Source organism: Populus trichocarpa, chromosome 5 (genome assembly GCF_000002775.5).
Source record: "Populus trichocarpa isolate Nisqually-1 chromosome 5, P.trichocarpa_v4.1, whole genome shotgun sequence".
Taxonomy (NCBI): domain Eukaryota; kingdom Viridiplantae; phylum Streptophyta; class Magnoliopsida; order Malpighiales; family Salicaceae; genus Populus; species Populus trichocarpa.
Genome location: NC_037289.2, coordinates 7,649,350 through 7,789,144, shown reverse-complemented (window position 1 = coordinate 7,789,144; position 139,795 = coordinate 7,649,350). Strand labels below are relative to the sequence as shown.

At 33.5% G+C, this 139,795-nt stretch overlaps 13 protein-coding genes, 5 long non-coding RNA genes and 11 other non-coding genes across 33 annotated transcripts; 20 read left to right on the top strand and 9 right to left on the bottom strand.

The window, feature by feature from the left end:
- The first annotated feature begins 6,308 nt into the window (after positions 1-6,308).
- LOC18099133 (aconitate hydratase 1) lies at positions 6,309-13,148 on the top strand. Its single transcript, XM_006382980.3, has 20 exons — positions 6,309-6,477; positions 6,597-6,698; positions 6,965-7,125; positions 7,237-7,329; positions 7,500-7,685; positions 7,862-8,023; positions 8,253-8,397; positions 8,501-8,643; positions 8,720-8,776; positions 8,906-8,985; positions 9,080-9,155; positions 9,633-9,818; positions 10,439-10,506; positions 10,591-10,709; positions 10,799-10,920; positions 11,090-11,188; positions 11,283-11,762; positions 12,186-12,284; positions 12,373-12,615; positions 12,728-13,148. The coding sequence occupies exons 1-20, from the start codon at positions 6,474-6,476 to the stop codon at positions 12,800-12,802; spliced, it is 2,700 nt and encodes an 899-aa protein (XP_006383042.1). The 5' UTR covers positions 6,309-6,473; the 3' UTR covers positions 12,803-13,148.
- A 12,034-nt stretch (positions 13,149-25,182) lies between these two features.
- LOC18099132 (probable prolyl 4-hydroxylase 10) lies at positions 25,183-28,395 on the bottom strand. Its single transcript, XM_006382979.3, has 8 exons — positions 28,053-28,395; positions 27,874-27,958; positions 27,647-27,744; positions 27,410-27,507; positions 26,519-26,648; positions 26,233-26,420; positions 25,983-26,071; positions 25,183-25,464 (listed from the first exon to the last, which is right to left on the bottom strand). The coding sequence occupies exons 1-7, from the start codon at positions 28,253-28,255 to the stop codon at positions 25,998-26,000; spliced, it is 876 nt and encodes a 291-aa protein (XP_006383041.1). The 5' UTR covers positions 28,256-28,395; the 3' UTR covers positions 25,183-25,464; positions 25,983-25,997.
- Positions 28,396-33,636: 5,241 nt separating this feature from the next.
- LOC18099131 (uncharacterized) lies at positions 33,637-36,128 on the bottom strand. The gene is made up of 3 exons (XM_006382978.3): positions 35,812-36,128; positions 34,069-34,184; positions 33,637-33,942 (listed from the first exon to the last, which is right to left on the bottom strand). The coding sequence occupies exons 1-3, from the start codon at positions 35,989-35,991 to the stop codon at positions 33,864-33,866; spliced, it is 375 nt and encodes a 124-aa protein (XP_006383040.1). The 5' UTR covers positions 35,992-36,128; the 3' UTR covers positions 33,637-33,863.
- Positions 36,129-38,047: 1,919 nt separating this feature from the next.
- LOC18099130 (uncharacterized) lies at positions 38,048-39,952 on the bottom strand. Its single transcript, XM_006382977.3, has 3 exons — positions 39,513-39,952; positions 38,706-38,833; positions 38,048-38,417 (listed from the first exon to the last, which is right to left on the bottom strand). The coding sequence occupies exons 1-3, from the start codon at positions 39,744-39,746 to the stop codon at positions 38,270-38,272; spliced, it is 510 nt and encodes a 169-aa protein (XP_006383039.1). The 5' UTR covers positions 39,747-39,952; the 3' UTR covers positions 38,048-38,269.
- A 562-nt stretch (positions 39,953-40,514) lies between these two features.
- Positions 40,515-41,249, bottom strand: LOC18099129 (uncharacterized protein At4g08330, chloroplastic). The gene has a single exon (XM_006382976.3). The coding sequence runs from the start codon at positions 41,158-41,160 to the stop codon at positions 40,780-40,782; it is 381 nt and encodes a 126-aa protein (XP_006383038.1). The 5' UTR covers positions 41,161-41,249; the 3' UTR covers positions 40,515-40,779.
- Positions 41,250-43,378: 2,129 nt separating this feature from the next.
- Positions 43,379-52,645, top strand: LOC18099128 (DNA-directed RNA polymerase II subunit RPB1). Its single transcript, XM_006382975.3, has 15 exons — positions 43,379-43,675; positions 44,525-44,788; positions 45,220-45,519; positions 45,599-45,757; positions 45,956-46,117; positions 46,209-46,429; positions 46,515-46,656; positions 46,738-47,073; positions 47,170-47,456; positions 47,833-48,091; positions 48,175-51,227; positions 51,346-51,417; positions 51,528-51,581; positions 51,692-51,859; positions 52,362-52,645. The coding sequence occupies exons 1-14, from the start codon at positions 43,592-43,594 to the stop codon at positions 51,810-51,812; spliced, it is 5,514 nt and encodes a 1,837-aa protein (XP_006383037.1). The 5' UTR covers positions 43,379-43,591; the 3' UTR covers positions 51,813-51,859; positions 52,362-52,645.
- Positions 52,646-54,152: 1,507 nt separating this feature from the next.
- LOC18099127 (uncharacterized protein At1g76070) lies at positions 54,153-55,456 on the top strand. The gene has a single exon (XM_006382974.3). The coding sequence runs from the start codon at positions 54,481-54,483 to the stop codon at positions 55,123-55,125; it is 645 nt and encodes a 214-aa protein (XP_006383036.2). The 5' UTR covers positions 54,153-54,480; the 3' UTR covers positions 55,126-55,456.
- Positions 55,457-56,493: 1,037 nt separating this feature from the next.
- Positions 56,494-62,596, top strand: LOC18099126 (ATP-dependent DNA helicase Q-like 3). Its single transcript, XM_052452845.1, is given in 20 exon segments — positions 56,494-56,629; positions 56,718-56,873; positions 56,962-57,092; positions 57,286-57,369; positions 57,812-57,952; positions 58,078-58,112; positions 58,477-58,560; positions 58,705-58,793; positions 58,934-59,086; positions 59,200-59,296; positions 59,595-59,598; positions 59,725-59,874; positions 60,027-60,119; positions 60,195-60,260; positions 60,357-60,487; positions 60,922-61,031; positions 61,146-61,273; positions 61,682-61,788; positions 61,924-62,342; positions 62,345-62,596. Coding segments are annotated over 19 exon segments (2,340 nt in total). The 5' UTR covers positions 56,494-56,629; positions 56,718-56,719; the 3' UTR covers positions 62,509-62,596.
- A 306-nt stretch (positions 62,597-62,902) lies between these two features.
- On the bottom strand, positions 62,903-64,202 carry LOC18099125 (uncharacterized). The gene is made up of 3 exons (XM_006382970.3): positions 63,862-64,202; positions 63,479-63,743; positions 62,903-63,355 (listed from the first exon to the last, which is right to left on the bottom strand). The coding sequence occupies exons 1-3, from the start codon at positions 63,983-63,985 to the stop codon at positions 63,139-63,141; spliced, it is 606 nt and encodes a 201-aa protein (XP_006383032.1). The 5' UTR covers positions 63,986-64,202; the 3' UTR covers positions 62,903-63,138.
- Positions 64,203-65,435: 1,233 nt separating this feature from the next.
- LOC112327734 (U4 spliceosomal RNA) lies at positions 65,436-65,586 on the top strand. Its single transcript, XR_002982156.1, has one exon. It is a non-coding gene; the product is annotated as a U4 spliceosomal RNA (small nuclear RNA).
- Positions 65,587-67,943: 2,357 nt separating this feature from the next.
- Positions 67,944-68,516, top strand: LOC127905311 (uncharacterized). Its single transcript, XR_008059209.1, has 2 exons — positions 67,944-68,192; positions 68,280-68,516. It is a non-coding gene; the product is annotated as an uncharacterized LOC127905311 (long non-coding RNA).
- Positions 67,990-68,184, top strand: LOC112327733 (U2 spliceosomal RNA). Its single transcript, XR_002982155.1, has one exon. It is a non-coding gene; the product is annotated as a U2 spliceosomal RNA (small nuclear RNA).
- A 2,037-nt stretch (positions 68,517-70,553) lies between the features above and the next one.
- Positions 70,554-70,749, top strand: LOC18099123 (U2 spliceosomal RNA). The gene has a single exon (XR_002982150.1). It is a non-coding gene; the product is annotated as a U2 spliceosomal RNA (small nuclear RNA).
- A 3,522-nt stretch (positions 70,750-74,271) lies between these two features.
- LOC112327729 (U2 spliceosomal RNA) lies at positions 74,272-74,467 on the top strand. The gene has a single exon (XR_002982149.1). It is a non-coding gene; the product is annotated as a U2 spliceosomal RNA (small nuclear RNA).
- A 3,969-nt stretch (positions 74,468-78,436) lies between these two features.
- LOC127905310 (uncharacterized) lies at positions 78,437-80,444 on the top strand. Its single transcript, XR_008059208.1, has 3 exons — positions 78,437-78,697; positions 79,618-79,697; positions 80,279-80,444. It is a non-coding gene; the product is annotated as an uncharacterized LOC127905310 (long non-coding RNA).
- A 1,163-nt stretch (positions 80,445-81,607) lies between these two features.
- Positions 81,608-81,803, top strand: LOC112327728 (U2 spliceosomal RNA). Its single transcript, XR_002982148.1, has one exon. It is a non-coding gene; the product is annotated as a U2 spliceosomal RNA (small nuclear RNA).
- Positions 81,804-83,589: 1,786 nt separating this feature from the next.
- Positions 83,590-93,004, bottom strand: LOC127905312 (uncharacterized). Its single transcript, XR_008059210.1, has 2 exons — positions 92,780-93,004; positions 83,590-83,738 (listed from the first exon to the last, which is right to left on the bottom strand). It is a non-coding gene; the product is annotated as an uncharacterized LOC127905312 (long non-coding RNA).
- LOC127905313 (uncharacterized) lies at positions 83,612-87,301 on the top strand. The gene is made up of 2 exons (XR_008059211.1): positions 83,612-83,967; positions 86,981-87,301. It is a non-coding gene; the product is annotated as an uncharacterized LOC127905313 (long non-coding RNA).
- Positions 83,735-83,930, top strand: LOC112326205 (U2 spliceosomal RNA). Its single transcript, XR_002979866.1, has one exon. It is a non-coding gene; the product is annotated as a U2 spliceosomal RNA (small nuclear RNA).
- LOC112326208 (U4 spliceosomal RNA) lies at positions 85,480-85,630 on the top strand. The gene has a single exon (XR_002982157.2). It is a non-coding gene; the product is annotated as a U4 spliceosomal RNA (small nuclear RNA).
- On the top strand, positions 86,745-86,940 carry LOC112327732 (U2 spliceosomal RNA). The gene has a single exon (XR_002982154.2). It is a non-coding gene; the product is annotated as a U2 spliceosomal RNA (small nuclear RNA).
- LOC112327730 (U2 spliceosomal RNA) lies at positions 89,733-89,928 on the top strand. Its single transcript, XR_002982151.1, has one exon. It is a non-coding gene; the product is annotated as a U2 spliceosomal RNA (small nuclear RNA).
- LOC112327727 (U2 spliceosomal RNA) lies at positions 92,776-92,971 on the top strand. Its single transcript, XR_002982147.1, has one exon. It is a non-coding gene; the product is annotated as a U2 spliceosomal RNA (small nuclear RNA).
- A 1,660-nt stretch (positions 93,005-94,664) lies between the features above and the next one.
- Positions 94,665-94,860, top strand: LOC112327731 (U2 spliceosomal RNA). The gene has a single exon (XR_002982153.1). It is a non-coding gene; the product is annotated as a U2 spliceosomal RNA (small nuclear RNA).
- A 6,149-nt stretch (positions 94,861-101,009) lies between these two features.
- On the bottom strand, positions 101,010-104,902 carry LOC18099120 (thiol-disulfide oxidoreductase LTO1). 3 transcript variants are annotated; one of them, XM_024600805.2, is made up of 7 exons: positions 104,685-104,902; positions 104,317-104,593; positions 103,025-103,281; positions 102,796-102,908; positions 102,242-102,392; positions 101,599-101,736; positions 101,010-101,234 (listed from the first exon to the last, which is right to left on the bottom strand). In XM_024600805.2, the coding sequence occupies exons 1-7, from the start codon at positions 104,787-104,789 to the stop codon at positions 101,154-101,156; spliced, it is 1,122 nt and encodes a 373-aa protein (XP_024456573.1). In that variant the 5' UTR covers positions 104,790-104,902; the 3' UTR covers positions 101,010-101,153. The 3 variants fall into 3 exon arrangements, with proteins under 3 accessions (XP_024456573.1, XP_024456571.1, XP_006383027.1); XM_024600803.2 differs by having other exon boundaries at positions 104,317-104,596; positions 104,685-104,900; XM_006382965.3 differs by having other exon boundaries at positions 102,242-102,389; positions 104,317-104,596; positions 104,685-104,900.
- Positions 104,903-109,950: 5,048 nt separating this feature from the next.
- LOC18099119 (thiosulfate sulfurtransferase 16, chloroplastic) lies at positions 109,951-112,464 on the top strand. Its single transcript, XM_006382964.3, has 7 exons — positions 109,951-110,219; positions 110,303-110,371; positions 110,455-110,565; positions 110,677-110,750; positions 111,304-111,374; positions 111,452-111,505; positions 112,141-112,464. The coding sequence occupies exons 1-7, from the start codon at positions 110,131-110,133 to the stop codon at positions 112,213-112,215; spliced, it is 543 nt and encodes a 180-aa protein (XP_006383026.2). The 5' UTR covers positions 109,951-110,130; the 3' UTR covers positions 112,216-112,464.
- A 2,449-nt stretch (positions 112,465-114,913) lies between these two features.
- LOC18099118 (protein IQ-DOMAIN 20) lies at positions 114,914-115,950 on the top strand. Its single transcript, XM_006382963.3, has 2 exons — positions 114,914-115,542; positions 115,627-115,950. The coding sequence occupies exons 1-2, from the start codon at positions 115,306-115,308 to the stop codon at positions 115,795-115,797; spliced, it is 408 nt and encodes a 135-aa protein (XP_006383025.1). The 5' UTR covers positions 114,914-115,305; the 3' UTR covers positions 115,798-115,950.
- A 77-nt stretch (positions 115,951-116,027) lies between these two features.
- LOC18099117 (serine/threonine-protein kinase STY17) lies at positions 116,028-122,285 on the bottom strand. 3 transcript variants are annotated; one of them, XM_052452844.1, is made up of 17 exons: positions 121,938-122,282; positions 121,580-121,694; positions 121,281-121,378; positions 121,087-121,200; positions 120,876-120,930; positions 120,352-120,462; positions 120,019-120,069; positions 118,913-118,981; positions 118,770-118,876; positions 118,577-118,684; positions 118,042-118,115; positions 117,572-117,747; positions 117,231-117,326; positions 116,909-116,989; positions 116,723-116,776; positions 116,499-116,633; positions 116,028-116,432 (listed from the first exon to the last, which is right to left on the bottom strand). In XM_052452844.1, exons 1-17 carry the CDS (start codon positions 122,162-122,164, stop codon positions 116,370-116,372), a joined length of 1,734 nt encoding a protein of 577 aa, XP_052308804.1. In that variant the 5' UTR covers positions 122,165-122,282; the 3' UTR covers positions 116,028-116,369. The 3 variants fall into 3 exon arrangements, with proteins under 3 accessions (XP_052308804.1, XP_024458061.1, XP_024458063.1); XM_024602293.2 differs by having other exon boundaries at positions 118,770-118,981; positions 121,938-122,281; XM_024602295.2 differs by lacking the exons at positions 116,028-116,432; positions 116,499-116,633; positions 116,723-116,776 and having other exon boundaries at positions 116,964-117,089; positions 118,770-118,981; positions 121,938-122,285.
- Positions 122,286-136,370: 14,085 nt separating this feature from the next.
- Positions 136,371-138,055, bottom strand: LOC112327442 (uncharacterized). Its single transcript, XR_002981641.2, has 2 exons — positions 137,478-138,055; positions 136,371-137,235 (listed from the first exon to the last, which is right to left on the bottom strand). It is a non-coding gene; the product is annotated as an uncharacterized LOC112327442 (long non-coding RNA).
- Between the last annotated feature and the right edge of the window lie 1,740 nt (positions 138,056-139,795).

The following is a 139,795-nucleotide window of genomic DNA, read 5'->3' as shown; positions in this document are numbered from 1 at the left end:
TAATTAGAAGTAACCCATCAATATGCGATCATTCATTAATTATTTCTAGAATAAATCAGCCACTAGAAGACATTATTCTAGCAATATTGAGAAGTGACAACATGATCTTAACCTCATATAGGATAATGCTTAAATTAATCAACCTCTTTGCACTTTTAATTCAAACCTTCTATTTTATGTTAACATGTGAACCTTAAGTACCCATCCACCAATATAAAGTAGATCATTAGCCTATAGGCATATATATTAAATACATTAGAGATAGAAGGACAAAGTGGCAATGTAACTTATCTAATGTAAGAGACTGTAGGGTTAATAGTATCTTTCCGTTAGTATAATTAGTCCCTTACCTAGAATTTTGAAAGACCAGTTAGGTTTCTAGTGACTATAACACCATGTGCTGACTCCTTCACATCTCATTCTCTCTCCGTACCTTTCGTCCTCTCTTTTAAATAAAAAACTTGAAAAAAAAATGATGATCGCAATGTCTAGGGCAATAATTATTTTGAAATTGACTTAATTTTTCTTTAATTTATTTTATTTATTGTTGTAAATCTTGAATTATATTTGTATTTGTTAAAGATTGTAATGTCTAACATCTTGTTTTTTTTAAATGAAGTCTTTTAATTTAATTATTTATATTAGATTTTAGGATCTATAATTTCATCGATGACATCTAAAATTAAATCAGTTTTTCATAAGTTTTTGTAATATTTGGATCAATTAACAATACTATAAAATTTGGATAAAAATCAAAATATAAATAGCGATTTGCCAAGTTTGATTGAGAAATTTCCAATAATAAGCTTGAAAAGTTGATAAACCTAGCATCTCATAAATACATAAGTATTTGCGACCGAAACTTTATATATATATATATATATATATATTATTCTTCAGGTATATTCTAGTTGTAAAGATGTTGTTCAATTACGGCGATTTAATATATTTTTTTATTGAAATCTTGAATAATAATTTGGATGCATAGTCATGCTACTCCTTGAAGGTCAAGATCTAGAAGGTGATAAATAATCTAGATGCAATGAAAGAGAAACAAAAGAAAAACCAGAAAATGAACAATAATAAAATTTAGTATATAGTACACCTAACAGAGGATCACCAAATACGTAACCTTGGCTAACAACAACTGACCAAAAGACACATAATAGCTGACCAACGCTGTGACATATACTTTGACTTTTACTATTGTTGATTAATCTCTAGCCTCTAGAGAAGGAGAATTATTTGGGAGTATATGGAAGAGAAGGAGAGAATGTTTGACAACGTAACATTTTTATTGATTTAAAAGATTATATAAAGGAGAGAATCAATTAGTATAAAATTTATGAATTATTTTGTTTAATTAAATGAGTCTTTTGAATATTAGGACGATTATAAGAAGTTAAGTATTATAATTTGTAATATATTTTCTTATAATTTATAATTATTATATTTAGTAATATCTATAATTGAAAAACTCCAAAAAATATAAATTTATAAAACATTGGATCTTTTATACTAATACTCATATTTAATATTATTAAATTAAAATGGTTTTTCTATAATAATTAAATAAAATTTTATATATCACACAAATACATAGACACGTAGTTTTTATTTTATAGAGTTACTTTTTAATGGCTCATTATATTATCTTCTATAAATATTAAAGATATAGACATAGATAAAAAAAATTATACCATCTTAAATGTTCTTTCAATATGTAGAGCTTTCCAAGAAAATATAAAAGAATTAATGAATTCGATTAAAACCTATTTAGTATTTTATTATTTTTCTTCGTCTTATTATTATTATTTTAAAAAAAGTTTATAAATTTCATCGTTTAGTCTTTGAAAAATTTTGGAAATTTATTATATATTTCTTATGTAAATTATTTGAACTTTTATTAAAACTCTTGCTAAGTATTCATGTGTTAACACGTGTACATTTGGGCTTTTGTTGACTAATGCATGCTTTTTATTTGTTTTTAGTGGAGTTGGTGGATGGATACCTAAAAGCAGAGTCACATTGTTTTGTCTTAAAAGTGCGAGGAAGAAAAATAAAAACAAAAACAAAAACATTAAATATTAAAGATGTAACTGTATTTAACTAGTAATTCAAGATTTTTTTGACTAATTAATCTAAAAATATTGATGTACATTTATTTTTTTAGTGTTTGAATATAAAAAGAAAATTGTAAAAAATAATATTTTTTTTTTATCAATTTAGCAGTTTTTTTTTAACACACATACAAAGAAAAAGAATTTTTTAAAGCATGTTTGGTAATGTTTTATAAAGTATTTTTTAAATAATAATGGTTTTTTTAAAATAGAAAGGAAGTTCCAATGAATATCCTATAATTTACTTCATTTTACAATCTCTATTATTTTAAAAATTATAGTTTATATCCTGAACTTCATAATTTTATAACACTTTACATAACAAAAAAAAAATTAATAAAAAATATTAAATTATTTACAGCTTTTTTATTATATTTAATTTAATAATTAAAGAGCCCATGTTACTTTAAAATAATAAAATTACCATTAAAAAAAAACTATCACTCTCTTTGCCAAACATGAAGATAAAACCCTTAACAATCGCCTTTGTTCTCTTCACTGTAGTCTCTACTGCAAGTGCAAATAAAAAGACAATCTGCGGGTCTCGTCCATCACCTTGGAAACTTGTTCCATCCCCTTCCAATGCCTTGTCCTATCCCTTTTCGCCTCTCTATCTCCCTCTTCGAAACCATACTTTCCTCTGGACTGTGAATTAAACTGAAAAATGCAATGCCATTTGACAATATAAGAATACTGCATAACAAACCATCTAGGAGGTAATCCAATAGTAAAAGTTTGGAATTAAAGGGTTTGTTTTTCTTGTAATTCCAGGTTCGAGCCATGTGGTTGCTAATATAATAGCCACTGGAGATTTACATGGTCATTAACTTCAGGGCCCCTGAGATTAGTTGAGGTACGCACAAATTAGTCCAGACATCCACGTTAATAAAAAAAAATTTATGCTTAACACAACAAAAAATTAGGTGAGGTGACATAGAGATTGTTGAGGGTTTCTTGACTGAAAACAATAAAGAGCCAATAATAGCAAAAATTTATGGAATTCCAACCTCCTATTCTTTTTATCTACACTTGCAGCAGAGTCCAAAGTGTGGAGAACAAAAGAGATTGTTAAGGGTTTCTTCGACTGAATTCAAGCCGGTGGCTAGGGTTTCATGTTTGGTAAAGAGAATGATAGTTTTTTTTTAGTGGTAATTTGTTATTTTAAAAGCAAGAATGGCTATTTACTCATTATATTGAATATAATGGCAAACTAAAGTAATCTAACATTTTTTTGTTGATCTTTTTTGTGTTATGTGAAGCGTTATGAAATTATAAAATTGAGGATATAAACTATATTTTTCAAAATAATAGAGGTAAAGTGTGAAATAAAGTAAACTATAAGATGCTCAAGGTATTTTTTTTTCTTTGTATACTACATCAAAACTATAAAAATACACCTCAAACAAAGCATTAATTTGATGCATTTTCAGGAGAAAAGCAGTTTGAAAAGTTGGTTGAGCCGCCTTACCAAACACATAAAAAGACCGCTTGGTAATGTGATAGCTTTTGCTTTTTGCGCAATCACATTGAAAAACTTATTTGGTTAGTCATATAACTTCTGTGTTTTTATACTAAACTTCACACATATCTTTTTTAACACTGGTTTTTTTTTTAAACAGCAACTAAATTTTTTTCTAACTTACTTTAAGTAACATACAATGCTCAAACCTTTCTTCTTGATGCATTGATTCACATATAAATGGTTTTTTTAAAACCTAAAAGAGAAAATAATTTAGTCTTGATTATAAAAAAATAGTCCAATAGATATAAATATGCATGGAAAAGTACTGTAATTTTCCTTACAAAACACTGTGGATTGGTACAGTTTCTCCCCTCATTGTTTTTTTTTCTACTTGAACACATGGTTTTTTTCTTTTTTCTTTTCTTTTTGTTTTTTTGTTATTATTTTTTAAAAAAATTATTTTTGTCAATTTTTTTTCTTTTTATTTTGTCTTTCTATGAGGTTAGCGTGATTTGGGGGTTTGTCAAAGTAACTCAAGTTGCCTCAGTTGCCCCAATTTATGGGTTTGGTGAGGTTTTTTTTCTTTATTAATTGAATTTGACTTTTTTATAGTCTATTTTTTCTCATATAGTTAAAAATATTTATAAAAATAATTATGTTATTAAAATTTATAAAATAATAAAAAATAAAGGATGTGGAGAAATCACTATTCTCCCAACACTCATTACACTATGGATTACAATAGTAATCCACAATGTTTTGCTTTTTTTTGTTATGGATTTTTTTTTTCAAATTTTTTTTGTTGATTTCATCTTTTAAAATTGAGATTGTTGATAATTTAACTTTGTAATTTTCTTCATTTTATTTTACCTTCATATAAGGTTAGTGTGGTTTAACCGTTTGTCAAGGTAACCCAGGTTGCCTTCGTTTACGAGTTTGGTGAGTTGTCTTTATTTTTCTTTGTTTTTTTAATTGAACTTGACTTTTTTTATATAGTCTATTTTTTTCTCATATAATTAAAAAATATTTTTAGAGAAAAGTCATATTATTAAACTTTATAAAGTAACAAAAATTAAGGGGTGTGAGGAAATCACTGTTCACCCACTCACATTGCGCTGTGATGATAATAGTAATCCACAATGTTTTGCTTTCTTTCTTTTTTTCTTTTGATTTTTGTTTTTTGAATTTTTGTTATGATTTTTTTTCAAATTTGTTTTTGTCCATTTCATCTTTTAATATTGGAATGATTGAGAATTTGGCTTCATAATTTATTTCTTTTTATTCTACCTTTCTATAAAGTTAGCATAGTTTATGGGTTTACCAGGGTAACCTGATTTGCCCTGATTTACAAGTTTGATGAGTATTTTTTTTTTAATTGAACTTGATTTTTTTATCGTCTACTTTTTCTCATATAGTTAAAAAAAAATAGTTTCAGAGAAAAGTTATGTTATTAAATTTGTAAAGTCTATGGACTTATTCACAGGTTTGACTGATTGACTTGGTTCGCGGGTCTAATAAGTTTAACTTTTTTTTAATTAGTTTTTTTTTTAATTTCATCCTTAGATACTGAGTCAATTGAGAATTCAGTTTCATAAACTAGTTTCATTTCGTCTTTTATGAGGTTGTCACGATCAAAAAACATTTCGGTATTGGGTTGATGTTTGATTTCACAATCGTCTATTTTTTTATCATATAATTAAATAAAAAATAGTTTTGAAAAAAAAAATTATAATCTCAGTGAAGTCCATTACCCAGTTCACAGGTTTGACATACTAGCCCGACTTACCCAATTCATAAGTTTGACGAGTTTATCCACCGATATGATATGTCTTTTTTGTCTTTTAATTATTTTTAATTATTTTTTTATTTTATCATTTAATATTGAATTGGTTGAGAAATAGACTTTATTATGGATTTTTTTGGCTTTCTTTAGGAATACTTGTCTTAAATAAGTGTCTATTTTTAGGTTGATACTCAATTTTGTGAGGATCTATTTTTATCATATAATTAAATTAAAAAAGTTATTAAACCCAATATAGTCTATGACTCGGGTTGCGGGGGGACCGAGATCGATCCAATCTATCATTGTCTTAATATTTTAAAAAAATTATCATCTTGAAATTTTTTTAAAAGCTAAGTCATGTTTTTATCGATTATCAATGTTGCATTTAGACCAATAAAATCGATCGATTTAAGTCGAGTTAGCTCCTAAATAGTTTAATTGAAAACTTGAGTTAGGTAAAGAGTTGGGTTCATAGACTTCAAAATTAACCCACTTGACTAGGTTTAGTAACATAGTTAAAAAATCTTCATGCTCTTAATTGTTTTCTTACATTTTAAAAAATAATCGGTTGGACCTGCTGTGGAGTGCAAACCAATATACTAGTGGACACTAAAGGTTAATTTTGGTGTTATCGTGTTTCATTTGACAAGAAAAATTTGATGATGATTATTTTGAACCTTAATATTTTATAAAAAATAAATCAAAGATCAGAAATAAACTTTTTTTCTAGTTTGATTTTATATTCTCGAACTATTTTTATGGTTTTTTAGTTTTATAAATTAGTTTTTTTAAATATTATAAGAGTGTGATTTATTTTTTATTTTTTAATATTAGTAATTTAAAAATATTTTAAAAAAATTAATTTATTTTTAAATAAAATATACTCTTAAAATATATCAAACACAAAAACAAAATGAAAAAATAATCAAGATGGCCACCGAGTCCAGAATATACTGACAAAACTCAACAACGTGCCCATTAATCTTTTTTCCTCCTCCCAATAGACCTACCAACTCTCGCTTTGTCTCTCTTTAATTCTCTACAGATCTGATTTTTAGTGCGCTAAATCTTCATTTCCTTGTAGATTGAGAAATCTCAGATTATCAAAATGGGTAAAAATCCGAACTTGAAACTAAAATCTGATCCTAAATTTTGTAACCAAAATGATTGTTTTGAAGTAAGTGAATCTGATTTTGATTTCTTTGATGTGGGTTTTTGCTTTTCTTGACAGTGAATGAAAATCCTTTCAAGTCTATATTGAAGACACTTGAGAAACCTGGTGGCGAATTTGGCAAATACTATAGCTTGCCTGCTCTCAATGACCCCAGAATTGGTTAGTATTTTTGTACTTTTAGTTTGTTGAGTTTGAGTTTGGTTACTGAGAAAGGATAAACATAGATGAAGTTCGACATTATGTGATTTATGTTTGCCGTTGACTCTGTCAAAGAATGAGAATCTTTTTATTAGGATAAAAGGTTCAGACTTTTTTTTTTTTAATTCTTTGGCTAAAGTTTGAATCTTTTTACTGAAAAGTTGATTTTTTTTTTGACGTGGGATTTTGGATATTGAGTTTAGTTGGTTTTTTGTGTGTTATTGCAGATAGATTGCCGTATTCAATTAAGATTCTCCTGGAATCGGCAATTAGAAACTGCGATGAGTTTCAGGTCAAGAGTAATGATGTTGAGAAGATTATTGATTGGGAGAATACTGCTCCTAAATTAGTTGAAATTCCATTCAAGCCTGCTAGAGTCCTTCTTCAGGTAAATGACATTGGTCATTCGATCAGTGTACTTTTTGATAGAGAAAATACATGCCATTGTTATTGATCGTTGCTATAATTGTTATTGATGTTGTTATGATTCTGTTCTCAGGATTTTACTGGCGTTCCTGCTGTTGTTGACCTTGCCTGCATGCGAGATGCAATGAATAATCTGGGAGGTGATTCTAATAAGATCAACCCATTGGTGAGCTGTTTTCTCTTTGCATCATCAGGATAACTGCCATTTCAATTTATGTAATTTGTTGCTTCTAAGTCGTTTGATATTTTTATCTGCTATGACATGTGCTTGGGTGAAGACATTTTGATTGCCATGTTATTGTTTAAGGAATTAACCAGTGGAATTTGTGTGTGCAGGTTCCTGTTGATCTTGTTATTGATCACTCAGTTCAGGTTGATGTGGCAAGATCAGAAAATGCAGTGCAGGCTAATATGGAGCTTGAGTTCCAAAGAAACAAAGAAAGATTTGCGTTCCTTAAATGGGGCTCAAATGCTTTCCAAAACATGCTTGTTGTTCCTCCTGGGTCTGGTATAGTTCACCAGGTGAGGCAGCTTTTTCAACAGAGCGGTAACACAGTTGACATTTCATGTTTCTTGAAAAAAAAAAAAACAAATGCTTGGATGCAATCAAGGGGAATGAGCTCTGTCAGTTTAAAAAATGCAATGCATAGGCATGTATTCATATGCAGATGTTTGAAGTTTAACAATTTGATTACCAGGTCAACTTGGAATACCTTGGGAGGGTGGTGTTCAACACAAATGGTTTGCTTTATCCTGATAGTGTTGTTGGTACAGACTCACACACTACTATGATAGATGGATTAGGTGTTGCTGGTTGGGGAGTTGGTGGGATAGAAGCCGAAGCTGCAATGCTTGGCCAGGTAAAAGATTTGTTATTATATTTACATTCGATGTCTACAATCTGGAACGTCTCTAATTGACATAAATGTATTTTCAATCCCCTAACTGATTCCTTGATTCTTTTTCTACCTGCATTCAATTAACCTATGAGAAATTTTCTATTTGCTAGTGCTTTCTATAGCCTTTGTCTCACGCCTGTAATTTTTCTCATCAACAATACATCCAATGTATCTTTCACTTTGCATGCAGCCCATGAGCATGGTCCTGCCTGGTGTGGTTGGGTTTAAGTTATCAGGAAAACTTAGAGATGGTGTCACAGCCACTGATTTGGTTTTGACAGTGACTCAAATGCTGAGAAAGCATGGGGTTGTTGGCAAGTTTGTGGAGTTCTATGGTACACCCTTTGATACTCCTTGTGCATCAATTTGTGTTTTGATCACTATGTAATCTATTTCTTTATCTCACATTAGATTTTTGGCTTTTGCTAATGTCTGTAGGTGAGGGCATGAGTGAATTGTCACTAGCAGATCGTGCTACTATTGCCAACATGTCTCCTGAGTATGGAGCTACCATGGGTTTCTTTCCTGTGGATCATGTCACACTGCAATATCTGAAACTGACAGGCAGAAGTGATGAAACTGTAAGCCATAAAATGATACTGTACTGCATTTAATGTGGCCATTGTATATGCTGACTTGGAAACCTAAATAATGCAGATCTCTATGATAGAATCCTATTTAAGAGCTAACAGGATGTTTGTGGACTACAGTGAGGTAAACAATATATATCACTTCATTGCTTTCTTAGTGTATGGTCATTCAATGTATTTATTATGTTACTGTGAAAAAATTCTCTTTATCTAAATATAATTATGTCATTGTGAATTATTGGTCGGACCTCAGCCCCAGATTGAGAGAATGTACTCTTCTTATCTAGCATTGAATCTCGAGGATGTTGAACCTTGTATATCAGGACCTAAAAGGTAATTCTTATAAACATTTTTAAATTTTTTTCTTCTTTGTCTGATTGTTATATTCCAATATTTCTCGGTCAATGTCATAATCAGATTATTGCAGGCCACATGATCGAGTTCCTCTGAGAGAAATGAAAGCTGATTGGCATGCATGCTTAGACAACAGGGTTGGATTTAAGGTGAGAATTTTATCAACTTACAAGACTGCATAAAAGGCATCATTTTAGACTTTTTTTTTTTTTTTTTGGGGGGGGGGGGGGGGAGGGGGGTGTTGCAAATGGGTTAGGCGGAAATGGAAGTCATTAAAGTAATAAGGGCAGAAAAGTAATTGAGGAAGTTCCACAATTTGGTTCTCTTCAAAGAATAATAGTAGATTGTTTGTAGTTTGTTTTTATAACATAAGAAGGCAGAAAAGGAGGGGTTCCTTTGCATTTTTATTCAATTGCATCAGCTTACAAATGTCTCAAAAATACATCGAAGAAAAATATGGAAAGATTTTCCAAAATAAACAAGCTAACCCAGTACATTTGCTACTATCCAAAGCATATTTTGCTCTGGTAATAAAATTGTTTGATATCTGTTGTAGCTTAATTTTCCTGCCGTGAACGAAACACCCCCCCCTGTCTGTCTCTTTACCTTTTTTCATGGCATTACAGGGATTTGCTATACCAAAAGAATCTCAAAGCAAGGTTGCTGAGTTCAGTTTTCGTGGGACTTCAGCCCAGCTCAGACATGGTGATGTTGTTATAGCTGCTATTACTAGTTGCACAAATACCTCAAACCCTAGTGTCATGCTTGGAGCTGCTTTAGTTGCAAAGAAAGCTTGTGAACTAGGATTGGAGGTTGGATGTTTCTTCTTTTAAACTTTTTTCCTTCAGCTTATGCTATCCTGATTATAACAATATTTAACAGAATAAAGGATACAACTGCAAGATAAAAGGGAACAGTACAATGTTGACCAGACTAAAACAGATGAAGGGAATTATATATTGCCTACTTCGTAGCTAATTCTGGAGGAATTATGTATGTCGTGTTTGATCGGTACTACAGTGTGATTTGGCCAATAATATTGGTGTAACTTCCCTTGTTTCTTTTTTATGTTTTCAAGAGTCTGCGTTGTGAATCTAATAAATTCTGAGCATCTATTCACATCATTTTAAAAGCTTCAGAATGTGAGACTCCAATTTTTTAATGCTGGATTAAACCATTGTTAGTTTAAAAAAAGTTTTTGGATTATGTTAGTATCCTGCACACTTTTACTCCATCCATTAAAACTAGAGAGGCTTAATTTTATCCATTATCTTTTCTACATATTCTATATTGTTGACACGTGAAACTTGAATTACAAAATCACCTGGCTGATTTTCCAAGTATATGGTCTTGTTAGGAGATTATATCACATTAATTATTGAGTTGCTAAGAGATTGTGATTGAATTTGTAAGTTTTTCATTCTTTTATCAGGTGAAACCATGGATTAAGACAAGTCTTGCTCCAGGTTCTGGAGTTGTAACCAAATATTTGGAAAAGAGGTATTGTTTAGAGTCCTGATCTCATGCTTGTAAACTTTATGCGGCTATAGCAATGCATTTCTGATTTCTGCGCTACATCTGCAGTGGCTTGCAGAAGTATCTTAATCAGCTAGGGTTTAATATTGTTGGTTATGGATGCACAACCTGCATCGGAAATTCTGGAGATATAGATGAAGCAGTGGCATCAGCTATCACTGAAAATGGTAGTCTTTTTTACACGCATTTCTTGTCCTGATATTTCTCTAGGAATCATTTGAACTGATGATATTGTTGATTTTGTACTCATTTGCAGATCTAGTGGCTGCTGCTGTGTTGTCTGGGAATAGAAATTTCGAGGGTCGTGTCCATCCTTTGACAAGGGCTAATTATCTTGCTTCACCGCCACTTGTAGTAGCTTATGCACTTGCTGGAACGGTACTCAACTTATATTCTATGTATTTTTTTTTCTTTAAAAAAAAACTGGACTTGTTACTTCACTTTGAATGGTAGCTCTTCCTGTTGCTTTGTGGTCACCACTTTCCTTTCCAATTGTTGATTTACATGTGCTGGACATTATGTATCTCATGAGGGGGCAATGCTGCAGGTGGGTATTGATTTTGAAACAGAGCCAATTGGTGTGGGAAAAGATGGAAAGAAGATATTTTTCAGGGATATTTGGCCGTCCAATGACGAAGTTGCTCAAGTAAGCTACTCTCCCTCCTATAGTTTGATTTTGAATTGTCTGATTAGGCTACGGATCAGATCTCTCATTGTTTCTTATTCGTGATGGTCTGCAGGTTGTTCATTCAAGTGTTCTGCCTGATATGTTTAAGGCTACATATCAGGCAATCACCAAGGGAAATCCCATGTGGAATCAATTATCTGTTCCTTCAGGCACTCTGTATGCTTGGGATTCCAAATCAACTTACATACATGAGCCACCATATTTCAAAAGCATGACTATGTCTCCGCCAGGACCACATGGTGTGAAGGATGCTTACTGCTTGCTCAACTTCGGGGACAGTATTACAACTGATCACATTTCACCAGCTGGCAGCATCCACAAGGACAGTCCTGCTGCTAGATACCTCATGGAACGTGGAGTTGATAGAAGAGACTTCAATTCCTATGGCAGTCGCCGTGGTAATGATGAAGTGATGGCAAGAGGCACATTTGCTAACATACGCCTTGTCAACAAACTGTTAGGAGGAGAAGTTGGGCCTAAAACAATTCATATTTCCACTGGAGAGAAACTATCTGTGTTTGATGTTGCAATGGTAATTTCTTCTAAGTTACTTCATATACTATCAAGTCCAGTTATGCTTTATGTTTTGACTGAGAAAAGTTGGGAGCAAAAATATCCTGGGTTATGCTTTAACTCAGGGTTATTAATGGTCAGGGCCATAAGACTAAAATGTTGTGATTAGCAAAACAAATAAGTAACTACATTAGATAGCCATGGTCCAAATCAGTGCCGTTCTGGGTTAAGTCTACTCCCTACTGGGGAAACATACAGTATCCATAAATTTTAATCATATGGACGACTTCAATTGCTAGTTTCATATATCTTAGATGCATTGCTTAGGTTAGTGTTCATAAATACTGAACAAAATCATAAAGAATTCATAAACAAGCATCACATTTCTTGTGTTGGGGCCATAATATTGTTTCAATTCTGGTTTTGTTACTTTGGTTAACAGAGGTACAAGAGTGAGGGGCGTGATACAGTTATTTTGGCTGGTGCCGAGTATGGGAGTGGAAGTTCTCGTGATTGGGCTGCCAAGGGTCCAATGCTACTGGTACATTCTCTGCCAGCATCTGAAACCCATCTAATTTCATTAGACTTTTAAGCTTTTATCATAATCCTTTAAATTGTTCCTGGACCAGGGTGTGAAAGCAGTGATAGCCAAGAGCTTTGAGCGAATTCACCGAAGTAATTTGGTGGGAATGGGTATCATTCCACTTTGTTTCAAGCCTGGGGAGGATGCTGAGACCCTTGGCTTGACTGGGCATGAGTGCTACAGCATTGATCTGCCTAGTAATGTGAGTGAGATAAGACCAGGTCAAGATGTTACAGTGGTGACAGACAATGGCAAGTCATTTGCATGTACCTTGCGCTTTGATACAGAGGTAATGATGGAAACTCAACCTTGCTTTTCACCTCAAAATATAATATCATTTATTTCATAAATGCTTCAATTCCTTCATATGCTTGTGCCTAAGTTTAGTTACTTTGGTGTAGGTGGAACTGGCATATTTTGATCATGGAGGCATTCTACAATATGCCATCAGAAACCTGATTCACACCAATCACTGAAACAGCTGAGTATGATTAACAACACGGTGGGTTTGCAGCTCCATATCTGTTTCCAAACAAACCAGTAATTAAAGATTGCGGCAACACAGGATATAATCTCGGTTTTGGGGCGGAGCCGGGTTATATCATTAATAAGTCGAACTGATTCAATAATATCAGTGTATAAGTTGATTCAATAATACCAGTGTCTTGAGACGTGGGTTACATTAATTTGATATATCAGTCAGGTTTGTTTATGTTGATATTCGATGTTCAATTTTGATTTAGTTGCTGGTTTGAAATGTGTATTTCTGATAATCTGGGAGTGGAAAGTTTTATATCATGAAAGATGGGTTTCCCTTTCTTATGTCCAACCCTTCTTTCCGAGATATCGTCGTCCTGCTCCTGTCATTGTCAATCTCAAAAGATGGGTTTCTTCTGCTTTCAGTTCCAAGTATGCGTGTGTAGTGTTGGGTTTCATAGAATTCTTTATGGCCCTTTTGTTGCACTCAAGGATGCATTTATTTTACCTTTGGAAGCACGATGTTGCTTTCATATTTCAGTTGCCTTGACCCTAAAAGAGAAACCAACCTAAGCTCAAGCCCTGCTCTGCTCTACCCTCGGGGTAAATAAAGTTGAATGGCCTTAGCTCCATTCACCACAATTTCGGCAAGCCTATAATTGATTAACTCGTTTGCTCTGAAGAATCCAAAGGCACAGTAGTTGTTGGATGATCGAAACTTTAAACAGTTAGTCAACCCATGAGCAAATACAGCCATGTTTTCTCTATGTACGCCACAAAAGGATGCGATGCCTATTGATTTATTTGTTGCAAGTGACACATGAGTGTTCTCTAATGATTCGACTGATGTTCGGGTTATTTGAATTTGAATTTACATTAATGAAGTTCTCAATGATATTTATTATCAGTTCATGAGTTAATTTTGAACTTGAATTTGCATCTCTTCATTGCATAGGAAAATATGTTAGTCATATATGATTTTCATGTTCAAAAAGTAATTTTTTTTAGATTGTCTAATCATATATGCATTGGAGTTTTCTACATAAAATTATGATTGTATAAGTTTTTAAGCTTTCAAAGTGTTTTTCTAATAAGTTAAAAACATGTGCTGGTTAATATTTGTTTAGTTTTTTTTTATTTTTATCAAAGTCATTTATTCGACTCTCAATTAAATCATTTTTTTTTCTAGACTTGGAAGGCTGTTCTAAGTATATAATGATAATTGAAACCAAGTATTGAGATCTTTTGACAATATTTGAATTGAAGTCGTTGACTTGGTCTTTTGGAAACCTATAAAGTTTTGTATCTTTTTTTTTTGTGAGTAATGGACTTTATACTTTAATTTTGTTTTATTAAAGTGGTGAGTGATTTGTATCTTTAGAGTGATAAGTTACTTACGTCTGTATCTTTTCGATTTTGTACTTTAGAGTGGTGAGCAAAAACTATCATTTGTGTAAGTAACATGTTACTTTATGATATTTATACCATCTCGGTATCAAATTGGTATCAGAGCTTAGGATTTACAATCATGACTTTTCATGGACATTGTGGGTCAAATTCAAAAGGGACATTCATGCTCTTTAAATGGATGAAATGAGAAGACAAATCCAGCAACTAAAGTAGCGTCTTTAACGATATAAGAGTCGAGATAATGATGATGATGATGATGATGATGAGGATAATTCTAAGATTAGTTCCTCTAGCAATAATGAGGAGGATGTTAATCCTTTCCATCATAGACCACACCATAATGCTAGTGATCGTTCTTCTTCTCGGCATTAAAGAATAAAAATAATAGAAGGCTTTATCAAAATTCTTATACGAGAGTTGATATTTTTTGAATTCGAGGGGAAAATGCCTTATGATTTCATTTATTAGCTTCAAATTGTAGAGAGGGTTTTTGATTTCAAAGAGTTTCTTGATGATAGAAAAGTGAAGTTGGTAACTCTTAAACTAAAAAAAAAAGTGTCCTTATAACGGGAGAATCTTAAGAAGCAAATGGCTTGTGAGGCAGAAGCAAGATAAAGTCTTAAGAGAAGATGAAAATGGAGCTTAAAAGGAGATTATTGCCTGAACTATTGGTAATGGACTTTTCTCAAGTTTTATAATCTAAGGCAATTTGAACTGATTGTAGAAGAATATACTATGGAATTTGAATTGCCCATGCTAAAGTGTGATATTATCGAGCTTGAAGAGCAAAAAATAGCATGATACTTCGGTGGATTAAAAGAGAATTTCTAATGTGGTTCAGTTATAGCCTTATTAAACATTCAATGACATGAAAAGACTTTCTTTGAATATGAAAAAACAACAAAAAAAAGGTTAGAAAGACTAGCTGGAAATCAGCATATAAAAAGAGCTTTTCCAACCGAGGGAATACTCCATTCTTTGAGAATACTATAGCAACAAAGTTTTTTGTTATTAGGGATTCAAAGAAGGTAAGCATTGGGGATGGTCCTAAAGCAATTGGTTCCTCAAGTTCTAATAAAAAAGTGTTTTAAGTTTCAAGGGTATGGACATATTGCTTCTGATTGTCTAGATCATAAAATTGTTGTTGTTATAGAGGAAGAGATAACTAACAAAGATGACTTACCGAATGAATCAGATCAAAAGATGAAGTGGTTTATACTAATCAAGGTGGGTTACTTATCATTCAACAAAGTTTGAATGTTGTTCATGAAGATTGGATTTGTTGCAGCATGTTATAGCTATTGTAGTACAAATGGGAAAGTTTGTGACATAAACGTTGATAGTGGTGCTAGTGCTAATGTTGTATCTGCTGATATAGTAAAAAAGTTGTAGCTCAAGATGGAAGCACACTTTCAACCCTATAAATTGGGGTGGTTAAAAATTAAGCATGAACAAAAGGTAAAAAATTGGTGTCTTGTTTTATTTTATATTGGAAAAAAGTATTATGATCAGGTATGTTGTGATGTAATACCAATGGATGCATGTCACTTATTGCTTGGTTGTTCATGGAAAGTTCAATATGATGGCTTTGAAAATACTTATTCTTTTATAAAAGATGGTGTGAAGATTATATTAGGTCTTTCTAAACTTGAACTTATTTTTAAATCTACTAAAGGGGCATAAACTCTTTTGGTTACTTGTTCTGAAATTGAAAAACTTATTAATGATGAGGATTTGACTTATGCTCTTGTTATTTTTTTAGAAAAATGTTGAAATAAATGAGTTGCCTCCTGAAGTACAACCTTTGCTTGATGAGTTTCCTGATGTGGTTCTTGAAGATATACCACCTAGACTTCATTTAATAACGGATATTCAACATTGCATTGATTTCATTCTAGGTGTTATACTTCGTAACAAGGTAGCATATCGAATAAGTCCTATCGAACATGCAAAGTCACAAAGGTAAGTTGACGAGTTGATTTCAAAGGGCTTGGTAAGGGGTAAGTAAGAGTTCATGTGATGTGCCCTCTTTTCTTGTTCTAAAAAAGAATGGTTTGTGGAGAATGTGCATTGATAGTCATGCAGTGAGAAAAATCACTATCAATTATAGATTTTATATTCCCCGGCTAGATGACTTGCTAGATTAACTTTATGATGCTACCATATTTTCAAAGATTGATCTTAGAAATAGCTACCATCAGATCTGAATGAGAGTTGGTGATGAATGAAAAACAACATTTAAAATGATGGATGACCTTTTTGAATGGATGGTTATGGCATTTGACCTTTCTAATGCACTTGGTACTTTCATGAGAATGATAAATAATGTGTTTAAACATTTTATTAGCAAATTTATTATTGTTTACTTTAATGATATTCTTGTATAAAAAGGAGCATTTTAGTCACTTGCAAGAAGTATTTCAAAATGTTAGGAGTTAGAAATTCTATTCTAACTTGAACAAATGTGAAATCTTTACCAACAACTTTGTTTTCTTGAGTTTTGTTGTTTCCAGCGAATGAGTGAAGATGAATCCTATAAAGATTGAAGCAATTCTAAGATAGTCACGTTTTCAAACTCTTTATGATATTTAGAGTTTTCATGGCCTAACATCTTTTTATTGGCATTTCATAAAAAAAAAACCTCAACACTATCCCTGCTCCAATACCTGAATGCCTGAAAGAAGGTAGTTTCAAGTGGAATGATGAGGTCGAGAAGAGTTTTGAACTTATAAAACAAAAGGTGACCAATGCCCCTATTCTTTCTCAACCTGATTTCCAAAAAGTTTTTGAAGTTGAATGTGATGTATCTAATGTTGGCATTGTGTGTTATTCTTAGCCAAGAGGGTAAACCTATTGATTTCTATAAGAAAAGCTTAGCGATTCACAAAGAAGATATTCAGTTTATGACAAGTTCTATGTTGTTTTTCACACATTATACCATTGATGTCAATATTTGTGTCCCAAGCCATTTGTGTTGTTTTTTTTTCATGAAGCTTTGCAGTTTCTTGATCGCCAATAGAAACTTAGTCGAAGACATGCTCATTGGGTTGAATTCCTATTAACTTTTAGTTTCTCTATGAAACATAAATCTGGAGTTCATAATGTTATTATTGATGCTTTGAGTTGGATACATTTGTTCTTGATTAATATGAAAGTGGAAGTGACATGTTTTAAAATGTTATAAGACCTTTACAAATGTGATGGTGATCTCAACAAAATATGAGCTAAATACAAAAGTGATATTTCCAAGCATTTTATTGTGTTGGACGATTATCTTTAAAAAGAAAACCATTTGTGTATTCCTTAAATTTCTTTGAGGGAAGCCATTATCTTTAAAGCTCATAATGATGGACTTAGTGGACATTTTCAGAGAGATAAAACACTTATTTTTATCCATGATAATTTCTTTTAGCCATAGATTGAGAGAGATGTTACAAGGTTCATACAGTGTTGTAGGACATGTCAATTTTCTAAATCATATAGTTATAATTTAGGTTTATACACTCCATTTCAAGTAAGTAAAACTTCTTAGGAAGATGTCAACAAGGATTTTGTGCTAGGTTTGTCTAGAAGTTCAAGGAACAAAGATTTAGTTACAATAATGATTGTTCGTTTCTCTAAAATGTTACATTTTTTCCAAGTAGCAAAACACTCGATGTTACTAATATTTTTTTGATTTATACTTCAAGAAGATTGTTAGACTTTACGGCATTCTAAAAACAATAACATCATATCAAAATTCCAAGCTTAGGAGTTATTTTTGGGGTACACTTTGAAGGAAACTTAAAACTCATCTTCAGTTCAGTACTAATTGGCATCCATAAAATAATAGACAAACTAAAGTCATCAATCAGAGTTTAAGAAATCTTTTGAGAAGTTTCGTGAAGAAGAATATTTGAGATTGTAATATTATATTGCCACAAGCTGAATTTGCTTACAACAATTTTACTTGCCAAAGTATTGGTTGTAGTCCTTTTCAAGTTGTGTATAGTAAAAATCCATTAAGTCTATTGAACTTAATTCCTCTTCAAGTTAGAATTTTAGTGGTGATGCTAAAAAAGGGTCAAACAACTTAAAATGTTGTTTGCACAAGTTTGTGACAAGATTGAAAGGCAAAATCAAAAGTATCAAGCTTAAACTAATAAGCATCGTAAATATATAGAGTATAAAGAACGCGATTTGGTTTAGTATATCTTAGCAAGAAAAGGTTTTCACAGGGCAAATTTGTTAAGCTCAAACCTAGAGCCGATGATCCATTTAAGATTTTGAGGCGGATTAGTGAAAATTCTTAAAAGATTGAGTTGCTTGTATATCTAGACATTTCAGATACTTTTAACATGACTAACTTAGCTCCTTACTATGTTGGTGATAGTTCATATGACCCTTCAACCGGGGGAACATGACATATGAATGTCCTTTAATAATCCTATTGACATTGGGTTATTTGATTTTAGGTTAACAATGCAAATGAACAAAGTCCTTGGTTATGTTTACTATCAACTCATGGGCCAACTTTGAGCTTGCATTTGCTAATCTTTAATGAATGGGAAAATAAGCGTATCATATGTGGTTTTCAAGTTCAAAATGTGATATTTTTAGATTGTCCAACCATGCATACATTGGACTTTTCTACAGAAAGTTATGATTGTTTTGATTTTTAAGCTTTCTAAGTGTCTATTTTTGTTTCTAATGAGTCAAAAATGTGTGCTAGTAAATAATTATCTAGTTTTATATCAAATTCATTTATTTGAATCTAAATTAAGTTATTTTGTTGTTTACCTAGACTTAGAGGGTTATTTCAAATATATAATGATGATTCAGACCATGTATTGAGATCTTTTAGCAAAATTTGAATTAAAGTCTTTGACTTGGCCTTTAATAACTTATCAATTTTTGTTTCTCCTTTGTGAGTAGTGGACTTTATATCTTAACTTTGTATCTCTAAAGAGGTGAGTGATCTATATCTTTAGAGTGGTGAGTTATTCGCATCCCTATCTCTTTGGTTTTGTACCTAAAAGTAGTGAGCAAAAATATCTTTTGTGTGAGTGACTTGTTACTTTGTGATATTCATAACATCATGGTATCAACAAGTGTTTGGACAATTATGAATAAATGGATTAAAAATAATCCAGATAAATGGATGATGCATGTTAAAGACCAAGTCAAAAACACAAATGTTAGAGACCATGTCAATGAGGAAACGATAGAAAATGAGCATATTTGATCTTTGAGAGTTACTGTAGTATATTTAAATGTAAACTTGAATTTTGAATTCTTATTACTCTCATGTTATATATCTCATGTCATACTCATGTAAAATATAGTGATGATATGAAAGACTTTTTTTACAATTAGGATTCTAAAACTTTACATGGTATAGGAGCCATTCTAAACATCTTATCTTCTGCAATATTTGTCTCATCCAACTCTAACCCAAACTCATCCTAACTTCTAACCTTTATAATTATGCCTCACATGATCATAGTCAAGCTCCACCATGATAATTATCTTTTTTAGAAAGCCTAGATGGTTCTATATTTTAAAGGTTAAGGTGTCTTTAGCTATATTAATTTCTCTTTCAAAACCATCTCTAATCCTCAAAAGCTCACTCTCTACTAGAAATATCTCCCCCTTACCAAATCTTGTCTATATTTAATGGATACAATAGGATAATCTCATTATGAGCACTTTTATAGCCTTTTTTTAATTGAAAGTGTACTTTCTCAGGTTATCAGCTATAACATGTCTCAAGATGTGTGACTAAACATTGAATAAAGTCTTTCCTCCCAGTTAAAAGCTCGTATTATTCATATTCAGACTGAGCTAGCTACTGCCACCAAAGGTGCTTCCTCTACCTTTGATTTTTTTTTTTTATCATATTATGAAGCTCTCCAATGAGCTTATAATTGTTGGTCAACTCCTTTCTTAAGATGTTATCATCTCTTACATCTTAACCAATTTAGGAATTAATTGTGAGTTGCTAGTTTCCACCCTTACTGTATGGCCAAATCCTCTTAAACTTGAAGAGGTCTATTCTCTTCTACTTATAAGTGAGTCTTAACATCATCACAATCAAGCCATATCAATTATAAATGTTATTACCAATGTTGTGATAATAAATTCTCCATAAACTTGTAGACGAGGCCGTAATGGAGGATATCGAGGTCTAGGGTATGATAACTGTAGTGGTAATAATACCTATTATGTTGGACCCTGGAGGGATAGCCTAAGTAAATCTAAGAGGGGGTGAATTAGGTATGTAAGGTAAAACTAAAATTTAGAAACTTTTTACCTGATAACATGCAATTCTAAATGGTCAATCAAATATGGAAGAAATAAATAATATAAATACGATAATTAAAGAGTTAGAGTTTAGAGAGAGTGCACCAAGTTTTATAAAGGTTCGATAAACCACCTACTTCTCTCCTTGAACTTCTGTTTAAGAGTTCCACTATCAAACACTAGTTTTCTTAGAGGGTGAGACCAAATTGTTATATGGTCTTTTTATGGATGTAAGATCAAACTCAATCCTTTTGCGAGCTTATGATCAAATCATTATCTCTAATCTTTTTGCAAGCTAACACTATAAAACCTTTCAGCAATATTTGTTGAAGGACAAATATTAAATCACTCACAATTTAGTCTTTAAGGCCCCATTTGTTTGCTGGAAATTAGTTTCCTTTTGGAAAGTGAATTCCGAGAAAGTGAATTCCGTGAAAGTATTTTCCGATATTTGGTAGCGTAATGGAAAATAAGTTGGAAAACACTTTGCAGTGTATGGTTATGTCATGGAAAATGAGCTGGAAAATAACTTATTAATGTTTTATTTTTCTCAAGTTTATTAAAATAATGAGGAACAAATCTTACAAATTAAAAAGTTGAATGAGAATGAAATTGAAAAAAAAATATAATTTCATAAATTATCTCAAATAAAATAAATAATAATCAAAATAATAGAGATCAAATCTAAAAAATTAAAGAAAAAATGAAAGATGAAGAAATTAAAATAATAATAATTAACATTTCATAAATTATTTCAAATAAAATAAGTAACAATCAAAAGAATGAGGACCAAATTTGATAGATAAAAAATTTTAATAAAAAAATGATAAGGAAAAAGCAAATAGCAATTATAAAAATAAGAACCAAAGTTAATATAAAAATTAAATTTTAAGAGATGAAATTGAAAAATAAATATTCAAAACAAATTATATATAACAATCAAAATTTTGAGGTTCAAATTTGATATAATCAGCAAATAATGACATTTCTAAATTTTTCACAACTTCCGGAAAGTGTTTTCCGCCCAAATTTTTCAGGAAAACACTTTCCTGGAAACCAAGCCAAATTTTCCTTTGACTGGAAAGTGTTTTCCGTTGACCAACTTTTCTAATGACAAACAAACACATGAAGGCCATGTTTGTTTCCCGGAATTCATTTTCCAGGAAACCACTTTCCAAACTTTCCTGTGTTTGTTTGCCATTAGAAAACTTGGTCAACGGAAAACACTTTCCGGTCAACGGAAAACACTTTTCAGTCAAAGAAAAATTTGGTTTGGTTTCCAGGAAAATGTTTTTCCTTTTGGCTTTGTTTGTTTTCCGGAAAGTGGTTTCCGGGAAACCACTTTCCAAACTTTCCTGTGTTTGTTTGCCATTAGAAAAGTTGGTCAACGGAAAACACTTTCTAGTCAAAGAAAATGTTGGCTTGGTTTTCAGGAAAGTGTTTTCCTGGAAAATTTGGGCGGAAAACACTTTCCGGAAGTTGTGAAAAATTTAGAAATGTCATTATTTGCTGATTATATCAAATTTGATCCTCAAACTTTTGATTGCTATATATAATTTGTTTTGAATATTTATTTTTCAATTCCATCTCTTAAAATTTAATTTTTATATTAATTTTGGTCCTTATTTTTATAATTGCTATTTGCTTTTTTCTTATCATTTTTTTATTGAAATTTTTTATCTATCAAATTTGGTCCTTATCTTTTTGATTGTTACTTATTTTATTTGAAATAATTTATGAAATGTTAATTATTATTATTTTAATTTATTCACCTTTTATTTTTTTAATTTTTTAGATTTGATCTCTATTATTTTGATTATTATTTATTTTATTTGAGATAATTTATGAAATTATATTTTTTTTCAATTTCATTCTCATTCAACTTCTTAATTTGTAAGATTTGTTCCTCATTATTTTAATAAACTTGAGAAAAATAAAACATTAATAAGTTATTTTCCAGCTCATTTTCCATGACATAATCAAACACTGGAAAGTGTTTTCCAACTTATTTTCCATTACACTACCAAACATCGGAAAATACTTTCCCGGAATTCACTTTCCAAAAGGAAACTACTTTCCAGCAAACAAACGGGGCCAACTGTGTAGCACTTGCGTGCATGAAACATTGAATTGGAAGATAAATGGGTTGCATTTATGTTGTCACGCCATAAAATTGGTGTTGAGGATTTAGTAATGCGTATCTCAATCAATAGTGTGTTCAACTAGTGTTTGGTATTGTGATAACTTTTGTGGTTGTGGTTTGAAAAAAATTGTTTTATAAAAAGTACTTTTGGTTGAGGTTGGTCTCATATTTATATATGTTTGGTTAAAACCATAGTTTTTAAACTCGGCCCTGTGGCCGGCCCGGTCCAAGACCCGGGTTCCGGGTTTTGACCGGGTCACCGGGTTGGCCCGGTCAATCCCTATTTAAAAAAAATTCAAAACAACATCGTTTTAGTAAAAAAACAAAAGTCAACGGGTTGCAACCGGGTTTTGCAGGGTCACCGGGTCGGTCGGGTCACACTGGGTCATGACTTTTCCTATTTTTTCATCAACCCGGCCCGATTCCAGCCCCAGGTCGACCACCGGGCCGGGCCGGGTTTCAAAACTATGGTTAAAACTGTGGTTGAAATTGAGGTTGAACAAAAAAGTAGTTTAATGTGTTTGGTTAAGAATACTTTTCAAATTGAGGTTATAAAATAATTTTAAAAAATATATATTTATATTGATGGTTTTTTATTTAAATATTGTAGATTTAACTACTGCTATTACATAATGACATAAAAAATATTTTTTATAAAATATTTTTTATTGTTCTATTAAACTATCTACAACTTCATCACGTATGAAATACATCCGACAAGGATTACAGTTTCCTTGGTTTCTTAAGCGCGCAACAACATCAGGTAAAATATCATCAGGAATAAAATTGGGATTGCGATCAAATTCTGCAAATACTATGTCATTAAGTGATCTTTGTCTAATTTATGTAGTGTCATTAAATAATATTAAACATTGATTTTTTGAATAAAACATAATTAAAAATAAAAAATAATTTTTTTTATTTTACTGGGTCAGACCCGGTTCAATGCATTTAGCTTTGAACCGGACCTAGTCCAACTAGAACAATGGAGGGTGACTCCTCTGTTCACGTGAATAGTGGAGTCACCTTCCACTGTTCACTTAAGTGAACAGTGGAGAGTGATTCACTCCCCACAGAAGCAGCTCTTCGCTGCTTTGTCTCACCCTACGTTACAACGCAAATAACAATGGGGGCCATGAACAATAAATGATGTTTTTTTATTACCAAACATGTTGCTTCCGAGTTTTGCTTCAAACGCAGACACAACCTCATAAACAAACGGTCTCTAAATCTCTACCGCAACCTTTGCTAGTGATTTATACTTGGCCTCTATACTACTTCTGACATCTGTTTATTGATGTTTATAGCTTCTAGAGATTTAAGTTTTGGTCTAAAAATAAACAATATGAGCATATAGGACACCTTGTAATATCTATACAACCTAAACAAACTCAAAAAAACCAAATAAAACAAAAAAAGATCAAAACAAAAAAACAGGACAAAATCGAACAATAGCCAAAACTTTCCAACTATTTTTTAAAATGATCTAGTTGTTTATCAAAATAGTTAGTCTGTTTTTGGGAAATTTCCAAAACTTCATGGGATTATTCAAAATGGTCTTACCAATTCTAAAATGGTTTGATCGATTCTAAAAAACAGCCTAACCGATTTTCTAACGAGCAGAAAATTATGTTTAATGGCTAGTTTAAATTCTATACCTATAAATGGCCCTTCTATTCGCCAAAATAGGTGAGGAACTTCTAAAAAAAAAAATTAAGCATACTCACTCTCAAAAATAAATTATAACACCTTTGTTTCATTTGTAATTATCCAAAAACAAGGTTAAGTGTGAATTGTCAAAAATCCTCCAAAAGATCTTAATTGTTGTTCCAATAAACTTTACCAAGAGAATATATTGTGAAAAGTACAAGTGATGCTTTAAAAATTTAGAAAAGTCTCTTATGCCATGTTTGTTTCCTGGAAAGTAGTTTCCCGGAAACTACTTTCCAAACTTTCATGTGTTTGTTTGGTATTAGGAAAGTTGGTCAACAGAAAACACTTTCCAGTCAACGGAAACACTTTCCAGTTAAAGAAAAATTTAGTTTGGTTTCCAGGAAAGCGTTTTTCCTTTTAGCTGTATTTGTTTTCCGGAAAGTGGTTTCCGGAAAATCACTTTCCAAACTTCTTTTAAAGACCAATCTTAAGGCACGCCATCTTCCCTTATGATTGCTGGGGGATTTTAAAAATCAAGTCAATGAAGATACAATAAAAGAAGAGCAAATTTGATCTTAGAGAGTTATACTAGTTGTAGTGTATTTCAATGTAAACTTAAAATTTGAATTCTTGTTATGCTCATGCTATACTCACGAAAAGTATAGTGATAATATGAAAGACTTCTTTTACAAATAGAATTCTAGAACTTTACAATGCATGACCATATTTGTCGCTGTAAAAATTGTGGTAACTGACATGATTCAGATGGCCTGAATGCTGGATAGATATCCAGTTAATGCTGTCAGATATTCTCATTTGGATCAAAGATTGCGTCTTGTCAGATAACAGCCACCCACATGCAGCACAGAACAGAACTTTAAAGGAAAGGAATTATAAAATGCATCTCTCAGTTCTAGATTAGGGCACGAGTATCTCTAACAGCAACTGAAAATCCCGAACCTCATTCTGCTATAAAAGTAAAGATTTCAGGCTATTTTATCAGACTCCTGCGAGAAGGGATCCCATGCCCCAACAGTGGAAATCATCAAAATTTACGGCAAGAAAGTGTTTGGTTGTATACAAAGATTACAGATTAAGTGAAGTCCGTCAGCACTTGAGCTCTATATTGAGATGCACAAATTGCAAGAATAAGATGTGAAGTTGTATCATCACCTGCACAAAAGAAAAGGTCGTGATTCTACGAAGGAAAATACGTCTTCATACACTCCAGACAGTTTCAACCAGGATGCTTTCACAATAAAACCAACACGAGGTCAGGGGAAGACAGAATGGGTCAATAATTAAGCAGCGAACTCTATCATCCTAGAGCAGCGAACTCTATCATCCTAGAGCAGCGAACTCTATCATCCTAGATCAGCAAAGGTCCTTTGTTTTGTTAGTCACGGGTTATTCCACGAGACATCATACTGACCCAGCTTCACAAGAACAATTTGTGTGCTGATTAAATGCCCCCTGCTCCCGCCCAAAATGAAAAAGAAACGCACAGAAGCTTCACTATGCAGATCAACAAACTGTTTTCAGCATTTGACTAACAGCTTGTTAAGAAATGCCATTGCCACGGGAGAATATTGTTACCAACCAAAGCAAGACTATTGTAACCAATACAAGTAATTAAAGAATATCTGCACAAATGACATTTTTAATTGTCTCTTTTGGGCTCAGATAATTACCTGCAGGATGTTATTTCAGACCTTGTACTCATTCACACGCATCCATTTGGTTGATGACCACTTATTACCTCGAATCACAGGACAACCACCTGCATTGAAGAATAATCCAACTCATCAATTAATTAAAGATTGCATTACTAAAACGTGCAAAATGATAGTTGATAACCATGCAGAGTATCCTGTCAGCTTGGTTGTTGTAAAACCTGAACTACGCAGGTTAATGGTGATTAGCTGGTTGGGAGTAACTAACCATGCAAACTTGATGGGTCTGGAGAGCCATCAGGATTCATACTCCAGAAAAGCAATGCATCACCCATCTTTGGTTTAACAGAGAGGCCCCCCTTTCCACACTCAGACAACTCGTTCCACCAAGGCACTGCACTAATGTTACCCTCGGCAGAGGGGAACACAGTCTCACCCCCTTCTTCAACATCTGAGCTGTGTACAATAGTGAAGGAGTTAATATTACAAAAACAACAAAGGCAGGATGCATTTCAATTCATAAAAATTCCACTAGCAGACAGGATCTCACTTACAGGTACATGAGAACAGTAGCTATGCGTTGACCCCCATTCTTGGTGTTGTATTCATCCATAAAGTAGTCAAAGTGAGGCTCATACCTTTGCCCAACTTCATAGTGGAGAATTTGAAGCCCTTCGCCATGCTCTGCACATCATGTCAGCTTAGTAACAGGTGATGAATCAAACTGAAAGGCAAATTTCTAGAAGATGTTTCCCTTGAAAACCTAACAGATTTCTGCTTTCTGAACTTGAATAATCTCCTTTTTCCTTAAAGATGCATTAGGGTGAAGTTACACTATGATGGATCCAAGAATTCAGATCAAAACCAGTTAGCTTTGGTTGCTCAATTTGGTGGAGTACAATTTTTCGCTATACGGTGACTTTACTTGAATTTGTGATTATGAAGGTGGTGGTGTTACGAAACTAGTCCCAAATAATTAATAACTACTATCTGTGGCACCAAAAAAAAAAAAAAAACAGAAAGAAAAAAGTGGAGACGCTCAGTGGGAACTGGTGGTGCTTCGGTTGATTGCACCTTAGGTAGTCGAGTGGTTTTATAGTGGCAATATGCATAACAGAATTGAAATAGGTTAGACCATAAAAGCACCAGCAACAATCTATAAGCTGATCATGGTTCGCTTTTGCAAACACATGAATGAGTGAAGGTGATGAAGTGGAGCAAAAAGTGATTACAGGGGTGCATTAGGATATGAAGTCCCAATTTAGGGAAACATGTGCTTAAGGTAGCAACCTAGCCTTCAAAGTAGATTAAAATTCCGTTCATCTATTTGATATTAAAAAAAAATAACAGAAAGCAGAACAAAATCTCGCTGGTGCTGGAAACCGATATTCTTTTTTTCATCCTTTCAGTGTATCCTCCAAGTAAATGAAGCTCAAACAACATACCTACGGGAATGAAGCTAAAATCAGCAATCCTTTTCTCAATATCTCTAACAATTTTGTCACGACCTCTCGGTAGAAATGTTCCAGAACTCGTACGCACTCTACATATCAAAATGCATTATTAGCTCCAGTGATTATCCGCAAAGTATACAAGCAAGCTAATGAGAAGAAGAGCAGCATGAACATCCATCCACAAAATTCAAGAACAAAGAGTATAAGATTTAAGAAAGAAAAACTCACTTGCTATCCTTACTCTTCCCCGTTGAACTATCAACGACTGTAGACTTTTGCATACGCGGCTTTGCAAGATTGATTAAGTACTCACATTCTGCCTTAGTCTGTCCAAAACAAGCAACAAACTAATTGGTTAAAGATTTTAATCAAAGTAAAGTTTCTTGCTCGAAAAAATGCTACTAATTAATTCAGTTTTAAATCGAATCTAAAAAAAATATGAAAAAAAAACCGACCAAAAAATTATGATAAACAAAAGCACGAGGCTTCCATGAGATAACCTCTGCCCATTGCTCTGCTTTGCCTTCATCATCTCCACTCCTACAAAAACAACCAAACCAATCATGTCAATTACGATCAAGCCATCTAATCTCAAACCAAACACTAATAAAAAACGACACGAAATCAATCTCACCCGTCAATTCTGCTATGATGAGCGATGGAGCTGAGATCGTTAGCTTGACGCGACGAATCGGAAGAAGAAGTGCTCGGAATCGAGAGAATTCCGAGACCGAGAAGAATTAAAATCACGAATGTGAACATTAATAGCAGAGTTAGTATAAGTGTCGATGACGGTGATTTTCGTGAGGGAATTCGTGAGTATCTCGCTTTTGCCATTGTCGTGAAAGTCGGAATCGGAGATCGGTGAGGGAAACGGGCAGCTGTTTGATTTAATTTAACAGAGGGAGAGATTTTTCTCTGTTTTTAATTTTAAGAGAGTAGACGCGGTCATGAGAGAGGACTTTCCATTATAAATATGTTTAATACTAACTCCTTGTTGATTAATAAATAGAAAATCCATAATATACGTACCAAATTATAAATATTTTTTTATTTTATTTCCAAAAAAAATGTTGATTAATATGCTAAGGTTGTAAATATGTTTTATATAATGTGGTTAATTATTATTTCTTAATTGAGTTTATTTTTTCGATTCATTGAAAATCAAACTATTTATATTGAACGTTAAAAGATATATGAGAATTTTCATTTAAATCCCATTTCTAGTGTGATTTAATGGCAAAAGTCAACAGTTGCAATCGAGTTTTTGACTGGGTTGTCTGGTCAACCTATCGGGTCAGACGGGTCACACCAGGTTTTTTTTTTCTTTATTTTTTTTTCAACCCGGCTCAATTCCAGCCCGATGGACCCGGGTTTTAAAACTATGCATATAAGGCATATGGCTTGTGAAATGAAAGGTGCTCCATCACCATAGCTTTCGTTTTCCTCAACTACCTAAAAATGGGGCGTGTGTTTTTTTGGTTTAATTTCTGAAAGAAAAAAAAAAGCACCAATTGATTTTTTTTCATATATATAATTGTTGAGCTTTCTTATCCAAACCGGATTCCGTCGTAATGGATGATTAGTGGTATAACACAAAAATAATGAAATGCAAAGTTGTCGGTCATTCCGATCTAGAAAGAGACATTAAAAACTCAACTAGTGGCGGTATAGAATTGCATTTTAAACAATATTTTTTTAAAAAAAAAATCGTTTTATGTTTTTAAATAATTCTAATGAACTTGTATAAAAAATGAATTGGTGTAAAAAATAAATTGTTTTTAAATAAAATTAATTTTATATTTTTAAATCATTTTAATAAATCAATATAAAAAAATTAAAAATATATATTATCTTAAGATGTTTTCATACAAAAATATTTTAAAAAATAATTATTACATAAATACCCTTAAAACTAAAATAAAAAATAAAAAATCGATAGCTTGCAGTCATAAATGCACTTTGGAAAGATAAGTTCTTGCAAAATAAATAAAATAGAGCTTTAATGGCTTTGTAAGCAAAAGTTAGGTAAATAGAGGATAGCTTTATGTATTTATTCGAGAAAGGCTACTCAGAAACTTCCATCATATTAATCCATCTACGTGGGGGTGATGAGCATACTTGACTGAGCATACATCCTAAGCCTTATGGTGTGATTAAAATATTCTTATACGAGAATCTTATTGACAAATCTGGATTTACATGCCAGCCTGGAGAACATGTAAGCATGACATGGTTAAGGGTTGACCAGACTTAAACACCGAGTCCCGAATTACTTGGATCAACTTATAAAAATTAAAAAAAAATTAATATATTACATTAAAAAATTAAAAAATAATCTATTTAAATATAAATTATACATGTTGTAAAAAATAAAGTTTAAAAAATTATTTTAAAAGATTTTTTAGCTCATGTTAAAAAGATATTATTATCTTTTTTGTTTAACTTAAAGCATTTAAATTAAAATGTTTTTTTATTCCATATTAAAAAATAATTATTTTTTATATAAATATAGAGTATTTATATTAATGAAATTCTAATTTTACATTGAAAAAATTAATTTTTTTGTAATATTTATATAATAACTTTAATATAGATTAGTAACTAACAATAAATAGATGATAGAGTCGTGCGTATGAAATTGAATAGAGTAAAAAGAAAAACCATGTGGACGTGATTATGGTTTTTTTTTTTTTTTTGTCCCTCCTTTAACTTGAACCCAATGCCCTTTTTGTCCCCGGGAATATTTTTCTCCAATGCTCTTGATTTTAATTCTCACTTTGCTAGGAAAAACAGGGGGCATAATTCAGCGTTGCAATGTTCAAGGGCATGCTGTAGAAAAATGTTACCTTGCTATGCCTTCATTTAATTTTTCTGTTTATAAAGAAAATGTTCCCTCTTTGTTCCTTCCTCGGCCAAGCAGAGAAATGCTATGCCTTCATTATTATTATTTTCTTTGTAAAAAAATGTCCAGTTAAAAAAATAGCAGGTCTCTTACAGTTTTTATCAGCTCTTTCATGTTATGGATTAATCTAGCAGGTCATGCGGGTTTTACCCAGTCAATTACATGTCCAAGATTTACCTTTTATAAACCCAACTAGGGTTCCAAATAGCAAGTCAGCCCGCTGGATCGGGTTGAGTAATTTAATCAAGGGAGGTGGTGATAATGATAAAATAAAAATGATAAAGATAATAGAACTGTGATGGTGTAATAATAATAATAATTAAAAATAATAGTTAATTTAAAATGAATATAAATAATATTTATTATTTAAAAATAAAATCATTTTCATTTCTTGTTTAAAACTATATTTGATTTTAATAATCTTTCCCACCCTTTATTCTCATTTTTATTTATTTATTTATTTCAATCAAACACTTACAAAGTATGAATAAAACTTACCATTCCATTTTTCATCATCACGATCATCATCATCAAATAGCACCATTAACATCTAATCATAGATTCCAATTCAACCAGTTGTGTGTTGAAGTGAATACCCAGTAACATAGTTTTTACTATGTTGCGGACAAATCTAATTTTTTTTTCAACATAAAAAAAAAGTTGTTAAAGGCAATGTAAGTGTTTCTAAAAATGCAAAAAAAAATTAATTTAAAACTTTGGTCATTGACTCGATATAGTTTAATAAATTCGACTAATTTAATAACACAAATAAAAAAATAACGATAGTAAATAAACTGGAAAAAAATTAACAACAAAAAATGATCAAAAAACCCCAACCTGAACCCATCCGAATTAGCATGCAAATTTTGTGACATGGTTGTGATACCAAGACAACCCCATTAAAAGCAAGTTAAATAAAATTATGAGACTTAGTTATGAAAAACCTAATGTTAAAGAGCGAGAGAATTTGCAATTTCAAAATTAGTGAAAAATCCTATAAAAAAAATAAAAAATTAATGGAGCCTAATATCCAAAAAATAATGTTGAATGATAAAACTAAAAAAAAAATGAGATTAAAAAAAAAACAAACTCAAGTGAATCTCTTAAATCTAGATTAATCTTCTAAACTCGTAGCCTGTGAAGTTCTATACCTGAGCTCAATCAAGAATTTCAATTCCCAACCAATTTAATATTGAAGGATGAAATTGAAAAAAAAATCAATTTAAAAAATTTTACAAAGTAAAAAATATAGCAACAAAAAAAATAAGGATAAAATCTTATAGGAAAAAAAAAACTAAAGGAGGACGGAATCGTAAAAAAATCAATTTTAAAAATCATTTCAAATAAAACAAATAGCAATAAAAATAATGGGAACCAAATCTGACGAACAAAACAAATTGGAGGATGAAATTAAAAAAATAATTTATAAAGTATTTCAAATAAAACAAGTAATAATAAAAGAAGTAAGGATCAAATTTGAAGGAAAAACAAATCAGAGGGCTGCTTTGAAAATTTGAAGGGTCAGAGAAGGAAATAAAGGAAAAGAAGGGGGAAAAAAGAGGATGTCGACACCAAATCGGAGGTCCATTGACTACATGAGCCGCCTAGGAATACAAGGGCCACCGAAACAATATAAACATCATCCCATAAGCAATTATTTGGTCGTCAAACCACCCTTCACATGCCGCCTGAATGGCGCAATCTCAACCAACATGTTGACTTGTGCAATCCACACACCATGCATATTTTTTTTATATAAAAAATTATATTTATTTAATTACTAAAGTGCCCTTCGATCATCTTGGTTATCATCAAAAATCATGCGGAAAATACAAAAAAAAACCCTTGACATCAATTAAAAAAATTGTGTTTAAGGGTAAATGGGTTATTTTACTGTGCTTTAAAAAATAAAAATATGAAAAACCCCTTTAACAAAATACCCCGTTCATTTTGAAAATGACTTTTGGTCTATAATAAAAAAATTGTTTTACCCTCAATAGAAGGCTTAAAGATTTTTATAAGAAATTAGTCATTTTATTATTCTAATCCATAATAACTTGTGTGTTGATATACAATGAAAAACCTATCATTCATAGTTTTTTTCTAATTTTTTAATTAATATTAAATGCAATCTAGGCTTTATCTACCATAAAAGCTAGAAAAAATAACATTCAAAAGCACATCATATATATATATATATATATATATATATATATATATATAAAGCATGTACCAAGACTTATTACTTGAGGTTGAATTAGACTTTTTATATTTTTTACAGTAAAATTACTTAATTACTCTTAAAAGCAAAAATATTTAAATTAGCATCCATGAGATTTTTAGTCTTTTTAGTTTTACAAGCATGGTGAAATAATTGAATTATCTTTAAAATAAAAAAAATCTTATGCTTGCATCCAAGGGCATTTTTATCTCTCCATTATGATATTTTTTTAATAATCAGGTTCACATAAAGGCTATTTGGTAATTTAAAAATATAAATATTATTAAAAAAATACATTAGACGTGTGCATGCAACATGTCCGCACATGATCGTCTTTTGTACCCTTCGAGTGGTATGTGTAGGGGCACACGACAATTAAACAATGCATTTTGTTGTGTCGTTTGAATTGTCATGGCAGCCCTTCTATGATGAAGTAGCGTGTGTGGCCAATGACCTCCGATTTGACACCAATGACCTTTTATTTTATTTTCTTCTTTTCTCTCTCTTTTTTAATTTTTGCATCTATCCATTCAAAAATTCAAACGAGCCTTTCAATTTTTTTTTCTTTCAGATTTGATCTCTATTCTTTTTATTAGTATTTGTTTTATATGAAATAATTTATAAAATTGAAATATTTTTTAATTTTATTCTCATTTAATTTTTTTCGTATGTCAAATTCGGACCCCATTCAATTTTTTTTGATGAGGTTATCTTAGTATCACAACTAAATTGCATATTTGACATATTAACCCGGATGGACTCGGTCCAGATTTTTTTACCTTTTTTTGTTGTCATTTTTTTTTCACTTTAATTATTGTTATATTTTTTTATTTGTGTTTTTAAATTAACTGAGATTATTAAATTCAATCAAATTAATGACTCCATTTTCATATTTTTTTTTTACTTTTTTGGGAACAACCCATGTTCGGATATTTTTTGCTTTTTCAAAATACTTACAAGTTACATCGTCTTAGCATTCTTTTTCATATTTAAGAAAAATTAAATTTATCTGCTATGTATTGCGGGGCACCTACAAGTCAGAAGGTAAACACCCCCAACAAAGCGTACAAATCATGCAACCAACAAGAAAAATGCCAATAAAATTGTAATCCAACTATATTAGCCTCTTCAGAAGAGGTCAGAGGTTCAAACATCTCTCTTATAACAGAAAGAAAAAGAAAAGCAACTTCAAGAAAGTCAGGCAATTCGATGAACTGAAACTAATTCGACGGCGGCTAAAAATAGCCATGAGGACTTGAACACAGGGGAACTAACACAGGGGAACTGTGGGATTAAAAGAGAGATTCTTGGTGGTATAACTAAAAGACTGCCTTTTTGGGAGGATCCAGCGACTCAATGGCAGGTTGGTTCAAGTGTGCATACTTGCTCTTTGTCCACCTGCTTGTGTTAATTGAAATATATATAATTAAGATTAAAGAAAACATAAATAGTTTCATCTTTAAGAACATACTGAATTTGAAACTTATTCGAAACCACAAGTGGTTGGAGAAATTCAGCTTTTACCAGTCGTTTATTCCCAAACGCATTTCACTGTTCTTCCCATATTCTGTGCTTTTGACGTTCTCTTTAATGTCATCATCATCCTTCAGCGATTCTTCAAAGAGCTTGTAATCATCCTCCTACACCACAAAACTTCAACAAGTCAAACAATCACGCAAGAAGTTTCAGTTTTCTCACCTATGGCTTGCAAGTTGTCACCTAAGTCAGACTATTTCGCCTAAATACATCACCCCTGTGAGAGGGCATCAACTTCAGATCGAGTTGAGCTTCAATGGAAATTACAACCCACTCTATATGTGATTCATATGATCTAGACCTCTCATAACAAGGGCCTGGACCTCAAGATCAGCAGTAGCCCATTTAAAGCTGCTTAGTAAACTCTGAGATGCTTACAAATCAGTAAAAGAATATGGAATATTTAGAAGTGTGGTAGCGATTACAATTTAAAATATTTTTTATTTAAAAATATATTAAAATATAGTTTCAATCGCTTTCTCAAACACTGTGAACATCCCATTGTCACTACCCTTTAGATTGCTTCCTCACAGAAATTTCATTGTAAAGCCAAATAGACAAATGAATGTTGGTCGTATACAGGGGGTATATCACACCCCCCAAGCAAGCCACCAGCTTGTAGACTTGAAGTTCAACATATACAAAAATTATTTATTTATTCGTATTTAAAGAGACTTCAACATATAACAAGAGAATATTTCCGATAAACGTAGTTCAAAAAAGCTTTAATTGATTGATGCAAGGAACGCTGTTGTATGTAACAATAAATTGAGAGAATGTAATTGGCTCAGTCCAATGAACCAAGTATTAAAACTAACCACTGCATTTCGTTGCTAATATTTCCTATTCCTTTTCTTTTTTGTAGGATTAATTAGCAGCAAGTTAGTAGGAAAGAAAATTAAATACCCCAATATTAAAACATCCACTGCGTTTCGCTGATTTTTGCTACAAAATACAGGCTTGATCTATGGTTTGTTTGGACCCAAGAACACAGAAAAAACAGACATGTGGGTATACCAAAGAATGCTTTGAGACATGAAGATACTATCTTCTAAAATATTAATTGTCTCCCTGGGTAAGGTAATATACTTTTAGGTTAAAACTTATAAACGGTAATTTTTATAAGTTTCTTAAGAATTTTCATTTTGTTTTTAATGAATATAAATAAAGAGTTTATAAAAAAAAAGGGAGAGAAAAAGAATGTTTTACTAATTAATTTCTATCAAACTGATATTTATAAAGAAAATAATATATTTTCAGACCAATATATCTGTAGAAATTTAAAGACACACATTTATAAAGTGTGTAGAATTTAAAAAGCACACCTCTTATACAGGCTAGGTATTATACATAATTAATTAATTAATTAAATTAAGTTAATTCTGAAAATAAAAAATGATGTATATATAATATCTAAATTTTAGTTATGGCTTCAAATTTTCTATTAATATCCAAATCTACTAATTTTAGTATCCCGGTATAACAAAACTTTCAAAATTACCTAATATTCAAGCTTTTATAACACTTAATTGCTCACTTGTGTCTTTGGGATTTTTCTGTACATGAATTAAAATCATGAAATTCATCAGCAGCATTATTAAAAAAAAAAAAAACCATGTTCATCAGTAGAGTGACAATCACTGCGTATCTCATTAATTATTGCTGTCATATACTTTAGTCATTCAACAAGTGAAGATTAGTCGGAATTAATGAAAACTAAATGATCCTCACCGAGAGATTGTGAGCCCTGAGACGTGCTGCAGCCTTGATAGCATAAAGCAGGTGATCCTGTTCCTCGTCAAGTTTTTGCCTCCAGAACTCGGCAATCTCTTGCTTTGTCACGCTCTCACCAACAGCACTCTTCCTCGCCCAGAATCTTTGAAGGTGGGAGCATCTCTCTTTCGTCGACATTGCTATTCTCTTTTGTTCGATTAGATAATGCAGGGCAAGCTCAAAGCAAGAGACGCGGCCGGCTTTGTTTTGCTGCGCGTTGTTAAGTGAAGTCAATATGAAATCAACGTCTTGTTATTTTTTTATACCGTAATTTTCTTTTGTTAATTCTCTGTGTAGTAATGGGCAACGTGAAAAATCAATATTCCGTGTCTGCCAAGAAAATTTCACGGTTCTCAATGCCTTAATATTTGTTTATTGCTTGACCAAAAACTCTCTCCTCGTTTTGGTTTAGGATATTTTTTAAAAATAATTTTTAATTAAAAATATATTAAAATAATATTTTATTTATTTATTATATTAAAGTCATCAAAAAAAATATTTTAAAAACTATTAATTTGATTTATTTTAAATAAAAAATAATTTAAAAAATACTTTTAAAAACAGGTTGTAATACAAAAACAAACACTCTATAAAAAAATATTTGTATTACAACCTGTTTTGAGATTTGACTTTTTTTTTTACTTTTATATAATTAAAAAAATAAATTCTAGTCTAATTTGTAACACAGGGCCTGGGCCTATTAAAAATAAAAAATAGATTCAAGTACCTTGTCTGAACCCAAACATGTTAGGCTTAAGTGTAACGGCTCGACCCACAAAGATAATGGGGTGCATGCCCAACCCTAGTTAGGCGTGACAGCAAGTCCTCAAAGAGTGTATATCCAACTTGGGCTCGAGATTCTTGCATAAGCCTATGTATTTTGAATATTTTTTGAGCTTTTTTTTCTTTTAAAGGGTTTCCTGGAGTATTTATTTTGTATTTATCACCGTCACCACTACCACCATAAAATTAGAAAAACAAGGATAAATCTATGCAAATACATTAACGTGATTACAATTTTTAATACAAGAACTATAACAAATCTGCTTTTGCATTACTCAGAAACAGTTTGCTTGCTATTAATGCACTCGGAAACGACAATTGCTACCACCTCCAGGGCTTAAATTTGATATGAATACAGTCAACAAGTTCATGATATGTGCAGGACTTCAAACTTTCACTGTTATTAAATGAAGCATATGTTTCAACTTCTTGACCTCAGATCATCGATCATTAGAATTAAGTAAATCGAACAGAATCCCTGTAAATGAGCAGTAAAAAAAAATGGAGTACTCTTGATGGTTCAGCTGAGTGCATGGAGCCATGGACAGTTAAGAAGAGGACTGGTAGGGTCAGCTGCACCACCTATCGTGAATTGCCTGCAGGGGTTGTTCATGACCCATATGTGCCATAGTTATAAAATCTAGGCCAGTTTATGATGAGGCCCAAGACTTAGATCATCAATAATACTATCAATTTAAAATTATTTTTTTTAAGATTTTATTTTTTTAGAAAAATTTAGAATGGTTTTTTTTTTAAATTACAAAAAAAAGTTAAATCTAGTATCTAAAGTATTAACTAGATTGATCGGATCAAAAATTAACCCGTTAAATCAATCAAATTAAACTATATTAATTTTCACTTAATTTAATATGAAACTCCACCCGCTGTATCAAATTTAAAAAAAGCTTGTTTATTTTTTTATTTTAAATATGTTTTTTTTAAAATTAATTTTTTAATTTTAAATTAATATTTTTAGTTTTTTTTAATCATTTTAATATATTAATGTTAAAAATATCTTTTTTAATTTTTTTTTAATATTTTTTAAAATAAAAAACATTTTAAAAAATAATTAATATTCACTCTAGGTTACACCATCACATGCTGGACACAGATAGCCTAGGTGGGGACTGGGGAGGTAAGGCCGTGCTTACCCACCTGACAAAGAGAAAATTCCTCGAAGATAACATGTATACTGGCTGCTAAGGATTTGTAAGCAAAGTTGGGGGTAACCAGCTGAAATCTTCCCTTACAGAAATAAGCTAATAGCGAGGGCCTGGAAACAAATGCACTGATGTCGCTCTATCCAACTAGAAGAAAAGATTCAGATATCAAAGAGGATTTGTCTGAATTATCACATGTACTTTCTTCACTGTGAAAAAGGTTAAGAGTTGCATCTGAAGCTACAAGGGAATAACTTAAAAGGAGTGTCTGAAAGCACATTTATTCAGAAGTAACGCATCTCACGATGGTTTTGGTGTTGTACAATTCCCAACCATCAGCTGGAGTTCAAGCATTGTCACAGCAACTGCAGGACAAACAAATCTCAAAAAAAAAAAAAAAAAGTACAAATCATCCATCCCAACCAGCTTCAACAAAATCAGGCAATCTAATTGAGAGAGGAACACCAATGGGACTAAAAAACACCTAAGGAGGTAGGATACAGGGGAGTTGTGGGCTTAAAAGAAAAATAATTGGGAGTGTAACTGGAAGATCTTCTTTCCGGAGGATCCTTGGACTTGATGGCGGGTTGGTTCAAGTATGCATATTTGCTCTTTGTCCACCTGCACACGTTAATTAAAAGATCATCGTTCCGGAATGGAGAGAACATGTCAAATCTTATTTTCGACGAGAATCAATAAACTCTGTTTCTCACAATCAGAATAAAGAGAAAGGGAACAAAATCTAAAACAGTAATAACCTGTTAGTCAATAAAAAGTTGATCAAGAACACCTCAGTTGCTTCCACTACTATACTAGTTTGAGGAAATTCTAGTCTTAAGAAGGTTAATTTTAGTCTCATCATCAACAAACTTGTACAGAACCACAGGCACTTAAAGAAGTTTAACTCACCAGTCCTTTATTCCCACACGCACTTCCTTGTTCCTGGTATCTTTGCCGCTATTGAGGCTTGTAGTGTCGTTCTCTTTAGCACCATCATCATCCTTCAACGACTCTTCAAATTGCTTATAGCCATCCTCCTATATCAGATGGAACAAACTCTCAACGTGTTAATCAAGCATAAGAAAATTAAAATGCCAATAATTGAAGTCTACGAATTTATAGCATATCAATCGACAGGCTAATCCTGTTGTCCATAACTTGAAGTCATAAAATTGTAGCAGCAGCAGCAGCAAAGTGTTTGGTAATCATATTAGTTTTACATATCACAGTTTCCAAGTTTTAACCAAGTGAAATGTATTGGTGGCTTTTTGGTTTTTTCACCAGTGGGTAACAAAAATAGCAAGACACCCATGTCGATAAATTCATTGCTACACTTGATCTCTATGAAAGGGCATCAACTCAAAATTGAGGTTTTGCAACCTCTATGAGTTCATCCCTGAAGGCTATTTGAATTAGCCTTAAAAATCTGAAACGTTTGCTCCCTCACTGAGATTTCTTGTCCATCTAATAAGTTGACAATCAGCCGCTGGTCATAGGCAGGTAGCTTGAGAACAGGAATTTATTAGATTGAATCTCAAACAATATTAGCTTCTTAGCTAGGAGTTAAAACATGTCTTAAGATTGATTTATTTTGTTCAAGTTAACCAAAATACTCTCACAATTGGAATAATCATTGATATCTTTTCCTCCTCTTATATTTTAGACGCCCAGGAACTTACGAATGAAATGTTTCAAATGTCAATTATATGATCTTACAGAGAGATTTCTAGCTCTGATACGTGCAGCAGCCTTGATAGCAGCAAGGAAGTGATCCTCCTCCTCAGTAAGCTTTTTCCTCCAAAACTTTGCAATCTCTTGCTTTGTCACACTCTCAGTAACCTTCTTCCGAACCCAGAACCTTGGAAGGGGAGGGGGAGGGGGAGGGGGTGGGGGTATTGACTGTGTTATCTTTCCACAGACATCTCCAGTTTCCACTTTCGTTTGCTTCATCTTTAGGCAGATCAATGAGATCACAAAAGAGAAGAGTGTCAAGATATAAAAACCAAAGCCATGATGAGCTAATTCCACAACCAACCCTCAAGAGCTACTGATCCAACCTAATTTTCCAACTGACCGGTAGATTGGCAATCCAGTCACAATTCTTTCTTGTATTCACCACTTTATTTTTTTTAGAATGACCAGGTTAGCTGAGCACATAACAGCACAAATAGGGTCCTACACTTGAAGGGCTTAAGACAAGAAAAATTGACTGGTAGGTACAACCTAAGATTCCCAAATTGACAAGTGATGTATAAAATGATGTTTGCCAAAACTAATTCAAACCAGCATTTCGTTTCCCAAGTTTACTTTCATGAAAGTAACCATATCCCTTCCATGATGGACAGGCATCTGCCAAAACCCACATGTCAAAACCTCATAAACGTAATGGAAGAACATGCTGCTTCTAAAATCTAGCTTTAACCTGATGGAACAATAAATATCAACAACACTGGTGTCCCTCAACCTTGGTATCCCTGAAATTCAACCAGTATAAAGCCTTCCTTCATAAGAAAGCGACTGGTGTGTTCACTGTAATCTCATAACCGATAAACAGCAACAATTTGTCATAGATCTATTATATTACTCTTCCTATATATCCTGCTCTTTTAGAGCCCTGATTTCCTCAGAATAATTAAATTCAATTGTTGAGATAAGAAGCAATTGATTTACATCCATAGCACCAATAAGAATCACAATAGCCATAAATAGAACACTAGATTCCCAGAAACAAAAGCTTTATTCTTTATCGACAGATATACAAAAAAAAAAAAAATATCCAAGAATCAAAGATCATCAAAACATGATTTTAACACTACAAAAAAAAATTCACATCGAATTTGCCACTAGTACAGAAACAACAGCAATAATCAAGGGCCCATGAACTCAAACCACCAATCCATCTAAAACACCTCCAAACCGTACAAATCCTACACAAAAATCAACAACTCAAAAACCCAATAAGCCTCGATCAATCACGAACCCTTCAAGTTTCAGAAGCAATCCTAAGAGCCTTAGTCTTGAACCTATATCTAGGAGCCCTTGGAATAGCCTGACTAGGACCAAGACCAAACTGACCAGGACTAATAGTTGAAGGCTGCCCATCATCATAGATATAACCAACAAGACAGCCACAGCTATTACACTTAATCTTGGTTCTCTTTCTTTGAATGCCCCAGTAGTTCACCGTCTCAAAAAATGGCCTGATCTTGTCTTCTTCTTCAAACTTGAATTTTGTCGAGTCTATTGAAGAAAATGAGAGGGTGCCTTTGTTTCCTGCTTCAAAGTAGAAGTCTTGTGGGTAGAGATGGGTTGTGTTTAGATTCAGGTTTGTTCCACATTCTATGCAAGTGTAGATGGACGCCATTTTTGGAATCTTTTTTTTTTTGGCTTGGAAGAGAAGAGAGACTTAGAGCATCGGAAGCTAAATAGATAGCTAAAATTAAAAAACTAATATTTTAACTTTATTTTTATTTATTTTTTCATACTTCAAAGGGTTCAAAGGGTAAGCCAAATAAAATATTAAAATACTTTTTTTTTCTCACAAATACTATTACTATATATCTCTTAGAAAAACCAAAACTAACAAAATAAAACCAATAAAAAATTAAACCAATTAAATCTAGCCAGGTAAAACAAAAAATAACATTAAAATTATTAAAAAAAATAAAACACTTACTTATTTTATTTTAATAGAATTAGCTTTTCAAATAGTTTTTTTTATTAAAATATACAATTTAAAAAAATTATATTTATACTATTTAACTATTTAATCAATTTATCTCTTTAAAAACAGCATCTCCGATTGATGCTCTTATGTTTCCGGTTTTGGTTTGGCAGACAAGTTAAATGAATGATGAAAGGAAGTGGAAAGGAAATTTCAAAAGCGCGTCGTTTGGAAGCTTCCTTTTGACTATTGAATTGGATTGATGTGTTAATTGCATCAGTGGTCCTTGAGGTATTTGTTGATTTTAGATTGGTCCCTCTCAGCCTCCATTTCTTTTTTTTTCTTTTTATAACTTTGATGTGGAAAATTCTTAAAATGTAATTGTTTTTCAAGAATTTATTTTCTTATAATATTTTCACTTAATTCTATAAAATCATTTAAGGTGATCATTTTCGATTCGATTCGGTTTTCATAAAAAACAAATAATCAAATCTAATTTTTTTTTAAAACAACCGAAACCGGTTCAAACTAACTGGTTTCAGTTTGGTTCGGTTTTTTAAGATAAAAACTGGTTCAAATCGGTTTGGCTTGATTTTTTCCGGTTTGACTCGGTTTTTCCGGTCTGGCTCGATTTTTTTTATTTTTTTTCGGTTTTGGTTCGGTTTGGTTTTTTTTGTTTCAAAATTTTAATTGGTTTAATCTATTTTTTTTACAATTCAATTTTTTTAATTTTTAATTTTAGTTTTCTTGATTTAATCAATTTTTCAAATTTTTCACTTACTCCTAAAATCATCCCCCTTAATTTTAAAATTAGGCAGTACCGATGACACCCACCGTGTATATGGTGATGAATATAATAATTTTTATTTTTAAGTTTCAAATTGTACATTGTATAATTTATTATCTAAGAGCCCTTGGAATCGTCTGGTTGGGTCCAGGATTAAATGACAAGGAATAATAGTTAAAAGAAGCCCACGGGAAGAAGAGCCCAACTATAAGGCCCACAACGACCATCGATATGACAATGTCTAGAAGACCTCTGTACATCATATTAGAGGTGAGAAAAATAACTAAATTATTCAGAATATCTCTTGATATGAAATTAACTTAATTGAATGATTTTTGAATTTTTGAATAATTTCAGTTAGAAATTTTTTTAAATGGTTCATTTTGATTTTGATTTTAGATTTTAGAAATTGACCATAATCAAACCAAATTAAAAAATTAAAATAAAAGGTACATTAAATTAAAACCAAGCCCATTAATTCAAATTAAACTTATTTAATTTTAATATATATAAAACCAAATCGATTGATAAATGGTCTCACAAGATCCAATAGTTCATGTCAATTTTAAAATCATTTTTTATAACATATTTAGCATTACTTTGTTGAGTTTGGAAAAAAATTATAAAACATATCCTAATTCATGATCCTGGTCACGATTAGAATGTGTTAATTTAGGTCAAAATAATATTATTTTAAAAAAATTTAAAATATTTAAAAAACAATTATTTTAATTTTTTTACAAAATAAAATTGAATTTTGACGGAATCACGAATTAACAGGTGAATTTCTACCAAATTTAACATGATATCCACCAAAATATGCTTCTTTGTGTACCAAAAAAAGAAAAGATATTGATGGTGTCCCAATGTAATTTACAGTTTTGTTATTTTTTGTTCAACACAATTTATATTGCCCACTCAATCCATTTCCCACAGGACTTTGTTTGGACCTAAACTCGGAGTCCAATTTAGAAATGGATAACCATTCGGATCAGACAGTGGGCCTATACACCAAGTACACCACCTCAGCCTCAAGCAAAACAATGCGCACCCCGGCGAACGTTAGCACAATTCACCTCCCAAGATCAGCCTCGATTTCTCTATAAATATAACCCCTCTAAGCAGCGGTTCCATTTGTTTCGTGAGCTCTCGCCTCTTCTTTCTCAAGAGAAAAAGGAGCAGATCTCCTTCTCTGCCCCCTTCCCTCTTAACTCTCCTGCAATTATAAAATCCAAAAAAAGTCACTGAAAACGGTCTACAAGATAAAACAAAAAAGACGAATTTGATTATTTGAACTTCATTTGAATTTTTTTTGAAACCCTAAGTTTTGTTTGGATCGCAATCATGGATACGCGATTTCCTTACTCACCAGCGGAGGTTGCTAAAGTCCGTATGGTTCAGTTTGGCATTCTCAGCCCCGACGAGATAGTAAATCTTCCCGACCTCTACTTCTGCTTCTTTTTTTCTCGTTTTCTTTGCACTCTGTTTGGTTGCTGAGAAAAAGAGAAGGAAAAAAAAATTGAAACTACAATTGTTTAATTACAAATGTTAGCTCAAACTGTCACGGCTTAAATTGAACACGAATGAATGTTAGGGTTTCATGAGCATGCTTCCCTGTGTGTGCATAAGTTTTTTCAGATAAAGTCATTAGGAATTGCTATTTCACTCAATAAGAAAATAACAATGAATTCTAGGTTTTCTGAGCTGTGTTCTGTTTGGTTGCTGAGAAAATCTTTGGAGATTTTTAATTCGTAGTACTAGTTCACTGGTTTGATGATTTTTCAGCAGGGAAGAAACCACTGTCTGTTCTAGGTTTTGTGATATTGCACCGTGTGCCCTAACTTTTCAGCTAGGGAAAAAAGTGAATCCTAGGGTTTTGATTCTGTGTTGCTGTGTGTGAAATTTTGTTTTTTTTAGCATGTTTGGTTGTTGAGAAGGAGAAAATAAATGGAATTGTTTGTAGGTAGAAGTACTTGTTGTTGTGAATCTTACTTCATGGAGTAATTGAGTCCTAGGGTTTTTGGTATTGTTTGTATGTTTTAGAGATATTTTGTTGATGGTATTGGTTACACAATGGATTTGTCAGAAGGAGATGAATCAATGCCCAGTTTGTTCTTTATTTACTAAGAGTAAAAAATGATTGCTGAGAAAAGTATTTGATGTGTTGAATTAGCAGTACTAGTTAACTATTTGCTATTCTAAGCTGGGAAATGAATGAATGTAGGGTTATGTAATTTTGCTTGCTCATGTGAACTCCTTTTTTGTTTTTGCGTGCAGAGGCAAATGTCTGTGATACAAATTGAGCACAGTGAGACAACAGAAAGAGGAAAACCAAAGCCAGGAGGATTAAGTGATCCGCGGCTGGGTACTATTGATAGAAAGATGAAGTGTGAGACTTGCACGGCAAATATGGCAGAGTGTCCAGGGCATTTTGGGCACTTGGAGCTTGCGAAGCCCATGTTTCATATTGGGTTTATGAAGACTGTGCTTAGTATCATGAGATGCGTTTGCTTCAATTGCTCGAAGATATTGGCTGATGAAGTACGTGAAGCCTCATTTATAGCCTCAATTATGCAATTATGTCTTTGAATTTGCATGTTTTATTTGGTTGTCAAAGTTGTTGATTGATTTCTGGTTTTTAATGTAGTTGGGATGGGGTCTTAGCAGGTTACAGTTATTATTGTCTGAGTACATGTCTGAATTGATTAGCTGTAATTTTCAGTATTAGGGATGCCAAGTATTTAGGGTATTGTTGGTAGAGATGAAGTCCAGTTATATGAGTACGAGTTTTCCATAATGTGAGTTTTGCTTGTAGCTGGATGTTAGCATTTTCTTTTTCCCAGATAGTGGTTTTGGTTCTGGGATTGGATTTCTTTTTTAATTGAGTTGTCTAAGTTTTGAAAAAAATGTTCTTTCCAGGATGTTCATGTATGAGTAACTGTTCTATACATTTTGTTGAATTTTACTTGCAGGAGGATCACAAGTTTAAGCAAGCCTTGAAAATAAAGAATCCCAAAAGCAGGCTTAAAAAGATTTTGGATGCTTGCAAGAATAAAACTAAATGTGAAGGTGGGGATGAAATTGATGTTCAAGGTCAAGATAATGAAGAGCCAGTTAAAAAGAGCCGTGGTGGCTGTGGTGCTCAGCAGCCAAAACTCACCATTGAAGGTATGAAGATGATTGCAGAGTACAAGGTTCAAAGGAAGAAAAGTGATGATCAGGAACAGCTGCCAGAACCTGTGGAGAGAAAGCAGACCCTTACAGCAGAAAGGGTAATTTTTCTGCATTCAGAGTTCTCATACCTCATCGACTTTGGGGCATGATGCTAATTTCTCTTATTTGATACTGCAGGTCTTAAGTGTTTTGAAGAGGATAAGTGATGAGGATTGTCAGTTGCTGGGCTTGGACCCTAAGTATGCACGTCCTGATTGGATGATTCTCCAAGTCCTTCCAATTCCGCCACCTCCAGTGAGGCCCTCTGTGATGATGGATACATCCTCCAGGAGTGAGGCAAGCCTCTTCCATTTTTTATTTTTTTGTTAATGCTGGATCCTTTCAAATAATGGCTGATAGTAGGTCATATTCTTTGCTTTTGCTTTTTTTTTTTTTTGTTTTTCTTTCTTCCTATTCAGTAAATTAGCATCATCCATGAAATTTTAACCTGTGCGTTCTATGGTGATTCTCACGTATTATTTTTTCTGAATCCAGGATGATTTGACTCATCAGTTAGCAATGATAATTCGACACAATGAGAATCTGAGAAGACAGGAGAGGAGTGGGGCACCTGCTCATATCATATCCGAGTTTGCACAGTTGTTGCAGTTCCATGTAGCTACATATTTTGACAATGAGTTGCCTGGACAGCCTCGGGTATGGGCATGAACATAAACATGTATATGTATAAGTCTGAAGTGAATCCACAAGATTTTATTTACCATCTGGAATATTCTTTACTTTGCAGGCCACACAGAGATCAGGGAGACCAATTAAATCTATATGTAGCAGACTTAAGGCAAAGGAAGGCCGGATTAGGGGTAATTTGATGGGGAAACGTGTGGACTTCTCTGCACGTACAGTTATTACACCAGATCCCACCATTAACATTGATGAATTAGGAGTACCATGGAGTATTGCTCTGAATCTCACATATCCAGAAACTGTGACCCCTTATAACATTGAAAGGTTCGTATCTTCTCAAACTTTATTTTTTTGCCCCCCTTTTCTTTATTTTTCTTGGTTTTTGGTTAAGGATGATTTTGTAAAACAGGTTAAAGGAGCTTGTTGAGTATGGGCCACATCCTCCACCTGGTAAAACCGGTGCTAAATACATCATAAGGGATGATGGACAAAGACTCGATCTTCGCTACTTGAAGAAAAGTAGTGATCATCATCTGGAGCTCGGTTACAAGGCAATGTCTCATATTTGACTGGTTTTTAATGAGTTTTTTGTTTCTAATCATCTCTATTAGACTCTTACATCATGTTTGCAGGTGGAGCGTCATTTAAATGACGGTGACTTTGTCCTCTTTAATCGTCAACCCAGTCTCCATAAAATGTCAATAATGGGGCACAGAATCAAGATTATGCCATATTCTACTTTCCGCCTGAACCTGTCAGTTACTTCACCATACAATGCTGATTTTGATGGTGATGAAATGAATATGCATGTCCCACAATCATTTGAAACTAGAGCGGAAGTATTAGAGCTAATGATGGTGCCTAAGTGCATTGTGTCACCTCAATCAAACCGACCTGTAATGGGAATTGTACAGGATACACTTTTAGGATGCCGCAAAATCACCAAGAGGGATACCTTCATAGAGAAGGTGATAGTCAAGATTTAATATTTCAGCTACCTGGTCATGTTAGTGGTGTAGATTTCTCTTGAACAGCCAAACTTTAACCTCCATTATGTTTTGTAGGATGTTTTCATGAACATCTTGATGTGGTGGGAGGATTTCGATGGGAAAGTTCCTGCTCCAACAATTGTGAAGCCACGACCACTTTGGACCGGGAAACAGGTTTTTAACCTTATCATACCCAAGCAGATTAATTTGATTAGAACTGCTGCCTGGCACATGGATTCAGAGAGAGGAATGATCACTCCAGGGGATACATTAGTCCGCATAGAAAAAGGGGAGCTGCTTTCTGGAACTCTCTGCAAAAAAACGCTTGGGACTTCTTCTGGAAGTCTTATACATGTCATTTGGTATGCATTAGTTCTTTACAGTATCTGGTTGATATCCCAAATTTTTTGGCCTGCATCTTTAGGCTTTTTAGATATCTTGTTAAAGATTTAAAATTCCGGTCCTTTCATATAAATTTAAAAATTTTGAGCGGATAGTCTATGCCATTGCTTAATTGCTCTATGAACTCTTTTGCTTTTAAAAAATGCAAGTGATTTGGGAATAAGAAAAGAGAGGTTTTACTTTTGGGTAAGTAATGTGCTGAATGACTGATGATAGTACTCACCAGTAATGGTAGATTATATGCATTTAATCTTCTAATTGATGTTGATTTGAACACCTGTTTAAAGATGAATTTAGAAAATTGTGGTGCTTCACGGCTTCTGTCCATGTATACAGGGAAGAGGTTGGCCCAGATGCAGCTCGCAAATTTTTGGGGCATACACAGTGGCTAGTGAATTATTGGCTTTTGCAAAATGCTTTCAGTATTGGAATTGGAGATACCATTGCTGATGCATCAACAATGGAAAAAATTAATGAGACTATTTCAAATGCAAAAAATGAGGTGAAAGATCTTATTAGGAAAGCACAGAATAAGGAGTTGGAGGCTGAACCTGGACGGACTATGATGGAATCATTTGAAAACAGAGTGAACCAGGTATCCAAGTAATTGATTCTGTATTCGTTCTCTTATGTTGTGCATTTTGGTGTACTTTTAATATAACAATTGCCATCTTGCAGGTGTTGAATAAAGCTCGTGATGATGCAGGAAGCAGCGCCCAAAAAAGTTTATCTGAGAGTAACAATCTCAAGGCAATGGTCACTGCTGGATCGAAGGGGAGTTTCATTAACATATCACAGATGACTGCTTGTGTGGGGCAGCAAAATGTTGAGGGTAAGCGTATACCATATGGTTTCATTGACCGGACGTTGCCTCACTTCACCAAGGATGATTATGGTCCAGAAAGTCGTGGGTTTGTGGAGAACTCATACTTGCGTGGGTTAACCCCACAAGAGTTCTTTTTTCATGCCATGGGTGGTAGGGAAGGTCTCATTGATACTGCAGTGAAGACTTCTGAAACTGGCTACATCCAGAGGCGACTTGTGAAGGCCATGGAGGATATTATGGTCAAATATGATGGTACAGTAAGGAACTCATTGGGGGATGTCATTCAGTTTCTATATGGGGAAGATGGTATGGATTCTGTCTGGATAGAATCACAAAAATTGGATTCTCTCAAAATGAAGAAAGCAGAATTTGACAGGGTATTTAGATATGAATTTGACGACGAAGACTGGAATCCTACTTACATGATGACTGATCACGTTGAGGATTTGAGAAATATCCGAGAATTGCGTGATGTGTTTGACGCTGAAGTTCAAAAACTTGAAGCAGATAGATACCAACTTGGAACAGAAATTGCCACCACAGGTGATAATACATGGCCAATGCCTGTTAACCTCAAGAGGCTTATCTGGAATGCACAGAAGACTTTCAAGATTGATACAAGAATTGGAAGAGTTTCAGATATTCACCCAATGGAGGCTGTGGAAGCTGTTGATAAGCTTCAGGAGAGACTTAAGGTTGTTCCTGGTGATGATCTGTTGAGTGTGGAAGCCCAAAAAAATGCCACTCTCTTCTTTGGAATCTTGCTTCGCAGCACTTTGGCCAGTAAAAGGGTGTTGCAGGAATACAGGCTCAGTCGCGAAGCATTTGATTGGGTTATTGGTGAGATAGAATCACGATTTTTACAGTCATTAGTCGCACCAGGTGAGATGATTGGTTGTGTTGCTGCACAATCCATTGGAGAGCCTGCTACTCAAATGACCCTCAATACTTTCCACTATGCTGGTGTTAGTGCAAAGAATGTCACTCTAGGTGTTCCTAGGTTGAGGGAAATTATTAATGTAGCTAAAAAAATAAAAACACCTTCACTTTCTGTGTACCTGAAGCCTGAATTTAACAAGACAAAGGAGAAGGCTAAAAATGTTCAGTGTGCTTTGGAATACACCACTCTCCGAAGTGTCACACAAGCAACAGAAGTGTGGTATGATCCAGATCCCATGAGTACTATAATTGAAGAGGATGCTGACTTCGTGAAGTCATATTATGAAATGCCAGATGAAGAGGTTGCACCGGAGAAAATATCTCCCTGGTTGCTTCGCATAGAGTTGAACCGTGAAATGATGATTGATAAGAAGCTAAACATGGCTGACATTGCTGAGAAGATCAATCATGAGTTTGATGATGATTTGACTTGTATCTTTAATGATGACAATGCTGAGAAACTGATTCTTCGTATCCGTATCATGAACGATGAAGCTCCAAAGGGGGAGTTGAATGATGAATCAGCTGAAGATGATGTTTTCTTGAAAAAGATTGAGAGTAACATGCTGACTGAAATGGCTCTTCGTGGTATACCAGATATCAACAAGGTGTTCATTAAAAATGCCAAGGTAAGCAGTTTTGATGAGAGTGAAGGATTTAAGACTACGGAGGAGTGGATGCTGGATACAGAGGGTGTCAATCTCCTGGCTGTTATGTGCAATGAAAATGTTGATGCCCGAAAGACAACAAGCAATCACTTAATTGAAGTTATAGAAGTGATTGGAATTGAAGCTGTTCGTCGATCCCTACTGGATGAATTGCGAGTTGTCATATCGTTTGATGGATCTTATGTGAATTACCGGCATCTGGCTATACTGTGTGATACGATGACCTACCGTGGTCACTTGATGGCAATCACTCGTCATGGTATTAATCGGAATGATACTGGGCCAATGATGAGATGCTCATTTGAAGAGACTGTTGACATTCTCCTTGATGCTGCAGTATATGCTGAAACAGATTACTTGAGGGGCGTCACCGAAAATATAATGCTGGGTCAGCTTGCACCAATTGGCACTGGATATTGTGCTCTTTATCTAAACGATGAGATGTTGAAGAATGCTATTGAGCTCCAGCTCCCTAGTTATATGGAGGGCCTTGATTTTGGCATGACACCTGCTCGTTCTCCAGTTTCTGGGACTCCTTATCATGATGGGATGATGTCTCCCATGCTGATGAGTCCGAATCTCCGCATGTCACCTACTGTAGATGGAGTGGCCTTTTCGCCTTATGTTGGTGGGATGGCCTTTTCTCCTAGTACATCTCCTGTTTCAACATCTATTGGCTACAGCCCATCATCTCCAGTCTACAGTCCTGGATACAGTCCTACTTCACCTTCATACAGCCCCGCCTCACCAAGTTATAGCCCTGCTTCCCCAAGTTATAGCCCAACCTCACCCACTTATAGTCCCAGTTCTCCTAGTTATAGCCCAACTAGTCCTGCCTATTCTCCTACAAGTCCATCATACTCCCCCACTTCACCAAGCTACAGCCCCACTTCCCCGAGCTACAGCCCCACTTCCCCCAGCTACAGCCCCACTTCCCCGAGCTACAGCCCCACATCCCCCAGCTACAGCCCCACATCCCCCAGTTACAGCCCCACTTCACCTGCGTACAGTCCCACTTCACCTGCGTACAGTCCAACATCACCTGCGTACAGCCCTACCTCCCCATCATACAGCCCCACCTCCCCATCATACAGCCCCACATCCCCATCTTACAGCCCCACATCCCCATCCTACAGCCCCACTTCACCAGCCTATAGCCCAACCTCCCCTGGCTACAGCCCAACCTCGCCAAGTTACAACCCCCAATCAGCAAAATACAGCCCATCACTGGCATACTCACCTAGCAGTCCAAGATTGTCACCAGCCAGTCCTTACAGTCCAACATCTCCAAATTATAGGTAGGCACATGACAATTTATCAGTAGCTTGTTCTCCAACTTGTTATTGCATTTGGGTTTGGTGAATTATTAGTATCATGCTGCTGCTAAATCTCTAGCTTTTTATCCTTTTGTTGCAGCCCAACATCACCCTCTTATTCGCCCACATCTCCATCATATTCCCCTTCAAGTCCGACCTACAGTCCTAGCAGGTAAGTCTTAGTTTGCCTCCACTTTGTGTGCTGCTAGTGATGTTGACTGGATTTTTCTTACCCTAACTTTAATCACGTTGCACTCTAATGCTTCTATTTGTTTTCCCCAGTCCATATAATTCTGGTGTCAGCCCAGACTACAGCCCAAGTTCTCCACAGTACAGGTGGGTCCTAGTCCACTATCCAATTTTTCAATCAATGTATTGAGTCGGCATTTAATCTAAATATAGCAACCTGATGAAAATCTTTCTGCATTGTTTTGTATTTCACGCAGTCCAAGTGCAGGATACTCACCAAGTGCCCCTGGGTATTCGCCATCATCTACCAGCCAATACACTCCTCAAACAAGTACCAAGGGTGACAGGGACAAGAAGGATAGCAAGAGCACTCGATGAGACATAACATTTAATGAAAAAAGGGGCTCAGTGAGTAGTAAAATCAGGTTGTTATTCAAACTCTTGACCTGTGTATTGGATATAAAACTTTTGTCAACATTGGTGAAGTTTTCTGAATTATAATGTTGAGAGGTGCAGTAGACAACATGGATTTTAAAGTTGTTCGTAGTGTCCCTGAAATAAGATAATGAATGAGCTATTTTATTCTCAGTGCCTAAAATAGTTTGTTTTCCAGACTTGAGAAGTAGTTTCTGGTCCAAGTACTGATGGCGTTATCAATCCTGGTTTCCGATCCCTCATTTACTCACAGTCTGTGATCTATTCTATCAGCTGTGTAATGCTTGTCACTGTAACAAGTATTCTGTCAACTTCTTAGATTCTCCTTCAGTAATGCTAGACCATTCTTGGCGAGATGATTCATGCATGGAATTTCGTCTTTTTGAATGAGAACATTTGATACCCAAATGAAAATCTTAGAATTAGGGAATGGTATATGCACTTCTAGGATAGCACAGCCTGATTTGTGCTTTTATTTTGTTTGATTTGCAGATTCCAAGAAATTGGCTGGCCTTGATCTGGAAATGTCAGAAGCTGCAGGTTATCCATCCTCCTCCATAGATATTTATTCCATAGTTTCCGTGATGTTCAATATTTCTATATAATAGTGTACTCTGTTTTAAGTGGAGCTGAATTTTCAGAGTAAGCATATTGACTTTTGATGAGTGGGGTTTGAGTTTCTTTCGGAAAATATGGTTACTTTTTCAAGTGTATATGGTCTCTTCTTCATTTGGTGTATCTCCATAGTTATTGAAGTAAACACTTATCTGCTGGAATTATGTTTCTGGAAAGCCATTTTTCTTGGTGTTGATGAAATAATGAAAGGCTGAATAAGCAAAAAAAAAAAAAACAAATTGACATAAGAGGGGTATTAGTTAAAAACAAACTTAAAAAATAGTTAAAAAAAAAGACAATTTAATGATGATAATTCCGACCACTGTCATCTAATTTCACTAGGTGAAAAAAGTCTTATAGTTTTAAGTATCAATGTAGCTTAAAAATCAGATTTAAGTCAATAATGAAATATTATTTTTAGTTTGATTTTGTGATTTAGATTTTATTTTGGTTTATTAGGTGATAGATCAGTTTCTTGGTATTCTAAGAGTGTTTTGTGGTTAAAACTTAAAATAGATTGAAAAACAGGCTCTTTAGATGAAAAATTTGTAGACTTGATTTTCAACCATTCATTGATGCTTAGAATCTGGACTAGCGAGCGACATATATTCTCTCTTTTTTCAAAAAAATATAATAAAATGAACAACCTCACTTTAAAAAAGAAAAATAAAATAACTGCATCAAGCATGGAGGCCTGGGCTTCAAAAGCCGAACACTTTGGTTTTTCCTGTCTTGGATTTTTTTCTTTGTTCATTGGAATCCGACGAGTATTCTCTCTCTTCTCATGAGAAAAAGACTAAAAAATAAAAACAAATAAAGTTTGATATAATTTGCCAAAATTAAAGGGACAGATTAACATAAAAAATAGGAGATAGAAAAGATACTTTCCAAACAACTTGGAAGCTCTGACCCATGTTACCCTTATTTTTTATTTTTATCATCTATTTTTCAATTTAACCATCCTTTCTTGAAATATATACAATTAGATGTTAATTTATGCTTAAAAAAATAATATCAAGAAAAATAAAAATTTTAAGGATCAAATTAAAAATTATAAATAAAAACATTGCTTCGATGATATTGAATAATAATTGATTTACAATATAAAAAAGGATTAGTAGTATATATTAAATATGTTGCTTGCGTTTCACTGCAGAATAAATAATTTTTTTATATTAAAAAAATAACATGATAAAAAGAATTTAAGTTTCAAGTCATCGATGTAAATGATAATCTAAATAATATAAAAAAAAACAATAAATAAACGGATAAAAAAATAAAATAAAGATAAAAAATTCATGCATAAACCTATTCAGGTTATCAAAACAATCCAATGCTAATTTAATTGAAGAGAGAGAGAGAGAGAGAGAGAGAAAAACTTGAAAAAGAAGAAGCATAAAACATGGGGGAAAACCAAGCAAACCTGCGGTCCTAAAACACCAGCTTATAAATCATCGAGTTATAAGCAAATGTGCTGACGTTTGCAGCTTTATTTCTTCGTGTTAGCCAACTTAGATGATTCGTGATGGCAAAGTGTTTCGACTTTGTTAGGAATAGGAATGTAGTGGATGGTACAAGAATGACCTTTGGTCTGTGGACGAAGCCACCCTGTGATTTGAGTTGCAAAAGAAAAAAAAATAATGGCATCCAAAACAGGGAACAAATCTGCCAAGTGTCAAGCTCTCCTGCTGTCTGCTCCCAATTTATTTAATCTTTATTTTATGGGATGGAGGTTGCTATCAAAAAGTCAGACCCGCTCCCTGGCACTGATCTCATGGAGTGTGGTTCTTTTATAGTATTATTAGCTTCGGCCGGCAATGGTGGCGGTTTCTTTCAGGCATTAGTTTGCTGCACTATGCGACGCAATCCTTGACGAAGTCAGGAAAACCAATATCATTGGTTTCGAAAGCTTCAAATAAGCTTCTGGGATTTCCCATCCACCATAAGACTACATAGTTAGCAGAGCAAGAGAAATCAAGAAGCAATTTCTTTCTTGATGGGGAAACGAAGGAAATCAAAATTCAGTGTCCTCGCCTGTCTTCCGCAAGCAGCATCTCCTGTCACGTTCCAGAGTCCACCAACCAGCCCTCGCATGTCCAATACTGACAGAGGTTTGTCTGGTCGGATCGTATCGCTTGTTCCAAAGGAGGCTAGAACAAAGGCTAGGAGTGGATGCTTTGATGATGCACAAGAGCCCTCATCCCCTAAAGTTTCGTGCACGGGCAAAGTCAATAACAAAAGCAAGAAAAAACCACAAGCAACTAAGTCAGACTCTTGTCCTGAACCAACAGTACTAACGGTTCTCAAAGGAAAGAAACAAGGTCTGCAATCTGATACCTCTCGTGGGAGGCCGCCTGTTGCAGATAAACCTCCTTCTTTAGGTCACATGAAGCAGTTCTCGAGCAATTGTGGCGTGTTAAGAGATTTTGATTGGAAGGCTCATGATGTTTCAGGGATGCCAGATAACTCAAATTATAGTTCATATGATGAGAAGAACGGAGATAAAGAGAAGGTGTTTATTGTAGTGGAAGTGGATGAAGACATTCCTAGAGAGCCAAAGAAACAAGTAGAATTGTGGAGGAGAAGAAGCTGCAGGACTCCTCCTGGACCTCTTCAATTGGAGAAACAAGCACGTTGTTAATGTTTTAATACCAAGTTTAATTTGTTCAAGTTTTATTTCAACAGCACGAGCCTCCTCATGAGGTGGTGATCATGGTGGTGAAGGAGGTGTTCGTGGTCGTAGTAGTGGAGGAGATGAGGTGGTAATTGTGTTGTGGTTTCTTCATAAGCATAAGCTTCTTAGTTTTAGTTGCTGCATACTTGGCCATTGTAAGAAAGAAGGCGACGGGTAAGAAAGATCCACGCTCTCATAAAAAAAAAAACGAAAATAATAAAAGGGCGGAGACCTAAGAAACGATTGTATGTCATTGACACGAAGAGTCGCAATTGTAGTGAAAATATATTATTCCAAACTTATGGTCTCCCTCTCTTTTCCTTTGTGCGAAAGCAATACTCTTAAGAAATCGTTTGTTTTTGCAGAGGAAAAACTATCTGAGTAGTTAAATAACTTTTGTTTTTGTTTTTTATTGTTTTTTTTTATATTCCATGGATAATTGCATTTCAAATTTTAATTTTATAAAAATTAAAATAATTTGTTTTACATGTAAAAATTCATCTCATAACAATTTTTAACATAACATATATTTTTAAAATTTATTTTTTTTAAAACCCCAACTAAAATATTTTTTTAAATTACTATTAAAAAAGTTACCATAATGCTAAATACACTAAATACCACTAACAAATTAATCTTTAAATTTACTATTAAAAAAATACACAAATATAAAAATGAAATGAAATATCATGTACAATGAAAATAACTTCACTTGGGGTTTTACATGTAAATTACTTAATATGAAGGAAGTGATGATCGTGGTGGTCATCATGATAATAATAATAAAAAAGATAATGATAAGATGATGATGGTAATAAAAAATAAGATGATGATGATTAATATTGTAAATAAATTATTATTCATAAAATATTTTAAATTTTTTTATGAATTATAAATATTTTTCAATAAATAAACTAAGTTTGAAGGTTAAATGTAAAATATTTTATATTAATTAATTTTCTTGTAAAATATTTTACAAGAAACAGACATAAAAAAATATTTTACAGTAAACAAACATAAAGTTATTTTTTTATTTTTTCTTCTACTTTTTTTCTCAAATATTTATATTTATTTTTTTAATTTATAAATCATCTAACATAATTTTTTTTGAAATCAACAACATTATCAAATGAAAAAAAAACCTCACATTTCTTATACCTCTGTTCGATATTGAAATCTAACAATAATCAAGAGGTTTAGGATCACATGATATTTGCAATCATCGGCCAATAATTACAAAAATTGCATTATCATTCAAGCAACACAATTTTCAAATGAAATACATTTAATTGCAAAATGAAATCACTGCAAAAAATATAAAAAATAAACCTATCGCCTTGGATGCTGGCCAAAGACCAACGAACGACCTGTCAGCCTAATGGGCAGATTACAAGAAACAAAATTCTCTCTTTCTAGGAACATAAAAAGGGAGAAGGCAGGGGAAAAACAAAGAAAAAGAAAAAGAATCAAGGTAATAAATAATACGAAGGTCTGTCCGTCTTGGTTGGTTCTTAATTTCTTGTTTGCAGATTATTATCATTATTATTTTTATTAATTAGACATGAAGAAGTCACCGTTGCCAATGGTGCAAAACACAAGCAGCAAGGATGAAAAGAGAACAAGAAAAGAAACGCTAGTGAAGCTGTTAAGATGGCATTTTGGGTATCAAGATTTTAGAGGCAAACAGTTAGAAGCCATTGAAGCTGTTTTATCAGGTCCTAAACACACACTATTACTCTTACTATCTCGAAAACAAAACCTCATGTTGCCCCCCTTTTATTTTATTTTTTTAAAATTTGGTAGGGAGGGATTGTTTTTGTTTGATGCCAACTGGTGGAGGGAAGTCAATGTGTTATCAAATTCCTGCTCTTGCTAAACGTGGGATTGTTCTTGTCGTGTCTCCTTTGATTGGTGAGTAAATTCTTTATATTTTTGTTAATTTTATTAAGCTGTTTTCTTTCTTCTTCTTCTTTTTTTTTAGATTCAACCCTAATTTGTCTTTTCCTTTTCTTTCATTTTTTTTTGCTTGCAGCCTTGATGGTAAGTTGAGCATGCTGGAATTTTACTCTCTTGTATTTGGTTTACTGGGAAGAGTTTTCTTGGGATTTTGATTTTAATTTTTTTTAGGAGAACCAAGTGATGGCCTTGAAGGAGAAAGGAATTGCAGCTGAATTTCTTTCATCGACTCAAACATCAAGTGTTAGAAATAAAGTGAGTTTTGGTGTGTGTTCTTGCCCTTTATTGGTTTTCAGAACCGTTATTTTACGATGTTTTTTATGAAAGTATGCACGTTGGTGATGGGCTCTTGTGCCGTATTGGGTTTGGGAATTGTGATTTGTCAAGTCTTGGCGTTGAGATGCTTGTGATTGTTTATGAGTTGTGGTTTTCTTAAACCTTGTGGTGTTGTAACTAGAATGTATTAGATATGGGGAATGTGTCATAATTTGTATACATCAACGAGCACTTAGCATAATTTTGATTAGCAGCTAGGAAACAGGATTGTATTTCATGGATTGCCTATTCTAATGCCATTGCTTGTTTTGCTTGCCTGCTATTTTATTTTTTCTTTTAACTTTATAATGTCTATAGGACATTAACAGTTGAAAAGATATTATACTTATAAATTAATGACCGTCTTTTTTGGCACTGTTAGATTCATGAAGATCTGGACTCTGGAAAACCATCTGTGAGGCTGCTGTATGTAACACCAGAATTAATTGCAACACCAGGATTTATGTCGAAGCTGACAAAGATTCACACCAGAGGGTTGTTGAATCTCATTGCCATAGATGAGGTGTGAACTTATTATTATTATTTTTTTAAATGATGAAAACTTAGATATTCTTTATATTAACAAAGGTTTAACTTTGAGACTCGTGTCTATCATTCCACCTCTTCTTCTCTCTTGATAAATTTCAGGCACATTGCATTTCGTCATGGGGTCATGATTTCAGGTGCGTAAGTAGTTTAAGTAATGAAGGAGTTGACTTTTTTCCCTATTCTTTCCTTCTGCCAGAAGGACAATTTTGTTCCATTAAATGTTTGTGCAAGGTATTGATGTGATTTTTTTCAATAGAGCTACTAGCAGGGCTAGTTTGTGTGTATAGCACAATTTGCTTCAATGCAGTTACGCAATCAAACATGTATATAAATGTAATAAGAAGTTTGGTTCCCTGTCTTGAGTGTCGAGTGATAGTTATTCTTGTATAAAGTAAAAAAGTTGGAATTTCTTGGTACTCTTTACTGAATTTTTGCATCTTGGAATTTTTTTAACTATGTTTTATTTTTGCCTATTTTCTAACTTTTGGCTTTGAATAGGCCTAGCTACCGTAAGCTTTCATCTTTGAGGAATCACCTTCCAGATGTACCAGTCCTGGCTTTGACAGCTACAGCTGCTCCTAAGTAGGTTTTTAGAAGAACTGGATTTATTCTCTACTCTCAACAGTCTTACATCACTCTAAATCATAAGAAGAGATAACAGTTTCATTTTCTGAAGAAGGGAGCAGAGAGCTTTAATAATTCTATAGTTGTTATTTTTATCTGCAGAGTTCAGAATGATGTGATAGAGTCATTATGTCTGCAAGACCCTTTGGTTCTCAGCTCTTCTTTCAATCGTCCAAATATTTATTATGAAGGTGGGTTCTGCTAGCTTGTTTCAGGAATGAAAACATATTTCATAAGCTCAAGTTTATCAGCTAGAATATTCCAAACTAAACCTCATTCCCAACCCGTGTCCAACTGCATGTGCATCTAAGTGGATTTCTCAATAGCGCAGTTCGATACAAAGATCTTCTGGATGATGCCTACGCTGATTTATCCTCTGTACTCAAATCTTGTGGGGATATCTGTGCAATTGTTTACTGCCTTGAACGAACAACCTGTGATGGCTTGTCTGCTCATCTTTCCAAAAATGGCATTTCCTCTGCTGGTAGTTAATATTCTCTTACACTTCTTTTCCCTGGGAATATTTTTTTTTAAATTTTTTTTTATGACAGGTGTTAGTGATGGTATACTCCCTTTTCACACTGGGGTTTTTTTCAGCTTACCACGCTGGCTTGAATAATAAACTGCGGAGCTCAGTTTTAGATGATTGGATTTCTTCTAAAATACAAGTTGTTGTGGCCACAGTGGCTTTTGGGTATGATCTACTCTATAATTTATGCTAAGCTAACAGGTATTAGCATTCCTTTTTTTGTGCGCAACCTCCTCAGCTGAGAGTAATGTAGATCCCTCAATTTTTTTTCTTGCCATGCTAACTTTCAACAGGAATGGTAAATGTGCTCTGGAAATGGAAGCCTGTATATCATTCTTGTATTTTTTTCCTTTTTGAAGTGTTTTATTCTAGATTGTGATGGTTTTGTTTGCTTCCCTTGTACTCTTCTGTTTGGAGCTGTTCTGGTGAATGCCCGGTAATTGAGACATTGTTGTTCCTCCAGGATGGTATGCAATCAAATACTCGTGAATTCATTGAGCCTTGAAATCTGGAAATTTTATTTTGTATATATCTGATATATGGTTAAGCAGCTATCATGTGCTTCTAATGACATTATGATCAATATTTTCTAGGGTATAGATAGAAAAGATGTTAGAATGGTTTGCCACTTTAACATTCCAAAGTCAATGGAGTCCTTCTATCAAGAATCAGGTAGAGCAGGACGTGACCAGCTTCCATCCAGAAGTCTCTTGTACTATGGAGTTGATGATCACAAAAAGATGGTATGTTCTATGGTTTCACCACTTCCCTTGTAGTTATTGGTTTACTTATTTATCAACAGTTGCATCTTGCATGGGCTTGTAAAGGAGATATTTCGCTAAATCATTGGAGCTGTATGAGATATTTCGCTAAATCATTGGGAGCTGTATGACAGGAGTTCATTTTAAGAAATGCTGAGAACAAGAAGCTGCAGTCCTCAAGTTCAAAGGGCGAGTTGTCAAAAAAGTCCCTCACTGACTTCAATCTGGTGAGCGTCAAGTCATTTTGTTCTGTACATACTCTGTGCTACTAGATACTCAATGCAAGATGCAACCACATTCAGATGATTGAGTACTGTGAGGGTTCTGGATGCCGTCGGAAAAAGATTCTTGAGAGTTTTGGGGAACAGGTAACGTGGGCATGGAATTTTTTTTCCTACATGGACCTCACAATGCCTTTCTCTATCAACACAAGTTAGGGTACTTATTATCATTCACCACAGCAGGTTTCTGCCACACTATGTAAAAAATCATGTGATGCCTGCAAACATCCAAATCTAGTTGCCAAGTATTTGGAGGAACTTACAACTAGCATTGCTCGTCAGAGAAATGGTTTTTCTCGAGTTTTTATGAGCAGGTGCTTCTCTTTTGTCCATATTATATAGTATTTTGGTGTATCAGTTATTGTAAAGTTCAGTGGAAACATAAAAATTCAAAATTGAAATTACAGAGGAACTAAGCAATCTGGTCTCCATAGAAAAGAGACTTGTCAGGAATCTCAAAAAATGGCCGTGTTGTTATCTTAAACCTGAAGTAGATTTACTTAGAATGTAACCATTTTTCCATGTGGACTTCCCTTGCTTTTGTTCCAAGCTACCAGGTTTCCATTGTTTCCAGTTGGGATGAGCCTAACCTATTGCTGGCTTTCAAATGTTTTCATTTTCATTGCCCCCCTGCAGCATTTTATTATTGTCCTACTAATAGTTAGGAATGCGTTGCTCTTATTTACTTGGTTAATCTTCAAGTTTTAGAATTTCTTATGAGCTTGATTCATTCTTCTCATTTATTCAGGTCCACAGATATGATTGATGAAGAATTCAGAATTGATGAACAATTCTCTGAATTCTGGAATCGGGACGATGAAGGCAAAAGTTCTGAGGAAGATATATCTGATTTTGATGGTGGATAATTTTTGTAAAATTTCAATGTTTATGCTGGGGGTGGTTTGGGGGCGTTATAGAAATTCTGAACTTCTTTTTTTTATTATCTCATATGTCAAGTTTCTTTGCTGGCAGATGAAACTGAAGTTGTCAAGAGCCTACCTAGATCAAGATTGTCAAGAAAATCAGGAGTAGATGAGAAGATTGAGTTGCTGCAGCGTGCGGAAGAAAATTATTATCAGAATAAAAACTTTGATAAACTGGTCCGTCCTTAATATTTTATGTCCTTGAAAAATTAACAGCATCTATTTTTTTTTTCTTACTGAACGTAAGCAGCAAGGAGTAAATGCAATTGATGATTGATTAGAATGTATGATTGTTTCATTTTTTCTGTTGGGATTGTGGCTATCTAGATTGATGGGTGAAGTAACTTTGATTTCTAAAATTTATGCTCTATTTGCTTTCTGGGCAATGGTGAGTGGAGTTTCTATTTATATATATATATATAGTTGAACGTGGTGCCATTGTATCTCTGTTTAATTAAGACAATAGTTGTATTTCTTTGCTATGTGATTCACAAGCAATTCAATCTGTTTCATGACCATAGTTCTACAGTCAACCATCTAGCAACTTCTTTTTCATGAAAATTGATTTTTTTTATTTGTGAGCAGAAAAATAAAGTTGACAAGAATGCCATATCTGAAACACTGAGAGAAGCAAGCAAACAAAGATTATTAAATGCTTTGAAGCTAGCTCACAAGCGGCTTGGAATCTTAAAGTAAGCAGACCTTTCCCTTCGCCCATGGCATCAGATCTGTTATTTGATTAGCATACAAGAGAACTTTTTTAATACGTTTGATTGGGAGAAAGATAACCATGATAGATTTTAATTTGTTTATTCTCCCCTTTGCAGCATTGAACTTGATACATCAGCCTCCTTCCTTGAAAATGAGTGCTACAAGAAGTACGGAAAGAGTGGAAAAACGTTCTACTATTCTCAGGTGGCAAGTACAGTAAGGTGGCTATCATCAACTACTTTGGTAGAGTTAACGAATCGGCTCGGCCCTGGCACCCCTTCCGTCCCTGTGTCTAAAGAACATCCTCCTGAGACACCACCATCACCCTTGCTTGAGCAGAGGCCACCAGAAACTACTAACCTAAAACGCCACAGTAGCTTTCATTCACCCTTGCTTGAGCAGAAGTCACCAGAAACTACTACCCCAAGACTCGACCATACATTTCAATCAGAAACTTCGATGAATACTTCACCGTCAGAAAGTTCCAGCCTGAGTACAAAGCTGCCATCCATTCCATCCTTTTCCGAGTTTGTGAACAGCAAAAAGGAAAAAGGCAACCATGCCAATACATCACAAAACCAATCACACATGAGACTGGAGAAGACCGGAGAGAAGAGGCTGAGGCTGCATTAACTCAAATTTTGGAGCTTTATTTTTCCCTCTTCTTAGTTATGTACACACGAGTAGTCGGTCTGGAATAATCTTGTTATAAATTCTGATCAAGGATAAAACACTTTTTTTTAAAACTAAATACGTATTTGGTAATTATAAACATCCCTTTTCAAATTATTGGTAACCTCCTAATTTCTTATTTCAGAGAGCCAAAAAGCACTCTCCTTGATTATTTTTGTCTTTTTAATCTTTTTGTAATATACAAGTTGCAAGACCTTCCTAAAATATAATCCTGAAATCAATAAATGAGAGGAGGAGGAACGATGCCTCCCTGATATGGACTGGGTGTGACCCTTGCTCTTGAACACGAGAAGGGTCGCCTTTGTGGCCCCTCAAAATAACTTCGATGGTTGGAGAATTACTTTTTCATTAAATTCTTTCACACCATCAAATAGATTTTGCAAATTAAATAAAATTGAAAGATTGACTGGAAAAATAAATAAAATAAATGAAACTATGGTCAATAATACCAAATCTGATAGGAGACAGACCAACAAGCTCACCCTACAACAAATGGTGCGTAGCTAGACGAGACACATCGGGAATCAAGAACAGCTAAGAACTACTGCATAAACTTGACCTTTTTTTCTTTCTAGCTTCAGAGCACAAATTTCTTCATAGTAAAAAGCTTCTCTCACTCGTTATTTTTTCTCCATTTACTAAATACACCTCGTTGAGTACATGGTCACAGGAGAATCCATGAAGGGAGCACCACAAACTCTAGGATGATCACTCTCCACCCCATAGTCCAGCATCTGATGGCCCTCCAAATCTTCATCATGATCACAAACGAACTCAGGGATTTTTACTTCATTTCTCCTTATAGGGTCCCATAAATAATCAATCCTATTGATATATCTTAGCTTCCCATACAACCTGCCACAATATTGTTTGTGTTGGTTTATTCACGTAAGCCAGAAAGCTAAAAATGCAACCAAATACCGATACCCTTTGAGAGAAACGCATCAGTCATTGTGCAAAATATTTCGTCGTTCTTACCTGCTGCCGAAGTGAAGACGGCCAAACGTGGCAAGGAAAAGTTTGGCTTGTAGGCTGGGGTGGACAAAGTAAATTGCCTGGAGATTATCCCTAGCGTTGATTGGTATAACATCATAGATTGATCGGAGGGCTGAGATTCCTGGAAAATCCTCACTCTTTTGTACTTGTGTGTGAAGGTACAAGACCGAAAATGGCTTCTTCTTTAGCCTAGGAAAGATGTTCTCCTCCAAATAATTCTTGAGTGCATCCACGCTCAAATACCGAGCTGCAAAAGTAAAAAATCGAAACCATAAAACAGTAAGAAATAAAATAAAATTATCAAGCACATTCGGCACGACAGTCGAGAGGATTATTTTCATGTTAATGTTAGAGAAGTTACTAACCCGATAAGAATTTGCCGATAATTCGAAGGACTTTGTGGCCATTTTTATCCCTGCCTTGAAATTTGAAAATCTCCAATTTCTCAACAAGTTGTTCTTGGTCAGACAGAGAAATGTGAGTGCACATATTTCCTCTTGCTTTGGTTTTCTTCAACCGACTGATCTTGCTGTGTCTGAAGGTGTGAAATAGAGAAGAGAGAAACAAGGAAAAGATTGATTATGGGGTTATGATGTTTGAGAGGGAGAGGAGAGCGGCAATAGAGGGAGGAAGGTTAGGAAAATAATGGATGAGCAGAGAGAAGGATATTCCAAGGCATCTTCCATTTTGGACCAGATCGAGTTTTGTTCTGTTTTGTTTCCAGTCCTTTTCATCGTTTGGAAATTACTTGAGTTGATTTAGCATGATCTTGACCGTCCATTTGAAGATCATTGCCGCCAAAAATGGGAAGTAAATAATCAATTCAATAATTGAAGACAAATGGAAAAAAGGGGTGGCTGCACTCAAGACTTACGTTAATAATTTTACCATTCTAAAAAAACTTATTAGCTTTAGTTTTGGAGTTGATATAGGCTTTTCATAGGTCAAATAATTATTATTAAATTAATTGAAGAGAATTCAGCTTTTTATATTTATAAAGTATGTTGGAATGACTTGATTATTCTTCAAAATAAAAAAAAATTTAAAATTAGGATACAAGAGCTTTTTCTGTATTTTCATGTTTTTAAAGCATAATGAAAGGTCTCAAACACCCTTCAAAGAAAAAGACTTAGAACTAGTATTCATAAGTTTTTTATTATTATTATTTGGTTGATTTGAGGTAATTTAATATTTGAATAAATATAGAATATAATTAAAAAATAATTGACAAATATAAAAGGCGTCCATACCTTTCAGACTACGCGGTGTATGACACCTCTCGATCACCAAAAACTCACTTCTTATGAGTCATTTTCCTGTTTGTTTTTGCTTTTCAAAAGCGTTTTTGAAAAAATTTAAAATTTTTATTTATTTTTTTCTTTGCTTTAAATTAATATTTTTTAGTATTTTCAAATTATTTTGATATGCTGATATCAAAAATAATTTTTAAAAAATAAAAAATAAATATTATTTTAATATTTTTCAAGCAAAAATATTTTAAAATACAATTATAATCATATTACAGTGCTACGTTTTTCTTTTCCTGCTGGGACGGCTTTGGTGCGGCAGCTCAACACTGGCAGCGCTTGCTTTCTTTTCCTTTTATTGGGCTCAATTTTGAGCCTTTATTTTCCTCTTATTGGACTCAGTTTGCAGCCCTTTCATTCTTCTTGATGGGCTCGATTAGCAATCCTTCATTCTTCTTCATGGGTTTGGTTTTGGTGCAGCACCTTCACTCCTCTTGGTGGGCTCGATTTTGGTGCCCCATGAATTTACGTTGTATGGTGCCATATGATTTCTTAACAAAGCAAAATTTATATGGTGGTCTAGTCAATGACTCAATGGAATAAGGATTGATAACTTAAATCCCACATCGAAAGGGAGAGAACCTGCAAGGCTCAAGTGCCTATAAGTTTCAAGCTCACAGTTTAGAGAAAACATCTTTGCGCTTGGGGCAATGACGCAGCTAGTGAGGTTATAACCGAGGCGCGTCAATTGCTGGTTGAAAACTATTTCCAAACCCCCTCTTAGGCCTAGGTCTTGCCTAGGCCTTTGAGAATTTCTGGAAGGGCTCCCTCCGGGGTAAGGCCCTACATTTCTAAGTTCAAATTATTAGCTCATAAATAATACTTCAGTAGATTTTGGATGAAGGCCTACGTAATTTTAGAAAGTAAAGGTAATGTAATCGGTTCTTAAATGTAATGGTAGTATCAGCAGATCACACCACATAAGAGGAGTTGTAGAAATTCCAAGTTCAAGAAGTAGATATTGTAGGAGCTTTACCATGGCTTTATACTTTGCTTTTGCAGAAGACCAAGCAAAAATATGTTGCCTAGGAGGACCAATAGCATTTTGTTTGACGGCTCAGGAATCCAAAAGTTGTTGGGTCATCCAAAAGTTGTTGGGTCCTGTTGGGCAACGTGATCTAATGCTATGAACCCAACGCCATTAGGTCTTGCTGGACAATGCTATTAGATTCTGGCAAGTCAGACCCAACAATATTTTTTGACTAAAAAACACAAAAGACAATGCCCCCTCGTGCTTTAATGTTGTCCACAGTACAAACATTTTATGTCTACAGTGCAATTAATCTATGTTCACAACCAGTAAGACCCAACGCTATTGGGTCCTGCTGAGAAGTTGGGTCTGGCTTCCCAGCCTGACCCAATCGCATTGGGTCTCGTTGCCCAGCTTGACCCAAGATTGGTGGGTCTGCCTGCTAGCCAGACCCAATAGCGGTGAGTTTGTCACCCAAGCCAGACTTAGCAGCTTTTGGCATAGCAAACAGAAAAGACAACGCCTTTTTATATTATCACATCAAAATAATACAAAACACATTAAAAAAATATTAATTTAAATTCAAGGAAAAAATATAAAAATTTTAATTTTTTTTGAAAGCATTTTTGAAAGGCAAAAACAAACATGCTTTAATAAGAAAATTCATCCCAATCTCAAATGAAAAACAATTATCATCACCAAACTTTTGTACAATATAAAAAAAGTCCCATCAATTTATTTTCTCTTTATCGTATGAAAAAAAAATTAAATAAGAGAAAAGAAAAAAAATCTAAAGAGACAAAAATAAAATTGAAAATATCTGGCAGCCCAACCAAACTTAATAACGTTAGGTTATATTGAGATATTATTTTTTTTTAAATTTTTTTTTTATATCATTACATCAAAATAATATAAACATAGTGATTTATTGAATTTCAGTAGATTTTGGATGAATGCCTCCTCGTAAGTTCAGAAGGTAAAGTTAATGTAATTTAGTTCTAAATGTAAACGTAGTATCGGATCATTTGACCATAAATAGAGTACGTTTCATACATTGTACAATTTTCCATTGCTTTTCATTAGGTTTGGATTTGTGGTATTTCGGTGAGGCTATCAAACATGCTCAGTGTCTTTGAACACCCTGAAATTGCTTTTGGAAGGTTTAAATTCTGCAATTGTCGATTCTATCGGTTTGCTTATAATCTGAATTATGCTATTTTGGGATTAATTTATTAGGAATAGGATTACACTAATTGAATTGAAAAGAGATATAACCATAAGACAGCTTAACATATATATATATATATATAAAAGCTTCAGGTAAGTCGTTGAGAACCTTTTCGAATCACTCCATTACTTGAGTGATTCAAAAGGTCAAGGATTTTAGATTTGTTCATAATAATCAAATAATATTTGGACTTGTTTTAATGTTTCCAATAATTTTTGATATAATTTTTAAATATTAAATCTTTTGTTATTTAAATCATGTATCTCCATCACTTGTAGTGATTTCATTCAATGAATGACTGAAAAATGATTTACCGATCCAATTAGAATTTTGTTATTTTGTCCCTAGGTAAAATAAAATATTACAATTCTGAAATTTTGACGGATGACATGAAGACTGCTCAATTGGGGCACTTTATTGATTATTCGAAGGCAGAATGGATTCCTCTAACTTGACTCCTGTGGTTTGATTGGAAGAGAATTCACATAATTAGAAGTCAAGAAACCATACAATAGTTTGTCGGACTTACAAATGTGTTTTCTCCCTTGTGTCTCCACTTATTCTGTCTTGAACAACAAGAAATTGTTTTATCTTCATCGTGTGAGAATATTAGCTAAAAACTACATTTATGCACCAGAATTATTAATCTTGTTATTGGAAAAAAACTGAAGGATCGATGAGATAAAAAGCAGGGGGCAAGAAATTGCATGGAAACAAGAAGTTTTGGCTCCTTAGTTCAGTATAATTTGGTCACTATAAAAGCATAATTGCGTCTGCACTCTTAGCTTTGCCCAAGCCGTGCAGGGGACTTGGCAAGCACAAAACTTTTTGTCGCCACCCTTGTGTTTCACGCCCCTTGGTGAAATAATAGAAGCATATTACGAAGTAACAAGCCCAGTCTGTATTCTGTCGTCCCATATGGCAGAAATAACAAAGGGCACAAGCAGGAGCACACTATAAAAGAAAGCTTACTAGCCCTGAATCAATCATACCTTTCTCGGCCTTTTGGCTAAGATCAAGTGTAGTATCTGTTCTTATCAGTTTAATATCTGATACGTGGGCCAATGGCTCACACGATATTAAATTTATTTTTTTAGGGGAGGGTCCATCACAGTAGCTTGCTGCTGGGGCTCTCGATCGTCGCCTTTGCGTTGCACTATAACATTGGCCTGGCGCACCCCACCAATTCTAGTAAGATGTTTTGATATGTAGTGTGTGAGGTTTCAATGCTCTTCTGCATCTGAGATGATTTGATTGTTGGTGTTTTTCATGCTTCAGGAAACAAGTGTAGACTAGAATGACTTAGAAAAATACTTCCAATGGGAGGTGATTGTCATGCCAAGAGAGCTAAACTTAGAAGTTATCTATCTTCATCAATGTGATGTAACCGAGAGTTTGTTCTTTTATGTAGATTGTTCGTTTATTTTTTTAAGAGTTTGATTAGCCGTTGATGCAATGAGTCTGACATTTACTTCATCCAAACCAAATTACAGAATCCTATAAAATTGAAAAAGATTTTCCAATAATCAAAGGAATCGATCTATGGTAGAGGCTCCTCTGCATCTTTAGATGATTTGATTGTTGGGGTTTTCATGCTTCAGATCGAAAGGAAGAGAATCCAATCTGTTTCCAAGAATCTTTCGAGGAGAAAATCAAAGGATTTTGTTGATTTAATTTATGCTACTGATAGTAGAAAATCAAAGACTTCTTAATATAGTATAATATTTTGTGATGTTCAGAAATATTTTGTTAATATGGATTGTTGTTGTGTAACTGCAGTTAATGGAATTGTTAGGCTCCTCTACTCAAGAGTGGCTAACAGTTGGAGGCACCCTTGCTGGCCAAGAGATATTTACAAATTTCCTAACAAGTGTAATGATCCATGCAACTTGGCCACTTATTTTGAATGAATGGGTTCAGCAAAAACTGAAGGCTACGAAGATACTGGAATCAACGATCTGGTTCCTCTCTGTAAAAGAGAAAAGAAAATGAAGTTTGGGAAACCCTACATGTTGTAGCTGAAATCATTTCAAAGAAAATAAAAGTAATGTATTGATTTGGTAACTTCACGCAGAAGTGAATATTATAGAATGGAATTGAAATCAGATCGTGATATAAATCTCATGCTTGTCGGTCTAGACACTGTTGATTTCAAGTCATCGCGGCTTCTCAAAGCTGCTATGTTTGATGAGGAATTGATGTAATCGGACCTGTAATAACAGGTGATTTTATGTAATTAGGTACGAGTCTGTTATTATTAGATAAGGATATGCTCTTGATAGTTGTGTGGATGGCCTAACAAATGTATTTATATATCAGTAGGATAAGTTTAGATCTTAAAGGGGTTTGGTAACGTCAGACCATAATTAAAAACAGCTCAAAAAGACTTTAATTTTTGATTCGACTATTAGATTGCACTAAAATTTTTACAAGAATTTTCGTAAACTATTTTCTTTACATTAAACACTGCATCGTTACTAGGCCATCGAATATTTAGATATCAAAAATCTCATTGATGCCTCTAATTTTGGAAGTTTTTATTATTTTCCTTGGCAATTCTGGATTTGGGAGCCCTTGGCTAGCGTAAATTCTCTGTAATACTTAGAAAATATTATATATGGGTTTACCCCGGCAGACATAACGAAGCATGAATATGAGGCTTCAGAAGCCCTATATAACAACAGAATGATGGCCCAAAAGTATTTCCAGTGGAACCTACCTCCAGTCAGATTTGATGCATTTCGAAAGGTCATGTGGGAGATTTGGTAGCGCTACCAAGTACTACCGAGTTACTGAAACTTTTGCGCCATCTTCTGTCTGCCAGTGTTAACAAATTCTTTAAAGAGAAATATATGCAAAGTATAAAATTCTCTCGAGACATGTACATTTATTTTTAAACGCACATGAACTTGTCTCAATAAGGCATTTATAGAACAAATATTTTCTACCAATCAAAATTTCATCATGTGTCCTTTTTTTATTTTATTTTTTCCCTAAAAAAATTAGTATAACTATTAGTACGTAGACTTTCATCTTGATCAACACTACCAACCCAATTAAAATTACTAGACCCATTGAGAGAGAGAGAGAGATCAAGTTATCTATCTTTACAGACACACACACACACATGTGTGTGTGTGTGTGTTTTCCTCCCTTGTGTCTTGATCAAACAACAAGAAATTGTTTTATCTTCATCGATCGTGTTAGAATATTAGCTAAAAACTACCTATATGCACCAGAATTATTAATCTTGTTTTGGCTCCTTAGTTCAGTATAATTTGGTCAATATAAAAGCATAATCGGCTCTGCACTCTTAGCTTTGCCCAAGACTAAGAGAGCACATCATTCTCCGCGCGCCGTGCAGGGGACTTGGCAAGCGCAAAACTTTTTGTCGCCACCCTTGTGTTTTAGGCCCCTTGGTGAAATTAATAATAGAAGCATATTACGAAGTAACAAGCCCAGTCTGTATTCTGTAGTCCCATATGGCAAAAACATCAAATGGCAGAAGCAGGAGAACACTATAAAAGAAAGCTTACTAGTGCTGAATCAGTCATACCTTTCTCGGCCTTTTGGCTAAGATCAAGTGTAGTATCTGTTCTTATCAGTTTAATATCTGATACGTGGGCCAATGGCTCACACGATATTAAATTTATTTTTTTAGGGGGAGGATCCATCACAGTAGCTTGCTACTGGGGCTCTCGAGCGTCGCCTTTGCGCTGCACTATAGCATTGGCCTGGCGCTCCCCACCAGCTCTAGTACCCAAAGATTTGATTTGTAGTGTGTGAGGTTTCAATGCTCTTCTGCATCTTTAGATGATTTGATTGTTGGGGTTTTTCATGCTTTAGATCGAAAGGAAGAGAATCCAATCTTTCAAGGAGAAAAGAATACGATTTTGTTGATTTAATTTATGCTACTCATAGTTGAAATTCAAAGACTTGAAATGCAGTATGGATTGTTGGTGTGTAGCTGTTCATGGAATTGCTAGGCTCCTCTACTCAAGAGTGTTTAACAGTTGGAGGCACCCTTGCTGGCCAAGAGATATTTACAAATTTCCTAACAAGTGTAATGATCCATGCAACTTGGCCACTTATTTTGAATGAATGGGTTCAGACGAAAACTGAAGGCTACGGAGATACTGGAATCAACGATCTGGTTCCTCGTCTGTAAAAGAGAAAAGAAAATGAAGTTTGGGAAACACTCCATGTTGTAGCTGAAATCATTTCAAAGAAAATGAAAGTAATGTATTGATTTGTTAACTTCACGCATAAGTGAATATTACAGCATGGAATTGAAATCAGATCGTGATATATGTCTCATGTGCTTGTCGGTCTAGACACTGTTGATTTCAAGTCATCGCGGCTTCTCATGACTGCTATGTTTGATGAAGAACTAATGTAGTCGGCCTACGATAACGGGTGGTTCTGAGCAATTAATTGTGAGTCTGCTATAATTAGATGATGATTTGCCCTCAACAGATTGCATGGATAGCCTAGCAGAAGTATTTATGGATCAGTGGAATATGTCTAGATTTAAGAAGGGGACGGTCACGCCAGACCAGAATAATAGCTCAAAAGAACCTTAACTTTTGATTCGATCGTTGGACTGCACTCATATTTTTACAGGAGTTTTCGGAGACTGTTTTCCCCACATTAGTCACTATGTCGCCACACGGACCGTCAAATCTTTAGATATCGAAAATCTCACCGATACCCTCGGTTTTGACAGTTTTTGTGATTTTCCTTAGCAATTCCAGATTTGGGAGCCCTTGGCTAGCATAAATTCTTTGTAATACTCTATAAAATATTATCTATGATTTATGGGGTATCCCTGCAGACATAACACAGAATGAATTTGAGGCTTTGGAAGCCCTGTATAACAACATAATCATGGTCCCAAAGTACTTCCAGTCATTGTTGTTAATATTGCGAGTTGACTCGTAAAATCGTACGATTTTACGAGTCAACATGTATATAACGTGTAAAATCGGGTTAAAAACTCAAAATCGGTCAAATTTAGTTAAAATCGATCAAACTCGGTAAAATCGGTAAAAGTGGACCGATTTTACAAGCTTGACAAAAGTTCAAAAATTTACTGTCTTCTTGTCCGAGTCCCCTGACACTCCACTCCACAGTCTGTGATTGAAAGTTTAATTTTACATTTCATTATGTGATGATTTGAAAGTTTAATTTAGAATTGAATTTCTAATATAACCATATAAAATATTAACACAATAAAATCAGGTTGATTCAATCAGGGTTTTAGTAGATTATTTAACTCCACTCAACTTGATTCAATCAAGAATTTAACCATATACGTGTATGCTTTTTCTTTTTTGTATTTGTCCAACTCTCTACACTATATATACATCCTTGTTGATGCATATATTGATTCTTGAACAAATTATTTGTTTTAGATTTGTTAATTTTTAGTTAATGAAATTTTATGGACATAATTGTATTATATTGTATTTTTAAGTTATTTAAACCATGTATGAATTTTTATTTGAATTATGTATTCTAAGGTGTTTGGACATTTGTATTGTTTATTTAACTTTTATTTTAATTGTGTCATATTATTATTTACTACTTGACTGAAATTGTCAATATATAATTAGTTAAAATATTTTTCTTGCAATTTTATGATTTTACGATTCGAGTTTACGATCTGAGTTTATATTGTATATTCTATGTCGTGTTAAAAAAATATTTTTGACAACCTTGCTTCCAATTGAATCTACCTCTACCTAGATTTCATGCATTTCGTAAGGTCATATCGGAGCTTTGGTAGCTCTACCATGCTACCAAGTACTACCAAGTTACTGAAACTTTTACGCCATCTTTAGGTTCTCAGAGTTAACATATTCTTTAAAGATAAATATATTCAAAGTATAAAATCCTCCCTATCATATTTTGAAGACATGCCTACTTATTTTTAAATGTAAGTGAACTTATCTCGATGAGGTATTTATAAAAGCAAAAATTTTCTACCAATCAAATTTTCACCATATGTCATTTTTATTTTTATTTTTTACATAGGCATTCATATATTTTTTGGCCAATGAAAGGTTGACACATGCGATGAGATATTCAAGATATTTTGTCATAAATGCAAGATCCCATCAATAAACATTAACCAATAAAATAATGTCATGTGACATTGAAAAAAGGACTTGAGATCCCCGTACAAACCTCTATAAATAGAGGGCCTTACCCTAGACAAGGGAAAGAAAAAAAAAGAGGGAATTCTTGGAGATACAAAATTTTATTCAAGACAAACTCTTCAAGTAAGGAAGCTCTCTCAACAGCTCTTAAGCTTCCTTCATCTACGCTTGAAATCTACGAAGAACGAACCTCTATTGAATCAAACCTAAAGTCCCCATAAAAGTTCTTTAACAAAATATCTTCTTTAAGTAAGGAAACTCTCTTAAAAGCTCTCAAGCCTCTTTCATTTACACTTGATTAAAAAAATGTTAGGTTACTATTTTGAGATATAACAACTACGATAAAGGGGACAAGACGAAGACAAATGAGTCGAAGATGGAGTTGTGTTTCTTAGGGGTGTATAAGACAAAGTTAATGTCTTTGCATTCGGATTGGTACATGAGGAAAAAGAAAGAATAAAATTGGAAAAGTCTGATTTAATCTTGTAAAAAACGTTCTTCTATATTTTTTAGTTTTCAGATTTAAAGGTGAAAAATTTGTGAGTTAATTAAAATCAATTGTACAGATATGAACGGAAGGGCAGGGATTAAAATTAGCTAGAAATTATTTGTAATATAGAGACAAAAACCTATTTTTATCTGTCTTGACAATCAAATGTGTTTTCCTCCCTTGTGTCTCCATTTATTCTGTCTTGAAACAACAAGAAATTGTTTTATCTTCATCGTGTGAGAATATTAGCTAAAAACTACCTATACGCACCAGAATTATTAATCTTGTTATTGGAAAAAACTGAAGGATGAGCTAGAAAGCAGGGGGCAAGAAATTGCATGGAAACAAGAAGTTTTGGCTCCTTAGTTCAGTATTATTTGGTCAATATAACAGCATAATTGGCTCTGCACTCTTAGCTTTGCCCAAGCCGTGCAGGGGACTTGGCAAGCACAAAACTTTTTGTCGCCACCCTTGTGTTTGACGCCCCTTGGTGAAATAATAGAAGCATATTACGAAGTAACAAGCCCAGTCTGTATTCTGTCGTCCCATATGGCAAAAATAACAAAGGGCACAAGCAGGAGCGCACTATAAAAGATAGCTTAGTAGCACTGAATCAATCATACCTTTCTCGGCCTTTTGGCTAAGATCAAGTGTAGTATCTGTTCTTATCAGTTTAATATCTGATACGTGGGCCAATGGCTCACACGATATTAAATTTATTTTTTTAGGGGGAGGGTCCATCACCGTAGCTTGCTACTGGGGCTCTCGAGCGTCGCCTTTGTGCTGCACTATAGTATTGGCCTGGCGCACCCCACCAACTCTAGTCCAACGCTTTCATGTGTAGTTTGTTGGGGTTTTTCATGCTTCAGTAACCAATTGCAGACTAGAAAGAACAAATTGAATGGAAGAGAATCCAATGCTTTTATTTGTAGTTTGTGATTGATCTAATGGAAGGAAGTCATTGATGGTTTGGAGACAGTATAGTTCTTAACTCTGAACTTCACCCCCCAACTCATGTTCAGGAACTTCTTGGAACGCACACACCTCTGTGCTGCTTGTTTTTTTTTCGATGTTTATTTAGGTGCTTCTCTTTACCTGTTTTCTTTAGTTTTTCTTATTGATTTTATGGTATTTTGCTGACTATTAAACCCTCCTTTTCCTATACCCTAAATCAAAGATCTTGCCATACTCTTGACAATGATGTATGTGTGGAGAAGGAGGAAATTCTTGGGGCAGCCCTACCCTATATACTAGTATTTGTTTTTTCTTAGATTGTTAATTTTGAGGAAACCCTTTATGATTAGCTCTTGAGAATGGTTAACAATCTCTGTTATCTGACTACCGATAAGCAAACAACCTAGAAGAGGCCATGGCCATTGTTAACAGAAAATAGATAATGATTTTAACTCTCTCAATCCTCATGCTGCCATTGGAACCTGTCTTACATGTTCATTATCTTAGAGACGTGTCTGTGAATTGGGTTTTTGTTGTGATTTTCAAACATGTAACGTTTCCTCCATTATTACCACATCTGATATAACATGCATAGTTTTTCTTATCTAATTTTTCTTTAGAATATTGGTAGATTATGATTAAAAAAATAGTTTTGCAGAGTCAGGATCTTGAAAGGAATTGGAGCTTTCCCAATAATATTCTCTGCTCAGCATTCACACATCAGAATATCTGCCTAAATAGTCACTATTCTCGGAAAACATACCTTCTTCGAATATCCATACCTTTGTATGTGTTGGGATAAAACTTTAATTTTCACTATATCTGGTGTTTTTGCATTCAACTTCTCATCACCAAATTAGTGTTTTTTGCCATGTTTCTTTTTTTTTAGTTGGATTTTTTCAGTTATTGTTCCTCTCAATGCATAGACGTTTTATACTTTGCATGTATTATCTTCCAAGAAGATGTCTATGGCTTTGGATATTTGTAGTCTATGCTTTCGCTGAGGTTTCAGCCGAGCTTTTCATATTCATTTGTTTTTGTGCTGCATTGCTCTGTACTTTTATTTTGGCATTTCAAAGTATCCTATTAGAGCTTCAACATGAAGAGATACAATCTGTCAACCAATCTCTCCATGACTTCCTCTCATATTTAATTCCTTACTCTGTTTTGTATACGTTACTACTTTCCATGTTCAGCATAATAGGCAGTGAATATATTTCCATGTACTGCACAATAGACAGCCATGATGTTAGCTGTACATAACCGTTACTCACGCTTGTAATTTCTATTTAAGATGAATACAATACTAAAAAAAGGTAGGTTAGTTTTCCTACATGGTATCATAGCTTCCAGAGGTATCACCAACGATGGAGTCTTCTACCTCTTCGATCTCACCTGTGTCAAATTCTCTTGAATTTCCACCTTCTTCTCCTCATTTACCTTATATCTCTATTAAGCTAGCCTCCACTAATTATCTTTTGTGGAAAGCCCAAGTCATTCCCATTCTGCGTGGAAATGGTCTTTTCGGTTATGTGCAAAATCAGGTTCCTTGCTCGTCGCAAACCATCATCAGTGAAGATGGTGTGTCTCGAACCAGCCTAGCGGCAGTTATATGGCTGCACACTGATCAATTGATCCTTGGGTGGATCAATAGCTCCCTGTCTGACGGTCTCCTATCCCAAGTCATCAATAGTGAATCCTCTCATGGTGCTTGGCATGTTTTGGAGACTCTTTATGGTAGTCATACTTAGGATCGTCTTCAACAGATGAAGAGCGAGTTGTAATCGCTCAACAAAGGTAGTTCTTCTTTAGAAGATTATCTGCACAAGGCCAAATCTCTGGCCTTGTCTCTTCAAGGTGCAGGTAAGCCAATGGATGACAGTGAGTTCATTATATGTATTCTTCGAGGCTTAGGATCCGAGTTTGATCCTATAATAACAGCCTTAAATGCTCGGGATATTTTTCCACCTCTTGAAGGGGTCATCGGCAAACTACGTGATTTTAATATTCACCTTCAAGTAGCATGGGTGACTTCTCCTAACATCGCATTTTACACAAATCATGGTAGAACCAATACAATGTCTCGTGGAACTCATGGTTCTCGTGGTTGTAATATTACGCACAACCAGACTACTTCTCAATCCCAACAGAAAGATGCTCGTTCTTCACGCTTAACTAGAGGTAATTCTGGAACTCGCACTCAAACAATCACAAATCATGGTGGACACTGCGCTGGTCGCGGATGTGGAGGCATAACCTATTTTCGATGTGGAGGCCCGAATCATAAAGCAGATGGATGCTTTGCCTCAGATGAGGAAGCAGAACAATTCAAAGTTTTTGCCGCACTCCAAGTTGCCGATACTACAGAGGAAACTTGGTACCTCGACACTGGAGCAAATCATCATATAACATCTGATACAAGTGAAGTACAAGGTATTCATTTTTATCTTGGAAATGGAAATGGATTACAAATATCTGGTATTGGACAAGTCTCACTACCTGCTACTATATCAAACTCAATAATGTTCTTATCGTCCCTGATATTAAAAAGAAATTGCTATCAGTCTCTCAACTTACAAAGGAACATAACTGTTATTTTATATTTTATCCTTGAGGCTTTTTTCTTAAGGACATGAGGACGAAAGAGGTGCTCCTTAAAGGCACAATGATCGATGGCTTGTATCTAATCCAGTTACGACAACATTCAAATTCTCCAGTTGGTCTGCTATCAACTAAAGCACTTAGCAACTTGTGGTATGCTCGGCTTGGCCATCCTCAATCTCGAATTCTTTAACTTTTATGTTTAACATCTATGAATAACACTATTGGTTTTTGTGAAAGTTGTGTTTTGGGCAAATCAACAAAGTTACCATTTAGCTCTCGAGAAACATATGCTACTACCTTTTTCCATAGTCTCCATACCAATGTGTGGGGACCTGCCTCAATCCCCTCCTATGATAGGTTTCAATTTTATTTAATCATTGTCGATGAATATTCTCGATACGTATGACACTTTCCTATGGCTCGTAAATTTGATGTCGCCATTATATTTCCTGCATTTCTTCAGCGAGTGGTTAACCAGTTCAATACTTGTGTAAAAATAATTCAAAGTGATGGTGGCGGAGAATTTGTAAACCAGGGTTACAAGATTGTTTTGTATCCCATGGCATTATTCACAGATTATCATGTCCCGATACACCAGAGCAAAATGGATTGACTGAACGTTGGCATTGGCATATTGCGGACACTGGTTTAACATTAATGGCCCATGCCTCCATTTCACCATGATTTTGGATGGTTGCATTCACAACTGCAGTATTTCTTATCAATCGGCTTCCAACTTCTATTCTTGGTAACAAGTCTCCTTATGAGCTTGTTTTTGGATCGCCACCATCCTATACTCTTCTACGAGTTTTTGGGTGTGCATGTTACCCATTACTCACTCCTTTTAGAAGGTCCAAATTGGATTATAAATTTGTCCGTTGTGTGTTCCTAGGATACTTTACACATCACAAAGGGTATTAATGTTTAAACATGCAAATAGGTCGCATATATATCTCTCGGCATATAAAATTTGATGAATTAACGTTTCCCTTCAGGTCTACACAAGGATCCACTAAATCTGATTTTCATCAAAGTTCGTGTTCTTCCCAGGCCACTAAGAAGTCTTGTCATGCCAGACCAGAATAATACCTTAAAAGAACCCTAACTTTTGATCTGACTGTTGTATTGCACTCAAATATTTATAGGAGTTTCCGGAGGCCATTTTCTTTACGTTAAATATTGCGTCGCTACGCAGACCTTCGAATTTTTAGATATAGAAAATGTGATGTTTTGAATAAATGAGTAGGAAAATACAATAAAGTCCTTGAATGCTTAGATGTAGGAATAAATTAAATGAGGGGTATTGTAGTAATTGTATAAGAGATGATATATATAAATAGAAGGAAAAAAAAAAACAAAAGAAGAGATCTGAATATTTTGAGTGAAAAACCGTGAGAGAGAAGGGAGAAGGGAGAAAGAAGAAGAAGAAGAGAAAAGAGGGAAATTAGAAAGGAAATAGAAAGGAGTTGGAGGAAATAAGTAAAAAGGTAAGATTTAGGTTGTTAAATGTATAAATTTGTATTATTGAGCTTTTAATTTTGGTTTTGATAAATGTTAGGGTTTTGAAAATTTGTGTTTTGGGTTTAATTGATGAATTAAATTGAATGTTATAAGGTTGATTGTTATGGGTAATTGATTAATGAGTTGATTATGGAAGATTGTGATGATTTTGAGTTATGAATTGTGTAAATGGTGAATGTTGAGTTATAAATTTGGCAAGAACAGTAGGTAATCTGTGAGAATTCTGGGTTGGAGGTTGAAGATGACAAAATTTCGGTTTGGTCCCTCAATTTTGGAAAATTACAGTTTAGTCCCCGAACTTTGGAAAATTACAAATTGGTCCCTGGAGCATATTCCGAGATTCTGAACAGAATAACATATGAATTATGGACAGAATTACTGTATAGATAAGAGAATTTAACACTTTCAATTTAGTCCTCCAATTTGACAAAAATTACAATTTGACCCTAAAAATTTGGTAAAATTCCAGAATGGTCCTTGGAGTATAATGAGATGATCTGGACAGAAATGAGGACTAATTATGGTCAGAATTTCAGTATATTCATGGATTTATGATAAATTTCAGTTTGGTCCTTCAATTTGACAAAAGTTGCAATTTGACCCTTAAGAATATGATAAATTACAGATTAGTCCCTAGCTGTAATATTACCTTTTTCAGATTGTTTTGATGAATAATTGAGGGTTATTTAGTGAATTATTACCAATTTAATTATTAGTTTTATTATGGATTAGATTTCGGGAAAACAGTTAAATGTTGGGTTTTTAGGAAAGATAACTAGTTTAGTCTAAAAACATTTAGGGTTATGGAATACACCCTTAGATAAGTGTATTAAATAGGTTATATGCTCTTTTGAGTCATTCTTGAATATGTCTCCTTTATATTCAGATAATCCTGATATTCTACCGGCGAGACGTCAGTAGGATTTCCTTCGATATCAGCTTTGAGTTTTGTTGCTTTCGAGTCAGGTGAGTGGATAATTTTCCATATGCATGAGAAATATTATAAATACTTGATTTGTTAATATGAATTGGATCATGCTTCTTGATAATATATATGTTGATTATTATCCTTGTTATGATAAGCATGATCAATTGTTGAATCCGAATTATTGATATGAACCAGTATATATATTCTGAATTGATAGCTCCTCATTTGATTGATGTCATGAGTTGAGCCTTGAGATATGAATATATCTGTTTGATTATGATTATGAACCTATGGTATGTCAGTTAGAATACTCATGCTAACAGGGTAGTGTTAGTCTTTGTGCACATCGTATCTGAACCCTAGTTGGTCGGGGGAGTCACCAACCTGTGTGGACTGATCATCCCACGGTACGGAGCCTCATGCTCATTGCATTTTGATTTTCTGACGAGCTTTACCATATGATATTCTTGTTATGGCCTATTTGAGAAACCTTTCTATAAGAACCTAGAGCCATACTTGTATATATATTTCTCATTGTTGTATTACCTCGTGTGTGTATATTGAACATTATCTACTCACTGAGTTGTTGAACTCACCATCTCATTATTTATCTTTTCAGGCTTATAGCTTGATAGCAGGTCATTTTGTTGGACCTTCAGAACCTGCTTTTTGGTTGTACTTTGTACCTTTCCTTTATGTCTAGTTAGTGCTCCAAAACTCTGAACTTATATAAACTCTTGTATTAAGACAATTCAATTATATTATGAAGTTGATTTTGTTATTAATGCTGCGTTGAACTCTAATTGAGTTAGGATAAGTTTGTGTGTAAGTTTGGGTTCGCATAGGTATGGAACCTTGGAGGGGAACCTTGCTTATGTGCCGGTCATGGATCCGGGGATCGGGTCGTGACAGAAAATCTCATTGATGCCTCTAATTTTGGCAGTTTTTATGATTTTCCTTGGCAATTCTGGATTTGGGAGCCCTTGGCTAGCGTAAATTCTCTGTAATACTCTAGAAAATATTATGGGGTTACCCCTGCAGACATAACGAAGCAAGAATATGAGGCTTCAGAAGCCCTATATAACAACAGAATGATGAATATGAGGCGTCAGATTTGATGCATTTCGAAAGGTCATGTAAGAGATTTGGTAGCGCTACCAAGTACTACCGAGTTACTGAAACTTTTGCGCCATCTTCTGGCTGCCAGTGTTAACAAATTCTTTAAAGAGAAATATATGCAAAGTATAAAATTCTCCGAATCATATTTTCGAGAGACATGCACACTTATTTTTAAATGCATGTGAACTTGTCTCAATAAAGCATTTATAGAAGCAAAAATTTTCTATTAATCAAAATTTCATCATGTATCATTTTTATATTTTATTTTTTACCTAAAAATTTAGTATAACTATTAGTAGACTTTCGTCTTCAACACTACCAACCCAATCAAAATTTTTAGACCCATTGAGAGATAGAGAGAGAGAGAGATCAAGTTATCTATCTTTACACACACACACACATATATGTGTGTGTGTGTGTTTTCCTCCCTTGTGTCTCCATTTATTCTGTCTTGATCAAACAACAAGAAATTGTTTTATCTTCATCGTGTGAGAATATTAGCTAAAAACTACATTTATGCACCAGAATTATTAATCTTGTTTTGGCTCCTTAGTTCAGTTTAATTTGGTCAATATAAAAGCATAATCGGCTCTGCACTCTTAGCTTTGCCCAAGACTAAGAGAGCACATCATTCTCCGCCGTGCATGGGACTTGGCAAGCGCAAAACTTTTTGTCGCCACCCTTGTGTTTCACGCCCCTTGGTGAAATATAGAAGCATATTGCGAAGTAACAACCCCAGTCTGTATTCTGTCGTCCCATATGGCAGAAAAAAGAAAGGGCACAAGCAGGAGCGCACTATAAAAGAAAGCTTAGTAGCTCTGAATCAATCATACCTTTCTCGGCCTTTTGGCTAAGATCAAGTGTAGTATCTGTTCTTATCAGTTTAATATCTGATACGTGGGCCAATGGCTCACACGATATTAAATTTATTTTTTTAGGGGGAGGGTCCATCACAGTAGCTTGCTACTGGGGCTCTCGAGCGTCGCCTTTGCGCTGCACTATAGCATTGGCCTGGCGCTCCCCACCAACTCTAGTACCCAAAGCTTTGATTTATAGTGTGTGAGGTTTCAATGCTCCGCTGCATCTTTAGATGATTTGATTGTTGGGTTTTTTCATGCTTCAGATCGAAAGGAAGAGAATCCAATCTGTTTCCAAGAATCTTTCGAGGAGAAAATCAAAGGATTTTGTTGATTTAATTTATGCTACTCATAGTAGAAAATCAAACAATTGAAATGCAGTATGGGATTGTTGCTGTGTAACTGTTCATGGAATTGCTAGGCTCCTATATTCAAGAGTGGCTAACAGTTGGAGGCCACTTATTTTGATATTTACAAATTTTCTTTTATGTGTAATGATCCATGCAACTTGGCCACTTATTTTGAATGAATGGGTTCAGACAAAAACTGAAGGCTACGAAGATACTGGAATCAACGATCTGGTTCCTCTTCTGTAAAAGAGAGAAGAAAATGAAGTTTGGGAAATTAACCATGTTGTAGCTGAAATCATTTGAAAGAAAATAAAAGTAATGTATTGATTTGTTAACTTCAATCATAAGTGAATATTATAGCATGGAATTGAAATCAGATCGTGATATAAATCTCATGCTTGTCGGTCTAGACACTGTTGATTTCAAGTCGTCGCGGCTTCTCAAAGCTGCCATGTTTGATGAGGAATTGATGTAGTCTGATTCTGGTAATTAGGTGGGAGTCTGCTATAATTAGATTAGGAATTACCCCCGGTAGATTGCGTGGATAACTTATCAAATATATTTATAAACTAGTGGGACGATCCATATTCAAGAAGGAGTTTGGTCACACCAGATAAAAATAACAATTCAAAAAAACTCTAACTTTTAATCTGATTATTGAATTATACTCGAGTTTTTACATGAATTTTATATGTTATTTTCTCTATATTAAACATTGCGTCTTTATACGAGCTGTCAGATATTTAAATATAAAAGTACTTCCAGTGGAACCTACCTCCAGTCAGATTTGATGCAATTTAAAAGGTCATGTGGGAGCTTTGGTAGCGCTACCATGCTACCATGTATTACCGAGTTACTGAAACTTTTGCGCCATCTCCCGGTTGTCAGTGTTAACAAATTTTTTAAAGAGAAATACATTCAAAGTATAAAATCCTTAAGACATGTATAGAAGTAAAAAAATTTCTACAAATCAAAATTTCATCATGTGTCATTTTTTTTATTTTATTTTTTACCTAAAAGAAAAATTAGTATAACTATTAGTATACTTTCGTCCTTCAACATTACCAACCCAATCAAAATTAGTAAAACCATTGAGAGAGAGAGAGATCGATCACTCTTACGAGTCAAGTTCAAATCAAAGGATAAAGTGCCGTATAGATAATGCAAGATGCGCTTTACTGCCAACCAAGGAATGTTAGTGGGAGAATGCTTGAATTTGACTATGAACGTGTTATCTATTGTATTATGGTCCCCTATACAAAGCCTTTTAAGTTGTCTATCTTTACATATATATGTGTGTGTCTATGTTTTCCATTTATTCTGTCTTGATGAAACAACAAGAAATTGTTTTATCTTCATCGTGTGAGAATATTAGCTAAAAATATGCACCAGAATTATTAATCTTGTTATTGGAAAAAACTGAAGGATCGATGAGCTAGAAAGCAGGGGGCAAGAAATTGCATGGAAACAAGAAGTTTTGGCTCCTTTGTTCAGTATAATTTGGTCAATATAAAAGCATAATTAGCTCTGCACTCTTAGCTTTGCCCAAGCCGTGCAGAGGGGACTTGGCAAGCACAAAACTTTTTGTCGCCACCCTTGTGTACTTTCACGCCCCTTGGTGAAATAATAGAAGCATATTACGAAGTAACAAGCCCAGTCTGTATTCTGTCGTATCCCATATGGAAAAAATAACAAAGGGCAGAAGCAGGAGCGCACTATAAAAGAAAGCTTACTAGCTCTGAATCAATCATACCTTTCTCGGCCTTTTGGCTAAGATCAAGTGTAGTATCTGTTCTTATCAGTTTAATATCTGATACGTGGGCCAATGGCTCACACGATATTAAATTTATTTTTTTAGGGGGAGGGTCCATCACAGTAGCTTGCTGCTGGGGCTCTCGATCGTCGCCTTTGCGCTGCACTATAGCATTGGCCTGGCGCTCCCCACCAATTCTAGTCTGATGTATTGATTTGTATTGTGTGAGGTCAATGCTCCGCTGCATCTTAGATGATTTGATTGTTGGTGTTTTTCATGCTTCAGTAAACAAGTGCAGACTGGAATGACTTAGAAAAGTACTTCCAATGTGAGGTGATTGTCATGCCAAGAGCTAAACTTAGAAGTTATCTACAAGCTGTCGTAGAAAAGCTAGAAGAGAATGTGAGTATCGTTTACAAGTAGACTTGAATTATTGTCTTTCTTCATCAATGTGATGTAACCGAGAGTTTTTTTTTATGTGTAGATTAGCCGTTGATGCAATGAGTCTGACATTTACTTCTTCCAAACCAAATTACAGAATCCTATAAAATTGAAAAAGATTTTCCAATAATCAAAGGAATATCTATGATAGAGTTTGATATTCGAAGTATGGCCAATCGATTTACAACCTACTATCTTCTTTTTCTTGGGAGGTCAGTCAAGCTCACAAGTCTTATTTTTACATAGAGATTCCATGTCTTCATGCATGACAACCAACCATTTATCAGAATCAGCACCGGTAATGGCATCCTTATATTAGGAAGGCTTCCAGACATCACATGCATCTAATCCAATAGATTATGCATAGGAATCTAGATTAGTACACTAAGATTAAGCAAAATTAGTATACCTTGTTGGTGTTTTCTTTATTCTTTTCCCATTTCCTTTGCAGTATTATACCACGCCTTATCCCCTCTATCATCAACTTAAATATCCCGCATGTTCACAATCATATTCTATCATTGTTTAAAACTCTTAAATACTTTGTACTTATGCTTAAGAAACTAAAATCAGTTCTTAATGGAACTTTAAAAGACACCTAAAGATCATCATGGATATAATTCAAAGTAGTCTTGGTATTGTGAATCTCAGAATCAAAGTTAACCCTCTTTATTTACCCAATATTTACTATGATCACATAGAAGATTTCTCTTGCTCAACTTATAATCAAAGTTAGTCCTGGTCACTGATCATGTGTCCCAGCAGTATCATATGCCACAATAAGGTTAGAATCGAATCTAACATAAGAGATTAGGAAACTACGTACAATATATCCAATTAATGTAACACCCTACAATTACATATATAGGTTAATTTGGCAAAATCATTTCTGCGCGCCTTCATGGTAACAAGTGCACCTTTGCTAACTTGCATAACTTCAACTTCAACAAAAGTACTTTTACCTTCTATTACCAAGAATACCAGAGAAATCTAACTTCTCTTTATTTTAGAAAATGCGTGACATTAGTAAATGTCTTAACTACTCTATCATATATTTTGATCCAAACAATCCCAACTCAAACAATCTTTATAAGAGAATTATCACCTATCAAAATAACAATGTGTAAACCACCTCAATCTGAATCCCACGTCGAAAATCTGACAGGGTAGGAAAATCTGAAACAGGCGGTCACGTACAGCAATGTAGAAACCACCTCAATCTGAATCCCACATCGAAATATTTAACAGGAGCCAAGTCCCAAACTAGTATAAACATAAAAGTTCCTGCTGGTTGTTAACTATCTTTGCGCTTGGGGCAATGACGCAGCTAGTGAGGTTCTAACCGAGGCGCGTCAATTGCTGGTTGAAAACTATTTCCAAACCCCCTCTTCGGCCTAGGTCTTGCCTAGGCCTTTGAGAATTTCTGGAAGGGCTCCCTCCGGGGTAAGGCCCTGCATTTCTAAGTTAAAATTATTAACTGTTAAAAATAGTAGTAGATTTTGGATGAATGCCTCTTCGTAAGTTCAGAAGTTTAAATTTATGTAATTTAGTTCTAAATGTAACGGTAGTATCGGATCATTTGACTATAAATAGAGTACGTTTTATACATTGTACAATTTTCCATTGCTTTTCATTAGGTTTGGATCTGTGGTATTTCGGTGAGGCTATCAAACAGGCTCAGTGTCTTTGAACACCCTGAAATTGCCTTACAATTCTGGAATTTTGACGGATGACATGATGAAGACTGCTCAATTGGCACTTTATTATTTCATGAACAAAAATACTTGAGAGTTACGAAGTGAAAATGGATCTTCACATTTGCATGGAAAACTATTTGAGCTCCTAAGTTATTACACCACACAAGAGGAGTTGTAGTACGTAGAAATTTCAAGTTCAAGAAGTAGAAACTTGAGCCATTATATATAATTATGTAGTAGCATTAACAGTGACCTTGTACTCTACCTTTGTAGAAGACTGAGCAACAATATGTTTTCCTTGAAATCATCAGGTTTCGATCAAGAAAAATAGTATAACCATTAGTAGATTTTCAGTCTTTAATACTACCAATCCAATCAGAATTACTAAACCAATTTAGAGAAAGAGAGAGAGATCACTCTTATGAGTCAATCTCAAATCAAGGGATAAAATGCCATATAGATAGTGCAAGATACATTTAACTACGAATCAATGAATGTTAGCGGGAGAATGCTTGAATTAGACTATGCACGTGATAAAGTACATATATAATTTATATGCCTAATTATCTATTGTATCATGGTACATTATACAAAGCCTATTAAGTTTATCTATCGTTACTATATATATATATATATATATATATATAGACAAGCCCAGTCTGTATTCTGTCGTCCTTTAATTATGGCAAGCACAAAACCTTTTGTCGCCACCCGCCACCCTTGTGTTTCACGCCCCAGGGTGAAATAATAGAAGCATATTGCGAAGTAACAAGCCCAGTCTGTATTCTGTCGTCCCATATCGCAAAAAAAGCAAAGGGCACAAGCAGGAGCTCGCTATAAAAGAAAGCTTACTAGCTCTAAATCAATCATACCTTTCTCGGCCTTTTGGCTAAGATCAAGTGTAGTATCTGTTCTTATCAGTTTAATATCTGATACGTGGGCCAATGGCTCACACGATATTAAATTTATTTTTTTAGGGGGAGGATCCATCACAGTAGCTTGCTACTGGGGCTCTCGAGCGTCGCCTTTGCGCTGCACTATAGCATTGGCCTGGCGCTCCCCACCAATTCTAGTCTGATGTATTGATTAATTGTATTGTGTGAGGTTTCAATCATCTTAGATGATTTGTCTTATTAAGATTTAATTGTCTCCATGTTGATTTAATTTGTAGCTTAAATTAAATCAACAAAATCCTTTGATTTTCTACAAATTTCCTTTCAAGTGTACTGATCCATGCAACTCGGCCACTTATTTTGAATGAATGGGTTAGAGAATCAGAGGAGAACTGAAGGCTACGGAGATACTGGAATCAACGATCTGGTTCCTTTTTCTGTAAACGAAAAAAGAAAATGAAGTTTGGGAAACACTCCATGTTGTAGCTGAAATCATTTCAAAGAAAATAAAAGTAATGTATTGATTTGTTAACTTCACGCATAAGTGAATATTACAGCATGGAATTGAAATCAGATCGTGATATATGTCTCAAGCTTGTCTGTCTAGACACTGTTGATTCCAAGTCATCGCGGCTTCTCAAAGCTGCTATGTGATGAGGAAAAATAAACAAGCGAATCTAAGCAATTAGGTATGAGTTTATTATTATTAGATAAGAATCTACCATTAACAGATTGAGTGGATAGCCTAGTAGAAGTATTCATGAAATAATTGTGTGGATAGCCTAGTAGAAGTATTCATGAAATAATGGGATAGGTTTAGACTCATGAGGGGGTTTGGTCACACTAGACCATAATAATAATAACTTAAAAGAATTCTAATTTTTTATTCGATCATTGGACTACACTTAAATTTTTATAAGAGTTTTCAAAGATTGTTTTTTTTATATTAGTTATTGTATTGCCACATGTAACGTTGAATCTTTAATATAAAAAATCTCACTGATACCACCAGTTTTGGCAATTTCAGATTTGGAAGCCCTTGGCTTGTGTAAATTCTCTATAATACTCTAGAAAATATTATCTATGATCTATGGGGTATCCTTGCAGACATAACGAAGCACGAATATGAGGCTTCGAAAGCCTTGTATAACAACAGAATCATGGTCCAAAAGTACTTCCAGTGTAATCTACCTCCAATCAGATGTCATGCATTTCATAAGGTCATGTGAGAGCTTTGGTAGCGCTACCATGCTACCAAGTACTACCGAGTTACTGAAACTTTTGCGCCATCTTCAGGCTGTTGATGTTAACAAATTCTTTAGAGAGAAATATATTCAAAGTATAAAATTCTTCCAATTATATTTTCAAGACATTTCTACTTATTTTTAAACGTAAATGAACTTGTCTTGATAAGACATCTATAGAAGCAAAAAATTTCTACCAATTAAAATTTCACCTTGGATCATTTTTTATTTTAGTTTTTACGTAAAAGAATAAAATAAAAATAAATGATATGAAAAATAAAAGAGCCTTCATATATTTTTTTAGCCAATGAAAAGTTGACATATAAGATGAGTTCAAGATATCTTATCATAATTCCAAGATCCTATCAATAAACATGGAATTGATAAAATAATATCATGTGAAATTGAAAAAAGGACTTGAGAGCCCCGTACAAACCTTTATAAATAGAAGGTCTTGCCCTAGACAAGGGAAAGAAGAAAAAAAGAGGGAATTCTTGGAGGTACAAAATTTTATTCAAGATAAGATCTTCAAGTAAGGAAACTTTCTCAAAAGCTCTCAAGCTTCCTTCATCTACGCTTGAAATCTATAAAGTACAAATCTCTGTTGAATCAAGCCTAAAGTCCCAGTAAAAGTTCTTTAACAAAATATCTTCTTCAAAAGCTCTTAAACCTCTTTTATTTACGCTTGAAGTCTACAAAGAATGAAGCTCTGTTAAATCAAGCCTAAATGCCTCATAATAGTTCTTCAACAATATTTTGAAGACAAATTAAAGGTACTTTTCGAAGTATCAAATCACTAATTCTCGCTCGGCAATACACGTCTAAATTCGTGTTCTTGCAAAACATAAATCTTGACTTAATTTAACAAATAAGTCAAGTCACCATATATCAAATCCAATAAAACAAATTGGAGGATTATCTTATTCCTTTGAAAGAATGTTTTAGATAGAGATTATGTCTTTAGGCACTGTCATTGATAAAAAATGAGATATCTGCCTTATGCGAACTAAACCTTTAGATTAATGATGGAAGAAAGTTTTGATTTAAAAAAAATAAAAGAAGAAGAAAGAAACAATACAGTCTTTTCAGATGAAAAAAAATAAAATATAAAGAAAAAAAAAAAGAAACAATGAAATAGATTAAAGTAGTGTTAGGTTACTATTTTGAGATGTAAGAGACATAACAACTAAGATAAAGGAGACAAGACGAAGACAAATGAACGGAAGCGCAGGGATAAAAATTATATATGCTAGAAATTATTTGTAATATAGAGGCAAAAACCTATTTTTATCTGTCTTGACAATCAAATGTGCTTTCCTAGCTCCCTTGTGTCTCCATTTATTCTGTCTTGATCAAACAACAAGAAATTGTTTTATCTTCATCGTGTTAGAATATTAGCTAAAAATTACATTTATGCACCAGAATTATTAATCTTGTTTTGGCTCCTTAGTTGAGTTTAATTTGGTCAATATAAAGGCATAGTCGGCTCTGCACTCGCCCAAGACTAAGAGAGCACATCATTCTCCGCCGTGCAGGGGACTTGGCAAGCACAAAACTTTTTGTCGCCACCCTTGTGTTTCACGCCCCTTGGTGAAATACTAGAAGCATATTACGAAGTAACAAGCCCAGTCTGTATTCTGTCGCCCCATATGGCAGAAATAACAAAGGGCACAAGCAGGAGCACACTATAAAAGAAAGCTTACTAGCCCTGAATCAATCATACCTTTCTCGGCCTTTTGGCTAAGATCAAGTGTAGTATCTGTTCTTATCAGTTTAATATCTGATACGTGGGCCAATGGCTCACACGATATTAAATTTATTTTTTTAGGGGGAGGGTCCATAACAGTAGCTTGCTACTGGGGCTGTCGATCGTCGCCTTTGCGCTGCACTAAAGCAATGGCCTGGCGCACCCCACCAACTCCAGCACCCAAAGATATGATTTGTAGTGTATGAGGATTCAATGCTTGTTGGGGTCCTTCATTTTTCAGAAACCAATTGCAGACTAGAATGATTTTGAGAACAAATTGAAAGGAAGAGAACCCAATGGTTTGATTTGTAGTTTGTGATGGATTTAATGAAAGGAAGTCGTCGTTGATGGTTTCGAGACAGTAAAGTTCTTTACTTTGAACTTCATCCCCCAACTCATGTTCAGGAACTTCTTGGAACGCACACCTCTGTGCTGCTTTTTTTCTTTCGATGTGTATTTAGGTGCTTCTCTTTACCTGTTTTCTTTAGTTTTTCTTATTGATTTTATGGTATTTTGCTGACTATTAAACCCTCTTTTTCCTATACCCGAAATCAAAGATCTTGCCATAATCTTGACAGTGGTGTATGTGTGGAGGAGGAAATTCTTTGGGCAGTCCTGCCCTATATACTATTATTTGTTTTTTCTTAGATTGTTAATTTTGAGGGAACCCTTTATGAATTAGCTTGAGAATGGTTAACAATCTCTGTTATCTGACTACTGATAAGCAAACAACCTAGAAGAGGCCATGGCCATTGTTAACAGAAAATAGATACTGATTTTAACTCTCTCTCAATCCTCATGCTGCCATTGGAACCTGTCTTACATGTTCATTATCTTAGAGACGTGTCTGTGAATTGGGTTTTTGTTGTGATTTTCAAACATGTAACGTTTCCTCCATCATTACCACATCTGATATAACATGCATAGTTTTTCTTATCTACTTTTTCTTTAGAATATTGCTAGATTATGATTAAAAAAATAATTTTGCAGAGTCAGGAGCTTGAAAGGAATTGGAGCTTTCCCAAATATATTCTCTGCTCAGCATTCACACATAACAATATCTGCCTAGATAGTCACTATTCACGGAAAACATACCTTCTTCGAATATCCATACCTTTGTATGTGTTGGGATAAAACTTTAATTTTCACTATATCTGGTGTTTTTGCATTCAATTCTCATCACCAAATTAGTGTTTTTTGCCATGTTTCTTCTTTTTTTTAGTTGGATTTTTTTCAGTTATTGCTCCTCTCAATGCATACACGTTTTATACTTTGCATGTATTATCTTCCAAGTAGATGTCTATGGCTTTGGATATTTGTAGTCTATGCTTTCACCGAGGTTTCAGCCGAGCTTTTCATATTCATTTGTTTTTGTGCTGCAATGGTCCGTACTTTTATTTTGGCATTTCAAGTATCCTACTAGAGCTTCGACAGGCATCTCCTTTCATTTTCGATGCAAAATTCTTTGGTTTTCTTTAGTTGATGCCAATTGCTTTGGAGATTTGATTTTTCTGTTTCCAACATTGAAACCGAGCCTTTGTGAACAGCTTCGTCTGAGACTGGCTACGCTTTTATCCTTTGTCCTTGATGTAAGTTTATGGACTTTCATTTAGTCTAGGATCTGGATATTTTTTGTCTCTTGCGATTCATTTTTTTATGCATTTGTCTTTGATCTATTTTGTTGTGTTTTCCATTTAGTTTCTGAAGAACATTCATAGCTTTCTAATAATAGTGCACTAGAAATTTAATAGCACAAGTTAGATCGAGTAGTGTAATGAGTTATGAAAAGCTCGAATTTGTCGGTTGTCCCAAATTATTAGCCTAAAACAGTACATTGTACAATTTTTTTCTGAATCAAAAGGCCATTACTTTTCATTAGGTTTGGATTTGTGGTATTTTGGTGAGACAATCAAACAAGTTTAGTGTCTTCGGACACACAAGCCTTGCAATTCAGGGATTTTGACGGATGACATGAAAACTGCTCAATTGGCACTATATTGGTTACTATTTTGAGATCTAAAAGACAGAACAACTGAGATAAAAGGGATAAGATGAAGACAAATGAAACGAAGATGGAGTTTTGTTTATTAGTTGCGTAGAAGACAAAGTTAATGTCTTTGCATACGGTTTGGTTGATGAGGAAAAAGAAAGAATAAAATGTGAAAGGTCTGATTTAATCTTTATATATATTATCATCAAACTTACAATGCTTAAAATTATGAAATATTTAAATTAACTTATAATGGTAATTTCTCCACTCATCAAAATTATGTTAAAAAGGATCGATTTGTAATCATCGTCGAAAAGATAATAGATTACCAAGAAGATAATTTAATTAAATTATGATTAATTTCCTATCGTCTCTCATTCTCTCCCTTGTTTATATTTCTGTAAAAAAATTCTTCTATATTTTTTAGTTTTCAGATATAAAGGGGAAAATTTGCAAGTTAATTAAAATCAATTGTACAGATCTGAACGGAAGGGCAGGGATTAAAATTAGCTAGAAATTATTTGTAATATAGAGACAAAAACCTATTTTTATCTGTCTTGACAATCAAATGTGTTTTCCTCCCTTGTGTCTCCATTTATTCTGTCTTGATCAAACAACAAGAAATTGTTTTATCTTCATCGTGTGAGAATATTAGCTAAAAACTGCCTTTATGCACCAGAATTATTAATCTTTTTATTGGAAAAAACTGAAGGATGAGCTAGAAAGCAGGGGGGCAAGAAATTGCATGGAAATAAGAAGTTGTGGCTCCTTAGTTCAGTATAATTTGGTCAGTATAAAAGCATAATTGGCTCTGCACTCTTAGCTTTGCCCAAGCCGTGCAGGGGACTTGGCAAGCATTATACTTTTTGTCGCCACCCTTGTGTTTCACGCCCCTTGGTGAATAATAGAAGCATATTACGAAGTAGCAAGCCCAGTCTGTCTTCTGTCGTCCCATATGGAAAAAATAACAAAGGGCACAAGCAGGAGCGCACTATAAAAGATAGCTTAGTAGCACTGAATCAATCATACCTTTCTCGGCCTTTTGGCTAAGATCAAGTGTAGTATCTGTTCTTATCAGTTTAATATCTGATACGTGGGCCAATGGCTCACACGATATTAAATTTATTTTTTTAGGGGGAGGGTCCATCACAGTAGCTTGCTACTGGGGCTCTCGAGCGTCGCCTTTGCGCTGCACTATAGCATTGGCCTGGCGCTCCCCACCAACTCTAGTACCCAAAGCTTTGATTTGTAGTGTGTGAGAGGTTACAATGCTCTGCTGCATCTTTAGATGATTTGATTGTTGGTGATTTTTTTCTTCAGATCGAAAGGAAGAGTATCTAATCTGTTTCCAAGAATCTTTCGAGGAGAAAATCAAAGGATTTTGTTGATTTAATTTATGCTACTCATAGTAGAAAATCAAAGACTTGAAATGCAGTATGGAATATGGATTGTTGTTGTGTTACTGTTCATGGAATTGCTAGGCTCCTCTACTCAAGAGTGGCTAATAGTTGGAGGCACCCTTGCTGGCCAAGAGATATTTACAAATTTCCTTTCAAGTGTAATGAACCATGCAACTTGGCCTCTTATTTTGAATGAATGGGTTCAGAGGAAAACTGAAGGCTACGGAGATACTGGAATCAACGATATTTGATTGTCTGGGTTTTTCATGCTTCAGTACTGCAGACTAGAATGATTTAGAAAACAAATTGAAAGGAAGAGAATCCAATCTGTCTCCAAAATCTTTAGACTGGAAAATCAAAGGATTTTGTTGATTTAATTTATGCTACTCATAGTACAAAATCAAACACTTGAAATGGGAGTGTGAAAAAAAATTAAACAGGACAATTAGACATCCAACTTGTAATCGCAACGATCCAATTGCAAGAGTGGAGCTCTACCAACCGAGCAATATCCTCCCGAGCCAAGTGGAGCATGTATGAAGGAGTCAGACATACTGCGCTCTCCAAGTGTGCTTATTCCCTCCCTTTTCCTTATCATGACAAGTTTTTTTGAAATAACTCTGATGAGAAGAAAAAAAGAAGGCATTAAGAGACCCTCCAGGCCCTACCTTGAACACGCTACGATCCTTTTTCAAATCTGCTCCCATTTCGAGTCTAGATATATATATAGATAAATACACATATCTCATTGCACTAATCAGGGACGTTTGTAGTGACTAAGGGGTTCGAAGACTAAGAAGTGAGGTATTTATCAGTCAAATATTCTTCTTGCGGCTAGATCCAATCTCCTAGTCCCTGCAAAAAGGAAAAAATTTCATGTTCTTCCTTTCAGGAAGGGAGGGTTAGGAAAATCCTATTGATTGCAGCTTTCTCCAGATTTCCGGGAAAAGCATGAAAAAAAGCTTGAATGGTACGATCCTTTCGTTGCCCTAAAATGAAAGGGATGATCTCATAGTTATTGATCTATGAAGATACGGTTGTTAGGTGTTCCATTTTATTTTTCCATTAAGGCTGAACATAATGTGCCTTGGATGATCCACTTCTCAGGGTTAAGTGTTGTTGCACTCATTGAACTATCCATGTCGCTGAGAGCCCTCACAGCCCAGGCACAACGATGTAATTATTAGGAGCGCACTTTACCACTGAGCTAATAGGCCTCACATCAGGGTCTTGCTATTCCAAAAGCGAGAGCAACCCCATCCCTTCTTTCCTTTTTACATCCCTATGTCGCCGCGCGGGAGGGACACGAGGGCGTAAAAAAGAGGATCCTATCAACTTGTTATGACCTAGGATAATAAGCTCATGAGCTTGGTCTTACGCCCCTTGGTGAAATAATAGAAGCATATTGCGAAGTAACAAGCTCAGTCTGTATTCTGTCGTCCCATATCGCAGAAACAACAAGGGCACAAGCAGGAGCACACTACAAAAGAAAGCTTACTAGCTCTGAATCAATCATACCTTTCTCGGCCTTTTGGCTAAGATCAAGTGTAGTATCTGTTCTTATCAGTTTAATATCTGATACGTGGGCCAATGGCTCACACGATATTAAATTTATTTTTTTAGGGGGAGGGTCCATCACAGTAGCTTGCTACTGGGGCTTTCGAGAGTCGCCTTTGCGCTGCACTATAGCATTGGCTTGGCGCTCCCCACCAACTCTAGTCTGATGTTTTGATTTGTAGTGTGTGAGGTTTCAATGCTTGGTGGGGGGTTCTTCATTTTTCAGAAACCAATTGCAGACTAGAATGATTTTGAGAACAAATTGAAAGGAAGAGAATCCAATGGTTTGATTTGTAGTTTGTGATGGATTTAATGAAAGGAAGTCGTCGTTGATGGTTTCGAGACAGTAAAGTTCTTTACTTTGAACTTCATCCCCCAACTCATGTTCAGGAACTTCTTGGAACGCACACCTCTGTGCTGCTTTTTTTCTTTCGATGTTTATTTAGGTGCTTCTCTTTATCTGTTTTCTTTAGTTTTTCTTAATGATTTTATGGTATTTTTCTGACTATTAAACACTCCTTTTCCTATACCCTAAATCAAAGACCTCGCCATAATCTTGACAATGGTGTTTGTGTGGAGAAGGAGGAAATTCTTGGGGCAGTCCTTCCCTATATACTAGTATTTGTTTTTTCTTAGATTGTTAATTTTTAGGGAACCCTTTATGAATCAGCTTGAGAATGGTTAACAATCTCTGTTATCTGACTACTGATAAGCAAACAACCTAGAAGAGGCCATGGCCATTGTTAACAGAAAATAGATATTGATTTTAACTCTCTCTCAATCCTCATGCTGCCATTGGAACCTGTCTTACATGTTCATTATCTTAGAGACGTGTCTGTGAATTGGGTTTTTGTTGTGATTTTCAAACATGTAACGTTTCCTCCATTATTATCACATCTGATATAACATGCATAGTTTTTCTTGTCTACTTTTTCTTTAGAATATTGGTAGAATATGATTAAAAAAATAGTTTTGCAGAGTCAGGAGCTTGAAAGGAATTGGAGCTTTCCCAAATATATTCTCTGCTCAGCATTCACACATCACTATATCTGGTGTTTTTGCATTCAACAACTTCTCCTCACCAAATTAGTGTTTCTTGCCATGTTTCTTTTTTTTTTTAATTGGATTTTTTCAGTTATTGCTCCTCTCAATGCATACACGTTTTATACTTTGCATGTATTATCTTCCAAGTAGATTGCAATGGCTTTGGATATTTGTAGTCTATGCTTTCGCTGAGGTTTCAGCCGAGCTTTTCATATTCATTTGTTTTTGTGCTGCAATGGTCTGTACTTTTATTTTGGCATTTCAAGTATTCATTTATTTCGATGCAAAATTCTTTGGTTTTCCTTAGTTGATGGCAATTGCTTTGGAGATTGGATTTTTATGTTTCCAACATTGAAACCGAGCCTTTGTAAACAGCTTCATCTGAGACTGGCTACGCTTTTATCCGTTGGTGTTCTTTCCGATCTCAACGCATTTCATCGCTCCACTGAAAATTCCCTCTGCCCCTACCATACTTGATACTCCAGCTTGGCAGTTTCGATTGTCTGTCCAGGGTTAAGCCCTGGGATTTGACGGGGGACTTAAAAAGCCAACTAAAGACATTTTACGCCAAATCATTATAGATAACGCTTGCATCCTCTGTATTACCGCAGCTGCTGGCACAAAGTTAACCAATGCTTATTCCCCAGATACCGTTATTGCTTCTTCTTTAGGAAAAGAAATTCACGATCCATAGGCCCTCTACCTCCATGCGGTATTGCTCCGTCAAGCTTTTACCCATTGCAGAAAATTCCCCACTGCTGCCTCCAGTAGGAGTCCGGGTCGTGTCTCAGTCATAGTGTGGTTGATCATCCTCTCCACACATTTTCTCATCCTCTTTGTAAGGAGAATGAGAAAATGTGTGGAGAGGCGTGTAGAAGCATGGAAAGAGCAATGTAGCTCTATGACATTGTGTAGTTTGCTCTATTGCTCTTAATGAAGCTCTGTCCTATTCTAAATGGTTAATTTATATGATGATTCAAGATATTTATAGATTTTAATTATGTTAGTTTATCTTCTGGAGATTGGTGTAATAATGAAGAATAATTACTTTTCTTTGGAGTTACGTTGATTATTGTTCCTTACTATGTCATTTGATTGAAAAGTTGGTGCTCATAAATTATTTGCGTCGTACAGACATGTGCAGCATTGTGTTGACTTGTTTAGAGCTCATCACTTTGTATTATGGGTTGGCACCCAAATATTTTTTTAAGGTTGGATCGAGAAAATCCAATCGTTTTGCATTTATTATGACTTTTTCTTCATGAGTATTGGAATTTAAACAATCTTATTTTTCCAAAGAAATCTATTTTTTTTTTTGTAAAAAAAGAATCCAAGGTTTTTCTTGTTCTTATATAATTCTCATGTATATAAATACAAGTCCGTTATATTTTTTCTTTGTGATCAATTCTTTCCTTTCCAATCAAGATCTTTTTATGTTTTTCTTGAGCAACTTTTTTCCTAAGAAAAAATAGAGTATTTTGTAGAAGTCTTTACTAAAGATTTCTAAAAAAGCCTGAAAAACAAAAAACAAAATTGGCATTGTCACTATACCTAGGACATAGAGAAAAGGTAAATATTAAAAGGAATTATTAAGAATGGGCTCATAGATCTCAAGGGTGCGACTTATGATGTCGATGGTGTTCTTGATAAGTTGGCAATTGTTGGGAAAACCAAACACTAATCTAAACGAATAAACAATTCACAAGTCCCAATTTTTTTTTCTTTTTTATGCAATCAAAACTAGGATCAACCAATCAATAAAATAATACAATCAATCACACAACTCAGCACCAAAATCCTTATGTGGAAAACCCGATGCGGGAAAAATCACAGGACAGTAATCCACCTAAAAAATTTTCACTATCAACAAATAATGGGTTCACAAGTGTTCTTCCTTAGATCTAACTACATATACATCATCAAGAACAATATAATCTTGAAAGAGAAAAAGGTTTGAGAAAATCTCATAACGCTAATAGCCTTCCCCCCCCCCCCCAACAATCAACATATACACCACCAATCTCCAATCCAATTGTCTAGAATGAAGAGCAACATGTCTAAAAGCTTCTATCAAAATCTCAATCCAATCCAACAATTAACGATCTAGAAATCAGAGAATGAATACAAACTGCTCAATTGTCTCTTTTCTTTCTTTCTCTCGTGCTCTCCTTTTTCCTCTTACAAGGCCTTCCACCATAACAATGTTTTTTAAATTTATTTATATAAGGCAGCCAACACTGTGCACTTAAGAGCATTCCTTTTATTTGAAACATGTTGTGTGTGGTGGTCCCATTATCATATGGTGCAGGACCATCCAACAAATCTCCCCCTTACTTACCATGTAAAGAATTCGTCATACCAGCTATTAGCTTGTAAGTTTCAATTTGGGAGGCTTTACCAAGCTCACTTTCTTTTTACAAAAATCAACATTCTCTCTTGGTATAGGCTTGGTGGTCATATTTGACACATTTTCAATGGTATCTAACCTATGTGCTTTGATTGAGAGTGAAAAATAGGACGCTTATTGACATAGATTGCACCTTGACTGTCATAGTACAACATAAAGTTCTCTTGAACTAGGCTAAGTTCATGTAAGAACTTCATCCATAACAACTCTTTATCCCTTTCAGTAAAAGCAATATATTTAGCCTTTGTAGTAGATAATGCAACATATTTTTACAACTTTAATTGCACCATGAAATTGCTCCCCCTGTATAAGTCATCAAGTATCTTGATATGGACTTTCTAGAATCAACATCGCCAACCATATTTGCATCTGTGTATCCATCAAACAAATGTTTACCATTTCCTAAACATAAGCTTAACCTAAAAGTACATTTGAGATACTCGAGTATCCATTTCACTGTTAACTAGTGTTCTTTACCAAGATTGGAGAGAAAGCGACTAACCACACCAACTGTATAAGTTATATCCAGCCTTATGCAAATCATGACATACATCAAGCTACCAACTGTAGATGTATAAGGAACCTGTTTCATCTCATTTCTTTCTTTGTCACTTGAAGGACACTGTTTAAAACTTAGTTTAAAATGGCTTGCAAGTGGAGAACAAACAGGTTTAGAGTTGCTTTTGTTAAATCTCTCAAGTATCTTTTGAACATAACTCTTCAAAGATAGCCAAAGTTTCTCATACTTCCTATCATGAGTAATCTTCATGCCAAGAATCTATTTTGTTGGTCCTAAGTCTTTCATTGCAAAAGACTTGCTTAACTCTCTTTTCAAACTCTAAATCTTCTTAATTAGCATTATGACCAACAATCATCATATCATCCATATATAACAAGAGAATAATAGAGTTTCCATTTGAAAACCTTTTCATAAACACACAATATTAGAAGTGGTTCTATCATAACCATGTTACATCATGAAAGAATCAATTTTTTTATACCATTGCTTTGGAGATTGAAAACAGGGGTGAAATTGGAGAAAATTAAAAGTTTAATGATTAATTGAAGGTCAACTTGCATAAATCTATGACCAAAGACTAATATGAAAAAGACGTTGAAATTTAGGGCTAACATTGAAGTTTGGCAAGGGCAAAATTGCATAAAATTAGAAGTTTAGGGTCAATTAGGGGTGCAATTGTAAGAAATTAAAATTCAGAGGACCAAATTGAACTTTGACCAAATTCCTATATTAAAACCCTAAATCCCAAAATAACATCATTTTGATAATAAAAAAATAAGACCAGACGACGCATCGTTTAGTAATTTTCATCTTCTTCTTCATTTTGCCAAAAAAAGCTGCTCGAGTGGCCTCTTTCCCAAGGCATTTAATACTTAATCTCTCCATCAAATTTGACAAAACTTGCACGCAAATGATGGTCTGACATCTTCCTACAACATAATATTGTCCTTTCTGGTCAATTGATGTCAGGCACTGCACCAAAGTGGCCAGCCCAACTAGCCTTCAAATGTCAAAATCGGACAGTTCATAATGGCCACTTTGAGCCAACAATTGAGATCCTTTGGGGTTGAATCAAAGGCTAAGATTTGACACCATTAAAAATAAAATATCCATCTTCCACCTCCTATAAATAGAGGTGGATTTCATGGCCCGAGAAAGGAGAAATTAGAAGCCAAAGTCAGCAAAAACCAATTTCTTTCCCCGGTCTTTATTTTCCCTCTTGACCACCTCATTTTGCCACTCCCTCCGCCTCATCTCAGCCGCCAGCGCCGCCACTAACCACTCCTTGATCTTATTTGCACCACCAGGAACACCGTCAGCAACCGTCTGCCTCTGACCAGGTAAGCTGCCTCTTCTTTTCCTCCTCCAAAACATCCCTTCATGCTAGCCACTACATGCAAAATTTGCATGCAGTGGTTGCTTAATTAATTTGCATAATGGGCTGTACCCATTTTGACCCAGCCTTGATGGCCAAACCGTGTCGGATCCAACCCACTCCTAAAAAAATAAAAAAGATAAAAAGAAGAAGAGTTTATTGAGCCACCGGTCGGCCCAACCCGATTTATATTTAATAATAATAATAATAATAATATGAAAAAATCCAAAAATTATCGAGGGTCATTTTAAAATATTTGTCATTTTAAAGCATCAGGTTGTATATTTATACTATAAGACACAGATCTGGTATTAAAATACCCGGTTTGCTCCAAAACTTTTCTTAAAAAAAACTGAAAATTCAAAAAACTTTAAATTAATTTCCTCTTTTAAAAAAAATAAAAACAAAAAAAATATTTTTTTTCATGCATACGACCAAATCCTAAAAGTTTTCCAAGCATGTTTTCATACAAAAATAGAAAAGAATTTGCATCTTTCTCATATTTTAAAAATGAAAAAAAATAAATATCATAATTAGTTTATGATTATCTATTAGGATTTGACCAAAATGTCAAAAACCCTTCACCAATCATTTTGTTCATTTTATATTAAGGTTTAGTGTAGACTTTAATATTTTGAGGTGTAAAACTAAACATTAGAATATACTCTTAGATATTAAAGATACAAAAAAATAAAAACAATGCTTATTTCTAAATCAATCCATAAATACTTATTTTAATTTCAAATTCAGTCACCAACTTCAATTATTCTAAATCAAATCAAATTTTATCTTGTCAAATTAAGTATCAACCAAGTGTTGATTTTTTTCCTCACACCACGAGAACTCCACAAGAAGCCAATCAAGGATAAACCTTGAGTGACCGTAACCAAGGAAAAAAAAAAAAAACTTAAGGGGCACTATTACAATCCAGTGGTTTTGTTTTTATGCTACAGTGAAACCCAAAAGCATTTTTTAGTTTCTTTTAATAATTAATAATAATTGTTGTAATATAGAATTGGCACAGTCGAATCCTTATTTCCAGAGATAATATTTAGTATAAACTGTACAGAAGCTCTATGTTACAGAAAAATAGTTATAATCTAACTCGGTTGATTGGATTCCTCAATCTTGAACCCAGATACCTTCGCAAGCTCAGACAATTCTTGATCTCCACTCAAAACCTGCAAGAAACACCTTACGTGAATGAGAATATCACTTTATATAGGGAAAAAAATAGAGAGAGAACTTCTTCTAGTATGATTCAATGGCTGTTTAGTACAGCTTTCAATGCTGATTGGAACGAGTTAATAATCAATTAGTGGTATCTAATCTAATCTAATCAAACAAACTGAGCTGCCTAAAATCCTATAGCAGCGAAAAACAAAACATGTTTCCTAGAATCTTACAGGAATGGGAATTGAGCCAAATACTTTAACCTATGCTACTACAAGTAATGTGAGTTCAGAAAAAAAGAGGCCACTGATAGATGATGCTGTCTTTTTGGTCAAGGAATAGCGAAAGCTCGATACATTTAAATATCCATACCTGACCATTGATCACCCATGTTGGAAATCCTTCAAGTTTAGCATCTGCACATGCCTTTATCATCTTAGTTCCTTTCCTAAATCCATTAGGGAAGCATTCCACATAGTTCAACAGTTCTGCTGCCTCCTTCCCAAACATCTATGCATCAATAGCATGAAGAAAATATTATAACTAGCCACATATCACTGTTTGGAAACATGCCAGAATTGAAAAAGGTTCTTTACAAAATATTAGGTACTTGGGATAATTCAAAATTTATTTTCTTCGATAAAACAGGCAAACAAATCAAATAGTGATTTGTTTGTCTCTGCAAATTTGCATGTGCTCTATTCAGATAACTGTGTATTCATATGTCGGGATAAATGGAAAGCAAACTTTATTTCACTTTATGCAATGATGTCTCACTATAAAAAATGTGCCATATTCAGATAACTTTTGATTTTACATTTCAAATATCCATCTGCTGTTAGCATACTGGTAAAGATCACCAAGGGAATTAATATTGAACTCAAACAGTAAATAATGCTAGTTTTTGGTGTCAATTTCATTTCAAATTCCACATTGTTTGCAAGGATTATCAAGTGAACGTTGAGAAGACTGTCAAACTCTCGCATACTACCACTAATAAAGAAGAATAAAGTACCTGTTTTTGTTCTTGGCAATGTGAACACCAGAAAGCTCCATACATTTTAGCTCCTGTAGATTGTAGATGTCTTGCAAGAGATATAGCAAAAGGACTCGAAGGTGTGGTTATCTCAGTGGTAAAATATTCCAGGTTAATATCAGCCACGCTGCTATCATAGAGATGAAGATGGAAATATGTCAGGGCACAGATTCCCTTGCAAAAAGAATGCGGACCATGCACATCACGGTATCTTAAAACTGAAAACATAAACAAAACAGTATAGAAGCATGACAATGGCCAAGCAACATATAACCATCTTAACAACTGCAAACAGTGCACTCTGACATACTCACCAGGGCAAATACTAACTTATGAACTCAATTGAATTCTGCATCTACCAGGTTAGTAGCGTTGATTAGTGAATTGAATTGACAAAGTATAAGAGTTCCAACGTTGAGAATTATATACAGCCAGACTTTCATAAATGGAAAAAAAAAAAAAAAGTTTACGTGTAGAGTATGCTAATGAAAGTGAAACAGAAATGCTATGATCCTTGAAAAGATGTTATTCACCTTGAGCTGGCACGTTGGAGTGTAGCATATGAGGTGTTCAATGAAAAAATCACCACGCTTGCTATACATAGCTGTAAACCCAAAAACTTTTGTATCTCTTCCAAACCAAAATCCTATTTTGTACAGCCAAAAAGAGGGAAGCAGAAATTGAATCAAATCATTTTATGAACCTGATAAGAGGCGTGTCCAATATATTAAAAAAGAGAAAAACAAGCACAAGAAACCACACCTTTAAAGTGATGAAAAACAAGCTGAATGACAAGAAAGCTGACAATAAACAGTAAGTGCAAGATGTCCCTGAAAACTTTGTGCTCAAAATGTACAAGAAATATCCACTAGCAACTGCCATTGAGGTAGTGCACCCAAGTAAAAGCAAGCGACCATTAGACTCCTCGATACCAAAGGGAAACTTCTTTCCAGACCACTGTAAACCAAGTGCTGCCACTAGACCATATGATATCATTCCTATCAATGGAAGAGGAACACCTGGAATGAAAATGTAAAAGGGAGATATCACATTACTGGCAAATTTATTCTGTTTTGTGGTTACATAGAAAAATTCTAAAGATAGACTATACAGTAAAAACAATAAATGACAACAAAAGAAAATCTAATGACAGTCACGAGGATCAAGACTGTCACACCCATGCAATGCACATTAATATGTGATCACATGTCATCATTCTCAAATCAGAATTGTGCATGTAATAAACATATAAAGCATCCGCACATGGTTCCCACCATGTTCATTTTGCAAATAAATGTTTAACTAAAGACTCAAATTTGGCAGACTGGATCTAAGTGCAATAGGAATGACCATTTGACCGGTCATTTATATTAAGCTTGAAATTAGACCCCTATACAATAATGTTCAACAATTTTTCTTTCTCGTTATTGCTTAAAAGAATTCCTGCCCATTTCCACCACCATTGCCAAGATGTCGATTGAGCACTATACTTTCAAGACTTACAATAGACCCCAAAGAAGTCTTCTACTCCACCAATCTTTCCTATCCCATGTTCAACCTTCGTCCCCTTCTTCCTGGTTTGTACCCAACACCTTTTCTTTGCACTTCTCCAATTACTTTATACGATAATCACCGCTTCTAGTTTAGTGGAACATGTGGGTCTTCCGTTTCTCTTTTCTTCCCTCTCTGTTTTTTCAGTTATGATGAATGACAAGGTAAGGAAAAAAAAATAGTAAACTCCTAACCTGTTAAAATACATGAAACAAGATCCTCTTTTACCCTACAATTAAATCATCACGTTTTGTTTTTTTTTTTAATTACATTGAACTAATGAATACTCTGCTTCTTGACAGCAACATATAAACACTCCTAAATTTGAAATCAAAACCAACATGACAACTGTTAAAAAAACTTGGCTTATTTGTTTTCGAACATCCTCTGACAATTTGACTGCTATTAGCATTCCTCATAATAATAACTGCCTTGTTCTCAATAATTAACAAACTAAACAGAATAGAAGAACAAAATGCTTTGAAAATTAATAATGAACATACCAAAAACCACTGCATAATCACTGCTAAGAACATCACCACAGTTGCCACCACCAATTGGGCAAAAAGCATCAGAATTTGTGAGCTTGAGGAATGTTAAGTATGCAGTTTCAAGAAACCCAACACCACCAAGACCTGCACACCAATTATAAGTAGAAACACTTGAAGAAGACAATAAAGAAGCTGAGTTTGAAGGAGATGGTGCCGTTTCAGGTGGTTCTGAATCAGTCTCTTGACTTGGCCCTGAAGAAGGCATGCACTTTAGTTTCCAACACCAACCCTTCTTCAAGAGATAAACAAAGAAGAAGTCAGCGAATTGAAACGAAGATTATGAAGTGAAACTGGAATGAATATAGAGAGAGCAGCAAAACCTTGAATTGGGTTAGTTGGGCAGTGAGAGTAGGTGGTGGAGAGGGAGAAAGTGATGTTCTTGAAGAGAAGAACGGAGGAGATGTGATGTTGAGGAAACTTGCCATTGCTGTCTGATTCTCTCTCTGTGTTCTTCAGTGTACAAGAATCATGGGCGAGATCGTTTTTAAGTTATTGCCTTTTTCTGAGATGAAACTTCGACATTGAAAATGTGTTTTGAGTCTAAAGATCAAGTCGGTTTGTGACTCAAGCCCAACGAATGACCCATATAATTTGGGGCCTGCTTTCTTTCGGTTGAGTCGTAACAATTTAGATTAGTTTTTAAATTGTTTTTTAAAATATATTAAAATAATATATATTTTATTTTTTAAAATTAATTTTTAATATAAATATATAAAAGCGATCTAGTAATTTATAAAAAGAAATAACAATTTAAAATTTTTCAATAATACTTCACATTCTAAGTACAGAAAAAAATTACTTGTTTTTTTTATTTTTTAAAAATGGAAAAAGTAATTCTCCCTATGACCATTGTATATTTGATGGGTTTTGAACTTTGGGGTGGATTTTGAATTCCATATTAATAAATATACACAGTGATATTAATAAATAAATACAACAAATGATGAACGCAAGCAGTATTTATTGATAATTAAGCATAACCAATAGCCTCTATAATCCTTAAAATTTAAGTATTTGACTTGTCTTAAAATCAAAGTTTTAATTAAATTTAATTATTATCAAATTATTTCAGGTAAGCACAGTCATAATCATTTACGATAAATACAACTATTATAATGATAGATTCTTATAAAATAAAACTATTTTGTATGGAAAACAATTATTAATATTATTAGAGTTTGCAAAGAGAGGAAAATATTGTCTCTCGGGTTTTTCACCTTTGCTCTCTCTTTTTTTTTGTTAGCAATGCATCTCTCTTTCCCTGTATTAGTGCAAGTCCTTCTGAAAAGCTACTTGATGCAAAAGGTTACATGGAATCTCCAGTCATGTGTTCTCCATCACTGTGTAGAGCATCATCCATCGCTATGGAAGATGATGCCATTCATGTTTCTTTCTTCCACTAAATCCACTGGCCTTTCTTCTTGGTGCGGTCTCTGGTTCATCAAGCTCAATCCCTCCAGGAACTCTACCTTCCCCGTTAAATTCATTCTCCCAATCAAGCCATCCATCATCCATGCCATTGCTCCAGGCGAAAGAGGTTGCTCTATTCTTGGTTCATTAATTCCCCGCTTCTCCATGCGAAGAAGGTCTCTCGTCACTGACTTCTTGTCCCGTGCTCTGAACTTCCTTTTGCAGCCTCCAATATCTCTTGCCTCGTCATTCCTTAAAAACTTGGCATGGTCTTAAACTTTTTACTTGGACCATGAAGAGCTACATAGGCTGCTTCTTGATCATCTCTAGGCACTTTTTTACAAATCTTCACGCCACGATATTGTTGAACTCCAGAGAAATGATCCTCGAAATTGAAGTGGTACGTAGCTGCACATTCTAATTAACTCACAAAACTTGCACTTCCAACTATTCCCCGTCCTCTTGTCTTCGGTATCTAACATACTATAACAGCATTAATGACTGCATGCTAAGAATTTCTGTACGCTGCATTACCTGAACAGCGCATAAAACAAGAAACAAGACCTTGAATAATAGTTAGAATTAAAATTAATTTGGTGAAAGTACCAATTTATGGAGTGAAATTAATAATATGTACGAAGAAAGAATGTGCATGTACTGAAGTTCCTTTAAATCTTGTACTAGAAAATTTTCACTTCGTACTATCAAACGGCCATACCGCAACTTTGAAAGGGTTAAATTTCTTTTCAGGAAACGGTAAAAATAAGGGCTGTTGCTAAACCAGAGGCAGCCATCCCAAGCAACAGAAGATTGTGCACGTACTAAGGATAAGTTTTATCTCTCTCGCTTGTCTTTTATGCCTAGTACTACAGAGTGTTTTCTATACTCACTGAGTAAGTTCAGATTTGAATTTTAGCTTAAAGTTTATTACCGTTCAGTTTTATGTTTTTAAGTAAAATTTCAAATTAAATCGTTGAATTAAACTGAAACTTTATTAAAAAAAATTTAAAAATAATTTTTTTTGTTAGAATAAAATTTTAGATGAATATGAGTTTGGAGAGATCTTATTATAGAGACCGAAATGAACTATATGAATTTTATTTTTATTTTTTTTTATTTATGAGCTTTCTATTTAGCAAAAAAAAAATTTCTATAATAATATGGCAGCTTGTTATGAGACTTTTTTAATTTTATAAAGATTTTTAATAAACTGTAATATTATTTTCAAGTGTGGCAGGATTTATTAATGTTTCTAAATTTTTTTTACAAGACTTCTTTATTTATTTCAACTACACAATGAAAAAATGACTAATAGTATTTAATAATTTAATAACAAATTAATTTTTATAATTATTCCCCAACATTGTAGATTATAAATAAATTTTATATCAAACTTATATTGTTTTATTCTTTTTTTTTTCTCTTCTCACAACAATATAGAGAATTGACTTATAGATTTTCTTCTTCTCTGAAAACTTATCAAAAGGATTAAAGGATCCAGAAGGGTACCATATTTTTATTTTCGTATGTAAGCAAATCCCTCGAGGTTTTTTTTTTTTATAAAAAAATCACTCAAATAATATTCAAGCTAACTATTTTCTGGGTAAGATCAACTCAATTACAACTATAGCTTGGGCCCGGCGCTCCCGTCTATTCAAGTCTTTTTTCGCTTTTGGTTTTGAACAAATATTATGATTCGTTTATGAATAGAAATTATTTTTATTTAGAAATATATTCAAAAATTATTTTAAAAAAAAATATTTTTAATATATATCAAAGCATGATTTAAAAATATTAAAAAATAATTTTAATTTTAATAAAAAACATGTTCAACGTCAATGTTAAACACTCCTTAAAATACTTAAAAAGAATTATAAATTTGTTAATAATTGCTATTAAAAAGTTGTGAAAAATGTAAGGATGCTTTCTTTATAATTACGACCTCTTTCTATGCCCTTTAAATACCAGATTTTTGATGCGTTTAAGTATACTGAAATTGCAATATTATGCCATTTTAGATTTGAAAGATTATCCTCTTTAATCTAGAAAAATGGCAGATTAGATAGCTCATTCATGTGAAATAAAAACCAATTATTTCTTGGACCCTCAAAAGTGGCCCTACCTCTTAATCCAAAATAAAAGCCCATTGTTTATTGGACCGTCAAAGTGCTCTCCCTAATTTAAGATTGAGATTCATTATCCATAATTTCTTAGTTTGTCTACAATAAATAATTTTACATGATCACAGATTGAGTTTTCTCCTTTCTTTTTCTACACAGATGAAATTGAAACTTAAAAATACAAATAACCAAGAAAAAAAAAAAAGCTTGCTGCCATAGTTTTAAAACTCGAACCAGCCTGGCGGGTCGACCCGAGACCCGGCCAACCCGGGCCTGGGACCGGTCCGGGTCTAAGTAAAAACCCGTCGGGGAGTTGGCCCGGTGAAACTCGGTCGACCCGGCAGGTCAACTCGGAACCCGGGCGACCTGGGTAAACCCGGCCTCTTTTTTTATATATACATGGATGTGAAACGGCATAGTTTTTGTCTCTCATTTTCTATTTCTACATTTTCTCAGAAACCAAACTGAGGATTTCAAACAGAGCAGAGGATTTCAAAGTAAATCAGGAAACATTTAAGTACCAATCATTTAATAAAAAGATATCTTCGCACCAAGAGAAAGAAATTATAAAGCCCTTAAATTTCAATTCAAAGAAAACGAAAAGAAGAAAAAATCATAATTTTAAACAGGCATGAAAAACATATAAAATCTCCTTTTGAGAATCAAAAACTCTGCTTCTTATAACAAAATCATTTTCTTAAAATATCTAAGAAGATATTGCCCCTCCAAGTTCGCTCACAACGTTCCTATCATCCGTGTATCCACTTAACCAGAGAGCTCACCTGAGCTGCCATATTCACAAAAAAAGAGCTCATTTTCTTCTTCTTCACAACAGCAGCAGCAACTAGAGAGACAAAGGGAGAGTGGATGATCCGTGTATATGAGAGGGGAGTTGGAATATAAATGAAGGGATAGATATATGCCACGTTATGAAAAGTTAAAAAAGTGGTTAGTGTTGATTATTACTGTGTGAATTTTGAATTTCCCAATACTCCTTTCATTAATTGTTTCATTAATTGTTTTAATTTAATTTAATTTAATTAAAGTGGTATGCCGATGAAGCTAGGGAGGATAATTCAAAGAAAGGGAGGCGCCTAAATAAATGCTAGCATTTAATGCTTTGACTTAATAATGCTTTGACTTAATATTGGCATACCATGTGAGGTTTTGTGAAGGGTGAGGATGCCTTTTGTATACCTCTGGTTTAGTAAATGGCAGACAAAAAGAATAAGCTTTGAACTTTATTTGAGTTTTGCAAGTTTTGAATTAGTTTGGCTTTTTTTTTTTTGTTGACCCGGGTATCTAACTCGTGACCCGGTCATTAGACCGGGTCGACTATCGGGTCGGGTTTCAAAATTATGCTTGCTGCTCTCAAAAAATCAATTCAACCCAATAGCTTAAGCTATTAGGTTGAGATGGTTCTTTAATATGGTATCAGAGCCTTAATGATCAAGTGGTCACGAGTTCGAATTTCACCATCCTCATTTATTTGATAAAAAAAAATTAAGCACAAGATAGTGTGGACATATGCAAGTTTGAAGCCCAAAGAGTTTTCACTTGAGGGGGTGTGTTAGAAAATAATATAAATTATTTTTTGAGACCTTACCTAATAACTTAAGCAGTGCGTACCATAAACCTAATTAAAAGATATATGAGAATGTGGTGATAATTATTTTTTAAAGTACATTTTATTTGGAACTATAATAAAATAATTTTTAAAAATTTTTTTTTTAAAATAACACATCAAAATAATCCAAATATATTAAAAAATTAATTTTTAAAAAAATATTTTAATTTTTATAAAATATCATTTTAGCCGCGTTCACCCACCCACCCGTCCCAAAGGAAAAAATCAAATATGGTCATCCAATGCTTAATTGCCAAATGTGTGTGTGTTGGTAGTGGAGTCAACCCATTTGGCCACGTGTAGTAGGCAACAACCATGCATTTGGAGATGTGAAGATATATTACGGACAACCGATTCAAGGTTCGAACTTATCCGTGCAAGCGTGTGTGTGCCACCTTTGCCCTCTTGTGATTCCATCGGATGTATGTTGGATCACGATACCATCACATCAATACGTGGCAGCCATGCTTCTCTTCCTCATCTCTCAAAGCCACAAATATTATTAATAACCATGTAAATAACCTCCATAGCCAGAAGCCATACATACAAAGCAGACTCTTAAAAAGGACTATCAAGCGTAAGAAACAGTATAATACAGAGCGGGAAAAAATGGCAGCAAAGGCTGTTGTTTGCTATGGTAGCTCAACTTCTAGCACCACACTTCGTCCAGTTCTTTGTCCTCAACAGCTTAACAAGAGGTCTTTCTTTTCTTCTGTTTTTGCCCTCTTGTGACCTGAGCTCTGTTTTTTGCTTCTGTTTATTATTCTTTTGTTGCATGTAGGAGGGGGGTTTTCGCAGTGAATTCTCGGAGATGTAGCATCAATATCAATCACAAAAGTTTGAGCTTTCGGTACGTTTAAGTGTGTAGTCAATTATTGAAAGCTAGAGATAATTTAGTGGGATTGTTTGTACCAATACGTTTTGTTTTTGAAGCCCAAAGACGTCTCTGAGATGGAATTTGGAGGCTACTGGAATTCCAACTTCAGTTCCAGTAAGAGTGGCGCATGAGCTTCATCAAGCTGGACACAGATATCTGGACGTCAGGTACTGATTCTTGAAAGCAGTTTGGGAAAGTTTGCTCCTTTTTATCATTTTTTTTCTTATATTGTCTTTATATATCTAACTTTTATTGCTTTGATTTTGATAATTTTGCAGGACTCCTGATGAGTTTAGTACTGGACATGCAGCAGGAGCAATTAACATTCCTTACATGTACAGAGTTGGATCAGGCAATCATTTTTCCTTAACTTCATTGCAATTTAATCAGATATATTCACCGAAAGGATTCGAATTTGGAAATTATAAATCCTACTAGGATCTGATTAGAGAGGAAAGCATACATTGAATGTATTCTCATCTTTAAGTTGGCGATGGAAGTGACTAGTGTTGCAATTCAAGATAACCCTCACTTGTCCACTTTGTTTTGCTTTCTACTCTGGCCACACCTGAAATTGAATCAATGAATAGGTCTTTTTGAGAAGTGAGTATGACTTTAAGTTTTGACCACTTCGAAAGAACGAAATTGTGTTCGTTGAAGTTTTCAAGATTGGTGGCCAAGATAGAGAAGCATTTTGGCTTTCAGTGCAAATCCCACTTGTGGATATATAGGAATAAATTCAGAATCCGAAGCTAAAATAAGAATGAATACGGTCCCAATTTGCTGTATGGTCCCAAACAAGATTTGTTTTTGGAGGATTTCGCTCTTTCATTTCCTTACACTTGCGTTTCACCTATTGTCCTTTAGACCTTATTCTGTTTTAATTAATGTTTGTTTCGATGCAGGAATGACCAAGAACCCCAAATTTGTGGAGGAAGTATCATCACATTTCAGAAAACATGATGAAATTATTGTCGTGAGTTCCTGAATGAAACTCCATATGCTTCCAATCACTTGTTCTTTTTTTTCTGTGTGTAACTTCTGGTTTCGCAGGGTTGCCAGCTTGGGAAAAGGTCTATGATGGCTGCAACTGATCTCTTAGCTGCTGTAAGCACATCATCCTGTAAATCTTAAATTTGGTTGATTTTCGTGTTCGATAGATAAAAATTGAAATTCGGTAAAGTATCATAAGTCGAGTTTTCTTGAAGGCACAGCATGATTTGCCCCATGGCTTGCATTGCTATTTACTTCCCACCTACTATCAGTATAGTTTAAGCAAGGAAATTAGCTTGTCATTTTTAAAATAGCCACGGCATAAATCTTGCAGTACTGAGAAATTCAAAGAGCCGTTGTTTTTATTCGGATCGCATGCTAGCAAGCTTTTGATTATTTTCTGATTCAAGATTGGTCTGCATATAGTTAAAACTTGCGCAGATTAGGATCATAAAAAGGGGTGGATTTCTTGATATTTTGTCTCCTTAATAAGTTCCCTTATTCACGGCTTCCTTGTAGCTACCTTTAGGATTTATGAGATTTAAAGAGTTGTGCTCGGGTTCAATCCAATGCAGTAATGCCCATTTTGATTGTCGACTTTGGCTGCAAGCTTACTTTATAGAGCTGTGATTGCACTTGAGACGCAAGCCTATCTTTTAGTGGGAGTCTGAATTTATTTCCATGGCTCCAAGTCTTTTGACCATGCATGGAGCTTGTTAAAACTGATTAGAGCTTAATCCTTTCTGCAGGGTTTTACTGCAGTGACTGACATTGCTGGTGGATTTGCTGCCTGGACACAGAATGGACTTCCAACAGATAATTAACTTCTGTTTACGGGAATTACGTCCATTACCGCAATAAACTTTAAAGATAAGAGATAGGTGATGTGCAGAACGTCACTCGTCAATGTTTTAGTAGCAGCATCCAACATTACAAATCCTGCTGTAAAGCATACTGAAAACCCATGGCAAGTGCTGTGAAAATTTGTCATGAAAAGAACTGGATGAAATGGAACATTTATGTAAAAATAAAACATCTTAAAATTGTACAGAAAGTTCTCTTCTTGTGGATCAGTTTGTTTATGCAACTTTATTTTCTTTTGATCTAAGGTCAGGTCAAACTGGCTTGCCTTCAAACTTGGTGGCGAATTCCATGATATCATACCTTGTGGATATAGCCACGTAAGAGCGGGATGTTAGGACATTGCTAATTACTCCTCATTGTGCTGGCTAGATCATTCCCTGAAATAGGAATAAACTACCCTTGCTGCCCGCTGCGGCGTCGGAGTTTTTTTATATAAAAAATAATGTTCGGTGCTGAGATGCTGAGAAAAAAAAAACTGTCATTATAAATATATAATTTTAATAATCAGGATTGAGTTAATCTAGGATCTTTTATTAAATCTGTAATTTATATCATAAAAATAATTATAAAGTTATTTTAAAAAAATAAAAACAAAATTTGTGTTAATTTTTCAAACTTGTGATCCAAGTTATTAGATTTGAATTATTTGATCTTAAGAATTCATATTGAACTAGATTAGAATTCATAAAGTTGAATATGAAAAATTCATAAAGTTCAATTTTCAATCAATCAAATATGAAAAAGAAAAAATAATTTTAATTATATAAAAAAAATTAAAAAAATAGCAAAACAAAATGAGAATCAAAATTGCAAAACAAAATTAATTTTTTATTTGATTGAAGGGTGAAATTAAAAAGAAAATTTTTTTTAGCAAAAGGACCAAAAAAATATCAAAAGAATGAGGATAAAAATTGACATAAAAATAAAAATAATGTTTTGATAATTGAAGGATGAAATTGAAAAAAATAATAACTTTTACAAAAAGACTAAGAAAAAAATTAGAAATAAAAACAATGAGGACCAAATTAAAAAATATAGTACGATCAATTTGAATTGAATAATGAAATTAAAAATTAATAAAGCTTTTACGAAAAAACCAATGAAAAAAATTAGAAATCAAAAGAATGAGAAATAGATTAGAAAATATAATATTAGGTAAATTAGGATTGAAATATGAAAATTAAAAACAAATAAAACTTTTACAAAAGAATTAAGATCAACAATTAAAAATTAAAAGAATAAGAATTGAAATTGAAATACCAACAACAAAGAGAAGCAAGTTATACTTTTTAAGAGATGAGAGAGAAAAAAAAGGGGAACATGGTCCATTAGTGACAAATCAGACCACCAACAAAGACACTCGCTGCACCAACAAGAAAAAAAGACAATGGTGCTTTCAATAAGAGTGAGATGACATTTTATAGGCAAGGAGGCGTTGCACGTTCAACCCGAAGAGCGGGCACCTCTCAAATGCTCCCGGGTGTTGTGCCCACCCAGTTTTTATTTTATTTAATTAGTCAAATGCAAAAATTTTATAAATTGACTTTGTAATTATAAAAAATTCATTGTGAAAAACCAAAAACATCTCTTAATATGATGCTTAAATTTTTTATTTTAAGAGTGTTTTTATAATTTTACAATGTATTTTAATTATTTATTATTTTTATATTTGGTTTAATATTAAAGTGCCCCTCATTTAAATTATAATAATAAAAAAATCATTATGAAATAAATAAAAATACCTCTTCACTCCATGTTTAATTTGTTCGTCTCGATCATTTAATTGTATAATTAATATGGAAAAAGTTTATTTATCTTTAATTAATTTAAAAATAATAAATAAATTACATGAAAAGAAGATGTATTTTTTAAATACTAATTAGTTCTTCATAGTCAATTCCAAACACTAAACACAAAGATTCAGGCTGTGGTGAGTCCCAGAACCATCAACGATACTGCCGACAAATTATTAAGCCAAGTGCATGGAAATAGCACGTCGGGTACTGGAAAGAGCCATTAATCAAACTTGCCACAGCATGTTAGAACTTAGAAGGACGACTCTGTATTAGCGTGATAAATAATGGTTTTGTTTTTTTGCCGAACTATTTATGTATACATGACCCATAAATAAAGAGTGAGTCTGGAATAGCTTTTTCAAAGGAAAATCATCTAATTTTTAAGGATTAAAACTAGTAGGTTTTTATAATAGGTAATTAAGGTAAAACAACAAGAATTAATTCTGGTAATTACTGAAATTAATTCTTCATCAATTTTGTTTTTATTCAAAGAATAGTTTTTAAGTGGTGGTGTTAAAATTTTTCAAAGTTGATAGCTATATTTGTTTGCAGATGTACAATAAAATTTTAAGAATAAATAATTTAATATTGATAATAATGGATTGTTAGCTGACTCTACTTCTAAGTTTCTTCAACAAGTGCCATAGTTGTACTCTTAAAGTTTTTGGGAAGTTTGAAAACCTGATTGAGACAATTTTATTGGAGAATCTTTAAAGTTTTGGGTTATAGTTAACGGACTAATTTGAGATTAAGTTTTCTTTAAAATAAATAAATAAACACAATCACAAGTCCACAACATATCCATGGAGAGTCGATCAAGCCAGTTAGATCACTTTCATTCGATTAGATAGGCCATAGGCCAGCTTTACTCTTTCTTTCCTTTTCTTTTTTCCTCGAAGGAATGGGTAGTTAGGCAGGTCCACTGTTGAGTAAGATCCCCGGGCCCCACCTCCCACCAAAACTACATCAACTATGATTTGTCTCCCTTATTTAATTTTCATTTGTTTTTCTCAGCTCAGGGGGTCTGAAATTGAATGCTTCTAACTTGCTCGGAACTGTCAACAGATCTATTCATCCAGCCACGTTCTTGGCTTCTGACAGACACTTTGCGAAGTAAACAATCCTCCAAAATCAAGCAAACATGGGGAGCACATCCCCTACCTTTAAGCTACCTCTTGTTTAAAAGGCATTGTGTGAAGAAGACATTAGATTTGGTGCTACAAACCCTGGCAAGAAAAGAGAAATAACCTAGAGATGGCAAGAAAGAGGGTGTCTCGGAACTGGTTCGACAAAGTTCGGAGAAAGTTTCTCCGTTCATCTCATAGAAACATCATTCTCAATTCCAAAGCTTGCTCAAGTCACAGTGACGAGATCACAGAAGCAGGCGACTATGAGGTCTTCAATAGCATAGCTTCACCACCTTCGAAGAGAGAACTCGCCATAGAAGATATAGCAGCAATCACAATTCAAGCAAATTTCAGGGGACACCTTGTATGTACTACAATCCACAGCTTTTTTATTTGTTCAGTTCTGTGAAGTTATTTTCCTAAGTTCTGTGATCTATAAACTTGACAGGCGAGGCGGGCATTTCGAGCACTCAGGAGCCTGGTGAAATTGCAAGCGTTGGCTCGAGGGGTGCATGTAAGGAAGCAATCACGCATAGCCCTTCAGTGCATGCACGCGCTCGTCCAGTTGCAGGTCCGTATTCGTGCGAGGCAGCTCCTCGGCCAGTGCAATGATAACTGATGCATCATATAATATCTAGAGTCAAATTATATTCACTAAACAATTCACGGAAAGCATTTCATATCCCGTGTGACATTAACACTGTAATTTGAAGGCTTCCTTCCCTTTTATTTACTTAATCTACCCATCTGAATAAATTTATTGGCAGAGACAGCGACCATGGATTTGTGTAGCAACTGCAAATAGTTTTATCATTTCTTGTACCTTCTATCTAGCCTACTAATCACCCATTACCGCAACATTGGGCAACAAAGAAGTTGCCGTTGTTTCCAAACATAGGTCATAGTTGATCGTACATAATCCAAGTGTTGCATGGCAAGTAGCATAGAAAATAAGGTATGGGAAAAACAAAATACAACATGCAGAAAATTGGAATCTTTGATCAAGGGAAAGGGGGCAACTAAAGTTGAACTAGGACAAAGCACTGTACAACTAACAACTACGTACGACAAAAGGAGAAAAAAAAGATGTTAGAGAAAAAGGAAAAAAAGAAGAATGTACGATGGGAACTGGCTAGATTTGCACGAATTATTAACAGCATATGCTCCTTGATAGTTAATGGTGGCCCTTGATCAGTTCTGAGAAAAAGCCATCGGATGATTTATCCTTCGCCCATCTTCCCTCTCATCTCCAACCTGTTCCAATGAAGAAAGTTAGAATTGTTCAATGGAACTGAAGTGTGATGATGGGAAATTCCTTACCTCCTTCGCAATTTGCTGAAGGATATCTATTATCTGAGAAAAATTGGGCCTTTGAGTTGGGTCTCGCTGCCAGCATCTCTCAAGAAGTTCTGCAAGTTTTGGGTAAGTGTGCTTGGGGATTGTAGGCCGTAGACCCTTCAGGAATGTTGGATAAAAATGAAATTGTCATTGTAAAATAAGAAAAATGTTTTAGTTTTACATAAATATGGGGAAAAAAATTATACCTTTTGCACTACGCCAACTGCTGCTTGCAATGGGGTTAAGTACGAGTAAGGAAGCTGCAATTTCAGTCATAAAATATAACGATTAATAAGAGTGATGAAGTTCATACAATTATAACTAACGAAGTAAGTCAACAAAAGAAATTAAAATGGAACTCTTTTTCTCCTCTTAAAGACTGCAAGACTTACTTCTCCTGTTAGAAGCTCCCACATAACTATTCCAAAACTGAATACATCTGCCTTGTAATCATATGGTTTGTGTTCAATCACCTTCATGTAGTTAAAACAACATAAGTAAATGTGAAAGGAGCAGCTCCATTTCTATAAGAAAGGAGAAACCATTCCATGCCCTATGTACAGTAAGAGTTAACTGTCAACGAAAACAAAGAAAGACCCAATTAAACTGTCAAACCATTTCATGGAAGATCAGATATCCCATTTATGTCGCAAGGCATGACCATGTAAAATAACATTAACAAGAAACTTAAGTTCACATGCAAGTAAAATGTACCTCAGGAGCCATCCAGCGGTATGTTCCTGTTTCAGCTGTCATTACCCCAGATTGAGTCTGTACTCTAGCAACTCCAAAATCAGCAACCTTTACAACCTATCAACAAAGCTTATAGATTTTAGAACAAGCAAATCATTTGAAAATTATTCTGAGAATGCATCAGACACAACAAGGATGAACAACAAACCCAAACAGTGGATTATAAGTTCAGCATGTGTGACATGAAAGTTTGTAAAAAAAAATTAAAAGACAATGAAAAAGTGAACAGTTCTTGAATTAAAAAATTCATTTAAACATGGTAAATGTAAACAGATACATGTGAGTTCAGGAAATGCTCTTACTTCGTTTTCATCCATCAGAAGATTGGCAGTTTTCAGGTCCCTGTGAATTATATTATTTTGGTGCAGATAATTCATTCCCTTTGACACATCAATCGCCACTTTGATCAAGGATGGAAGCTTAAATACACCCTTCTGTTTATGCAGAAAGTTGTATAAACTTCCTTTAGCCATGAACTCTGACAAGGCAGGAATATAACAGCAAAGAGTGAATATTGATGTAGCCAATGAAAAGGCCTATCTGAATTAGATGCATGCTTTCTAAGCTGTGTCAAACTCACATTTTTCCACTAAACATACAACTATGCATTCCCATTCCATCTATTAGCAAAATAGTTCATATCTAATAAACTGTGGGTGGAAGGGGAGGGGGATGAAACAACTCCTTAATAACATCGATATCAAATTCAGAAACATAAACTTTTAAGGTAAGCATCATTGAGCAAAGATGTGAAAGATTTACTAGGATGTACCAGTCACAATGCACAAGTTTGGAGATCGGGTGCATGCACCAATTAATTGCACAACATTCTTATGCCGGACTTTCCTGCAAACCAACAATTGCAAATGGTTACAATTTTCACAAAAATAAAGAGATACCGAGGGTTACCCCACCACAGCTTAGTGAAGAAAGTGGATCATCACATGTACAAGTTATTGAGTTTACAAGAGAGAGCTTCAGATAAAAGTGGACCATTGCATGTAAAAAGGTATTAAGGTTTACAAGGATAAGAGAAGGAGGGCGCAGTGGTCTTGATATATAACTAAATCCATTCATGAAAATTACAAATTAAGCATTAATGCTATTCTCAACGGAAGCAACTTCAATGTGCATAGAAAGCATTTTACTGGAGAAGGTATTGCAGTTACTCCTTTCAAAATCAGAGAAATTTTTTCACTTGCTTTTTTTAAGATGATTAAAAAATGAACGATCTAATTAAGGAGTATATAAACAAAAAGCACTAGAAATGGTGGCAGGAGATCTTTCAAGCATATATTCTAACAGACCTCATTATATAAACTTCCTGGGAGAACTCCCTAAGCATTTCTGCACTGACACGCTCAGGCTTGAGCACTTTGATGGCTACTTCCTGACTACAATATATGCCTCTGTACCTGAAGAGGTTAAATGATACAATCAACTGAGAACTTGCAATCCGCAGAGTAACACATATTTCAAATGGCAACTCACAGAACTTACAAATCACCATATGATCCAGATGCAACTTTGTTTTCGACTTTCAGTTGACTGGTGTGAATTTCCCAGACATCAGTTCCATCACTCGGTATTTGAACATTATCAAGAAGGGTTCCATCACTCGGTATTTGAACATTATCAAGAAGAGATTTGACCCCTGTTTTATTCTGCTCACCAACGAGAGAAACAGAAAGCTGATTTGGAAAGCACTGATCCTGTAGAGCATTACAAACTATCAAACATAGGCCAGCTACTATTGCTAAAGGTTGATCAATCACACGGCATTTTATAATTAATGTATGAGTGGCCGATACAGCAAAAGCATTGTTTTCAACTATTCCAATGTACATAAGTCAACAGTTGGTACCTAATATTGATCACTGCCATATGGTTTCATGCCCTAATGAAATTAGTTCATATAATGAAGATGAGCCATCCGGTTACAAGTTCCACAATCTAGAATCCCCTAATGAATATCAGTGTGTCTGAATCTACTGAATTTGAAGGGGTACTTTTTTCTTAAAAGAACAGAACAAAGAGAAGACTCAAAATTAAACCTTCTATAGGGCATTTTATTATTTTTGGGATGGGGATTTCCCGAGGAATTGGATTTCAACTCTAACTAGAATGGTTAACTATTCTGAGAACATGCAACTAATGTCAAGTCTATTTGAGCATTTTAGTTGACCTATACTCTGCCTGAATGGCTATATGAGCAAACACTACAAAAATAAAATATGTTTCAAGTTGAAGAAGAACATAAGCAGTATTTGGTTCTGCAAAGTGATATATTAAGAACTTTCTTTATGATTGCTTTCATCATGCAACATATCAAGCGGAAAGAGTACATCACCAATAAAATAGCCAATAACTACTATGCCACCAGACTGTAAGCCTAGATATACACATCTTAGTTCCCTGTTAACATCTAGTCAACTCTTTCCCCAAAAAAAGATTATTACACCTGCAAAAAGTTAACAAACTTGCCATACACTGGCATAGAAACAAGGAGAAAACTATAACCACCATGAGCTTCATTTAACAAAAGATTTTTGAGAATGTGTGGTGAAACAACAGTTACGTACTCACTTTACAAACATAATCCATACATCCTACATCCTAGAGATGGCTGATACACATTTTCATTGAAATAAAGGGTGTTCTAGCAGCAAGCATTAAAATAAAATAGATTTATTTTAGAGATGTGCAAAACTTTAATTATGATCAACAGAGCAGTATGAAGAAAAATTACCTTAGCCTTTAAGATTTCCTTTTCTAAAGCATTTTTGAGCTCTTCAGTCTCCTAAAGTTTCCCACATGCATGATCAAGAATGTCAGTCTGGCAATTATGTCAGTATTGAAAAGAGAATAGCATAAACCAAGCATGTTGGATAAAACAATAACTTTTAAAAGGGAATAAAATTTACACAGGATGTGCATCTTTTTTTTAGCCCTCATATTTTTTTTCTTTATTTTTAAGCAATCAAGAATAGTAAACATTGAAAAAGATTTTGACAATAATAAGTTGATACCACAAAATAAAAGTCACTTGATTTTTCAACCGGTGAAAAGAAGAGGACAGTACCTCACAAAGCCATCCATCAACAACAAAAACGTCCAGAGAAAACCCATCAACTGTGGAAAAAGCATGAGCTTCTTGAATGTTCAATCCAATCTCCGCGAGCAGGGAAGTCAACTGGAAATTATTTATCAATATCTATTATCTAGTGCAATGTAAACAAGCACGAGACAGCGAGAGTATATATTAAAGTTTAATGTAGTAATCGATGCAGACACAATTGTGCTCTACCAGTAGGATAATCATTCCATTACATGTCTTTCTTTTTTTCCCCTTCTAATACAGGCAAATGCAATCTTAGGCAATTGGCAATGTATGTATACTTCCGCATGTGAGTGTGTGTGTATTTCAATATCTATTTAGAGAATATATTATAGCTGCAGCTATACTAGCTGAAAGCCTGAGACAATCTGAAAAATTTTCACCAAATTTGTCCTGAAAAACATATATAGCATGACATTATTAATCCAGAATTGTTCCCAATACATATGAAATATTATATACAGATGATGATAGTACCAGACACCAACCTGACTAAGGAGTTTTGGCCTATCGACTGTTGAAAAGGTGATCTCGTGCATAGGCCTACAAGATAGTTTGAATGTATAATACTATGGTAAACATGAATTTAAGATAACATCATACTAAGGCTAAAATCAGAAAGTTTACACTCCTAACTCATTTACACCCAACAATGTCTGGGGAAGGGGGCAATCATTCAAAGTCTATAAAAAGTCTTACCGAGAACGACATGGTGTAGAATTTATAGCACCATCTCCATCTTCAACATTATATCTAAAGGCTTGAAATGCTTCAAGATGAGGTGATGAGCCAAATGTGGGTGGTGGGAGCATTCTGCAGACGGAGAACAACAAGAATCAACACAGAAACAGCACATCACTTAGATGGACATTGACAAAAATATAACAGCATACCCCTGCTTGTTTGTAAAATAAGAACTTTGCGCATCTTCTTTCATTGTCGGATCTGAATGAACAGGATCATTAAAATTTCCATTCCAGGAAGGATACACCTGTAACACTAACAAGCCACAAATCAGACTCACACCGTTTAGCAAAAGATCAGCTAAACCCTAAACAACATTACGAACACTTTATATAACACAAATAACATTTCTTGATGTTAATGAATACTACCAAATGGTAGTAGGATGAGGGTATAATCTAAGGGTAATCCGCTAAGAAACCAAATATCAGTTACTGCTTTTATTAACCTGAACGAGATGAACTTCAAAAGCCGGTCGATTTGCAGGATTTTCAGCCAACTGAAGTAATCTCTTGTGCATAAGCACATCTTCTGCTCTCTCCACATTCACATCCATCACATATCTACATTATTTTAATTAGAATTAAAAAAAAATTCAAAGATAAATCTCATAAAAATTAGACAAGAAAAGACGAAAAGGACTTGAGACGATTAATTTTACTAGAATTGAAGATCGTTCTTTTATTTACTAATTACACTACACATGAAGATAAAGAAATAAATTCGCAAAAAGAAAAATCCTAACATTTCCTTCTTTCTTTCTCAGCAACCAAACAAGAAATGACATTTGTAATTAAGTAAATTACCGAGCAGGTAAGCGATTGAAATGAAGCCAAAGGTGATCATCAAAGCCAGGAACATTCGCTTCTTCGAAGTTCGAGTCTTGAATTCGCTTCAAAACTTCATTATACACTTCAAGCTTCTGCCTTTGGTGATGGTGATGGTGCCGTGCTGATGGATTCGCTGTAGCAGAGTACGACTCCACTGCTCTGCTTCCACAGCTCTCTACGTCGTCGTCTTCTTCAATCGACATTAATTGAATTACCAACACGACTCCGGATCGCACACGGTAGTTATGCTGCTGGTGGTGAAAGCTTCAATGAACCAAGCCACAGAGATATTCTTTCTTCCTTTTATTTATTTCAGTTTGTTTTTTCTTTATTCTTTTCCTTTTCACTCCGAAAAATTATTTTCTGGATAAGCCATGTTTTATCCCTCATAATTTAACGATATTACACTCTGGTCCCCGTAATTTTAATTTTCCAATGCAAACAAGAGATTTCAAAGAACCATGTTATTTAACAAATTGATTTATCATTTTCATTCCATCTCTTTAATGACTGATATTATTTAAAAAATTGATTCTCGACGAAGTATATTCAATTTAAAGATATTAAAATATCACTCTTGAATTTAAATATTGTATAGATTTTATTTAATAAAATAAGCCTCCTAATTAAGTTGATTTAAAACCCTAATAGTAGATTTGAAGTAACATAATTCTTAAGATATAGTTAATGAATACTAATGGTGAGCTCATCCTTTTATGCTTTTAAATTTCTATTTTTATTCGTCTTTTTGATTTTCTTTAAGATTTATATAAGATATAATCAAATGAAAAAATAAATGACTTTCATCCGTAAAAAAAACAGTCACTCATCAATAATTTTAATGTGTTCATCCTTAACAATGTCCTCATCAACAATACTATATTATAGTTTCATCTATTATGTCTAATATATTTACTATTAATAAAAAAAAATTTCAAAAATTTAAGGTTAACATTATAAAGATCATAACTATAAGGATTAAATAGAATATTTCTAAATATACAAGGAGTATAATATGATTTGCAAAAGGGTCAAACAGGTTGGAGGTGTCAGTACATGAAACCAGCTAAAGAGAGTGTTTTGGATAGCAGTTTAATCCTAATTTTAAAAAAATAAAAATTTTTAACTTTAAATTAATATTTTTTATGTTTTTTTATTGTTAGAAAAATATTATTTTAATGTATTATTAAATAACAAAACATTTTAAAAAATAATATTTTTCACGCTTTTAATAAACCAAAAAAATATATATGTGGTTAGAAATGATTTTGATAGGGTAAAATGAAGGCAAAGTCTTATTAAAAAAAAAAACTTTTGGTATTTGATGTATCCTATTCATTGCTGAATTGTTTCAAATATTTTATTATATTTGATGTATTCTATTTATTCACTCGGAAATATATTAAAATAATATTTTTTTTATTTTTTAAAATTATTTTTGACATCAACACATCAAAACGATTTGAAAACACAAAAAAATATTAATTTGAAGTAAAGAAAAAAATTTAATTTTTTTTAAAATACTTTTAAAATATAAAAATAAACAGTTTGTGGAATAAGGCTTTCATTTTAATAGATTTTAATTCCGTACAAGTTGTAAATTCTTCAACAATTTATTTTTTAATTTTTAAAAGTTGTTGAATTCGAATGGCAAACCAACCATCTTTGCAAACGAAATTAGTTTATTTATACGTACAGAAGTCTTTGTCGATTTCTTAAATCACCAATATAATAAATTATCATAACATTTTTGGCATATGAATTCAGGTCATATCTCCCAACTATTCATGCTCCATCACATTAGATCAACCGACCAATGACAACAAAAGCCCTTTATCCGGCATTTGTTAATGGGAAAGATGGTGAGTGAATAAATAATAATATATATATTGCTATACAACCAAGTTGGGATTAGAGAATCATAACCACGGGAACATATTGGATAAAATGTTGTCCTGATATAATAATAATACGCATAAACTATACATGTGTTAATTAATTAATTATACAGACATACATTAAGAATATTTCAATATTTTTCCTCTCCACATCTCTTCGATAATGCAAAATACACAAGAAATGAGTTTGAGAAGGATAACTTAGTTTATTAGGTCTTGAGTTTGTTTTTTAGAGTTTATTAGTTTGAATATATCAAATTTTAGTATCATTAAAAATTTACCTTATTATTTACTTTAAATTTTTAAAAATTAATTGAAATATATATAAATTAATTCGGATATCTATATAAAAAAATAAAATAAATAAATAACACAAGGAATCGTCTCTGCTCCTGCTATTGAATTGCTCGTGGACAAGGCATCCGGGGTAGTTGGAATCTTTCCCGTGGAGGATGATGTCTTCAATTTCCATTGACCCGAATCCAAAATGCTGAGTTAAATACCACGTGGAAAGCTAATGACATTTGATGCCTGAAGAGAGAGAGAGAGAGAGAGAGAGAGAGAGAGAGCCATTAGTGACTGCAAATTTATGTGATGTTTGTCCCTTGTTTAATAAAGGGTGCAAGGCACCTTATCCACATGAAGAAGAAGAAATAAAATAAAAATGGAAGCGGTCAGACGTGGGGATTTCTTCTTCATTCTTCCTAGTTATGTGAACGTGTTATACGGCGGGTTAATTTCTTTTTATATATATATAAAATATCAAGAAAAATTATGATTTAAAAGTGTTAATTTTTTTTCAAAATTATACTCAAAAGCTTTAAGTTTAGCTACAACGCCTTACTCATGTCAAGAGTAATATTTATAATATTAATAATAATATTAAACTTGCATAATCTAAGTTTAAGTGGGTCTGACTACAACACCAGACCCAAGAGTCTTAGATATGGGTCTGGCTGCAAGGTTATGTCATAAAAATATAATAACTAAATAGAAAAAAATTTAATATTGCAGAATGAAATTAAACAAAAAAAATATTAATTGAAAAGAAAAAAATCAAAGAAAAAAACAACAAAACAAAGCACTATTCCAATAAATAGTGCTTACGAGGAGGGGTACAGTAAAATCCCCTCATGAGATTACAATAATCTATGAAAAGTAAACAAAACAAATCATAAAGTTTAATTGTTAATCAAATTGATATTAAAAGATGAAAGTGGAAGAAAAAAAACTACTTAAGAAAAAAAAATCTTAATCAACTGGTTTCACTCGCCAAATCTGGAATCCATGTTATGAGAGTGTAATAACTAAATAGAAAAAAAAATTAATATTAACAAAATAAATTAAAAAGAAAAAAAGCAAAAAAAAAAACTATAACTGCTAATATTTTTTTCAAATTTATTAATTATTATATTAGCAATATTCATTATAATAAAAATAATGATAGTTATAATATAAATAATAATATTTTTAATATTAATAAAAATATTAAACTTGCATTACCCAAGTTTAAATGAGTCTAACTGCAACACCAGACCCAAGAACCTTGGATGTGGATCTGATTGTAAGGTCGTCTTATGAAAGTGTGACAACTAAATAAAAAAAATATATTAAATAATAAAATTAAAAAGAAAAAAGATTAATTAAAAAAGAAAAAACAAAGTAAAGCACTATTCCAATGAATATTGCTTTGTGAGGAGAGGTATAATAAAATCCTCTCATAAGATTACGATAATCTAATGAAAAATAAACAAAACAAATCATGAAGTTTAATTCCCAATCAAATCGATATTAAAAGATGAAATTATAAGAAAAAACTAATTAAGAAAAAGAAAAAAAATGAATCAACTAGGTTAACCCGCTAAACCAGGTTAATCCGTCAAACCTAGAATCCATGTCATAAGACTGTAATAACTAAATAGAAAAAAAAATTAATATTAACAAACTAAATTAAACAAAAAGTTATTAATTAAAAACAAAAAAAAACCTATAACTAAAAGGCATCTGCCTTTCACTGTTGATTTGCATGGTGCAATCCACAGTAAACGGTTGATCTCTTTTAGTTATAGTTACAATATTAAAAGATGAAATTGAAAAAAAAACTAATGAAGAAAAGGAAAAAAAACTGAATCAACTGGGTTAACCCGTCAAATCAGGTTAATCCGTCAAACCTAGGATTCGTGTCATGAGAGTGTGATAACTAAATAGAAAAAAAAATTTAGTATTAACAAACTAAATTAAACAAAAAAATATTAATTAAAAATAAAAAAACAAAAAAAAAACCTACAACTAAAAGGCATCTGTTTTTCACTGTAAATTTGTATAGTGCAATCTACAGTGAACAATTGATCTCTTTTAGTTATAGTAACAATATTAAAAGATGAAATTGAAAGAAAAAAAACTAAAGAAGAAAAACAAAAAAAAATGAATCAACCGGGTTAACCCGTCAAACCTGAAATTCGTGTCATGAGAGTATGATAATTAAATAAAACAATTAATATTAATGAACTAAATTAAACAAAAAAAATTAATTAAAAAAAACAAAGGAAAAACCTATAAAAAGAAAAAACCTATCAGAAGAAAAAAACTAAATAAAAAAAAGAAAAAAAAAAACTTGAATTAACTGGATTAACCCGTTAAATCTAAGATTCATATTATGAAAGTTTGATAACTAAATAAAAAGAAATTAATATTAACAAACTAAATTTAACAAAAAAAAATAATTAAAAATAAACAAAAACAAAAGCATAAAAAAAACTAAAGATCTTTGCTGTGAATTATACTTTGCAGTTCACCGTAAAAAGCTTTGCCTTTTAGCTATAGTTAATATAGTTGGATTGGTGGAGGAGACATATCACTGTGTTTATTTATTTTTGTTTTCTAGCCATGACTTGCCACAGCATTCAATGTTCTCATGTTATGCATAATTTTAGAATTTTGTGCGTTTTAAGTTAAATTAAAAACAAAACTAAAAGGGGTCTTACCTGTACACAAATGCTGATGTTGCTATTTACCCAAATAGTAAAATTATCATTTTATTCTTAATAAAAAAACACAATAACTTTGGTAGGGGGGAGAAGAACAACCATTTCACAGGGGTTTATTTATTATTATCAAATTAATCAGAGATAAAATTATATTTAAATTTTTTAGCATAATAAAATAATTTAATTATCATTGAAAATAATAATAAAAAAAACATTTAACTTGTGTCCAGGGTTGTTTTTGTCTTTTTAGTTTTTTAAGCACAATAAGATGACTTCAATACCTATATATAAAAAATTACTAAACTTGCTTCCAGGGAATTTTTAGTAGCTTCATCCAAGTTTTTAGTAGCTTCATCCAAGTTTTTTGCTATAGTTAAATTGATTTAGGGATATTTTGATAAATATATAATATTAATAGAAAAAATTGGCTAGCACATGTGAAGCACCACATGTGTGTGTGAAACGCTAGCTTCTACAACGATGTTGGAAGCTTCGTGTAGCCTCCATTCTTTTGGGGTAGTGCGGGTGGCGGTTGAGGCAAATGGTTTGTCGGTAGCGGTCTCTTCTTTCTTCTTCTCTACTTTTCTCTTTCATCCCTTTAAAATCCACACGAGTCATTCAAAATGTCATAATTATCCTTTCATTTACCGGTATTTCAACTTTAGACCTATTTTTTATTTTTTATTTTTGTTCTTGGCCTTTTTATCAAACTTCTCAATTTCATCATTGAATCCATAATTATGATTTGTTATTTTTTTCAAATATAATCCTTTTTCTTTTGATTTTTTTTATTCTTTTGTGAATTTTATTTTTCTTTTCAATTTCACCTTTCAACTCAAAATTCTAGGTAGTCCTTTTATTTACTTTTTATTTCAAATTAGGGTCCTCATTCTCTTAATTGATATTTTTTTGTTTTTTTATTATTTTGTATATTTGATTTTTTTTTTCAATTTCATCCTTCAACATTTGATTTGTTGGGGGTTGAGTCATAATTTTTTCAGATAGGGTGCTTCCTGTTTAGTGACCTGGGTCACAGATTTGAAAATTTAACACAGGTTGACATCCCTTTTTTTCACTTGATTTTTTTATTTCATCCTTCCACGTTGTTCATTTTGAAAAATGAGTTTTGTGATTTTCTTCGGTTTCATTTCAATTAAGTTATCATGATCTCATTACCTGAGCAATAGGTTTGGCTAGGTAACCCGTGTATTTTTTTTTGTCCCTTTTATTTTCGTTTCATCCTTTAAAATTAGATTCTTTTTTAAATTAGATTTTGTTATTTTTTTTGTCTTATATTAGGTTATCTTATTCACATGATTTAACTCATGAATTTTTGTGGCCTTACCTACATTTGCAAGTGTTTTATCTTTTTTAACTTATTTTTGTTGACTGATTTATTTTTTTTATTTTATCATTCTATATTTGAATTGTTAGGGAATGACTATTGTTATTTTTTTTAATTTTCTTTCTATGAAATTGGCCCGGCCTCACCCTCTCGATTGTGAGCTTGGGTTGACTCGAGGCACTTTATTTAGTTATTTTTTTAATTTTATCTTTTAACATTGAGTTATCTTGGAATTTAGATTTATAGTTTTTCTACCTTTTGACAAAAACTTTTTTTTTCTAGTTATCATTGCCACTATCATATAATTGAATGATACCATCTTATTGGATCCAATAAAGTTCATAACTCGAGTTGTTGATGTTTTTTCCATCTTTATAACACACTAGTAGGAGCCACCTATGGTGAAGTACAAGCCACCTATGTAGTTATTTTCTACATTTATAAGTTAGGGTTCAACTCACCTCCTTCACTATTCATATAAATATTGAAGGATGTGACTTCTTCTTCTTCTTCTTCTTTGCATTTCCCACTTCATTCCCCCCCCCCTTTTTTTTTCATTTCATCATTCATTTCTGAATTTATCCTTAAATATTTTCTTGTTTTTAATTGTTTTCATAAATTATTTCGGCTTGCTTTCTATGAGGTTATAAACATTTCAATATTTGGTTTGTGCTTGTACTCGATTTTACAAGTGTTGATTTTTATTAACGTATAATTAAGTAAAAAATAATTTTAAAAAATAAAATTATTAAACCTAATATATTCCATAACTGGATCGCAGATTTGACGGGTTGAGTATTGAAGCCTGGGTCAATCCAATATATTACTATCTAAAAAAACATTTCAATGCAGCTTTTATATAGTTTAATTTTAAATTCAAATTAGACAAGGAGTGCGGTTAGGTTAAGAGATTCTAAAATTAACTCGCTGGATCAAGTTTAAAATAATAATATCAAATAATACACTCTAACTTAAACAATTCTTTTATGTAATTTCCTTTTAAATCGCAACATAATACGACCATGTAAACTAATATGCAACGAATAATGTTGACTGCTACTTGTAAAATTTGGTGGCGAACAAAAAGATCAGAGAACAAAAAGGAATACATAAAAATATACATTGAAATCAACCTTATAGATTTTATTGAATTCTGACAGTTTTCTTAGCAACTTAAGCTATGTAAGTTTTGGTGGTTTACTTCGAGATGATGCAGGTTTAATGGAAGCTTGGCTTTGCTTTGTTAGGTATATTGGACCTCCTTCAATGGTGATGGTTAAGTTAGAGGTTACAAAGTACGCATGACTTCTCTCTTGTGTGGGACTCAGCAGGCTCAACGAGCAATTAACGAGGGAGTGTTATAAATGTTAGCCCATATATTTATATTATTCTTAGCTCTTTAGCTCAAGCCCAGGTTGCCTAATTTTATTTTTCTAGCTCTTCACTTAGAATGTTCTTCTTTCCCCATGATTTTTCTTCCCATAACCGAGAGCTTTTCCTCCTTTCTTTGCAGTAATTTTTTACTACTATTGGCACCACTCATCTCATCATTGGTTATAATAGTCTTTATATTTATTCTGAAGAAGCTATCATCAAGATACTTTTTTATTTTTTGCAATCATCTCACTTTTAAAATATAAATGATCACTTTAAAAAATCATCTTAAAACTATTTTTTCTCAATAATAAGGTAATTATTAAGTTCTTCTTAATGTTAATAACATGAAGCATGCTGGTAAGGGTGAGAAACTTTTTAAAATTCATCGTTACTATGACCTTCCTAATCTCTAACACCTTAGAGGTTAATGAATTGCCTAGGCACAAACTTTCACTATCCAGTTCCTTGTAAGTGAAAAACATTTTTTTCTTAGTATATAAATGTCTTGTTATACTACTATTAACCCATCATTGTTCATGATTGATGACTAGGTTAACTTCATAAACAATAACAAACAAATTCAATTCCAATATATAATTTATAAGGTTATTAACTTTAGTGATATTGGTTTGAGCAAACCTTTCTTTTTAGGTTTCTTTGTTGAGCTCTTTTTCTACAATCCTTAGCTTGGATTTTAGTCTTACTATGGATGAAACATTTTCCATCGAATTTCTTGATAATTCCCTTCCCTTCACAACAAGTCGTTTCTTTTGGTTTTTATTGTAGGTCTTCACCACTTGTTCAACAATGCTTTCTTTAAAGGCTATACCAGAAAAGTTGACTTTTTTTTTAGTGTAACTTATTATCCTATTTTATCTTTAAAATAAGATTTTCAACTTCTATTTTCTATGTTTATGTTTAAGGTAGTTTTTTAATCATTTCAAGACGGTGGTAATTTTTCAATAATTATAGCTATTTAGAAAGATTAATCAAAATCATTCATTTAACATGAAATTCATGCAAGATATGATGAAACTCTTGATAAACCTACCATTGCTCAAGAGTGTTGATTAGGTTGACTTCATAAACAACAATAAATAAATTCATTTCCAACATTTCATTCATGAGGTTATCAACCTTGGTGACATTGGTTTGAGTAATATTTTTTTTTTAGGTTTGTTTATTGAGCTTTTTATCTAGAATCATTGGCTTGGTGTCTAGTCTTATTATAGATGAAACACTTTCAATCGAATTTCTTGGCGATTCCCTTCCCTTCACAACAAGCTTTTTTTTATTTATTATGGGCATATGCCACTATTCAAAAATTTTTGTTTTGAAGGCCATACTAGAAGAGTTAGCCATTTTTCTTAAACAACTTATTAACCATTTTATCCTTAAAATGAGATGTTCAACTCCCATCTCCTTACTCTTATGCTTAAAGTGGTCCTTGAAGCCTTTTCAAGATGGTGGTAATTTTTCAATAATTTTAGTCAGTTAGAAAGATTACTCAAAATCATTCATTCAGCATGAATATCATATAAGATGAGATGAAACTCTTGAACTTAAATGATCATGGCCCTTGAATCAACCACATCGAAAACCAAAAATATATTGACTATAATTTTGTTTTCATACTAGCATCTTCAACTTTGAATTTTTAGTCCAAAGCTTTCCATAGTGTCTTTACACTATCGATTTAACTATATACATCATATAACATGTTATCCAATCCATTCACGATATAGTTCTTGCACACAAAATTATTATGATTATATGTGCCTATATTTGCTATAAATGATGGAATCATATTCATTACCTGACATCTTTAATGCTTCTTCAAATAAGAACTTGATCAGATAAAGCAATATCTATTGTTACCATCTCTTAGAGTTCCATCATTGAACTTTTCATGTTTCTTAATATACACCACAAAAGATGATGGTAAAATTCTTTCTTTCAAAGTAATACTTACCAAAGCAGCATTGATTGTGGTAGCTTGCTATTAAGTTGGAGTTATGATAATTTTTTTAAAATAATAGCCAAATATATATAATTAAAATCTAGATTTAAACATGCAAATCACAAAGAAATGTACTAGACAAATAAAGAAATGTAGTAGACAAATTCAATTTCAACACGAAAAAACTTACTAAAAAATTCCCTAATAACTTAGCATGCAGAATTACAAAAAGTACCAAGTTATCACAAAAATGCATAAACTAAATAATTAGATAATATATTTAGATTTGATAGACAAGCACATAAAGAACACCAGTAAAAATTTTAATCTTAAGATTAGAATTCTAACAACTTCCTAAATTATCAAACTACTTTGGAAAGTTCTAGATGTATAAACTAAACAAATGACTAGTTAAAATAAAACCTTAAGATTGTTTTTTTTTTTTTTGAAGAGTTTTAAGTTTCACAAACATGTCAATTAAAGATTCTTTGATATTAATTTTTTATTTATTCATAATTTGTTTTAATTATATTCTATGTTAAATTTTTTTATTGGATAATAATTTACAATAAAGTTTTAACACTAAAAACAGTGAAATTTATTTTTAATTTGGCCTTATTAACCATATTTATAAATAAATTTTCAAATAAACTATCACATTCCACACATGTACTATTAAAAAAAAGGAAAACAAACTCATACAAAATTATAACTACTATAACAAACCAAATCAAAAGAGATTCAAAGAAAAAAAAATACATGTCAAATTATTGATTTCATTGGGCAATAAACATTATAAAATGATTTGATACAATCCCTAATAGTGTGATTGCTCAAATTCTAAAACAAAATCTAACAATAACCATATGAGTATTAACCTTCAATCTAAACAATGTAGTGAAAAAGAAGAAGAAGCTAAGTCTGCTAGAGAAGTTACAGTATCTCAAGACACAATTTACTATTTATTATAATAATGTAATTCATTAAATCTTTTAACTTGCTTTTGGGGGGAGACAGTCTTTTAACAATGACATAAATATCTTTGATGGGTGATGTGAGGTTATATTGGTAATTGTCTTTTAAATGTACAATAAAATTACTTATTTAACCCTTTAATAAAATAAATCATCTGTTGCTCAAATGATCCCTTTTATTTTCATTTTTCATAGAATAATATAATTACTTTGATACACTTAAATACCAAACCAATTAAACTTTCACCTAAGAGATTTTTTGTCATTTTACTTTTTTTTTTTTGTAAATTTCGAGGGTACTAAAGGGTATTTTTGGAAATTACATTTATTAAATATGATTAATAAATGTGTTGGCGTGTGCTCAACACAAACGCTAACTTGTGGACGACCCCTATGTCGTTTGGGCAGCATGTGAGGGGCCTTCTGGTCATAAAACACCGCTTTCTGGGGCGGTGTTTGAAAGGTCTCGGTGTCCCTGACCTGATAAGGTGGTATGTGTGCCACCATTCACGGCAGTTCAACCTCTTCTTTTCCCCTATTTGTTTTCTCTCTCTCTCTCTCCACCTAGATTTTCACGCCAACCCTTTAAAATTTCAAGAATAACCCTCTAATTTGTTGGTTCTTCAAATTTAGTCTTTTTTTTATTACGATTCTTTTTTATTTTGAATAATTTATAAAATTGATATGTATTTTCAATTTCATCCCTCTTACAGTTTTTTATCTTTAAATTTCGTCCCTATTCTTTTGATTGCTATTTTTTTTTTTGTTTTGAGTCAGTTTTTAAATTGATTTTGTTTTGTGATTTCACCCTCCTTCTTTTCTTTTCTTTTTCCTATAAGATTTAATTCGTGTTCTTTTGATTGCTCATTTTTTGGCACTGACAAGTTTTTATTTGGGGTCATTTTTTAAATTTGTTTTGTTTTATGATTTCATTATCTTTTTTTTTCTATCAAATTTAATCCTTGTTCTTTTGATTTCCAATTTCTTTGTTTTGACAAGTTTTTAAATTGATATTTTTAAATTGACTGATAATAAACTTCTTGATTGGACCCGGATCTAGGGCTTTATTGGTTGCGGGTTTTTAAGATTTGACCAGGTATAGGATGTTTGCCCAAGTTTGCTTGGTTATTACAGATGTTTTTCAATTTCACCCATATGATTTTTTTTAATATTTAAAATTTGTTCCTTATTCTCTTAATCTCTATTTATTTTATTTGAGATCATTTTTAAATTTGTTTCATTAAATTGCATCCTCTTTGGGGTTTTTGTTCTTATCAATTTTGTTCTTTATACTCTTTGTTGCTTTTGCATGTTTTTTTTATTGATATGTTTTTACTGATTTCATCTTTTAAAATTAAATTGGTTGAGATTTAAACTTCTTGATTGATTCCAGGGTAATGATTTCATGGGATGTGACTTTTAGATATTATACCAAGTTTAAGAGGTTTGCTGAGTTTGCCCGGTTTTTCCCTTTTTTTTTAACTGATTTTTCTTATTTCTTATCCTATTTGTTTTTAGTTTTTTTCCCCGGTTTGATTCTATTATGTTATCCCTCCATAATTTTTTTCTATTTCACACCCTGCCATTTTTAATCTATAAATAATCTATCATATTACAAATAATTTTTAATTTCACCCCTCATAATTTGTTAATATTTCAAGTTTGGTTCTAATTCTTTTAATTGCGATTTATTTTGTTTAGAATTATTTTTTTTTAATTTTCATTCTCATTGGGCTTTTTCTATCAAATTTCATCCCTATTCTTTTTGTTATTGTTTTTTTTTAATTTGCAAGTTTTTTTATTAATATTTTTTTCTCGATTTCATCCTTCAAAATTAGATTTCTTGAGAGTTAAGTTTTTTAATTGAAGTCAGGTCTAGAATTTTACATGGTCTTAAAGATTGGATCAGGTTTAGAAGGTTCGCTTGAATTTGATTGTTTTTTCTTTTCTTTTTTTTTTAAGCTTATGTTTTCTTATTTTTTTGGTTTTTGTTCTATTGGGTTAGCACTCTATAATATTTTTCAATATATATAACCCTTACCATTTTTGAATCTATAACTAATCTATCAAATTAGAAATGTTTTCCAGTTTCACCCCTTGTGATTTTTTAATCTTTCAAATCTGATACTCATTCTTTTAATTACTATTTAGTTTGTTTGGTATCATTCCTTTTCTTTTCTTTTTTCAGATTTCATCCTCCTTAGGTGTTTTTCTCTAAAATTTTATACTCGTTCTTTTTGTTATTTTTTTTTCTTTTCTTTGCAAGTTTTTTTTATTAATAGTTTTTCAACGATTCCATCCTTCAAAATTAAATTGAAAGATATTTAAATTTCTTGATTGAACTCGGGTCTAGGACTTAATGAGTTGTAAATTTTTTAGATTAAATCAAGGTTAGAAAGTTCGCCTTTGTTTTTTTGTTTTTTTTTTCTCGTTTTCTAAGCTAATGTTTTTTGCCATTTTTTTTTAGTTTTACTCTTTTTTGTGGTTTTTCTTCAATTAGGTTAGTATTAAGTTGTTTGATAATCCGGATAAGCTCAAGTGTGGTTTTTCTAAATTTTTTTCATTGTTAATTTTTTCATTAGTTTATTTATTATTGTTGTTTTTTTCTTATATTTATATTATCACTTGAATCAATGACTCGGGACTAGAATTTTTTTTAACCTAACACTTTTTTACATAAAAAATTAGCTCGGTCCACAGTGAAACATGAACAACATATCTAGTAAAAACCAAATAAACAGCCCACATGTGTTAAGTGAGGGTGATAGCTAGTTATGTATAATATTTTAGTTAACAAAGCTTTTGATGGGAATAAATTTGTCATGAATGTCATAATTATGATATAAGATATAATTGTGTGTGTTTTACTACATTAGAAATTAAGATGCCTTTTGTTGAAGTTCTCAAAAATTGATTAATTAAACTGTATTTGTGTTTTGTTTATGACTAGAGTGCTATATTCTCAAACTAACTCCTATAAATTTATTTATACAATACATTCATATAATAATTACGATTCCCTCTTTCAACTCATCCTGAATTGCTTCTTGAATATAATAGTACAGTTAGGAGCAATAATTGGGTAGGAGATTATGTAAGAAAAATGTATACCTATGGCAATAATGTTATACCATGTAAGGATAGCGGCATCTGGTTCGGTTCTGGAGTTGTAAGAAGCATCTATTTGACTGGGAGTTAGTTTCAAGCTGAGTACTGCAAATCTCTTCAGTTTATGTGAAACGTAGAAGCTTTCAGGCTGGGATCAATACATTCTTAATCCTTCATGGGATAAATATGATAAGAACTCATAGATAGTGGATGATGGAATTGGAGAGTGTTGGGATGTAGCATGGCATAATTTAAATGCAAGAATTAATGCGAGACTAGGATTAATTGTCACATAATTAAGTTTTAAAAATGAAGTCCATACTATCAATTAATCAAACAATTAATGTTATATGTTATATGTTGTAGAAGAGAAATATAGCCATAAGAGTTGCTAATCCGTAGGCAAAACAATTTCTGCCTTGTGAATGAACTGCAATCGGCCTTGTTCTCCATATGAATGCGATCTCAACATGAATGATCCCTGTGGTTTTAAAATATATGAGTTTGTGTGTGCGCGCTGTGTTATATTCATTAGTTTAGCCTATGCATGATGAGGACTGGTTATCCACACAACAATTTCTCAAAAATTTGGGATTCGCAATATATATATATATATATATATAACGCACAGAAAGTGAATAATGTAATTGAAGGCAAAAATATACTGTTCATTTCCCCCCTACATTTAATGATGTTACATGCATCGCTTTATTTAATCACTTTTTTTTTAATTTTTAATCAAAGGACAGGTATAATATACTTGAAATTAAAAAGTCGGAGAAGGCAATTATTAATTAGAATGATAAAATGTTTTACATGATGAAAATTGAAGTTCTTGGTGAATATACAGATCTAAATAAAAGATAGTACAATGCAGGAAAGTTCAAGTTGAATCTTGTTTGATTGTTAATGACATATACTATGTGACCCGAGATCTCCCTCAACACGCAAGAACGTCCATCAAGCCCTTTGCCCTAGCTCCACGGCATTAATTTAGCTGGTGGACGGGAAGGGCTCTCTCCATTTGCGTCACGGCTAGAGCTAGTTTTAGCTTTCAAGGGAAAAAATGATTTTTTTGTGCAACCTCAAGTTGAGATTCAATATGGGGCATCCTTCCTCCTTTTCTTTGTCTATGATTCTATGCATTAAAGGATCCTATTAAAGGCCATTTGACTTTTACAGGCATTTTTAGCTAGAGACCCTCTCTGAGATCTAACTAAAAAGTGACCATCTCCCATCTCACTTGCCTTAAAGTTGGATTGGGACTTATCCTGTCAAATTCTAATTCAAATCATCAAGGTGGGGCATCATTAGATCAATGAAAAAAAACTAAAACGAAAAAAAGAGAAGAGAGAGAGAGAGAGAGAGAGAGTCAAGAACTAGCACTCTTTCAAAATAGTAAGATCATATATATATATATATCAGATGTGATTAATATCAACACCTATGTATATAACAATACTAATTTTATCATATTAATTCGGGAATTATTTTCAAAAAGTGATTTAGGATATAAACTTTGTATAGGACTAGCATGCTTCAGTTCCCACCAGAGTTCCCTGCTACGCTTCTAGGGATATGGTTCGGCTTCATGTCATTGATGAAAAGATACGTAGAATCTTTTCCTGCACCAGAAAAATACAAACATCCACAGCTATAAAATAAGAAACGACAGAATACTAGGTATTTAGTCAAGCGACACTATTTTTCCTTCGACAAATGAAAGAGTACAGACAAGTCGTGATTACAAATCCTGCTATTACAATGTTAAAGGAAATTAAGACAAGAGATGTTAAGAGAAAAAACAAAAACAGTTATCAAACAGAAATCTGGTTGTAACAGCAAGTCAAGCATTAATTATACAAACCATCAATTGTTCTAGTGGAATAGTGTTTCTGGAGATCGACTTGGAGAGACATGAAAGAGTACTGAGATATTGGCACGGCTCAATCAAATCAAACGAACATAAAACAAGAAGAAGAAGAAGAAGAAGAAAGACACTTTGCTCTGAAGTCGTGATCTGAGTGAACCAGGCCAATATCATAGTCACTCTTCCACATGATTTCAACACGGTAAACAATCCCTTCTTTGCCTTGTCAAGAGAAATGGGAGAGTTCCATCAAGATAACAAGAGATCAAAATGACCAGAGAGGAAGAGAGGGAGGTTTTTTGTTTCCTTGGAAGATGGCTAGCAAGGTGTGAGGGAGAGGTGAGAATGTCTGGGGTAGGATTTAAGAGGGCAAGAGGGCCTGCATGAGCATTTAAAACCGCGACTACCAAAGCAGAAAGCTGGGCCAGTGCATTTAAATCCATTATTCTCCCTCCATCCTTTTCTCTTCTACAGTAAATCCAAGCCTAAAAAGTAATAATCTTGTGAGAAATCCAGAAATAAAAACAAAACCATGAACTTTCACTTCAAGGAAACCCCCAAATTAACATCACAGAAATAAGACTATAGTTTTCTTTTCCTTGTCGATGGCATTCCTCAGTAATCTGCCTTTTCAATTTGTCAACAACAAGTCACCAAGTGGGATAAGGAGTGGACCAAGGGATATATACAGATGAGAGCCACCATGCACACCCACAGCCTCAGAGTTCAACACAACACTTAAAAGTTTAATGACTGTTTCAGATAGATCCTAAAATTATATATAAAATTGTCTTCTTCGAATGAAAAAAAGCTACTTTACAGTTTTTAATTTCATTTCACTTTTGTGTATGAAAATGATTTTTTCTTGACTCCCCTATTTATTATTGCCCTCTCCAACATAAAATTTTAATTTCTAGCCCTGCTATATCATGTTGAGGTTAGAAAATACTTAAGAAATTACCTTAACAATTAATTTGAGTTTAAACCTCAGCGTGTAAGAAGCAAAAACACGTCCCTCAACCATTTCACATGATTGCTTGGATTGATAGCAGATGGAGCAGGTCAAAATATTAAATTCTTGCCCTTTGCTGCATAAATAATGTTCGGATGGGCAAGATTGTAATATGGGTGCCATGGTTAAAAGCAAAAGGAGGGTAAAATTAAAAAAAGAAAAAGAAAAAGAAAATTAAGTGAGGCAACGAATGGATGGCGATATCCACTGTCTTAATTGCGAACCAGAAAGACCACCAACATTAATGAGGGAATCTCTCTCTGAACGAACAGGCGGCAACATTAATAAGGCAAGCTTCCCGTGAGACCATTTTTAGAACTTTTTAAGTTCTAATTCACTGGCTTTATGAAAAGACTTGGGAGGGCAGTTAATGCAATTAATTATCTCTGGTTTTCATTTTTTACTTACTCCCGTTTGTTTGTTAGAAAATGTTTTTTTAAAAAATAAATTCTGAAAAAATAAGTTATTTTTTTATATTTGATAGTGTAATAAAAAATAAGTTAGAAAATATTTTTTAGTGTTCGGTTATGTCATGGAAAATGAGCTGGAAAATAACTTATTAATGTTTTATTTTTTTCAAGTTTATTAAAATAATAAGGAACAAATCTTACAAATTAAAAAGTTGAATGAGAATAAAATTGAAAAAAAAATATAATTTCATAAATTATCTCAAATAAAATAAATAATAATCAAAATAATAGAGATCAAATCTAAAAAATAAAAAAAAAATTGAAAGATGAAGAAATTAAAATAATAATAATTAACATTTCATAAATTATTTTAAATAAAATAAGTAACAATCAAAAGAGTAAGAACCAAATTTGATAGATAAAAAATTTCAATTAAAAAATGATAAGGGAAAAGCAAATAATAATTATAAAAATGAGGACCAAAATTAATATAAAAATTAAATTCTAAGGGATGAAATTAAAAAACAAATATTCAAAACAATATATATAGCAATCAAAAGTTTGAGGGCCAAATTTGATATAATCAGTAAATAATATGACATTTCTAATTTTTTCACAACTTCCGGAAAATGTTTTCCGCCCAAAATAAAAGAAAAACACTTTCCTGAAAACCAAGCCAAATTTTTCTTTGACTGAAAAGTGTTTTCCGTTAACCAACTTTTCTAATGGCAAACAAACAGTACAGGAAAGTTTGGAAAGTGATTTCCCGAAAATCATTTTCTGATAAACAAACGCAACCTTATAAAGGGTAAACCAAGTTATAATCTTGTTAATTTGTTGAATCCTCTAATTTAATTTGGTATAGATGAGGTAGTTGTCTTTCATTAAGAGAG

Excerpts from the sequence above, each read along its gene's own strand:
- LOC18099129 (XM_006382976.3), bottom strand. The coding sequence starts at position 41,160 with ATGGCGTCCATCTACACTTGCATAGAATGTGGAACAAACCTGAATCTA.
- LOC18099125 (XM_006382970.3), bottom strand. The coding sequence starts at position 63,985 with ATGTGCACTCACATTTCTCTGTCTGACCAAGAACAACTTGTTGAGAAA. Across the intron at positions 63,744-63,861 it reads TATCGGCAAATTCTTATCGG|CTCGGTATTTGAGCGTGGAT; the intron begins GTTAGTAACTTC and ends TTACTTTTGCAG. Across the intron at positions 63,356-63,478 it reads CGTCTTCACTTCGGCAGCAG|GTTGTATGGGAAGCTAAGAT; the intron begins GTAAGAACGACG and ends ATATTGTGGCAG.
- LOC18099127 (XM_006382974.3), top strand. The coding sequence starts at position 54,481 with ATGGGGAAACGAAGGAAATCAAAATTCAGTGTCCTCGCCTGTCTTCCG.
- LOC18099131 (XM_006382978.3), bottom strand. The coding sequence starts at position 35,991 with ATGTCGACGAAAGAGAGATGCTCCCACCTTCAAAGATTCTGGGCGAGG. Across the intron at positions 34,185-35,811 it reads TCAGGGCTCACAATCTCTCG|GAGGATGATTACAAGCTCTT; the intron begins GTGAGGATCATT and ends TTTGTGGTGTAG. Across the intron at positions 33,943-34,068 it reads CGTTTGGGAATAAACGACTG|GTGGACAAAGAGCAAGTATG; the intron begins GTAAAAGCTGAA and ends TAACACAAGCAG.
- LOC18099118 (XM_006382963.3), top strand. The coding sequence starts at position 115,306 with ATGGCAAGAAAGAGGGTGTCTCGGAACTGGTTCGACAAAGTTCGGAGA. Across the intron at positions 115,543-115,626 it reads CAAATTTCAGGGGACACCTT|GCGAGGCGGGCATTTCGAGC; the intron begins GTATGTACTACA and ends TAAACTTGACAG.
- LOC18099119 (XM_006382964.3), top strand. The coding sequence starts at position 110,131 with ATGGCAGCAAAGGCTGTTGTTTGCTATGGTAGCTCAACTTCTAGCACC. Across the intron at positions 110,751-111,303 it reads CATGTACAGAGTTGGATCAG|GAATGACCAAGAACCCCAAA; the intron begins GCAATCATTTTT and ends GTTTCGATGCAG. Across the intron at positions 111,375-111,451 it reads AACATGATGAAATTATTGTC|GGTTGCCAGCTTGGGAAAAG; the intron begins GTGAGTTCCTGA and ends CTGGTTTCGCAG.
- LOC18099120 (XM_024600803.2), bottom strand. The coding sequence starts at position 104,789 with ATGGCAAGTTTCCTCAACATCACATCTCCTCCGTTCTTCTCTTCAAGA. Across the intron at positions 104,597-104,684 it reads CCCAACTAACCCAATTCAAG|AAGGGTTGGTGTTGGAAACT; the intron begins GTTTTGCTGCTC and ends TATCTCTTGAAG. Across the intron at positions 102,909-103,024 it reads TGTTTTTCATCACTTTAAAG|GATTTTGGTTTGGAAGAGAT; the intron begins GTGTGGTTTCTT and ends TGTACAAAATAG.
- LOC18099132 (XM_006382979.3), bottom strand. The coding sequence starts at position 28,255 with ATGGCAAAAGCGAGATACTCACGAATTCCCTCACGAAAATCACCGTCA. Across the intron at positions 27,745-27,873 it reads TTGTTTATCATAATTTTTTG|ACTAAGGCAGAATGTGAGTA; the intron begins GTCGGTTTTTTT and ends TGTTTTGGACAG. Across the intron at positions 26,421-26,518 it reads GCTACTGTTCTCATGTACCT|CTCAGATGTTGAAGAAGGGG; the intron begins GTAAGTGAGATC and ends TATTGTACACAG.
- LOC18099130 (XM_006382977.3), bottom strand. The coding sequence starts at position 39,746 with ATGAAGCAAACGAAAGTGGAAACTGGAGATGTCTGTGGAAAGATAACA. Across the intron at positions 38,834-39,512 it reads TCAGAGCTAGAAATCTCTCT|GAGGATGGCTATAAGCAATT; the intron begins GTAAGATCATAT and ends CATCTGATATAG. Across the intron at positions 38,418-38,705 it reads CGTGTGGGAATAAAGGACTG|GTGGACAAAGAGCAAATATG; the intron begins GTGAGTTAAACT and ends TAACGTGTGCAG.
- LOC18099128 (XM_006382975.3), top strand. The coding sequence starts at position 43,592 with ATGGATACGCGATTTCCTTACTCACCAGCGGAGGTTGCTAAAGTCCGT. Across the intron at positions 44,789-45,219 it reads CGAAGATATTGGCTGATGAA|GAGGATCACAAGTTTAAGCA; the intron begins GTACGTGAAGCC and ends TTTTACTTGCAG. Across the intron at positions 47,457-47,832 it reads AGTCTTATACATGTCATTTG|GGAAGAGGTTGGCCCAGATG; the intron begins GTATGCATTAGT and ends CCATGTATACAG.
- LOC18099133 (XM_006382980.3), top strand. Across the intron at positions 10,507-10,590 it reads ACCAAATATTTGGAAAAGAG|TGGCTTGCAGAAGTATCTTA; the intron begins GTATTGTTTAGA and ends CTACATCTGCAG. Across the intron at positions 10,710-10,798 it reads ATCAGCTATCACTGAAAATG|ATCTAGTGGCTGCTGCTGTG; the intron begins GTAGTCTTTTTT and ends ACTCATTTGCAG.
- LOC18099117 (XM_024602293.2), bottom strand. The coding sequence starts at position 122,164 with ATGTCGATTGAAGAAGACGACGACGTAGAGAGCTGTGGAAGCAGAGCA. Across the intron at positions 120,931-121,086 it reads TCTACACCATGTCGTTCTCG|GCCTATGCACGAGATCACCT; the intron begins GTAAGACTTTTT and ends ACTATCTTGTAG. Across the intron at positions 118,685-118,769 it reads TCTGGATCATATGGTGATTT|GTACAGAGGCATATATTGTA; the intron begins GTAAGTTCTGTG and ends TAACCTCTTCAG.